The sequence below is a fragment of the Chrysemys picta genome, chromosome 11, assembly GCF_011386835.1.
Source record: "Chrysemys picta bellii isolate R12L10 chromosome 11, ASM1138683v2, whole genome shotgun sequence".
Classification (NCBI taxonomy): Eukaryota; Metazoa; Chordata; order Testudines; family Emydidae; genus Chrysemys; species Chrysemys picta.
In genome coordinates, this window is record NC_088801.1 from 68,681,398 (window position 1) to 68,824,018 (window position 142,621).

Genomic DNA, 142,621 nt, shown 5'->3' on the forward strand with positions numbered 1-142,621 from the left:
ATCAAACCTAGTTCAAGGATTAGGCTGTAGAAAGCATGTCTCAGGAACATCACACAGGTTTTGGTCTTCGGGTGGCGTGCCTGGGGTGCTCCACGGGGTTGTGCAAACTGCAGTGCAGCGGTCATGGTTGCCTGGAAGAAAGATGCTTAGAGGGCACATAAATTGGGGCGTCTTCCCCTTTTAGCAACACGAGGTGAGTATCCCCGGGGCCATTGGCTAGGATTTCCCCTTCAAGCGGGTTATGCTTGGTGGGGTCATGGACCCAAACTGCACGCCCAGTCAAGCTGAACCCCCCTGCTCGAGTAGTGGGCATAAGCGCCTCCACTTCCTGCACATCAGGCAATCCAATGCACTTGCAAATCAGCTGTGCAACCTGCTCGCCTTGGGAGAGGGCTATTGCCTGCGGGCCATTGTGTACCAAAAGCACCTTAACCTCCCCCGTGTAGTCAGCATCGATTGCTCCCGCCGCCACATCTATGCCCTTGAGGGCCAGGCTACTGCGTGGGGCAATGCGCCCATAATAGCCTTGTGGGAGCCCAATGGCTAAGCCAATACTCACAAGGTTTTGGCTATTAGGCTGCATGGTGAGGCTCTCTTGAGGGACCTGTAGATCAAGACCAGCACTTCCCGGGGTGGCCCGAATGGGGAGTTGGGCTTGTGGATGAAAACGCTGCACTCGCAGCACACAGGGCCGCTCGATGACCTCCCCCTTAAACCTGGCATACGGGGTGGAGCCATATAGTGGACGGTCATTGAGCATGGCTGCAGCCTGGCGGAGGGTACGACTCCATCCAGCCAGGGAGTCAGTGGGGGACAGTTTGCGTAGCTGCTCTTTAAGCAAACTGTTCATGCGCACAATGAGCCCGGCGCCCTGCGGGTGGTATGCAATGTGAAACCCCCACACGATTCCTCGCCCCCTAGCCCATTCTCTTACTTCCATCCCCGTGAAATGGGTTCCCTGATCACTCTGCACTTCAACGGAGGAGCCGTAATAGAGGATAAGTTCTTCTAACTCCTTTATAGTCTGCTCCTGTGTAGCACTTGCGCACGGGTATACGAAGAGCAGGCCAGAATACGTGTCTACTGCAGTCAGCGAGTACTTATGCCGCTGACTTTTAGGCAGCGGGCCAATGTAGTCCACCTGCCATACCTCCCCAAGTCTTTGGCCTCGCTTCAGGTACCCCTTCTCTGTTTTCAAGCGCTGGGGGGAGAGCCTCGTACACTGGGGGCAGTGCTGACGGGCGTCCTGCTGCGCACCGATCGTAGTCTGCAACCCATGATCGGTGGCCCATTGCATTGCCTTTTCCCCCACCAGGTGACTGCTCTTTTGGTGTATCCACTCGGCCAGGCCGGGGGCAGCTACTGCGTAGACTGTAACCATGTCATCTACCTCTCTGTTGAACCGGGCCTCGTCTGCTTCCCCTATCAAGTGGGCGTCTACATGACGAACAGCAACGGGCCTCTGACTACAGGGATCCCAGATTGCAGGTCACATGTTGTACCCCTAAAGGGGTCTGTCATGTACCTTCCAGCTAGCCGCATGCCAGACGGCCATCCATTGCATCATGCCTTTGTAGACTGCCCAGCTATCTGTATATATAAAGAGGGGCCCTGGGTTCTCAGTGATGGTTATAAATGCTGCCCGTAGCTCGACCCACTGGCTAGACAGGCCGGGGCTGGTCTCAAACAGTATTTCCTCGAGGCAGGGGTTGTACGCGGCCGCTCGCCACCAGCGTTCTGCTCCCCATAAGAAGCCGATCCATCAGTAAACCACGCGGCTTCTCGTTGTTGTTCAGTTAAGGCGGCGTAGGGAGGGGCCTCCACACAGGGTGGCTGAGGTACCTCGACTGGGGGGGCATAGGCATGCTGCCCTTCAGAGGGCAGTTCCTCGAAGGTGACAGCACCTAGGAGTTGTGCATGGGTATCAGTAATATTCACCTGGGTCATTTGCATACAGAGCTGCAGGTAGTGTTTCCACTTCCATAGGGTTTGCGCCTGGGCTACTCCAGTCCACGTAAGTGGGCTCTCATCCCGGACCCAACCCATAATTGGAAGCGGAGTACGCACCTTCACAGGCTCCACGCCTGTTATGGGCTCAGTTTGCTGGATGGCCCATACTACTGCAAGCAGCTGCTGTTTGAGGGGTGTATACCATTCAGCTGAGCCTCGTAGGGATCGTGACCAATACCCTATGGGCTCCTTCTGAGACGAGGCTTGCTGCCATAGCCTCCATGAGGCCACATGGTCAACTACCGTTACCTCAAGTTCAAAGGGGGTGCCCCATTTACCTGGGCTCAGTACTGCATGCTGGCTGAGCGCCTCTTTAGCCTGTTGGAATGCAGCATGCTGTTTGGCTCCCCAACTAAATGTGGCTTTCTTCTGGACTACTGCTGGTATGGGCTGCAGGATATACCCTAGATGGGGAATAAATGTGCGCCAGTATCCTAAAAGGCCCAAGAAAGTTTGGGCTTGGCTTACATTAGTGGGCTCTGGGAAGTGGGTAATTGTTTCAATGGCCTTCTGTGGGATTTTACATTGAGGCCCTGACCAAAGTATGCCCAGGAAGATCACCTCCTGGCTGGGTCCCTGGATCTTACTGGGGTTGACGGCCCATCCCCTGGCTGCCAAGACCTGCAAAACATTGTTCTTAGCCTCGGACAGTGCCATCTCGTGGGGCCCGCTCAGTAGAACATCATCAATGTAGTGTTCCAAAACCACCCCCTCTGGGAGAGCCACCTGCTCCAGGTCTCGGCTAACCAACTGATGGTTAGATGATAGGGCTATGTTAATAGCCCTGGGGCAGCACGGAGACCGTATACTGCCGGTCCTCCCACGTAAAGGCGAATTGATCTTGGCTCTGCGGGGCAATGGCGATGGAAAAGAAGGCATTCACCAAGTCCACTACCACATGCCACTGCCCTACTCGCGTTGCGAGTCGCTCCATGATGGAGACCATGTTGGGAACTGCCGCCCTTAGGATTAGGGTGACCCTGTTCAAATTGCGGTAGTCGACCATCATGCGCCAGGTTCCGTCCTTTTTGCGGACTGGCCAAATTGGCCTGTTGAACGCACTCATGGTGGGACGGATGATGTCCTCCTGGAGCAATACTTTAACGGAGGCAGTTATCTCCTCGTGCCCACCAGGTATCCGATACTGTTTGATATTGACTACCGTGGTAGGGGTTGGAAGCACCACGGGGTCCCATCGTGGATGCCCTCGCAGCATGGTTACGACCGCTCGGACATACAGTGGGTGCCCAAAGGAAAAGGGTCCCCACTGAGTGTCTATGGTTTGCCCTCGGAGGAGATCTATGCCCAATATGTACTCATGAATGGGAGCGATCAGAACGGTGACCCACATGGGAGGGGCTTTTGTAATAGCCAGCCTTAACTGCATTGGCGCGGGCCAAACATCCGCCCCTCTGAGGCCGCTCACCATTACTGACTGGCCCCGACGGAGCGGAGTGCCATGCAGTATAGTCATCTCCGCTCCCGTGTCCACAAGAGCCATCACTTGTTGCCGCCCCCCGCTAGGCCAGTAGATCTCTACTGGGACATAAGGGCGGTGGTCCCCCACTACAAACCGTCTCACTTCCAAGGGGCGAGCCGGGGGGGGACCTGCCACCCCGTCAGTATTGGGCTAGCAGCTTCCACTCAACATAGTCCACGGGGCAGACGGTTGTGCCCGCTGAGGGGTGCCATCTGCCTTGTGTTGGGGCCGCCCTTTGTCCTTGGTGCGCTGTTCCGGCTTGAGCTGTAACCAGCGCCTTAACAGCTCAGCGTTGGTTTTCCCATCTACCTCCTCTAAGGGGATCCCCACTTTCAGTAAGACTTTGAACATAGTGTTGCGGCTAACCCTCTCCTTTTGCTTTACGTTCACCTGCCACGGCTTGGTGGTTTTCATCATACCATCAATCTCTGTCAATTGCATCATGAGCTGTGCCGCATCACCCACCAACCCTATGGCCCCTCCAACCATCGGGAGGATCATTGCCTTCAGGTAGGGTGACCAGATCACCCAAGACAAATATCGGGACGCGGGGGGAGGGGGAGGCCTGGCAGGGGGCGGGGCCAAAAACAAACAAAAAAAAAAACCCTTCCTCCGCAAGCGCTGGAGGGAGGGAGACTCAGGGGAAGCGCGGGGCCGGGGTGAGTAACAGTCCGGCCTGGTCCCTTGCAGGCAGGACTCAGTTGGGTGGTAGGGCGAGGAGGGGGGCGGCCCGCGGGGCCAGGCGGCGGCTGTTCTCACCCCCGGCCAGCGGGACTCGGGAGCAGCCGCTGCTGCAGCTCCCACTGCCGCGGGGGAGGAAGCGGCCATGGCGCTCCGCGGCTGCAGCTCTGGCGCCCCCGAACCCCGCGAGCCGGGGCCTGCTGCGGGGACCCAGTAGCGTGCACGCTGCACGCGCCCAGCCCCTGGCCAGTCATGTCTGGGCTGCTGCCCAGCTGGTGCTATCCCGCGGCGGCCCGGAGTGGGGGCAGCAGGCCCCAGCCCCCCCTTCCCGCAGGGGAACGAACGGGGCTGGGCTGCCAATGCCTCCGCCCCGGGGCCGCCGCGGGATTGCACCAGCTGGGCAGCAGCCCAGACGCGACTGGCCAGGGGCTGGGCCCAGCGTGCGCGCTGCTGGGTCCCTGCAGCAGGCCCCGGCTCGGGGGGTTCGGAGGCGCCGCAGCCGTGGAGCGCCATGGCCGCTTCCTCCCCCGCGGCAGTGGGAGCTGCAGCAGCGGCTGCTCCCGAGTCCCGCTGCCCGGGGGGACAACAACAGCCGCCGCCTGGCCCCGCGGGTCGCCCCCCTCCTCTCCCAACCACCCAACTGAGTCCTGCCTGCTCGGGGCCAGGCCGGACTCTTACTCACCCCGGCCCCGCGCTTCCCCTGAGTCTCCCGGGCCTCCCTCCAGCACTTGTGGAGGGAGGGGGAATGGTGAGCCCGGGGAAGAGGCAGGGATTCGGGGAGGGAGCCAATCGGGGGAGGAGGGGGCGGAGTCGGGGCGGGGGGGGGGTGCGAGCACTTCCGGGCTCTAGGCTCCGGGGCATTTCCTTGTTTGTCCAGTGTCCCGACCGCGGGACAAACAAGGAAATATCGGGACAGTCCCGATAAAATCGGGACGTCTGGTCACCCTGCCTTCAGGTGGTGGTGGTGGTGGGGCGTTCCGCAGGAGCCGGGTACGAATGGTGCGGGTCAGCTCCACAGCTTCAGGCCCTTCAAAGTCCTCGGCAGATATGCCGGTGAGCATTCCCAGCTGTCGGAGCTGGCTAACCCCCTCTGGGATGGAAGCCCACTGCTTTAACTCGTCATCCATGTTTGTGGGCGAACTCCAAATGGTCTTAATAGCCATGCGAAACAAACACCTACAAGATCTTTATCAAGCATTCGTAAAACTACAATACCCACCTGGGGAAGTGAGGAAACAGATTGACAGAGCAAGACGGGTACCCAGAAATCACCTACTACAGGACAGGCCCAACAAGGACAATAACAGAACACCACTGGCCATCACATACAGCCCCCAGCTAAAACCTCTCCAGCGCATTATCCACGACCTACAACCTATCCTGGAAAATGATCCCTCACTCTCACAGACCTTGGGAGGCAGGCCAGTCCTTGCTTACAGACAACCCCCCAACCTGAAGCAAATACTCACCAGCAACTACACACCACACCACAGAAACACCAACCCAGGAACCTATCCCTGTAGCAAACCTCGTTGCCTACTCTGTCCCCATATCTACTCTGGCAACAGCATCAGAGGACCCAACCACATCAGCCACACCATCAGGGGCTCATTCACCTGCACATCCACTAATGTCATATATGCCATCATGTGCCAGCAATGCCCCTCTGCCATGTACATTGGCCAAACCGGACAGTCCCTCCGCAAAAGAATAAATGGACACAAATCGGACATCAGGAATGGTAACATACACAAGCCAGTAAGTGAACACTTCAATCTCCCTGGTCATTCTATCACAGATTTAAAAGTCACTGTCATTGAACAAAAAAACTTCAGAAACAGACTTCAAAGAGAAACAGCAGAACTAAAATTCATTTGCAAATTCAACACCATTAATCTGGGCTTGAATAGGGATTGGGAGTGGCTGGCTCACTACAGAAGCAGCTTTTCCTCTCCTGGAATTGACACCTCCTCATCTATTATTGGGAGTGGACTACATCCACCCTGATTGAATTGGCCTTGTCAACACTGGTTCGCCACTTGTGAAGTAACTCCCTGCTCTCCATGTGTCTGTATATAATGCCTGCATCTGTAGCTTTCACTCTATGCATCCGAAGAAGTGAGGTTTTTACTCACGAAAGCTTATGCCCAAATAAATCTGTTAGTCTTTAAGGTGCCACCAGACTCTTTGTTGTTTTAATAGCCATGGTTAACCATGACATAAGGGAAGGATATGGAAAGTCCGTCGTCGTGGCGGCCCCTGCCTTAAGGCTCTTACGAAGGAGGGGGTCTGTGGTCAGTGAGCCCATCCTGCCTAGATCAGCGGGGGTAAGGGTAATGGCATCCACCCCCTCATCCCACAATCGGAGCAGCCATGCCAGCAGCGATTCTTTGGTGCGCTGCTTGAAACACTGCATGAAGTCCTGTATCTCAGAGGATTTAAATTCCCGGATAGTATTCCTTCCCATCATATTATCATTATCCCTGTGCGGCCCCTCATACCGCGTTTCGACAACGGGCCTCAGTTGTGGGTAGAGCCCCGTCTTCCTGTCGTCCCCCTCCCCAGGGGACTCATCTTCACTTGTCTCCCAGATGTCCCCATCACAGATCTCTGGGTCCCAATCGGTTTTGCGCACCAGTGCACGTATGGCGAGGGGACGCACATCCTGCCACCCTCCCTTTCGCCGCCGGCGGTTCACAATGCGAGCCACCATGACTGTGCATCGGTGCTCCAACCACTCGGCCCGTTCAGCTGTACCAGTGATGACCTCCTGGGTCAGTGAACATGCCTCATTTGCTTGCTGCAAATCAGCCTCTAACTGTCCTATCCTCTGGCGCTGAACCAGCAGCGCCTCGTCCACCGCGCGGAGCGCAGTCAGGAAAACCCATCCCAGGTCTCCCGCTGCTTTACGCTCTGCGGGTCCTGCTTTATCCACCCGAAGCTTGAATATCAGCTCCTCCAGCCTAACTAGGGTAACCCCCAGCTCCTGCTCAAGCTCCGGCCATCCCCGCCAGCTTATGAGCCACCGGAGCCCACCGTCCCGTGGCGGGCCACCCGGGGATGCAGCTCTCTCCCTCCCCCTTATCCTTCCTCCCCCCAAAGAGGCATTCTCACACCGGTATCCTGTTCGTGATGCCAATTGTGCCCGCAAGGGGGGGCTGTGATACCGGCGAAAGAATGACACTCAGTGCCTGAGAGTAAAAAGCAAGGATTTACTGAAGGAAGAACTTACACTCCAAGCTGCGCAGAGAGTCCCTGAGGCGCGCGGAGGGGCTGCGGGGGATTCTGACAGTCCGGGACAGCTGGCCAGGCAGGACTCCACTGAAGGGAGTCCGCTGCAATGCTATATCCCCCCACGCTTATCTCAAGGTTACATGGGGTCAACAGCTGGCTACATTCATTTCATTCATAAATCGTACTCATTATATAACCTAACTTGTTTACAGACAAAAACATGCTGAACTATACTAAACTACATTTTGGCAGGGTCTGCCGAACAAAGTTCATTGCATGGCCTTCAACTACACAGCCTGCATCTTCCGCTCGCATTCGGTCACATACTCAGTCCGCCACTTAGCTCCTCGCCAAGCTTCCACAACCTGTCCCCTACAGGCTCTTAAGCAAATTAGGCAGTCATGGGATAAGAGGAATGATCCTCTTGTGGATCAGTAAGTGATTAAACGATAGAGAGAAAGGGTAGGAATAAATGGTCAGTTTTCACAATGGACAGAGGTAAATAGGATCCCACAGTGATCTGAACTGGGACCAGTGTTGTTCAACATATTCATAAATGATTTGGAAAAAGAGTGAGATGGAAAAGTTTGCGGAAGATACCCATCTTGAGTAAATTTGGTAAGTCCAAAGCAGACTGCGAAGAGTTACAAAGGCATCTCACAAAACTGGGTGTCTGGGCAACAAAATGGCAGATGAAATTCAAAGTTGATAAATGCAAAGTAATGCACATTGGAAAACAAAATCCCAACTATACATACAAAATGACTAGGTTTGTTACCACTCAAGAAAGAGATCTTTGTGTCATTGTGGATAGTTCTCTGAGAACATCCACTCAACACGCAGCAGGAGTCAAAAACACTAACAGACTGTTAGGAACTATTAGGAAAGGTATAGATAAAAAGATAGTAAATATCACAGTGCCACTGTAAAAATCCATGGTACACCAACACCTTGAATATTCTGTGCAGTTCTGGTTGCCTCATCTCAAAAAAGAAATATTAGAAATGGAAAGGGTACAGAGAAGGGAAATAAAAATTATTAACTATATGGAACAGTTTCCATATTAGGAGAGATAAAAATGATGAGGACTGTTCAGCTTGGAAAAGAGATGACTAAGGGGGTGTCATAACTACAAAGGGAAGGGTAACAGCTCTCCTGTGTACAGTACTATAAAATCCCTCCTGGCCAGAGACTCCAAAATCCTTTTCCCTGTAAAGGGTTAAGAAGCTCAGGTAGCCTGGCTGACACCTGACCCAAAGGACCAATAAGGGGACAAGATACTTTCAAATCTTGGGGGGGGGGAAGGCTTTTGTTTGTGCTCTTTGTTTTGGGGGTTGTTCGCTCTTGGGACTGAGAGGGACCAGACATCAATCCAGGTTCTCCAAATCTTTCTGAACAAGTCTCTCATATTTCAAACTTGTAAATAAACAGCCAGGCAAGGCGTGTTAGTTTATCTTTGTTTTCTCAACTTGTAAATGTACCTTTTATTAGGGTGTTTACCTCTGTTTGCTGTAACTTTGAACCTAAGGCTAGAGGGGGGTCCTCTGGGCTCTTTAAGTGTGATTACCCTGTAAAGTTATTTTCCATCCTGATTTTACAGAGATGATTTTTACCTTTTTCTTTAATGAAAAGCCTTCTTTTTAAGAACCCGATTGATTTTTCCTTGTTTTTAGATCCAAGGGGGGTTGGATCTTGATCCACCAGGAGTTGGTGGGAGAAAGGAGGGGGGATGGTTAATTTCTCCTTGTTTTAAGATCCAAGGGGTTTGGATATTGATCCACCAGGAGCTGGTGAGAGAAAGGAGGGGGGATGGTTAATTTCTCCTTGTTTTAAGATCCAAGGGGGTTGGATCTTGATCCACTAGGAGTTGGTGGAAAGGAGAAGGGGGAATGGTTAATTTCTCCTTGTTTTAAGATCCAAGGGGTTTGGATCTGTATTCACCAGGGAATTGGTGAAGAGTCTCTCAAGGCTACCCAGGGAAGGGAATTAGCTTTGGGAGTGGTGGCAGCTGACCAGATCTAAGCTGGTAGTTAAGCTTAGAAGTTTTCATGCAGTCCCCCACATTTGTACCCTAAAGTTCAAAGTGGGGAAGCAGCCTTGACAGGGGGTATTAGATAGAGGTCTGTAAAATCATGAATGGTGTAGAAAAAGTGAATGAGGAAGTGTTATTTATCCCTAGACATAACACAAGAGCCAGAGATCACCCAATTAAATTAATAGGCAGCAGATTAAAACAAACCAAAGGAAGTACAGTCGAACCCTGTTTATCTGACCCTCCATTATCCGACTCTGTGTATTAACTGCACAACCAATGCACACAGGTCCAGAAGCAGGTGCTCTGTCCTGTAGGCACTAGGTGGTGATGCAGCATCACACTTATCTATTCTCTGAATTATCCAATTTTTTAAATTATCTGATCTGGCCCCGGTCCCTATTCAATCAGATAAACAGGGTTCGGCTGTACTTCCTCATCCAACACATGCCCAAAACCATAACTGGGTTCAAAAATGAATTAGATAAGTTGATGGAGCATAGGTCCATCAATGGCTATGAGCCAAGATGGTCAGGGAGGCAACCGCATGCTATGGGTGTCCCTAAACCTGTGACTGCCAGAAAATGGGATGAGATGACAGAGTGACAGGGATGACAGATCACTCAATAAATTTCCCTGTTCTGTTCACCCCTCTGAAGCATTTGGCACCGACCACTGTAGGAAGACAGGGTACTGGGCTAGACAGACCATTTGTCTGAGCCAGTATGGTCATTCTTATGTTCTTAACTGTTCTTGACACTGTTTATGCTCACCATCTTTGGGTAAATCACATGCCTGATGCCTCAGAAATCTCTCCCCCACAGTTAATTTGCCAAAACAAAATGGGTTAGCAGTGGACTTACAGCAGTCAGGAGTCAGGGGGTAGCCGTGTTAGTCTGTATCTACAAAAACAACAAGGAGTCTGGTGGCACCTTAAAGACTAACAGATTTATTTGGGCATAAGCTTTCGTGAGTAAAAAGTTTTTACTCACGAAAGCTTATGCCCAAATAAATCTGTTAGTGTTTAAGGTGCCACCAGACTCCTTGTTGTTTTAGCAGTCAGGAGTAGACTACTTCCAGATGGTTATAGCAATCTGCTTCTGGACCAACTTCACCCCCTTCTTGCATGTCTTCTGACACTGCAGAGTCAGGGAAAGCTGCTCATAAAGCTCCAGAAACATCACTTTTGGCATATGAATGTTCTGGAGCCACTAATGGTCATCCCAGATCTACATAACAATGTGATCCCACCAGTCTGTGCTTGTGGCCCTTCTCCACAGGTGCTGGACTGCATAGGGGGCATGAGCAGCTATACCAAGAATCATGAGCCGCATCAGCCAGTTGACTTGTATCCTCCTCCTCCTATCCTTCACTAGCTCAGAATCTGCCACCAGCATCTCACGTATGTTTTGCTCACTTTATGAAACAGGAGTGAAAATGCAAGCATGGCAAATTCTTCAAATGGGGCCTTCCCAATGTTGCTGGCTCCAGTTGCTGGCAGCTTGCAGACCCAAAACACAGCTTAGCTGGCTGTATTGGCAAGTGAGACAACTTCTGATAAAGTGTTGTGGGAGGCACACTCAAGTGTTTCCATGGCGCACAAGGAACAAAGGGCTGAAGAGGCTACAGCTGGGAGAGCGCTAGGAAGCCTGGGAGAGGCTGATTTGACTGGGTCTGCACAGTGCACTGTGGGCACGTGAGCGTTGGTGTGAGACTCGGGCCTTGAAATTCTAAATCCAGGGTCACCGTTCAGTGTGGACTATCCAGCACAGGCTTAGACACACTGAGCCTGCAGACTCTAGTCCCACACACCCAGGCTCACATTGCAGTGACAACAGTCAGATGGGGGAGATGGTTACACAACTTGTCTCCTTCAGTAATTTTCCTCTTCACAGAAAGTTTATTTTAAAGCTGACCAACATAAATTCCATTTGAAACAGAAATAATTAGTCTATATTGGGTGTCCATTCTCATATATGCTACTTCTCTCAATCCCATTGGAGTGAGGTTTTACTTCAGCACTGCTTAATCCAAAGGGGCTGAATTACATCAAATAAACTTTTGAGTATTAGTCACCATTTCCTATAATACTGATGCAAAAAAAAAAGGGAAGAAAACCAATATAATCTGCAGCATTACAATATAATTCTGGTTATCACATAATCAGTCTCTTATTCTGTAATAATTAGCATCATGTTTAATTCCATTATCACTAGTAACAACAAACGTATTCAAAGATTACAAAATCTTATCATATGCATTATTTCTCTCTCAATCCTCATTTCCTCCAAATGAGCCCCGTGTAGTGCTCTGTTCTCCACTAACACAGGTGCCTTCCATTTCCGTGAGTTCATCTGTCTCTGGGATATATCTACACTGCAACATAAGCCTGGGCTTGAGCCCAGGTTTAAGCCTAATCCCCCTTGCATCTACACTGCAATTGCGCTAACCCATGGCTCAGACCCAGGACCCTGCAGGGCTGGAGGGCCCAAGCTGGATTTATCCGAGACCCAGGTTCTAGGTCCCGTTGCACTGCAGTGTAGATATGGCCCATTTGACTGGGGTCCCAGGAGTCCGCTGGAAGTATCCCACCTCTCGCACTGAAGATATCTCTCTGGGGGGAGGGAACTCCAGTTATTAGGAAGAGACAGGTATTTGTAATGAGCAATTCAATCATTAGAAACAGATAGCTGGGTTTGCGATGACCAGGAGAACAGCATGGCTTGCAGACTCCTCTGAGTAGTTGCTGCAACAGCTGAGGAAGCTCTTGGAAGGTAAGCGATCTGCTTCTTGTGACCTGCACAGGATGTGCTATGTTTGTCTTTCTTCCACAGTACAGAAGCAACTTTGTCTGTACAAAGTGCAAGCTGGTCTCCATCTTGGAAGAGAAGATGCAAGATCTGGAGAAACAAGTATCAAGCTTGCATAAGAGAAAATGAAGATTTCCTGGACAGACATCAGGATATGCTTCTACGGGCACAACATTCTGAAGAATCAGAGCAGGCTGCACAGCGGGGACAGAAGGACGGTGAAGAAATTTGGCAGCATGTGACCTCCAGAAGAAAGAGGAGCGTCCATGTACCAGCAATGCAGATACAGGTGAGCAACCATTTTCATGTTCTCTCCACAGGTACTAATGCGGAGAGTGGACTAGATGATACATCTAAGGGAAGGGAGCAGAAGGAGACTCCACTGATTGGAAGGCATGAGAAGCATTGTCCTAGGGATGGGTGTTACATGACCACCACTCCCAAGAGAAGGAGGTGGGTGGTGGTGGTCAGGGACTCCCTCCCAGTCATCTATCTGCCACCCCAACTGGGAAAACCGAGAGGTGTGCTGCTTGCCAGGAGCTAGGATTCACGATGTGACAGAGAGACTGCTGAGACTCATCAAGCCCTCGGATCGCTACCCCTTCCTGCTTCTCCACGTGGGCACCAATGATACTGCCAAGAATGACCTTGAGCGGATCACTGCAGACTACGTGGCTCTGGGAAGAAGGATAAAGGAGTTTGAGGTGCGAGTGGTGGTCTCATTCACCCTCCCTGTGGAAGGAAAAGGCCTGGGTAGAGACAGTTGAATTGTGGAAATCAATGAATGGCTACGCAGGTGGTGTTGGAGAGAAGGCTTTGGATTCTTTGACCATGGGATGGTGTTCCAAGAAGAAGGAGTGCTAGGCAGAGACAGGCTCCACTTAATGAAGAGACGGAAGAGCATCTTCACAAGCAGGCTGGCTAACCTAGTGAGGAGGGCTTGAAACTAGGTTCACTGGGGGAAGAAGACCAAAACCCTGAGGTAAGTGGGGAAGTGGAATGCTGGGAGGAAGCACAAGCATGAGAGCGCAATCGGGGAGGACTCCTGCCTCATATTGAGGAAGCAGGATGATCAGCAAGTTATCTTAAGTGCCTACACACAAATGCAAGAAGCCTGGGAAACAAGCAGGGAGAACTGGAAGTCCTGGCACAGTCAAGGAATTATGATGTGATTGGAATAACAGAGACCTGGTGGGATAAATCACATGACTGGAGTACTGTCATGGATGGATATAAACTGTTCAGGAAGGGCAGAAAAGGTGGAGGAGTTGCATTGTATGTAAGAGAGCAGTATGACTGCTCAGAGCTCCAGTATGAAACTGAAAAAAAACCCTGAGAGTCTCTGGATTAAGTTTAGAAGTGTGAGCAACAAGGGTGATGTCATGGATGGAGTCTGCTATAGACCACCAGACCAGGGGGATGAGGTGGACGAGGCTTTCTTCCAGCAACTAACAGAAGTTACTAGATCACAGGCCCTGGTTCTCAAGGGGACTTCAATCACCCTGATATCTGCTTGCAGAGCAATACAGCGGTGTACAGACAATCCAGGAAGTTTTTGGAAAGTGTAGGGGACAATTTCCTGGTGCAAGAGCTGGAGGAACCAACTAGGGGCAGAGCTCTTCTTGACCTGCTGCTCCCAAACAGGGAAGAATTAGTAGGGGAAGAAAAGTGGATGGGAACCTGGGACATAGGTGCCAACTCCGTGGGTGCTCCGGGGCTGGAGCACCCACGGAAAAAAATTGGTGGGTGCTCAGCATCCACCGGCAGCTCCCCGTGGCCCGGCCCCAACCCCCTGCTCCAGCTCACTTCCGCCTCCTCCGCGAGCACGCCACCACATCCTGCTTCTCCCCCGTCCCTCCCAGAGCTTGCACTGTGAAACAGCTGATTCGTGGGGCAGGGAGGGATGGGGGAGGAGGGGAAACGCAGCATGCTGGGGGAAGAGGCGGGGCCGAGGTGGGGATTTGGGAAAGGGATCCAATAGGGGCAGGGAGGGGGCGGAGTTAGGGCAGGGACTTTGGGGATGGGGTTGGAATGGGGGCGGGGATGGGGATGGGGTGGAGTTGGGGCGGGGAAAGGGGCGCAGGCACCCACCAGTGCAGGAGAAAGTTGTCGCCTATGACCTGGGAGGCAGTGATCATGAGATGATCGAGTTCAGGATGCTGAAAGGAAGAAAGGAGAGCAGCAAAATACAGACCCTGGACTTCAGAAAAGCAGACTTTGACTCCCTCAGGGAACTGATGGGCAGGATCCCCTGGGAGAATAACATGAGGGGCAAAGGAGTCCAGGAGAGCTGGCTGTATTTTAAAGAATCCTTTTTGAGGTTGCAGGAACAAACCATCCTGATGTGTAGAAAGAATAGTAAATATGACAGGCGACCAGCTTGGCTTAACAGTGAAATCCTTGCTGATCTTAAACACAAAAAGAAGCTTACAAGAAGTGGAAGATTGGACAAATGACCAGGGAGGAGTATAAAAATATTGCTCAGGCATGCAGGAGTGAAATCAGGAAGGCCAACTCACACTTGGAGTTGCAGCTAGCAAGAGATGTTAAGAGTAACAAGAAGGGTTTCTTCACGTATGTTAGCAACAAGAAAGGAAAGTGTGGGCCCCTTACTGAATGAGGGAGGCAACCTAGTGACAGAGGATGTGGAAAAAGCTAATGTACTCAATGCTTTTTTTTGCCTCTGTCTTCACCAACAAGGTCAGCTCCCAGACTACTGCACTGGGCAGCAGAGCATGGGGAGAAGGTGACCAGCCCTCTGTAGAGAAAAATGGTTCGGGACTATTTAGAAAAGTTGGACGAGCATAAGTCCATGGGGCTGGATGCGCTGCATCCAAGGTTGCTAAAGGAGTTAGCGGATGTGATTGCAGAGCTGTTGGCCATTATCTTTGAAAACTTATGGCGATTGGGGGAGGTCCCGGATGACTGGAAAAAGGCTAATGTAGTGCCCATCTTTAAAAAAGGGAAAGAGGATTCGGGGAACTACAGGCCAGCCATCCTCACCTCAGTTCCTGGAAAAATCATGGAGCAGGTCCTCAAGGAATCAATTCTGATGCACTTAGAGAAGAGGAAAGTGATCAGGAACAGTCAGCATGGATTCACCAAGGACAAGCCATATCTGACTAACCTAATTGCCTTCTATGATGAGATAACTGGCTCTGTGGATGAGGGGAAAGCAGTGGATGTGTTATTCCTTGACTTCAGCAAAGCTTTTGATATGGTCTCCCACCGTATTCTTGCCGGCAAGTTAAAGTATGGGCTGGATGAATGGACTATAAGGTGGAGAGAAAGCTGGCTAGATCGTCAGGCTCAACGGGTAGTGATCAAGTGATCAAGTGTCTAGTTGGCAGCTGATATCAACCGGAGTGCCCCAAGGGTCGGTCCTGGGTCCGGTTTTGTTCAATATCTTCATTAATGATCTGGAGGATGGTGTGGACTGCACCCTCAGCAAGCTTGCAGATGACACTAAACTGGGAGGAGTGGTAGATATGCTAGAGGGTAGGGATCGGATACAGAGGGACCTAGACAAATTAGAGGATTGGGCCAAAAGAAATCTGATGAGGTTCAACAAGGACAAGTGCAGAGTCCTGCACTTAGGACGGAAGAATCCCATGCACTGCTACAGACTAGGGACCAAATGGCTAGGCAGCAGTTCTGCAGAAAAGGACCTAGGGGTTACAGTGGTCGAGAAGCTGGATATGAGTCAACAGTGTGCCGTTGTTGCCAAGAAGGCTAACGGCATTTTGGGCTGTATAAGTAGGGACATTGCCAGCAGATTGAGGGACGTGATCATTCCCCTCTATTCGGCATTGGTGAGGGCTCATCTGGAGTACTGTGTCCAGTTTTGGGCCCTACAAGAAGGATGTGGAAAAATTGGAAAGAGTCCAGCGGAGGGCAACAAAAATGATTAGGGGTCTGGAGCACATGACTTATGAGGAGAGGCTGAGGGAACTGGGATTGTTTAGTCTCCAGAAGAGAAGAATGAGGGAAGATTTGATAGCTGCTTCAACTACCTGAAAGGGGGTTCCAAAGAGGATGGATCTAGACTGTTCTCAGTGGTACCAGATGACAGAACAAGGACTAATGGTCTCAAGTTGCAGCGGGGAAGGTTTAGGTTGGATATTAGGAAAAACTTTTTCACTAGGAGGGTGGTGAAGCACTGGAATGGGTTACCTAGGGGGGTGGTGGAATCTCCTTCCTTAGAGGTTTTTAAGGTCAGGCTTGACGAAGCCCTGGCTGGGATGATTTAGTTGGGGATTGGTCCTGCTTTGAGCAGGGGATTGGACTAGATGACCTCCTGAGGTCCCTTCCAACCCTGATATTCTATGATTCTATGGTGACTTGCCTAGACAGACTTATGTGTAATGCTGGGGAGGGGTATAGGTACCAATGACATAGGGAAGGATAGGAGAGAGGTCTTGGAGGCCAAATTTAGGCTGCTAGGTAAGTGATTGAAGTCCAGGATTTCCATGGTAGCATTCTCTGAAATGCTTCCAGTTCCACGCGCAGGGCCAGTTAGACAGGCAGAACTGTAGGGTCTCAATGTGTGGATGAGATGATGGTCTAGGGAGGAGGGGTTTAGATTTATTAGGAACTAAGGAAATCTTTGGGAAAGGGGGAGCCTATACAGGAAGGATGGGCTCCACCTAAACCAAAATTGAATCAGATTGCTGGCACTTAAAATTAAAAAGGACGTAGAGCAGTTTTTAAACTAAGGGCTGGGGGAAAGCCGACAGGTGCAGAGGAGCACGTGGTTTGGACAGAGACATCCCTTAGGGGAGGATCTACTAATGGAGATTCTCTATGTCCTAGTGAGGAGGAGAGGATGGAAGATAAAATATAGATAGGATCTGGTGAGAAAGTCAAATGAAAAAAAGTCCCATTCAATTACATCATGTAATGGCAGACAGCTGAAAAGTGACAAGTTTTTAAAGTGCTTATATACCAATGCTAGGATACTAAATAATAAGATGGGTGAACTAGAATGCCTCATATTAAATTAGGATATTGATATAATAGGCATCACAGAAACTTGGTGGAATGAGGATAATCAATGGGACACAATAATACCAGGATACAAAGTATATTGGAAGGACAGAACAGGTTGTGCTGGTGGGGGAGTGGCTCTATATGTGAAAGAAGGCATAGAATCAAATGAAGTAAAAATCTTAAATAAACCAAACTGTACCATAGAATCTCTCTGGATAGTAATTCCATACTGTAATAATAAGAATAGAGCAGTAGGGATATATTATCGACCACCTGACCAGGATAGTGATAGTGCCTGTGAATGAGAGAGGCTATACAAATAAACTCAATAATAATGGGGGATTTCAACTATCGCCATATTGACTGGGTACATGCCACCTCAGGATGCAGGATGGGATAACGTTTCTTGATACCTTAAATGACTGCTTCTTGGAGGAGCTAGTCCTGGAACCTACAAGAGGAGAGGCAATTCTTGATTTAGTCCTAAATGGAGCACAGGATCTGGTCCAAGAGGGGAATATAGCTGGACTGCTTGGTAATAGTGACCATAATATAATTAAAACACCACAGCAGCCCAGCACTGTAGCATTTAATTTCAGAAAGGGGGACTACACAAAATGAGGAAGTTAGTTAAACAAAAATTAAAAGATACCACGCAAAAAGTGAAATCCCTGCAAGCTGCATGGAAACTTTTGAAAGACACCATAATAGAGGCTCAATTTAAAGGTACACCCCAAATTAAAAAAAATATAAGAGAACCCAAAAAATGCCACCATGGCTAAACAACAAAGTAAAAGAAGCAGTGAGAGGCAAAAAGGCATCCTTTAAAAAGTGGAAGTTAAATCCTTGTGAGGAAAATAGAAAGGAGCATAAACTCTGGCAAATAAAGTGTAAAAATTAGAACCATCAAGCAGTGTTAAACATTAATAGAAAACCATTTATTTAAATATTTTTGGATGTTTTCAACATTTTCAAATATATTGATTTCAATTACAACACAGAATACAAAGTGTACAGTGCTCACTTTATATTTATTTTTGATTACAAATATTTGCACTGTAAAAAAACAAAAAAGGAATTTTTCAATTCACCTAATACAAGTATTGTAATGCAATCACTTTATCATGAAAGTTGAACTTAAAAAAAAACCTGCATTCAAAAATAAAACAATGTAAAATTTTAGAGGCTGCAAGTCCACTCTGTCCTACTTCTTGTTCACCCAATTGCTCAGACGAACAAGTTTGTTTATGTTTGCAGCAGATAAACATTTCTTGTTTACAATTTCACCCAAATGTGAGAACAGGCACTGTTGTAGCTGGCATCACAAGATATTTACATGCCAGATGCACTAAAGATTCATATGTTCCTTCATGCTTCAACCACCATTCCAGGGTCCATGGGTCCATGGTGATGATGGGTTTTGCACGATAACAATCCAAAGCAGTACGGAGCGATGCATGTTCATTTTCATTATCTGAATCAGATGCCACCAGCAGAAGGTTGTTTTTCTTTTTTGGTGGTTCGGGTTCTGTAGTTTCCGCATCAGAATGTTGCTCTTTTAAGACTTCTGTTTAGCATATCTGGCAAGTAAATACCTTGAAATGCCAGCTACAAAAGTGCCAAGCAAATGCCTGTTCTCACTTTCTGGTGACGTAAATAAGAAATAAGAAGAGGGCAGCATTATCTCCTGCAAATGAAAACAAACTTTGTTTGTCTCTTAGTGATTGGCTAAAAAACGAAACAGGACTGAGTGGAGTTGTAGGTTCTGAAGTTTTATATTGTTTTGTTTTTGAGTGCAGTTATGTAACAAAAAAAATCTGCATTTGTAAGTTGCAGTTTCATGACAGAGGTTGCACTACAGTACTTGTATGAGGTGAATTGAAAAATACTATTTCTTTTATCATTTTTACAATGAAAATATTTATAATCAAAAATATACACTTTGATTTCAGTTACAACATAGAATACAATATATATAAAAATGTAGAAAAACATCCAAAATAGTTTATAAATTTCAATTGGTATTCTATTGTTTAACAGTGCGATTAAAACTGCGATTAATCACGATTAATTTTTTTTAATCGCAATTAATTTTTTGAGTTAATCGCATGAGTTAACTGCGATTAATCGACAGCCCTAGCATTAATCTAGTCTCTTCTGACTACCAATCTGTTAGCACACTATAAGAGAGCATCCTGGGTTTGCAAAAGAGAGCTAACCGATCAGGCCTCTGGCAAAATGAGTGGCTTCCTGGTAACATGCATGGTGGGCAGTAAAGTTTTCCCACAGTGCATCATGGTCCTAGAGCTAGAGCAACCACATTTTTGGGCGGGGGACATTAGGATATGGTTACGTTGACTCAGGTCTGTTGTGTGGACTCCAGAACCCTAGGTTCCAGCATGGGTTAGAAAAGTCTTAACATAACGTTAAAATGCAATGCTGACACTCAAGCCCAGGGTTTCTTCACACAGGTCATAGGATTCAAATCCCACTAAGCTGGGGTTACATTGCAATGTAGACATACCCACCATCTTCTGCTGTAAGCGTTGATGGAAGAGGTCTCACACTAGGAGGAAAGATTTGCATAATGAGAAAATCACATGTATTCTATTTTCACATTTTCTAATCTGTCAGAGTAGCAAAAGATGATGCAAATGCATAAAACACAAGAGCAAAGCTAAGAGACAAAAGCATAGAATCAGGACTCAACATTCCGGTATCCTGCAGTTTGAACTTGGGAGTCTGACACATTCATTCCTTTACTGAGCATCATCACGTGCACAGCATGAAAGTTCTTCTTGTCCAAAAAGGCCGTCAGATGGGGATCCAGGGAGAAGGAATGTCCTCTGAAGGCATCAACTGTTTCTCTCTTTGCCTCATGAAATTTTGGATGCAAAAGGCAAAAGACAATTGCTCCCAATTTAACCATGGCATCCCTTGGCACCAGAATGAATGCCACTGAACTAAGGAGCAGTGTTCCAAAAATAAATAGTTTAGCTGGGCCATGGGTCATCACAGTTTCCATCTCTGGGGTGAAAATCAACCAATGGGTACCTGCTATTTCTACCTGAGTTTTTGTATAATCCTTGGCCTTGGTTGGGGTAACTTGACACTTTTCTGTGGTAGGATCCTTACCAAACTACACCAAATGTCAGTAATGTTAGTGAGGAATAGCTTCCCCAAACATGCCCAGTTTATTTCTTTAACCTGGTGGCACAGATCTAAGCGAGGGACTAGATCCAGGCCTGGGTTAGAATCCCCGTTACCCATTAAAGGTTGGGTATTTATTAAAAACAGGTATAATTCTGCAGCTGTCTCACATTCAACACTGAGTTCATTTTATACACATTTGCAGCATCTACAAGGGGTGAACTCATCAAAAATGTCACTTCCATTTTCTCCATCTTTACAGAGATAGGGATTGGGCTTCCCAAATAGTAGTCAGTGTGCACCTGATTCGGAAGGAAATGTCTTTAACAGTAACCTCGTGCAGAGCTTCGATCGCAATTGGTTTGGGATCCATAAATCCAGTCGGCTTTTTGCTGAGTTCCAAATTACTGACTGGGGAATACACTTCCCAGATCATCTGAAACAATATTGCCATAACCAACTGAATAACAGCTTGATGACCAAACTAAATTAAAACCCACAATGCTTCATAACATTAGCTGACCAAACTGGACCAGAGGGATTTGCAACTGGGCTATTGAGTGAATTGAATCAGTATTCTCTTCAGCTAAACTACAGTGGAAAAACACAGCTTGTGAAATCGTGGCAGAGCTGTTGCAATGACAGCTACCATGTAAGAATGGAATTTTACTGAAACCTGATTTCTACCATGGAACTATTATTCAGGGATGTAAATTGTTTTATTACAAACTACCAATTTGTCTGGGATAAGGTATATTGGGAAATCAGTTCTTATAAGTAAAAGGTTAAAAGTGTGATAACTGATAAAAATATAATTAATTATTGTAACAACTATAAGTAGAAAAGTGGTACTATATAATCAAAATAAGAAAGTAGTCAATAGTGAGTTTATAAAGTATGTTATATTTGAAGTCGTTTATATTCATGTTACATTCTCTGTAACTATTACTAGGGGCCTACCAAATTCATGGTCCATTTTGGTCAATTTCACAGTCATAGGATTTTAAAAATCATAAATTTCATGATTTCAGATATTTAAATCTGAAATTTCAGGGTGTTGTAACTGTAGAGGTCCTGACCCAAAAAGGAGTTGTGGGGGAGGTCGCAAAGTTATTGTAGGGGGGATTGTGGTACTGCTATCCTTACTTCTGTGCTGCTGTTGGCAGTGGTGCTGCCTTTAAGAGCTGGACAGCTGGAGAGCGGTGGCAGGAGCCCAGCTCTGAAAGCAGAGCCACTGCCAGCAGCAGCGCATAGTAAGGATAGCATGTTATGGTATTGCCACCCTTTCTTCTGCACTGTTGCCTTCATATCTGGGACCTTGGTCAGCAGCCGCGACTCTCCGGCCATGCAGAAGTAAGGGTGGCAATACCGCCACCCCCCTAAAATAACCTTGTGACCCCCCCCAACACCCTTTTGGGTCAGGGCCCCCAGTTTGAGAAACACTGGTCTGTATAGTAAAGGATAAAAACAAACAAAAGACTAGGATTCATGGGCAAAAACCAGATTTCACTGGCTGTGACACATTTTTCATGGGTAGGGCCCTATGTATTACCATACAGTAGATGCTGTGACCTTTGTAAGAACTCCTCCTTAGTATCTGTGCTGGAGAATACAAGCTTAGCAAAAACTAAGATACAAGAAGCTTGTAAGATACACTTAAATACAATAGCTTCTTGGTGTTGTGCTATCCCTGGCTACTACAATATAGATGGAATTAGGAGAGAAAGAAAGTCTGTAACTTCTATAGTGTTAGCCAATATTAATAGTATATACACTGCTAATATTATATATAATATCACATGTTTCTTGAATTGTCCTCATGTTAAGATCTTCCAAAATGCTTTTTTATCTAAGTTAAACAACGAGATAGCTGAAGTATTTTCATTTCAGGGGTAGGCACAAATATAGCAGAAAAAGAGAGAATACTACGCTTGGAATGTTCAAGTCAAAATTCTTGTCTTGTGTACATGCCTCTCTGTTTTTGTTCAATGTGTAAGTTCTACATAATTGTCAAAATGTAAAATATATGCCATGTTGAAAATTACAATATATCCCTCACATAGAAAGTGCAACAATCACTGCCTATGAAAAACATGCCACAGAAAACAGAGAAGAAAGATGTATCCGATAAAATGATATGGGGAAAATTGTGAAACTCCCCCCCAGATAGGTACAATTAGAGAAGGGATAAGCACAGGATCTTTGAGACAGTGTGAGCTCTGCAATCTGGTCTTCCAGAGGGATTGGTAACCTAGGCACTCTTCCTTTTTGTATTATGATGTATTAATCTTTGACTAATAATCCTTAATTAATACATTGATTAAGCCTAGTCATTGGACATCTCTTGTTATAAATTTATATTGCATCCACAACAAGTATGCTCGTGTCCAGTTACTTGAGTTAGTTGCACAATTTGTGGTATGCTGTTGTTCCCACTTCAAAGTAGAAATTTTAAAACACTACTGTTTCCTTGGTACCGTGCCCAGTAACTTGGAGCATTCTCTCCCAATGACTGAACTGCATTTGAACTTCCTCCCTGTCATCATGAGGGGTGAGGAGCAGCCACAAATAAAAGAAATTCTGTTGTACCAAATGGTCATCTGTCTCAAAATCCTCAGTAAATCAGAGGTAAATTCTGTCAAACAAATGTAATATCTAATTGTGAGACCAAACCATCTTCAGGAAAGAGGAAAAACTCACAATACAGAGGGCTTTAAAACACCTTCAGTTTCATATAAAATGAATTTCCAGAGCAGGTTATATCTGATAAATCAAAACAGATTCTCCCATTGCATTCTCCTCTGGTCCATTCAAACTTTCTTCACCCAGTGCCACCTCATTATTAATGTCACTGGGTGACAAAAGATTTAAGCTTCATCACAAGAGGGAAATGCAGCTGACTTTCCCATCTGCAAACAATCCCCAGGAAAAAGCCCAGAAGCAGCTTTGCCAATAGATGGAAGCAGAAATGAAAGCACAGAATGACTACTCTGTGTTTGGAATCCATCAAATCCCCCTTCCAGGCCTGTGACACTTTCATCTCTAGCCCCAGTGAATCTGATTTAGGATCAAAGCGTGACACCTAAGCACAGGGTGAACACAGAACATGGCATCACATGACACACTGGGAGGTGCAGGGGTAGAAGGTGGGGAGGATAAATGCTATTGTGCCTTACACAGAAGCTAATGCTGCTGGGCTGAGGGGTGATTGTGACAGTGATGGGGAAGGAGGGAATCCCTTTGACACACCCCATCTCCTTTAGGTATCACAGAGACTGAAATTACACATTTCACCCCACCCCACCCCGCTCCTTGTTCTATTTCAATCTATTTTAATTGAGGAAAATGGTAGAAAAAATACTTCTGTCCAGCATAACCCTGAGCAAGGTGAGAACAACAGGAATTGAGACAATCTGTCCCCAAGGGGGAACACGGTGACTAACAATCACTTTGTAATGGGGGAATGGTATCAACGTGATCCTTGGGGTTTGTCTAGACTAGGAAAAATGATGGAGGTGAGCTCAGGTCAAGGGGAAAGCTAACTCCAGCCACTGTACCCGGGTTATGTCTGCACTGCAAATGTACTTTTGTTGTTACAAGAAGATCGCTAAACTGAGCAGCTACCTCCATGTAGAATCCCAGTGGAGACAAGGCACAGGTAGCTTTTACCTCAGTGTAGCTAGTCAAGGTCAACCCATCTCCCCCACCTGGCGCTGATGGATATTTCTGGGAGGAGGAAGACACTCCCAAAGACAAAGGAGTTGATATAAAGGATCATGAAAATCACCCCAAAGAAGGGGAAGGTGCAAAATAGAGGCAGGCAACTCATGTGGAGCTGAGACACCACACTGAAGAAAATGGTGCAAACTATGTGGGAATTCGCTAATGTATTTTACAAAAAATCTTTGGCCAGCCCTAGTCAAGACATTTATGGCATTACTCGCCTATGTGGATTCTCTTATGTTTGATAAAAGTTGAGCTCTGACTAAAACTCTTCCCGCACTCAGGGCACTTGAAGGGTCTCTCTCCTGTGTGGATTCTCTGATGTGTGATGAGGGTTGAGCTCTGACTAAAGCTTTTCCCGCACTCAGAGCATGTGTAGGGTGTCTCTCCAGTGTGGACTCTCTGATGTGTGATCAGATTTGAGTTCCGACTGAAGCTTTTCCCACACTCAGAGCACGTGTAGGGTTTCTCTCCTGTGTGGATTCTCCGATGTGTGATGAGGTGTGAGCTCCGGTTGAAGCTTTTCCCGCACTCAGGGCATGTGTAGTTTGTCACTCCTCTATGGATTCGCTGATGACTAATAAGGGCTGAGCTCCGACTGAAGCTTTTCCCACACTCAGAGCATGAGCAGAGTGTCTTCCCTACATGGATTCTCTGATGTGTGATGAGGTTTGAGCTTCGACAGAAGCTTTTCCCGCACTCAGAACATGTGTAGGGTCGCTCTCCCGTGTGGATTCTCTGATGTGTGATGAGGTGTGAGCTCTGGCTGAAGCTTTTCCCGCACTCAAGGCAGGTGTAGGGTGTCTCTCCAGTGTGGATTCTCCGATGTGTGATCAGGTTTGAGCTGTGGTTGAAGCTTTTCCCACACTCAGGGCATGTGTAGGGTTTCTCCCCTGTGTGGATTATCCAATGCCTAATAAGGTCTGAACTCTCACTGAAGGTTTTCTTGCACTCGGCGCACGAATAGGGTGTCTCACCCGTGTGGATTCTCTGATGTGTGATAAGGGCTGAACTCCGACAGAAATTTCTCCCACACTCAGAGCATGTGTAGGGTGTCTCTCCTGTGTGGATTCTTCGATGTTTGATGAGATTTGAACTGTGATTGAAGCTTTTCCCACATTCAGGGCATGTGTAAGGCATCTCTCCAGTGTGGATTCTCTGATGTGTGATAAGGGCTGAGCCATGACTGAAGCTTTTCCCACATTCAGGGCATATGTACGGCCTCTCTCCAGTGTGAACTCTGTAATGTGTGATGAGGGTTGAGCTCTGACTAAAGCTTTTCCCACACTCAGAGCATGTGTAAGGTCTCTTTCCCATATTAATTCTTTCATGTCGAATAAGGTCTGAGCCACTACTGAAGCTTTTCTCTGGCCTATGCTGATTCTCACAGGCTTTTGCCTCTCCACAGCTCCCAGAAACTTTCTCTTTGCATCTTCCTGCTAATGTCCCATGTGGTTCCAGTTGCTCAGCATCTTCCTGCTGGGAATACTCATTGTTCTCACTCACCATCCCATCTCCTGGAAGGACAGAGAGAGAATCCAGACATATGTCACTCCCTGTGCTGGGGAGAAAGGAAACGTCAGAGAAAGGAATGGGAAAAGGTGGGAACAAACTCAAATAAGTCTGGAGAGATCAAACAAAACAGAATTTAATTTCCGCCATTCTTTCCCCTCCACTCCCCACAAACCATTCCCCAGAGGACAGAGAGAAGAGGGTCATTTCTTGGTCCACAGCCCATTCAGGAAGAAGGAAGATTAAGGAGGGAGCTACAGCCTTATGTCAGTCAGGAGAGGCGGGAAGTCATGAGTGACAACTGCTATGAGGATGTCACACCTGCTGGGAACAATTCTGGAGAAGTCACAAGATCTTTGTAGGGAATCCCAAATGTTTCCTTCATTCATGGACAGTTTCCGAGTTGGTTTAATGGATGCCTCACCTGTCTGGGCACCTTTCTGGAGCCCTCTTTCCTCAGAGCCCTGAAGATCTGGGACCCACAGCTCTTCCCCTCTTTCCAGCCGGGAGATCACATCAGGTTTGGAAACTGGAAACCCTGCGTAAGAGAACAAAAACAAGAGAGATCAGTGGAATTTGTGGGATACTTGTCACAAAGAGCATTTCATGGTTTTACCCTGAGCTCATTTTAAGCATCCTGAGGCCACCTTCCTGGGATCCAAGCAGCAGGACAGTTATTATTATTAATCAGGTTTATTATAGTAGTGCCAAAGGGCCAATAAAAAATGGAGCCCCATTGTTCTAGGCATTGTATAAACAGAGTAGTAGATTGCCCATGCCCTGAGGAACTTACAATCTATATAGACAAGACACACACCGGGTCGGGGAAGAATCAGAATACACAAGCAGAGTGAACAATGTAATGGCAGACAGATATGATAAACACAGGCATAACTTGATACTATTGTATTTAACTGTGATAGGGTACACAGTCCCCACACTGGGCCTGATGGGGTTAAAGAACACTAATGGGCACAGGTAGCCCTGCCCCCTCCAGCCTGCGAACCAGCTGGAGGAGCTGGTTAAAAGATGCTTAGAAGCCCAGGGAAATAGGGGGTGGTAGAGTGACCAGGCTGAAGGGAAAACAGGTCCTTCTCCTGAAAAGCCACTTGGAAGGTTGGAGCTGGGATGGCAGCACGATGCTGGTGAGGCCCACAGGTAGTGCCATCTCCAAACTCCACCCCCCTTTTTCTGACAACCAGCAGACCCCACAGGGCTCTGCTCTTTTGAACTCCAGGGGGAAGCTTGAGTGGGAGATGAGTTGGTGTTGGTGCTGCTTTGAGCAGGGGATTGGACTAGATGACCTCCTGAGGTCTCTTCCAACCCTGATATTCTATGATTCTATGAGACACCAACCAGAGACCTTGGAAGAGGCTGTTGCTATGGTGGAGAACTACCTGATGTCCCTTGGGTCCATAGCTGAAATGCCAAAAGCCAGTCTGGTGCACCTCGGGGGCCCCAAGTCCCACTGAACCCAAACCTCAGTAAGGGTAACCAGGGGGACTTGGGCACCGAAGAGGGGGGATACAACGGCCAATAGAGGCACCTGGAAGCCCACCCTCAGCTAGCCAGGAGACATCTGAGTCAAGCAGAGTAGCCTTATCCGACGGGGCCATCCCACTCAGGAGAATTAATGTGAAACCTCTTTCTCCCATGCGGGCTAGTTGCATGTGAGCAGCCGGGCCATTTCAGGTGGGACTGCCCATTCATGGACTATAATTATGGGCAGGTCTGGAGAACGGAAAACTGGGTTTCGAAAACAGCACAGGGAAAACGTTAGTCCTTTTGCTAGTGAATGGAGTAAAAGTACAAGGACTTAGACTCTGTCTGCAGCCAGACTTTAGTCAGGGAGTGGTTGGTGGGGTCAGGAGGAGAATCTAGAGGCATGGTCTTCCTCCAGTGTATCCACGGGGACATGCAACCCTGTCCGATTAGACAGGTGCAACTGACTCTGCAAGACCACACTGAGACAGTGCAGGCCAGAGTGGCCAAAGACCTGGCCTCTCTGGTCATACTTTGGCATGACTGGAAGTTTTTCAGGGAGGATGTCCAGGGATGGCATGGAGCATCTGCAGAGGGGCTAGAGCTGAACTAGAAGAACCAGAAGGACAGGAGATGGCCATGGTGGCCAAGAGGAGATGGCTCCATTGGAAGACAAAGATCCAGGAGAAGGACCACCCTCATGGGCAAATGACTTTTCACCTCAACTTAACTGGAGCAGTAGGGGCCTGCTACCACCTTTCAACCTGCACCTGGTGTCTAGCAAATAAACATTTTGGGAGAGCAAATGAGTGACGCAACCCTGAGTCAGGTTCGTGAACATCTCACCCATGTGGATGACAAAGTGTTAGACCCGCAGCAGCTGAAATAGTGGCCCTATTTTGAAACTGCTAGAGGAGAAATCATATTGGGTGATGAAGCAGGCTGAGACAGGGTTAGTCAAATGCAGCTTCGGTACACAGGAATTTCCCTAGGGGAGATGCTTCAATTGGCCCATGCAATGCTGTGCTGGGGCACTTGGGGACAGAGAAGACATTCAACAGAATGACCACGAAGTTCTACTGGCCGGGCATCCACCCCAGAGGCACGGGACTATTATGCCTCCTGCCCCAAGTACCAGTGGGTGAGCCAGAAAAAGATCTCAAAGGCCCCCCTGGTACTACTCCCCTCTGCAGGGGTCCCTCTGACGGGCAGGTGCTTAGATTGGGGGACAGAGGAAGGATCACTGGATGATTGCCCTGTTGTATTCATTTCCTAGGAAACATCTGCATTGGGCCCTGTCAGAAGACAGGATACTGGGCTAGATGGACCATTGCTCTGACTCAGCATGGCCATTCTTATGGACAGGCACAGAGCTGGTGGGTCCGCTGAAAACGTCTGCAGCCAGGTACTAATATACATTGGTGATCCTGGATTGTGCCACCAAAGATCCTGGGCCATTCCCCTCTGGTCAGAAATGGCAGCTGTCATTGCCAGTAAGCTCATAAAAGTATTTGCCTGAGTAGGGATCCGCAAAGAATTATTGACAGAGCAAGGGGCAAACATCACCTCACAGTTAGGCCTGGTCTGCACCTGGTGGGGGGGTGGGGGGTGGAGAGGAGAATATCGATCTAAGTTATGCAACTTCAGCTACGTGAATAACATGGCTGAAGTCGATGTACTTAGATTGACTTACCATGGTGTCTTCACCGTGGTAAGTCGACTGCTGCTGCTCCCCCGTCGACTCCGTCTGCACCTGTCATGGCAGTGGAGTACAAAGGTCGACGGGAGAGCGCTGGGGGTCGATTTATCGCGTCTAGACTAGATGCGATAAATCGACCTCTGCTGGATTGATTGCTACCCGCGTAGTGTAGACATACCCTTAGTGAACGAATTTTGCGACTTGATATGGGTCAAGTCCTTGAAGATGTCAGTATACTACCACCAAACTGACAGTCTGGTGGAACAGTTTAACAAAACATTAAAGAGTTGTGGTAGTTCAATCCACTGACTTGTGACACTGGGACCATCCCACCTGTCCTGCTCACCACCTGCGAGGTTCCCCAGGCATGGGAGGCAATCAAGGGGAATCTTGGATCTCCTCCATGAGATATGGAAAGGGCAGAACTCCAGAACAACCAATGTAGTGCAGTATGTTATAAAGTCAAGAAAGAAACTGAAGACCCTGGGGGCGCTTGCGAAGGAAAACCTGGAGAAGGCACAACACAACCAGGAGCAGGTCAACAGCAAGGCCCGTCTCTGAGAGCTCCAACCTGGAGACTGAGTGATATTTCTACTGCTCACACTGAAATCCAAGCTTCTGGCCTGATGGCAAGGCACCGCCAAGGTGGTAAAACAGGTAGGGGAGATTGATTCTGAGGTCAGCAACCCAGAAGAAAGAAGACAGCCCAGGTATATCAAGTCAACCTGCCCAAGGCTTGGAAGGGACAGGAAGGCCTCCTCGTCATCCCATTCCCACCCTACCCCAAACTCGGCCCTCAGGCCCCCACACCCAAGATAACATCACAGTACTGGTAGGGAAGAACCTGCGGCCCAGCCAAGAGCAGCGAGGAAATGGGGTAGAGTGAACAGGCTGGAGGGAAGCCAGGTCCTTCAGACATGCCACAGGGAAAGCTGAACCTGGGAGGGAACCACGATGCTGGTGAGTCCCAACTGCAGTGCCTTCATCAAACCCTGCCCTTTCCTGAGCACTGGCAGGCCCTGCGAGGCTCTGCTCATCTGAACTCTGTTCAGTTGCAGATTGTTTGGACTCTAAGGGACCATGTCCCGAGCTGAAAGAGAGGAGAGGTAGGAAGTAGCTCAGAGTGGCAGACTCACATCCTCTTCATGGAGGAGTCAGCTACTGTTTATTCCCACAGGGTCCTGGGCTGGGACCTAGTGCAGAGGGAAGGCCATGGCCTCCCTACCATATCCCGCTTGAGAGCTAAGCCAAAGACGGGACAAAGCCATGATGCCTGTGACCTAAAAGCAGGGGTAGGCATCTCTACATCCACCACACTTTGGGGTGAGAGATGAGAAACCAGATATGCTAACCATTAGGCCACCTACCCTCCCTGAACAAACTTTAATGTTATGAATTTTACCTGTATATTTGAACTAGCCCTTGAAAGCATGAAAACGTTACTAAGTATTATACTGAGATAGGCCAGATTATATCGGCCCATAAAATATTCACACACCTTTGTATCAAGAAGTGTCATGTATTTGTGTGTTCCTGGCTCACTGAGGGGTGGGTGGGGGATGGATTTCCTGTGGAATCTGCTATCAGCAGGGGATGATTAATGCCAAATTCCAAGGCTGATTATGCAGATATCCAACGTTTGAGGCTTTGTCCCCCTTCGGTAAGAGCAGTGACTGGTGTTACCTGTTTCAGGAGGCTGGGGAACAAAGACAGAGTTAGGGGCATAAAAGGCTGTTTGAGCTGACTGAGGGGGGTGTCCCTGAGTACATCTCCACTGCAGAAATAAAACCTGACAGGGAGCCTGAGCCTGGGTCTGCAGACTTGGGCTCGCAGGGCTCACACTGCAGCACTAAAAATAGCCGTGTACTTTCCTGCTCAGGCTGGAGCTCGGGATCTGAATCCTGGGGCGGCATGTAGGTCTCAGAGCCTGAGCTTCAGCCGGAGCTGGAACATCAATATGGCTCTTTTCAGCGCTGTAGTTTGAACCCCATGAGCCCGAGTCTGTAGACCCAAGCTCAAAGGCTTCCTGCCACGTGTATTTTTTTGCAGCGTACACATACCCACTGTCTTTCTGGATCCTCTTTAACGACCCATTCATACCAACCCAGCCACTTCATGTCTCCTCCTATGCTGCTTGAGCAGTTTTTTAACCCCTTTGCACCCCCTGGCTAGCAATCCCTAGGCAAGTAGGTCACTGCTGTGCATATTCACAAAAATTATACAGAAAATTCTCACTTCATCACATCTCTTCCTCCTTTCAGACAGAACTGAGCAGGGTCACTTTAATCGATGACCTCAAGAATCCAAGAATTGTTATCCATGGATGCCAAAACCAATCTCCCATCCACTTGGTAGCTGTACCAGGCATGTCATAGAATCATACAACCAGAGAAACACAAAGTTAGAAGGGACCACGAGGGTCCACGATTCTTACAGTACTGTTTTCGTAAGAAGATAAGATACTGAGTCAGACCAATGGTCCATCTAGCCCCGTATCCTGTCTTCCTACAGTGGTTGGTGCCTGATGCTTCACAGGTTGTGAACAGAACAGGGCAATTTATTGAGTGATTCATCCCCTGTGGTCCAGTCCCAGCTTCTGGGAGCCAGAGGCTAGGCACACCCAGCGCACGGGGTTGTGTCCCTGACCATCTTCGTTAATAGTCATTGATGGACTTATCCTATGTGAACTTATCTAATTCTTTTCTGAACAGCACTGATCCTAGTACAGATTCCTGAAGGACCCTGCTATTTACCTTTCTCCACTATGAACACTACCATTTATTTCCTACCTTTCCTACCTTTTAACCAGTTAGTTATCCATGAGAGGACTTTCCATCTTATCCCATGACTGCCTTGCTTAAGAGCCTTTGGTGGGGATTGGTCCTGCTTTGAGCAGGGGGTTGGACTAGATGACCTCCTGAGGTCCCTTCCAACCCTGATATTCTATGATTCTATGATCTTTCTGAAAGCCCAAGTGCACCAAATCCACTGGCTCACCCTTGTCCAAATGTTTGTGGACTCCTCAAATAATTCTATTAGATTAGTGAGGCACGATTTCCCTTTACAAAAGTAGTGTTGACTCTTTCCCAACAAGTCTCATTAATTTATGTATTTGATAATTCTGTTCTTTCCTACAGTTTCAACCAATTTGCCTGATACCGAAGTTAGGCTTACCAGCCTATAATTGCCAGGATTACTTCTGGAGGCTTTAAAAATAATCAGCATCACATTAACTACATGAAAGTCATTTGATACAGAGGCTGATTTAAGCAACTGTGGTGTGGTATTCACCCCACACTAGTCTAGAAGGGGTTAATGAGGCTGAGACAGGGCCAATTCACCAGATAGGCCACACAGGAAAGAGCTGAGGGGAACTGAACAGACTAAGTAAACTCTTGAATGATGGAGCCAGCTCAGAAGGAACAGGTGAGGCTAGGATAAAGCCAGGAAGGTGGCAGCAAAAAAGGACTGCTGTGAGGGAGCATGCAGCCATTTTCTGTACATTAGAGAGGAAAGCAAGGAAATCCTAGTGGGAGAGGGCGAAGCAAAGGCTCAGGGAGATGGCAGCAAGGTTTAAGATGGTGCAGACCTTGCCTGCTAATTATAGGGTCCCTGAGCTGGAACACGGAGTAGGGGGTGAGCCCAGGTTCCCTTACGAGCCACTGGGGAAGTGGCGCAGACCAGGCTGTGGATGGGAAGACAGCCAGAGACATTGTGCATGGAGAGACTTTGATACCTGGCAAAACATATAGTGACCTGGCTAGAGAGCCAATGCACAGAGAGCACCTGGACTTCCAGAGAGTGGGACAGAGAGGCAGCAGGGTATGCAATGAGCTGCAGAAGTAGGCACTGGATCTGGAAAGAGCTAATCCCCAGAGCAGCCAGGAGGAGGCACCCTAGTGGTGAGTGAACCTGGTGACAATTTGGTGGTAACACAGGCACTCGGTTGTCCCTGATACAAGGGGAGGATCAGAGACTGGGTTGTCCCTAATACAAGCGGTGAATGGACCCCAGGACTGTGATAGGTTACATACCAAAGTTAGTAGTTTGGCAATTTCATATCCGAGTTCCATCTGAACTCTTGGGCAAATACCGTCTGGTCCCATGGACTTATTACTGTTTAATTTATCAATTTGTCCCAAAACCTCCTTAACTGACTCCTCAGTCTGGGACAGTTCCTCAGATTTGTCACCTAAAAATGGCTCAGGATTGGGAATCTCCCTTCCATGCTCTGCAGTGAAGATATATATACAAAGAATTAATGTAGCTTCTCCTCAGTGGCATTGCCTTCCTTGAGTGCTCCTTTAGCAACTCGATTGTCCAGTGGCCCCATTGATTTCTTGGTAGGCTTCCTGTTTCTCATGTACCTGAAAAAAATTTGTTGTTCTTTTGTGTTATTTGCTAGTTGCTCTTCAAGTTCTTTTTTTGGCCTCGCTAATTATACTCTTAAACTTGACTTGCCAGAGTTTATGGTGCTTTCTATTTTCCTCAGTAGGATTTAACTTCCCAGTTTTTAAAGGACGCCTCTTTGTCTCTAATCACATATTTTATTCACTTGTTAAGCCCTGGTGGCATTTTTTTGATCCTGTTACTGTTTTTTTATTTGAAGTATACAAATAGTTTGAGCCTCTATTATGGTGTTTTTGAAAAGTTTCTGCGCAGTTTGCAAGCATTTTACTCTTGTGACTTTTGCCATCACACAATCTTTGAGTTTGAAACTAGGACAGGGTCCTGCCACTACCTCCTCCCACTCATCTGTAGAGAGTGAGGAGGGCAGTGAATCTACATTCCTCCAGGTGTGCACTGTCTTGACTGCAGCCTGGAGAGTCTTTACCCCTAGGTGGTGGTAGGAAATGGCACCTTGAGAATTTGGGGTATGTGACACAGCGGTTCACTGCTGCCAACTAGCAAAGGGTTCGTTGTTCTTCACAAGAAATCCGTGTCTCAGACCTGACAAATTCAATATACCTAATACACTGCCTTCATGGCATTTATCCATAAAGGGTAGCAGGTAAAGTCTCTACTGAAAGCTTGTAACCTATCTGCTCTCATAATCACGTGTGTACAAGTTATATTTAACTACATTGCAAATCATGGCCATATGGTCTTGGAGTGAAAGTGAATCACCAGGGAACCACATGTCTCAGCGATGGCCCATTTAAGCAGGAGGGAATTGTCACCCTTCCCAGGCTAGTTGACTATGGGATGTATTGCTCAATTGTCTACTGTAAATGTGTGTCCTGACCTCTAGGGCACTGCCTCATGCCCAGACATGGCACTGCAGGAGACTTTGCCTCTCACACTCCCTCAGGTAGCCACTTCCTTGACCACAATGACCATTCCCAGCCAGTCCCTACTCCTGACTGCTTTACTAGGTCTTCTGTGGCTCCCCCCCAGCCACATCACATGACACTTCAGTCCCCTTCTTGGGTTCATCTCTAAATAAAAAGGGCCTTCGCCCCTCCTGAGCTTGACTCCAAACAATAAGTGCTTCACCCCTGGGATTCTACCTCATTCTCTGGTCCTCACAGACCCTCACTCAGGGCTCCTCTCTGCTCTTGGGCCCCATCACAGAAGTTGACCTACTCCTGTAGTCCTGAGTCCTGGCCACAGCCTGTCCCAAACTACCAGGCCTTCATCCAGGCCCTTCCCAGAGAGAGGGAACTCTCCCTAGATCCTCTCTCAACTGAGCTCACTCTGCTCCTTACACACCCTAGCGCCTTTCTCTTCTTTGTTTGTTTATTTTTTTAATGGTGAAGCAGACCTGACTGATTAGTCTATAGCCGACACCAATTACAATTCCTAAACACTTAGTGCTTTATATTCCCTCGTTCTGCCCTGTGTCTTTTAGGTGACGTAACAATGCCCTTCTAATAATACCCCATTTCCTTGATATTTTTATGAATTGGATTGGATTTCTCAGAAAGTTTTCCCGTTTCTTTATCAAAGCCCCTTACATACCCATAAATTGTGATAAATTGTTTCTTCCAATTTACAGAGTGCACATAATCTCTGTTCGTGTCTATTTACTCCAAAAAGATTTTTGTTTATGCCACAGTGACCAGTTAGTACTCTAAACAAAATCATTTCATTTTTCCTATGCAGGCCCTGAAGTATGTCATTATCCACAGCTCTAGGGCACAATTCAAAAATTATTTGCCTGTTTTTTTATTAATCCAAAATTTTTGCCATTCCTCTTTTTTTTTCTGTACTAGGCTTTCATTTCTTACAGTGTTTTTAGCTAATTTATCTGCCATGTCATTCCCTGTTATCCCAATATGCTCTGGGATCCAAGCTAATGCTACATGTATCCCCATCTGTACTCTGTTCTGAGACATATAATTTCATTGATTAAATCACTTCTACATACTGAGACACTCTTTTTTATCACCATAAGGCCTCAGACTGAGTAAAAAAAAATAAAAATAAAAGACTACCACTGTTGGACATATATCCCAGATCCAATTTAATGCTAGAATTATTACTATTAGTTTGGCTGCCATGACAGCCATTTAATCAGAAATTCTTTTAGATGTACTAATTCCAAATTTTGATATACAAGTTATTGCCCCTGGTGCTTCTGTTTTTTTTGTTCGGACCCATCTGTATATATTTGACAAAACTGACTCCAGTTTTCATCTATATATTGGTACACTTCATTTTTAATACCTACTGTCACTTTTCTTTCCTTAAGTTTATAAAATAAATCTAAATCCACATTTGGACATGTGACTTCCATCCATAAGGGGAAGTTACTCACCTTGCAGTAACTGAAGTTCTTCGAGATGTGTGTCCCTGTGGGTGCTCCACTCTAGGTGTCGGTGTGTCCCGGTGCCGTTGATCGGAGATTTTCGGTAGCTGTGCCTGGTCAGGATGCAGGCACTCAGTTGGCATCTCCCGTCTTGTTGGAATCTTGTTGGAATCTTCCTGAGCGCCTGTGTCCCGCGCCCCCCTCAGTTCCTTCTCTACCATGGGGCGATTATACTAGTACTCCAAAGTAGAGGGGAGGAGGATGGGGAGTGGAGCACCCACAGGGACACACATCTCGAAGAACTTCAGTTACTGCAAGGTGAGTAACTTCCCCTTCTTCTTCGAGTGCTGTCCCTGTGGGTGCTCCACTCTAGGTCGGTGGGACTTTGGAGATCCAGCAGTGAGTACTGTAGAGAGTACTGTATGGCCTACTATGGTGTCTGCCGTGGTATCTTGCGTGATAGCATAGTGTTTGGCAAACGTATGTTCAGAGGACCATGTAGCCGCTTTACAGATGTCAGAAATGGGTACGTTATGTAGGAAGGCAACAGATGTCGACATAGTTTGAGTGGAATGAGTTCTAATGCCTTTGAGCAGTTGAATATTTTGAATACAGTAAGAGGATCTGATGCAGTCAGAGATCCACTTGGACAGACGTTGTTTAGAGATAGCCATACTTTTGATCTTTCAGTGATGGAGACAAAGTTGTGGAGATTTACGAAATAGCTTAGTCCTGTCTAAGTAAAAAGCGATTGCTCACCTGACATCGAGAGTATGCAGGGTTGCCTCTGTGGAATCTTGTGAGGTTTGGGATAGAAATTAGGTAAGTATATAGGTTGGTTAAGGTGGAAGATGGATACCACCTTAGGGAGAAATTTAGGATGTGGTCTCAGAGTGACTTTGTCTTTGAAGAAGATTGTGTAGGGAGGATGGGCCATCAGGGCGCTTATTTCACCTACTCTCCTTGCTGATGTTATTGCAACTAAGAAGCCATCTTCATGGACATATGGAGAAGAGAGGAGGCAGCCAAAGGCTCGAATGGAGGTTTCATGAGAGCATGAAGAACGAGGTTAAGGTTGGGTAAATTTCAGGGTAGAGATTTTGCAGGCCCGTAATAAATCGTTTTATGGTGGGGTGGGTAAAGAGTGAATAACCTTCTAACAGGTCATGGAAGGTGGTAAGCGCTGCCAGGTGCACTTTGATCGAGCTGAGCGAAAGTTCATCCTGTTTTAGTTTCAGGAGGTAGTCTAGAATGTTAGGGAGGGTCACCCTATTGGGCATTAAATGATTACGTGAGCACCAGAGGGCGAAACTTCCACTTCTGCAGGTAGGTTTTACGAGTGGAGTCTTTTCTACTGTGCAGGAGGACATATCGGACTTGCTTGGAACAGGCTAGTTCATGGGTTTGGAACATGAAGGAACCAGGCTGTGAGGTGGAGCTTTTAGAGCTGGGGGTGAAGAACCCGTCCGTTGTCCTGGGAAAGGAGATCTGGCCTGTTGGGGAGAGCCCGCGGATGACAGGAGGACATGCGGAGTAGGTAAGGATACCACGGTTGTTTTGGCCAAGCCGGGGCAATAAGGATGACCCGAGCTTTGTCGTGTATGATCTTCCGAAGAACCCTGTGTAGCAGCGGGATTGGTGGGAAGGCGTACAGGAGAGAGTTGTTTCACAGGATGAGGAACGTGTCTCCTAGGGATGCAGTCCCGAGTCCCGCTCTGGAGCAAAACGGGACATTTTTGATTTTGGGTTGTGGCAAAGAGGTCTATTGATGGGGTGCCCCAGAGGGAGAAGAGCTGTTGAAGTATTGCAGGGTGCAGCGCCCATTCATATTCTGTCGAGAAGTGCCTGTTGAGTGCGTCGGCAGTAGTGTTGTGGCAGCCTGGTAGGTAGGAAGCGATGATTTGTATTTGATGTTGTATGCACCAATTCCATAGTCCGATGGCTTCCATGCAAAGGGAATGTGATCGGGCTCCCACTTGTCTGTTGATGCAGTACATACATACTATGTTGTCAGTTAAGACCCGAATAGATTTGTTCTTTATGAGGGGAAGAAAGTGAAGGCATGCTCGCCTCACTGCTCTGAGCTCTAAGAGATTTATGTGTAGGTGCGTCTCCGATGTGGACCACCAGCCTTGTGCCCTGTGTCCCCCTAGATGTGCTCCCCAACCGGTTAGGGAAGTGTCCGTGGTGAGCATGAGGGTTGAGGACCGTTGCTGGAAGGAAACCCCCATGCAGAGGTTTTTTGGTCTTGTCCACCAATGTAGGGAAGCTTTAACATTGGGAGGAGAAGTTAGCGTCCCTAAGGTTGGGTTTGAAATTGGAATTGAGCCAGCCCTGAAGACATCTCATGTGTAGCCTGGCGTACTGGACCACGAAGGTGGTGGCTGCCATGTGACCAAGGAGCTGTAGACAGATTCTTGCCTGTGTCCTGGGACGAGCGTGCGTATGAATTGTGTGATAGCGAGGAATCTGTGATATGGGAGCGAGGCCCTGCTCTGGATTGAATCGAGATGAGCTCCGATGAACTCGATCTATTGTGTAGGTGTCAGGGTGGATTTTTGGATCTTTATTTTATTCAGGCTGTGAAAGAGGGAGATGGCGAAATGGGTAGCTTGAAGTGTCTCGCCATAGGAGTTGCCCTTGATGAGGCAATCATCCAGATAGGGGAAAAGCATGATCCCATGTTTGTGGAGGTAAGTCACGACCACGGCTAGAGTTTTGGAAAAGACTCTCAGCGCTGTGGAGAGGCCGAAAGGAAGAACTCTGTATTGAAAATGGTCGTGACCAATTGTGAATCGTAGGAAGCATCTGTGAGCTGGATGAATTGATATATGAAAATAAGCATCCTATAGGTCAAGGGCTGTAAACCAGTTCCCTTGATCCAGTGCAGGAATTATTGTGCCCAGTGTGACCATCTTGAATTATTGTACCCTCATGAATTTGTTCAGTCGGCATAGGTCTAGTATAGGCCTCCCTCCCCGGATTTTTTTCTGGGCCAGGAAGTAATGGGAGTAGAATCCTTTCCCTCAATGTTGCGTCGGCACAGGTTCCACTGCGCCTAGCTGGAGAAGGTGAGCCACTTCTACGAGAAGGAGGTGCTCATGAGAGGGGTCCCTGAAGAGGGATGGGGAAGGGTAGGAGGATAAGATATGAATGGGATAGAGTAACCGGACTGAACTATTTTGAGGACCCAGCAGTCCCGTGTAATTCGCTGCCAGGCATGTTGGAAACGCTTGAGGCAGTGGCCAAATGGGCAAGTAGGCTGTGGAATCAAGGGGTGGTTGCGCAGACCCTCGACCAACGTTTCAAAATTGTTGTTTATTATGGATGGGAGGTGGTTGCTTGAGCTTGATTTTGTCTGCGCTTAGGGGGTCTAGCGCAATTCTGATTTACGTCGTATGGTTTGGGTTGAGGCCGATAATATTGTTGTGTGCACGGTCTTTGGTGGTGTTGGTATAGTTGTCTCCTGGGAAGAGATGGGTGAATGCCCAGGGTGTGCAGAGTCGCTCTAGAATCTTTCATGGTGTGAAATAGTTTATCGTTTTTTTGGAAAAGAGTTTGTCTTTATCAAAGGGGAGGTCCTCCACTGTGGCCTGCAGATCTTTAGGGATGCCAGATGCAGAAAGCCATGAAGATCTGCGCATAACCGCAGCAGTTGCAGTAGTACGGGCTGCTGTGTCCGCCGTGTCTAAAGAGGCTTGTAGGGCCATTCTGGAAATCAATTGGCCCTCACTCAGAAGTGATTTAAAGTCCACTCTCCTATCCATTGGAATGTAGGAGGCGAATTAAAAAAGTTTATTGTAGTTATCAAAGTCGTACCTGGCAAGGAGTGCAGAGTAGTTTGCAATCCTGAATTGTAGAGTGGAGGACGTGTAAACCTGGCGACCCAAGACGTCAAGGCGTTTAAGGTCCTTGTCTTGTGGGGTGGGCTGATATTGTGGCTGTTTCATCCTTTGTGCAACTGCATCGATGACGAGAGAGTTCAGTTGTGGGTGAGAAAATAGGAAGTCAGTGTCCTTAGCAGAAACATAGTATTTACATTCAGCCTTTCTGCAGGTTGGTAATAAAGAAGCTGGAGTTTGCCAGAGAGTGTCAGCTGGTTCCAGGAGTGCTTCATTTATAGGGAGTGCGATCTTTGAAGGTTGAAAGATTCTGAGGAGTTTGCATTATGTCTCCTGAACCTCTTCTAGGGGGATTTCCTGACTCTTGAAAAGCTCTTGAAATTGTTTACAGTTGTCCACGTTCTATGGAGGCGGGGGGAGAGGGCTCCGTCTGGAGCAGATGGAGAATTAGGGTTCAGTGAGTCAGGATATGGTTCGTAGCTCATGTTCTCAGGAGGGGGTTCAGGTGTCTAGAAGTGGAGGGAGCTGGAGATCGAGGCACAGAGGTCTGAGGATGAGTGGTAAGAGGATGTGGCCAATGGTACCACTGAGGCCAAGGCATAGGGTTGGAGAACCCAGGTGCTGCCCACGGGGGGGTGAAGTAGGGAAACTGAGGCTGGTGGCTGTGGACTGTAGCCTGAGGTGGAAGAGGTTCCAGTGGAGGAGGAGGGGCAGGTGATGATGATCTACCTCTTGCCGTAGCAGATGTTCATGAGAGGAGTCCCTGAAGAGGGACAGGGAGGGAGGGTGGCTGTGGGGGGGGTTGGACAGGAAAGGAATGCTATAGCCCATACGGATGACTTCTAGGGCTCATTTCTTCATGGTGATGGCAGCCCATTTCAGGTAGAATGGGAGAAAACGGTCTCCAAATAGATGGCTGGCTGGTGTAAGAATTGGAATGTGGGAGAGGTCTTCCAGACCCTTGACCAAGCCTTCAAATTTGTTGTTTAGAGGAAGGAACTTGAGATGCCGCAGCTGGTGGAGGTTGGCATCATTGTGTACTTTGTCTTTGTTGTTTTTCGTAAGGCCTCTGGTATTGTTGTGTATATCTTGAATATCTATTTCTCTGGTATGGTTGATACCTATATTGTCTTCTTTTTGTAGCAGGCGTATGAATGCTGAGGGATTGAAGTGTTGCCTGAGAGTCCTTCATAGTGTGCAGTACCTCATTGGTTTTGGCTGTAAACAATTTTTCTCCGTCGAAGGGGAGGTCTTCGACTGTATTTTGTATTTTCTGTGGAATACTGAGGAGTTCAACCACGAGGCCAGTCACATGACCACAGCTGTAACAGAGGCTGTGTCAACAATGTCTAATGAGGCCTGTAGGACCGTGCGTGCAATCATTTGCCCATCAGATCAGCGATCTAAATTGTTCTTTTTTTCCCTCTGGAACTTCATTAATAAAGTCCATAAACTTTCCATAGTTTCTGTGGTTGTACTTGGCAAATAGTACTGCATAACTTGCCACTCTGAATTGAAGCGTGAAGCCTCTTACTATCCTTATCAAAGGGCGTGGCCCGAAAGTGTTGTTGTTTGCCTCTCTGGTTGGCCACTTCCACTACCAGCGAGTTGGGTGCTGAGTCTGTGAATAAAAATTCTGATCCCTTCGAGGGAACATAATACTTTTTGTCCGCTCTTTTGCAGGTTAGAGGTATGGTAGCTGGAGTTTGCCATACCGTTTTGGCAGGTTCCATGATAGCATTGCCAATCAATGGGGCTATCTTTGATGAACATGTCTGTTAATTCATGTTCAGTTTCTGGCACTTCCGCCAGAGCAATTTTGAGCTCATTGGCCACTCTTGAATAAATCTTGGAAGTGAATAAAGTTATCTGCGGTTGTTGGGAGTGGAGGCATAATTGCCTCGCCTAGTGAGGAGAATGAATTATTGTTGGTTGTTGAGGTGTCAGAAGTAGTGTCCTCTTCCTGCTCTGCCATGGGTTCATCCCTTGTCTTGGTACCTACGGTCTCCGAGGATGGAGGTGGGGAATCTGGTATCTTCCCTACATGGGTTGGGGTGCCTGCTGTAGTGCCTTCTGTAAGACATCCAGGGATCCCAGTACGTCCAGTGACCAGGGAATGGCATGGGTGGTCCCATCCATGAGTGACCATACCATGGTGGCATGTTGTGCGCATATGTGGACCGTGATTGTAGTGGTCCAGCTGCATAAGTGTTTTGATCAGGGAGGAATGGTGAGGGGAGAATACCCCTTCAACCTCCTCATATTCGTTGCTCGAGAGCTGTGGTGCTATCAGAGATAACTGTTGTGGTTAGATGTTGGTGCCCAAAAGAGGGAACTGCGGGGTTGAGACCAACAGATCCTTCTGATGCAGAAAGTGGTGCGGCGCTGAGAGCCTCGGTGGCGTAGAGTGAGGTGCTGATTGCATCGGGAGTAAGGCGTGCTGAGCTGCTATAATCTATGTGTCAGCACTCTTGTGCTAGCAGCATTGGGCTGTGGCACCGTAATCAGAGCAGTTGTCGGTGCTGTCTCCTTTAGCACTGTAGACGGTGCCATGGTGGAGACGGGCAGCTTAGAACCCTTAGACTCTGCACCGGAGTGCTGGATTATGGCAGCAGCTGCCACGTGGGTGGTGCCAGAGGTGCCTGGAGCATCGTAACTGCTGAGCCACGGTGCAGCCGGCACCAAGGAGAGCGATTTGGTTGGTGACCGTTTTCTGCTCGTCTCTTCTCTATGAGGAGAAGAGGATGCTCTTTTTTTTTGCAGATTTTTTGGTCTTTGGGGACTTTGGTGGTGAAGAGACCGGTGACCTATGCTGGGAAGAGGTTTCCTGCCCCAGGTCAGAGGCTGGTCTTAATGACTTTTCCATCAAAATGAGTTTCAGCCTCAGGTCTCTATCTCTGCGTGCCCTAGCTTTCAGTTTGTTACAATGGGCACATTTCTGAGGAATTTCTGTCTGTTGCCTAGGCAGGCAACAGACACATTGAGTGTGTCCATCTGACACAGGCATCGCCTCTCAGCACGTGCTGCATCTTTAAAATCCTGGTGAACCAGGCCTTTCTCTAACTTAATACTAACTGTATTAAAGGAGGAAGAAATAAAAAAAGGTTTTGAAGGAACATAAATCTAAATCTAAATTATCCTAACTCACTAACTTATCTTAACAGTAGAAACTAAGACTTTTAACGGGGCTGCTGAGCTCCATCTCAGTCCAGGGATAGTTGAGAAGGAAGTGAGGGGTCCGGGTTCCATGTGCGCTAGATGAAGCGCCAACGGTGCATGAGGCAGGCACTGCGCATGTGTGACTTGTACAGACACTGCTGCTAAAACTCTACGAGCAGAGGCGCTGGGATGCACCATCACCTGGAGCGGTGCACCCACAGGGACATCTCTTGAAGAAGAATATGAGGTTTTGCTGTTGCTAGAAAAACTGTTTCAGCCCATTAGGGGGTACGATTAGTTAAATTTTTGCATTGTCATGCTTTAAGTAAAATAATTGATTAAGGTATAGATAAGCAGGACTCTCACTTTATATAATGAGGGTCAGAAGAGAAGCCTGTTGGAACCAAACTCTGGGACACAGATCAAAACCAAACCTGCCAGAATTCTTATATCCTGCACGACCATACCGCGCAGCAGCTGAAACCCTAGGTGAAATCCAATCCTGACTGGCCATCAGGAAAAGTCTGCCTACTTTATTGGGAGTGGTGAGCATTAGAAGCTTGGCACATGTATTTTGTTGATTAATGCTAATAAATGTACATTAAGGATATTTATTCTATAAAGGTTCTTTCACTGGGAAAAGATCCCGTTAACCCATAGAGGGCCATTGCACGGAGTGGGGGAGGATAAGGCTCTAAATTTGTGCAGGCAATAAATGCCACTAACAATTGTGAACTGGTTTGTGCTGTGTCTCACAGCAAACTGACGACTATGAAATCGTCATGTTCCCTGCGGTCCTTTTTGCAGCTCTGGAAGTACTGGAGAATCGTGCATCCTATACTTGCAACGCTCATAACAATCATGCAGATTCTATGCTTCTGTGAGAGATAGCAGACAGCAACAAGTCCAGCACAGGATCATGGGAAATTAAAAATAAGCTCAAAATTATGGGATAGAGTTGATATGACGATATGGGATGGAGAACATTGCATTATAGGAAGTTGACCCCTTGCTCCCAGTCACACCTGTGAGACTCGTTTCTGCCCCACCATGCCTTGCCAAAACTACCCAAAATATAGTGTGCTGATGGTGGAAGGTTGCTCACTGGGGTATCTACCCATGTGCACTGACGCAAGCACTCCTAGTGATTATGTGCAGAGGGGAGAAAAGGACCACGTATGTACGTACACAAACCATGTACTAAATGAAGCGGCTGTATGCGGACACAACTTGCACTGGCAACATTTTGTAGTACAGAAATGGTCACAGTGTTATCCAGCTTCACTACATGTTGTCCAAAGGAGTGGGGAGGGGAAAGACAACTCCTTCCATACAACTCTCTTTTTTCAGGCCCTACTAGCCTTGATTTTCTCTCTCTCTCCTGCTGCTCCCCCCTTGCACTTCCTCCCTATGCTCTTTTATCTAATCTCCTTGTTACTGGGTTAATTAGCTCATTAGCTTCACTGCCCCAGTCTGATCTGGTAATGAGGAGCTTCTCTCTTAATCAGGCCCTGCCCAGGGCCTAATGGGTTAAACAATGACGAGAGCGCTGGTTCAATTGCTGATTCCCAGCACTCTGTCACAAACTCCAAGAAAAGACTCTGAACAGGGAATCCTCAGGGCTGAGCTGAAATCAATGAACCACCCTGATTATGAAAAGAGACAAAAGCCTGGGACTCTGTAAGGGTATGTCTACACTACGAGAGTAGTTCGATTTTACTTAAATCAAATTTGTGGAACCGATATTACAAAGTCGAATGTGTGTATCCACACTAAGGACAGTAATTCGACTTTGTGAGTCCACACTAACGGGGTAAGCATCGACATTGGAAGCGGTGCACTGTGGGCAGCTATCCCACAGTTCCCGCAGTCCCCGCTGCCCATTGGAATTCTGGGTCGAGCCGCCAATGCCTTCTGGGTAAAAAAATGTGTCGAGGGTGCTTTTGGGTAACTGTCGTCATCCGTCCATCACTCCCGCCCTCCCTCCCTGAAAGCGCCGGCAGGAAATCAGTTCGCGCACTTTTCTAGTCAGTGACAGCGCGGACGCCACAGCACTGCGAGCATGGAGCCCGCTGCGACCATCGCTGCAGTTATGGCCGTTATCAACACCTTGCACCTTATCATCCACCTTTTCCAGAGGCAGATGCTGAGAAATCGGGGGAGGAGGCTACGACAGCGCGGTGAGGATATTAAGTCTGAGAGGGGCATAGACCTCTCACAAAGCACGGGACCCCGCACCGTGAACATCATGGTGGCAATGGGTCATGTTGATGCTGTGGAACGGTGATTCTGGGCCCGAGAAACAAGCACGGACTGGTGGGACCGCATAGTGCTGCAGGTCTGGGATGAATCACAGTGGCTGTGAAACTTTCGGATGCGGAAGGGAACTTTCCTGGAACTTTGTGAGTTGCTGTCCCCTGCCCTGAAGCACAAGGACACCCGGATGCGAGCAGCCCTGACAGTCCAGAAGCGAGTGGCCATAGCCCTCTGGAAGCTTGCAATGCCAGATAGCTACCGGTCAGTCGTGAACCACTTTGGCGTGGGCAAATCTACCGTGGGGGTTGTTGTGATGCATGTAGCCAACGCAATCGTTGAGCTACTGCTGTCAAAGATAGTGACCCTTGGAAACGTGCAGGTCATCATAGATGGCTTCGCTGCGATGGGATTCCCAAACTGCGGTGGGGCTATAGATGGAACTCACATCCCTATCCTGGGACCGGACCACCAGGCCAGCCAGTACATTAACCGAAAGGGCTACTTTTCAATGGTGCTGCAAGCACTGGTGGACCATAGGGGACGTTTTACAAACATGAACGTTGGATGGCCGGGCAAGGTTCATGACGCTCATGTTTTCAGGAACTCTGGTCTGTTTAGACGGCTGCAGGAAGGTATTTACTTCCTGGACCACAAAATAACTGTTGGGGATGTGGAGATGCCTATAGTGATCCTCGGGGACCCAGCCTACCCGCTAATGCCCTGGCTCATGAAGCCCTATACAGGCGCACTGGATACTGAAAAAGAACTCTTCAACTACCGGCTGAGCAAGTGCAGAATGGTCGTGGAGTGTGCTTTTGGACGTCTCAAGGGGAGATGGAGAAGCTTACTGACTCGCTCTGATCTCAGCGAAACCAATACCCCATTGTTTTTGCAGCTTGCTGTGTGCTCCACAATCTCTGTGAGAGCAAGGGGGAGACCTTTATGGTGGGGTGGGAGGTTGAGGCAAATCGCCTGGCTGCTGACTACGCCCAGCCAGACAGCCGTGCGATTAGAAGAGCCCAGCGGGACGCGCTGTGCATCTGGGAGGCTTTGAAAGCTAGGTTCCTCAGTAAGCAGGGTAACCTGTGACTATTAAGTTTGTTTCAAGAGAAGCTGAACCTGCCCCCGTTTCTTTACCCAGTTAATGTTGACTATCCTCTCCAGTTACATACCCCGTCCCCCCCCTTCCAACACACGTTTAAAAATAAAATAAATGGAACTTTGTTAATGAATACCGTTTTCTTTATTACTTTTCGGGACTCTGTGTGTGGGGGCTATGTGACTTTGTGGTGGGGGAGGACGGTTACAGATCCCCTGCTGCGTGGCTCTGTGATCCAGGCTAAGGACCGCTGCATAAGATCTCTAACCGCCCTCCCCTGCCACAAACTCACATAGCCCTCCTCCCCCCCCCCCAGAACATGAAAACCACCTCCCAGACTGACCAGGGTGCCTAGTGACTGCAATGTGCGTGTGACCTTCTGCTGAACCTGCCCCCGTGTCTGTACCCTGGTAAAGGTGACTGTCCTCTCCAATTACCAACCCCCTTCCGCCCCTTCAAACACACTCTCCTCTAAAAGAACATGACGGAAACAGTAATGAACAGAAACGTATTCTTTATTAGCAACTACACAGTTAGGGGATGACACTGGGACAGGGGCTTGGGTGAGGTGCTTTTGGAGTGAAGGAAAGGACTTATCAAAACTTTGGGAATGAGAGCCGTCTGGTACTTGAGCAGTCTGCAGGGGTGGAGTGACAGTTTTCACGGCCCCTGCCGCCCCTCCTTCTTGGGACTTTGGGTGAGGGGGGTATGGGACTTTGTGGTGGGGGGAGGGCGGTTAGAGATAGACTGCAGCGGGGCTCTGTCCTCCTGCCTCCTGTCCTGCAGAACATCCACAAGGCGCCGGAGCGTGTCCCTTTGCTCCCTCATTAGTCCAAGCAGCGTTTGAGTCGCCTGCTGGTCTTCCTGCAGCCACCTCTCCTCCCGTTCGCCGTGTGCTCGCTGCTATTGTGACATGTTCTCCCTCCACTGGGTCTGCTGGGCCGCCTCGGCTCGGGAGCAGCCCATAAGTTCTGAGAACATGTCGTCCTGTGTCCTTTTCTTTCTCCACCTAATCTGCGCCAGCCTCTGGGAGGGGGATGCCGGGGTAGGTCGGGAGACAGTCGCAGCTGTGAGATGGGAAAAAGGGAGTGAATTCCTCACAAAGATAAATTTTTGTGAACAATGAACATAGTCTTTCTCTGTGAACAAGACCATGCACAGCACCTATCACATGCGCACTCAGGACAAGGTCGAATTTTCGGCCTTCGCATTCAGTGCCTGGGGTCTTGCAGTGGAGATCAGACAAGTGGGGCAGGACAGCGGAATTCGGGTAGCAGGGTGACATGTTAAGCCATAAAAGTGCCCACCTTTCACGTTAAAAGCAATGCTCCTAGCGTTGGCCAGTTCCTGCTGCCGGCAATCCGGCAAGCAAGAACTCTGCCCCTGTCGCACCCCGTCGTGGCTGTCCCCGGGAAAGATCCCTGTATGCTGCCCCTCTCCCGTCTCCACCGCGTGGCTGTAAACTGCCGGTTACAGTTATGCAAAGGAGCAGGCAAGCAGTCCCAACACTAACATTCCACTAATTCAAAGCAGGTTACCATGAGCGACATCACTCTGCTGAGGATTTCTGAAACAGAGAAAGACCGCATGCTGCGTGAAAGCCAGCAAAAACCAGGGCCGTATGCTGCCATGCTCTGCAAGGCAATGATCCCAGAGTACTTGATGATAGCCTGGCGCGGAAAAGTTTCCTACCACGGAGGACACAAGAAGGCTGCTCTCCCCAGGAACCTCATGCAAAGGCTTTCCAATTACCTCCAGGACAGCTTCGTGGAGATGTCCCATGAGGATTTCAGCTCTATCCCTGGACATATAGACTGTATTTTCCAGTAGCTGCACTGGCAAGGACTAAAAATTAGAGCGCCTAGGGCAAAGTAATCATGATAAACTGGACATTGTTAGATTCTTTTGCAGTAGTTGCACTGCCAAGGACTAAAACGTTAAGTGCCTAGGGCAAACTAATCATGAAAACCCCATTGTTAATATTCCTGTTCTGTTCAAAATAAATGTTTACATGTTTAACACACTTACCGACTGATCCTTCCCCTGATTCAGGGTCCGGGTTAACGCGTGGGGAGGGTTGGTAGGGGATCTCTGTGAGGGTGATGAAGAGATCCTGGCTGTCAGGGAAATCAGCGTTGTAAGCGCTGTCGACTGCCTCGTCCTCCTGATCTCCTTCCTCATCTTCCCCGTCCGCTAACATCTCCGAGGAAGCGGCTGTCCACAATATCCCATCCTCAGAGTCCACGGTCAGTGATGGGGTAGTGGTGGCGGCCGCACCTAGAATGGAATGCAGTGCCTCGTAGAAACGGCATGTCTGGGGCTGGAATCCGGAGCGTCCGTTTGACTCTTTGGTCTTCTGGTACCGTTGTCTCAGCTCCTTGTTTTTCACGCGGCACTGCGTTGCATCCCGGCTGTATCCTCTCTCTGTCATGGCTTTTGAGATCTTCTCGTAGATCTTCGCATTCTGTTTCTTGGAGCGCAGCTCCGAAAGCACGGACTCATCGCCCCACACAGCGATCAGATCCAAGACTTCCTGATCAGTCCATGCTGGGACCCTCTTTCTATTCTGAGATTGCATGGTCACCTCTGCTGGAGAGCTCTGCATCGTTGCCAGTGCTGCTGAGCTCGCCACAATGTCCAAACAGGAAATGAGATTCAAACTGGCCAGACAGGAAAAGGAATTCAAATTTTCCCAGGGCTTTTCCTGTGTGGCTGGTCAGAGCATCCGAGCTCGGACTGCTATCCAGAGCGTCAACAGGGTGGTGCACTGTGGGATAGCTCCCGGAGCTATTAGCGTTGAATTCCATCCACACTTACCCTAATTCGACATGGCCATGTCGAATTTAGGGCTACTCCCCTCGTCGGGGAGGAATACAAAATCGAATTTAAGAGACCTCTATGTCGAACTAAAACGCTTCGTTGTGTGGACGGGTGTAGGTTTAATTCGATTTAATGCTGCTAAATTCGACATAACCTCCTAGTGAAGACCAGGCCTAAGAGAAGAACAGCCACAAGGTGTTATCCATTACAGAGGCCGCATTGCCAATGTGAGTGTCTCATGAAAAGCGGATCCCAGCTCTCTGGACTGGACAAGTGCAGTAAGGCCTGATCAGTGGGGGAGGAATACATTATTGGAACGGAACTGGGTAATAAGTGTAGGCTCTAGATTAAGTTTTATATTTTTCTTTTATCTGGAACCTTGCGTTTCCAATCCCCTTATTTGCCTTTAGTTTGGATCTTTGCCTTAAGCCGAATTAAATACACTTCTACTTGGTTTATTATAGCCAAGACCAAGTGCCTGACACTAAAGAGTGTGTTAAGCGGAGGGGAGGCTGGCGACCCTGGGGTGCACTGCTTCCCATCGAGGCAGCGGATCGCTGTAGAGAGTGGGTGCCCAGAAGACAGGGGAGTGGGCACTTCAGTGTAACAAGGTGGGTGCATTAACTGTTGGCTTGCAGAGGGAACACATGGGGCTCATAGAGCAGAGCGGTGTGCTTGTGCTGCCAGCAGCCGGCAGGTTTGGGAGAACTTCCCCCGATGGGCACAGCCAAGGCTCTCTCACGCTGCGTCACCCCGACAGCGTCACACTGAGATCCTGGAGAACCCGCTCCTAGCTAGCCCCTGGCTCCTTCCTATGTCTGCACAGGGACATGAGCCACAGGTAGGGCAAATGGCTTCACCTTTGGCCCCTTGTGCCAGGCTGTGCATCCTTTCAGCATTCAGTGGGGTTTTTACCACATGCGGTTTGACAAGGGGTCTCTCATTCCCAGCATCTCTCCACCCAAGTAATGTGCCCCCAGTAACGAGTCTGTGCACACCGGACATGTGCATAGTGCCTGGGATGGGAGCTCATCCTCCAGCTCACCCTTTAGCCCAGAGGAGATGGCTGTGAGATTGCTTTCCTCTGGAAGTTCAGTCACATAGCTCACTAGATGAGGCTGAGCTACAGGCAGCCTTCTTGGCTGGACAAAGGATGGCTGAGCCCCTCGGGCCTGGACACACCCCATCTTCTCCAGCCTTGAGCAGCGCACCCCTGTATGCTTGATTTTCCTGCAGATGCCACATGTCAGGTTTTCGGGATCCCTTGGAGCTGGTCTACCCCCATTTCCTGTCACTCCTGGTTTCGATTTACTTGAATCCCACTTCTGGGGTGCCCCTGTGTGACCCCCCCTTTTGGCTCCCCAACTTGGTCCAGTCACCCTTTGTTTTTTTCATTATGGTTCCTACTGTCCACAAACTCATCTGCCAACTGGAATGTGCTACACGGATCCTCAGGCTTCTTGTCCACTAACCACATTCAAAACTCATGGAGACACATCTCACAGAGTTGCTCTAACCTCACCAGGTCATATAAACTTTCCAGCATAGTGGCACCTGCACCTTTACCCCCTTTGCAGAGATATTTTGCCACCGGGGCAGTAGTCTCCATATACAGTAAACTCTTATATAACGCATGTTCATAGAGCGTGTTTTTGACATAACGCGGTTTTCCTTTAGTAACCCATTTTTATGTTGCGTGCACTATTTTTATATAGTGCATGCTCATGGGAGGGAGTTAGGGCACGGGAGGGTGCTCGGGGTGCCGGATATGGAGGGGGCGCTCGCCTTGGGTGGCTCCCCACAAGTGGCTCCCCATGCCTGTTGTTCCTGGTGGAGGTGGAGGCGCGGCCAGGGGGCTCTGCACACTGCCTCTGCCTGCAGGCGCTGCCCCTGCAGTCAGCACTCAGGGAGGGATGGGGTGAGCGCACGGAGCCACCTAGCTGGGTCTCTGCCAGGAACAGCAGGCACAGGGAGCCACCTGAGGTGAGCACCCCCCCGATCCGGCACCCCGAGCCTCCTCCTGCACCCCAACTCCCTGCCCTGAGCACCCTCCAACATGTACAACTTTGTCATGTCTGGGAACCTAAACCCATTTTTCCCCATTTATTCTTCAGTTTATATAACGGTTTTCTAGGAACGTAACTACCATGTTATATAAGGATTTACTGTGAATTACACCCTGGGTCTTTGCATATCTCCAAACCCTTTTCATAAGCCACAGGTATCAATTCAATCTTAAGCAGTAGAGCCCCTTTGAACTGTTCATAGTCCCAAGTATCAAACCCATCCATTTGGGTATATACCTCTATCACTTTGGCATTGAGTAAGAGGTAAGACAGTGGAGTCAGTCCACAGGATCAACCTGGTTCCAGTCACAAGCCTTCTCAAAGGCAGTGAGATAGGCATCTAGAGCCCCCTCTCCTTAAACTGGGCCAGCCATTTGGCATCTAGGCTCCTATGGACCTAGTTTCCTGTGATCTCACCCCACTTTCCCCTATATGGGACTTTTTGCTTCTCCATACCCACTTCACGCTATCGCTGCTCTTCCTGGTTTTTCCTCTGCTTCTCCTCATGTTTCCCCTTTTTCCTCTCGATAGAATCTCTCCCTTTTACAGTCTGCTAATCTCTGTTCCTCCATCTGAAGCTCCTTTGCTTTCCGCTCCAACTCCCACTGCTTCAACTATAGCAAAGGGGGAACGGATCGTCAGGATGTCCCCCTGCTGCTGCTGCAGGTGTCTCTGTGGCCCTGGGACTCTCTCAAAATCCCACCTGGGTTTAGACCTTGATTCGATCATCCTTATCCAGCCATGCAATCGGCTGAGCCTTGTGTAACTTTTCGATACTTAACGCTCTGTGATGCTCTTCTTAAGGAGGTGGATATACTCCATTTTCTTCCTCTTTCCTTTGACTAATCTTGTTTTTGTTACTACAAGTCACTTATTGCAAAATCCTCCTGTTGCATTCAGAATCCCACCAGCTGCCACCAACTGTCATGGATCCTCCAGGTCTGTCCTATACCTCAGCTTTTAAACAGTCTCTTAGAGGAACCCCTTCAGTGTGCCAAATCCCCAAGGGCCCTACTCTTCCCTCAGGGTAGGCCATCGAGCTTCAATGCCTCTGAGACTAAGGGTATGTCTACACTACGAAATTAGGTCGAATTTATAGAAGCTGGTTTTATAGAAATCGGTTGTATACAGCCGATTGTGTGTGTCCCCACATAAAATGCTCTAAGTGCATTAAGTTGGCGGACCGCGTCCACAGTACCGAGGCTAACGTTGACTTCCGGAGCATTGAACTGTGGGTAGCTATCCCACAGTTCCCGCAGTCTCCGCCGCCCATTGAAATTCTGGGTTGAGATCCCAATGCCTGAATAATGCAAAACTGTGTCACGGGGGGTTCTGGGTACATGTCGTCAGGCACCTCCCTCTCCGTCAGAGCAACGGCAGACAATCGATTCGCGCCTTTTTACCTGGGTTACCTGTGCAGACAACATACCACGCCAAGCATGGAACCTGCTCAGCTCAGCTCAGCGTCATCATATGTCCTCTGGGTGCCGGCAGACGTGGTACTGCATTGCTACACAGCAGCAGCTAATTGCCTTTTGGCAGTAGATGGTGCAGTATGACTGGTAGACTTCATTGGCGATCTGGGTGCTGGCAGACGTGGGGCTGCATTGCACACAACAGCAGCCCCTTGCCTTTTGGTAGAAGATGGTATATTAGGACTGATATCCGTCATCATCGTACTGCAGTGGCTGTCAATCATGGGCACCTGGGCAGACATGCTCAGTCCTATCCAACAGTCTCAACGATGATGGCTATCAGTCGTATTATGCTATTTTCTGCCAAGCACCCAGAAGATGCTGAGGACTATCAGTCATGCTGCACCATCGTCTGCCAGCTTAAGATGTAAAAAATAGATTTGTGCTGTATCCATTTGCTTCCCCCTCCCTCCGTGAAATCAACAGCCTGCTAAACCCAGGGTTTTGAGTTCAATCTTGGGGGGGAGGGCATTCTGTGTGACAGTTGTTTGTGTTTTTCCCTGATGCACAGCCACCTTTAAGATTTTAATTCCCTGTACCTGTACGCCATGTCATCACTCGCCCCTCCCTCCCTCCCTCCGTCCGTCAGATACTAGTTTCGTGCCTTTTTTCAGACCAGACGCCATAGCACTGGGATCATGGAGCCCGCTCAGATCACCGCGGCAATTATGAGCACTATGAACACCACGTGCATTATCCTGGAGTATATGCAGAGCCAGGACATGCCAAAGCAAAACCAGGACCAGGCGAGGAGGCGATTGCAGTGCGGCGATGAGAGTGATGAGGAAATTGACATGGACATAGACCTCTCACAAGGCACAGGGCCCAGCAATGTGCAAATCATGGTGTTACTGGGGCAGGTTCATGCCGTGGAACGCCGATTCTGGGCACGGGAAACAAGCACAGACTGGTGGGACCGCATCCTGCTGCAGGTGTGGGACGATTCCCAGTGGCTGCGAAACTTTCGCATGTGTAAGGGCACTTTCATGGAACTTTGTGACTTGCTTTCCCCTGCCCTGAAGCGCCAGAATACCAGGATGAGAGCAGCCCTCACAGTTGAGAAGCGAGTGGCGATAGCCCCGTGGAAGCTTGCAACGCCAGACAGCTACCGGTCAGTCGGGAATCAATTTGGAGTGGGCAAATCTACTGTGGGGGCTGCTGTGATCCAAGTTGCCAGGGCAATGAAAGACCTGCTGATATCAAGGGTAGTGACTCTGGGAAACGTGCAGGCCATAGTGGATGGCTTTGCTGCAATGGGATTCCCAAACTGTGGTGGGACGATAGACGGAACCCATATCCCTATCTTGGCACTGGAGCACCAAGCCACCGAGTACATAAACCGCAAGGGGTACTTTTCAATGCTGCTGCAAGCCCTGGTGGATCACAAGGGTGTTTCACCAACATCAATGTGGGATGGCTGGGAAAGGTACATGATGCTCGCGTCTTCAGGCACTCTGGTCTGTTTAGAAAGATGGAGGAAGGGACTTTCTTCCCGGACCAGAAAATAACTGTTGGGGATATTGAAATGCCTATAGTTATCCTTGGGGACCCAGCCTACCCCTTAATGCCATGGCTCATGAAGCCGTACACAGGCAGCCTGTACAATAGTCAGGACCTGTTCAACTACAGGCTGAGCAAGTGCCGAATGGTGGTGGAATGTGCATTTGGACGTTTAAAAGCACGCTGGCGCAGCTTACTGACTTGCTCAGACCTCAGCAAAAAGAATATCCCCATTGTTATTGCTGCTTGCTGTGCGCTCCACAATATCTGTGAGAGTAAGGGGGAGACATTTCTGGCGGGGTGAGAGGTTGAGGCACATTGCCTGGCAGCTGATTACGTGCAGCCACACACCCGGGCGGTTAGAAGAGCACAGCAGGGTGCTGTGCGCATGAGAGAAGCTTTGAAAACGAGTTTTGTGACTGGCCAGGCTACGGTGTGAAACTTCTGTTTGTTTCTCCTTGATGAACCCTCCGCCCCACCCCCCCACCCGGTTCACTCTACTTCCCTGTAAACCAACCACCCCACCCTCTCCTCCCCATTCGAGCACCGCTTGCAGAGGCAATAAAGTCATTGTTATTTCACATTCATGCATTCTTTATTAATTCGTCAAACAACTAGGGGGATAATTGCCAAGGTAGCCCGGGATGGGTGGGGGAGGAGGGAAGGAAAAGGACACACTGCAGTTTAAAACTTTAACTCTTATTGAAGGCCAGCCTTCTGATGCTCGGGCAATCATCTGGGGTGGAGTGACTGGAGGCCCCCCCACCGTGCTTTTGGGCGTCTGGGTGAGAAGGCTATGGAACTTGGGGAGGAGGGCTGTTGGTTACACAGGGGCTGTAGCGGCGGTCTCTGCTCCTGCTGCCTTTCCTGCAGCTCAACCATACGCTGGAGCATATCAGTTTGATGCTCCAGCAGCCGGAGCATCGACTCTTGCCTTCTGTCTGCAAGGTGACGCCACCTATCATCTTCAGCCCGCCACTTGCTCTGTTCATCCCGCGATTCAGCCCGCCACCTCTCCTCTCGTTCATACTGTGCTTTTCTGTAGTCTGACATTGACTGCCTCCACGCATTCTGCTGTGCTCTTTCAGCGTGGGAGGACATCTGGAGCTCTGTGAACATGTCATCCCGAGTCCGCCGTTTTCTCCTTCTAATCTTCACTAGCCTCTGTGAAGGAGAAACATTTGCAGCTGGTGGAGGAGAAGGGAGAGGTGGTTAAAAAAAGACACATTTTAGAGAACAATGGGTACACTCTTTCACGTTAAATTTTGCTGTTCACATTACACAGCACATGTGCTTTCGTTACAAGGTCGCATTTTTCCTCTTATAGTGAGGGCCTGCCGGTTTCGTGTGAGAGATCACTCACGCAGTGCCAGGCAACAGATTTCGGCTTGCAGGCAGCCATGGTAAGCCACAGTCTTTTGGCTTTTTTAACCTTCTTAACATGTGGGAATGGTTTCAAACAGTAGCGCCCTCATTTCCCATACCAAGCACCCATTGGGTTGGCCATTTAAAATGGGTTTGCAATGTAAAAGGAGGGGCTGCGGTTTCCGAGTTAACATGCATACAAACCCAACTAACCCTCCTTGCCCCCCCCCAATTCTCTGGGATGATCACTTCACCCCTCCCCCCCACCGCGTGGCTAACAGCGGGAAACATTTCTGTTCAGCCGAGCAGGAACGGGCACCTCTGAATGTCCCCTTAATAAAATCGCCCCATTTCAACCAGGTGACCGTGAATGATATCACTCTCCTGAGGATAACAAAGAGCAATAAGGAATGGATGTTGTCTGCATGCCAGCAAACACCGGGACCATATGCTGCCTGCTTTGTTATGCAATGATTCCAGACTACGTGCTACTGGCCTGGCGTGGTAAAGTGTCCTACCATGGCGGACGGGACACGGCAGCCCTCCCCAGAAACCTTTTGCAAAGGCTTTGGGAGTACATGAAGGAGAGCTTTCTGGAGATGTCCCTGGAGGATTTCCGCTCCATCCCCATAAACGTTAACAGACTTTTCCAGTACCTGTACTGGCCGCGATTGCCAGGGAAAATTAATCATTAATCATTAAACACGCTTGCTTTTAAACCACGTGTAATATTTACAAAGGTACACTCACCAGAGGTCCCCTGTGTGCCCTCAGGGTCTGGGAGCACGCCTTGGGTGAGTTCGGGGGTTACTGGCTCCATGTCCAGGGTGATAAACATATCCTGGCTGTTGGGGAAACCAGTTTCTCCGCTTCATTGCTGCTGTGAGCTATCTACATTATCTTCATCCTCCTCTTCCTTGTACCCCGAACCCTCTTCCCTGTGTGTTTCTCCAGTGACGGAGTCATAGCACACGGTTGGGGTAGTGGTGGCTGCATGGCCCCTAGCATGGCATGCAGCTCCGCGTAGAAGCGGCATGTTTGCGGCTCTGCCCCGGACCTTCCATTTGCCTCTCTGGCTTTGTGGTAGGCTTGCCTTAGCTCCTTAATTTTCACGCGGCACTGCTGTGCGTCCCTGTTATGGCCTCTGTCCTTCACGGCCTTGGAGCCCTTTTCTAATATTTTGCCATTTCGTTTACTGCTACGGAGTTCAGCTAGCACTGATTCATCTCCCCATATGGCGAACAGATCCCGTACCTCCCGTTCGGTCCATGCTGGAGCTCTTTTGCGATCCTGGGACTCCATCACAGTTACCTGTGCTGATGAGCTCTGCGTGGTCACCTGTGCTCTCCACGCTGGGCAAACAGGAAATGAAATTCAAACGTTCGCGGCACTTTTCCTGTCTACCTGGTCAGTGCATCTGAGTTGAGAGTGCTGTCCAGAGCGGTCACAATGAAGCACTGTGGGATAGCTCCCGGAGGCCAATAACGTCGAATTCCGTCCACACTACCCCAATTCCGACCCACTAAGGCCGATTTTATCGCTAATCCCCTTGTCGGAGGTGGAGTAAAGAAACCGGTTTAAAGGGCCCCTTAAGTCAAAAGAAAGGGCTTCGTCGTGTGAACGTGTCCAGGCTTAATTCGATTTAACACTGCTAAAGTCGACCTAAACTCGTGGTGTAGACCAGGCCTGAGCCTCTGGGCTCCAGCTCTCCTGCCTCACACAAGCAACAGAGGGTCCTGTGGCACCTTTAAGACTAACAGAAGTATTGGGAGCATAAGCTTTCGTGGGTAAGAACCTTACTTCTTCAGATGAAAGTGAGCTGTGCCCAGCAAGTCCAGCTGAGATAGACTCCTGGTCAGTGACTGCTACACTCTTCAGGGATTAATGCACTCTGAAAGTATCTGCAGTGACACTTGGCAGCTTTTTCAAAAAGAGTAGGGTTTATTAGTCAACTGGAATGCAGCATCGGCAAGTCCTTAGGCTAGCACAGAGAAGTAAAGTGTGACAGACCCAGACCAGTGGGGTACAGGAGCCTGGTAGAGGGCAAATATACTGGTCACTGGATGAGTAGTTTTCTGTTCCCTGAGTGACCAGAGCAGGGGCTACACTAGAGTAATCAGGAACCTACTAGAACCAGTTAAGGCAGACAGGCTAATTAGGACACCTGGAGCCAATTAAGAAGCTTCTAGAATCAATTAAGGCAGGGTAATCAGGGCACCTGGGCTTTAAAAAGGAGCTCTCTTCAGTTTGTGGTGTGAGTGTGAGGAGCTGGGAGCAAGAGGCGCAAGGACCTGAGAGTGAGAGGTGTGCTGCTGAAGGACTGAGGAGCACAAGTGTTATCAGACACCAGGAGGAAGGTCCTGTGGTGAGAATAAGGAAGGTGTTTGGAGGAGGCCATGGGGAAGTAGCCCAGGGAGTTGTAGCTATCATGCAGCTGTTACAGGAGGAACTATAGACAGCTGCAGTCCACAGGGCCCTGGGCTGGAACCCGGAGTAGAGGGCAGGCCCAGGTTCCCCCCAAACCTCCCAATTGACCTGGACTGTGGGTTCTCCCAGAGGGGAAGGTCTCTGGGCTGTTCCCCAACCCACATGGTGAATCTCTGAGGCAAGAAAATCCACCAATAAGCGCAGGACCCACCAAGATAGAGGAGGAACTTTGTCACACTGATGTCAGGGGTGGGATCTTGGGGTGCACAGTGCGGCGGAAGAAGGAGGGTGATTTAAACAAAAAACAAAAACATAAAAGGGAGAGGGTTTATTTTTTTTTCACCATGATGGCTGAGGTAGTGCGGGCACTGATACAAGCTACGGCGGCCCAGCAGGAGGCTACCAGTGTCCAGGCAGCCGCCCAACAGGAGGCAGTGCAGCTGCAGCAAGAGACTAATCGCCTGCTGATGGACCAGGCTGCTCAAGACCGAGCTATGTTGCGAGAACTGGTAAACCAGGCAAAGTCCCTTACAGAGCTGAATCGTGGCCATGATGGGACGCGGCTCATATGGACCAGCCATTGGCTGCAGAAAATGACACGGGAAGATGATGTAGAGGCATACCTTCTGGCCTTTGAGAGGACAGCCCTATGGGAGGCCTGGCCTCGAGATCAGTGGTCTGGCATCCTTGCCCCATTCCTGTGTGGGGAGGCCCAGAAGGCCTACCATGATTTGCCTGAAGAGGCTGCGGCAGACTACCCCCAGCTGAAAGCAGAGATCCTGGCTAGATCTGGGGTAACGACAACAGTGCAGGCCCAGAAGCATCACGGTTGGAGGTACCAGGAAGACAAAACCCCACGGTCCCAATTGTATGACCTCATCCATCTCGCACGAAAGTGGTTGCAAACAGAGTCCCGGAGTCCGGAAGAGATACTAGCAGTTCTGGTCATCAACCGATACATGAGGGGACTACCACCAGACCTTCGTGCCTGGGTAAGCCAGAATGAAGCCTCCACCTATGATGAGGTTGTCACCCTGGTAGAGAGGCGAAGGACAGCGAGGGAGCTGACCCGACCAGTTAAGGAAGAGGCACCCCGGGTTAAACTAGCAGCACCAAGCCCTAAAGTTTGGGTGACTGGGCCACCAGGAGGGCCCAGGTGGAAAAAGAGAGAGGCTGAAGGCCCATTAAAGGCCACAAAGAGTTGGAGCACTGAGGGAGAAGAGGATCGTGATGTTAGACTGCCCAAACCAAGAGACCGGGGAACGCCTAGGGCTCCATACAGATGTTATGCCTGTGGGGAATGGGGACACATAGCTGCACAGTGTCCCAATGGTGAGGAGCCTATGCAGTGTAACCTGGGGAACTGGGCAGATCTATGCTCCCTAATCCACCTTGTGGGGGTCTCACTAACCCCACATATGTATACCAGACCAGTGAAACTAAATGGGGTAGAGACCACAGCACTGGTTGATTTGGGGAGTGCTATCACACTTCTCTCGGGGAAGCTCGTGAAGCGTAGTCAGCTGCTGCAGGCTAAACGTACGGGGATAACATGTGTCCATGGGACAGTTAGTTACTACCTCACCATCCCAGTAAAAATCGAGATCCAAGGGAACACTATTGAGGTAGCAGCAGGTGTAGTCCCTAAACTCCCATACCTGGTGCTCATAGGGAGGGACTTCCCAGGGTTTGGAAACTTACTACCAGTAGGGGGATTGGAGAAAGATGGGCACCCTAAAATTGATGAGGCATCCACAGCAGACTGTCAACCCGCAATCTTCTCTGAAATATCCCCAGATTTGTTCTCCACTCCCAGACAGGGTAGAAAGACAAAAAGGGAAAGAAGGGCAGCTAAGGCCTTGGGAACCCGAATACTGACCCAAAGCCAGAGGGTTGCTCTTGTAGGTAGGCAGACCCATGCAGCTGAAAAGGAGGCCATGCAGGAGGGAGAAGCACCTGAGTCTGACCCTCACCCTAATGCTTCTGAACCAGTAGAGGCAACAGAGACTGGCCCCCTAGATCTTGGGCAGATTAGCCCCGGGAGAGGAAATTTTGGACGGGACCAGGCAGAAGACCCAAGGTACGACAACATTAGGAAGGAGGTGACTGAAATAGATGGGGTCCCCATGGAAGGGAAAACCAGGGAACCAGGACCCTACTTCATAATGAAGAAGGATCTCTTATACCGGGTTGCACCAGTACAGGGGCAGAAGGTACAGCAGATCCTAGTACCTCAAAAACACCAGAACGCTGTATTAAGTCTTGCTCATAGTCATCTTTTGGGGGGACATTTGGGGGTAGAGAAGACCCTGGCACGAGTCCTACGACGGTTCTTCTGGCCCAGAGTACATGAAGAAGTGCGGAGGTACTGTGCATCCTGCCCGGAGTGTCAGCTACACAGTCCACGTCCCCACTTGAGGGCACCTTTAGTACCCCTTCCCATCATAGAGGTCCCCTTCAAGCGAATAGCCATGGACCTAGTGGGACCCCTGGAAAAGATGGCTCGGGGCCACCAATATATACTTGTTGTTTTGGACTATGCTACTAGCTACCCAGAAGCCCTCCCCCTGCGGAACACGGCCTCTAAAACTATAGCCAAAGAGCTGGTGGGGATCTTTGCCCAAATGGGGCTACCGAAGGACATATTAACCGACCAAGGAACCCCATTTATGTCGAAGCTAATGAAGGACCTCTGTACGCTGCTCCATATACATACCCTGAGAACTTCGGTCTACCATCCACAGACTGATGGGTTGGTAGAAAGGTTTAACCAAACCCTCAAGGCTATGATAAGGAAGGTGGTAAGTCAGGACGGGAAGGATTGGGACACCCTACTACCCTACCTTATGTTCGCTATCCGGGAGGTACCACAGGCCTCAACTGGGTTTTCCCCCTTCGAGTTATTATATGGGCGTCACCCCCGTGGCATACTAGATATCGCCAAAGAGATCTGGGAAGAGGAACGCAACGAGGGGAGAAATATAATAGAGCATGTAATGCAGATGCAAGACCGGATAGCCCGGATTACCCCTATTGTACGGGAACATTTGGAGAAGGCACAGGAGGCCCAGCGAACCCATTACAATCGCCAGGCAAAAGTGCGACAGTTCCAACCAGGGGATCGGGTTATGGTGTTGGTACCCATGGCAGAAAGCAAGCTTCTGGCCCAATGGCAGGGGCCCTATGAGGTGACCTTCAAGGTGCGGCAGCCAGGATGCAGAAAACAAGAACAGATTTATCACGTTAACCTTCTGAAACCCTGGCATGCACAAGAGGCATGCACAACTGTCCAAAAAGACCTAACCCAGGAAAACAAGCCTTCCAAACAGGTGAGTTTCTCCCGATTTAACACCAGACCAGAAGAATGAGGTGTCTGAGATGATCTTCCGGAACCAAGATGTGTTCTCGACAAAACCGGGTCAAACAACCGAGACATATCACCACATCGTCACAAACCCTGGGACCAGAGTAACAATGAGGCCCTATTGGGTGCCAGCGGCAAAAAGGGAGGAAATAAAAGCAGAAGTAAAAAAAATGCTGGAGTTGGGGATCATCGAAGAATCCCACAGTCAGTGGTCCAGCCCAATCGTGCTGGTGCCCAAACCTGATGGCACCACAAGATTTTGCAACGACTTCCGGCAACTAAACGAAGTATCCCAGTTCGACGCATACCCCATACCTCGCATAGATGAGCTAGTGGACCATCTGGGTAATGCCCGGTACTTGACTACCTTAGACTTGACAAAGGGGTACTGGCAGATTCCCCTTGCAGAAGACGCAAAGGAAAAGACTGCGTTCTCTACACCAGAGGGTCTTTTTCAATATGCTGTCCTCCCTTTTGGACTACATGGGGCCCCAGCTACCTTCCAGCGCCTCATGGACAAGCTATTACGCCCGCATAACAGTTATGCTGCTGCCTACTTGGACGATGTGGTCATTCATACCCCAGACTGGAAAACCCACCTGGAGAAGGTGGAGGCAGTCCTCGATACCTTCAGGCGAGCTGGCCTTACAGCAAACCCTGCCAAGTGTGCTGTAGGGTTTACAGAGGCCAAATAGCTTGGCTACATTGTGGGAAAAGGTCTGGTAAAACCCCAAGTGAACAAGTTAGAGGCCATCCAAAATTGGCCCCGACCAAGTCGCAAGAAACAAGTCCGGGCGTTCCTAGGTGTGGGGGGGTATTACCGATGATTTAACCCCCTCTTTGCCACAAGGGCAAGCCCCTTGACAGACCTAGTGAAAGCCCGTGGACCTGATCTGGTGAGATGGTCTGACGCAGCAGAGGAAGCATTCACAGACCTACGGACTGCCCTCTGCAATAACCCCGTACTGATAGCCCCTGATTTCACCAAGAAGTTTATCCTGCAGACGGATGCATCAGAAGTAGGGTTGGGGGCCGTTCTATCATAGATGGTCGGGGAGGAGGAACACCCAATTCTATACCTCAGTCGGAAACTCCTTCCAAGGGAACAAAAATATGCAGTGGTGGAGAGAGAATGCCTCGCTGTAAAATGGGCCATGGAAACCAGCTCGGGCGCAGATTTGTTCTCGTGACCGACCGTGCCCCTCTTCAATGGATGCAGCGGAACAAGGAGAAGAACACAAGGGTGACCAGATGGTTCTTATCCCTCCAACCTTTCCAGTTCAGTGTGCAACACAGAGCAGGGAGCCGTCATGGCAACGCCGATGGCTTGTCACGAGTGCACTGTCTGGCGTCCCAAGCTGCCCAACCCCTTGGCGTTGAGCAGGGGGGAGGGATATGTGACAGACCCAGACCAATTGGGAACAGCAGAGTAGCAGAAGGGAAATATACTGGCCACTGGATAAGTAGTTTTCTGTTCCCTGAGTGACCAGAGCAGGGGCTGCACTGGAGTAATCAGGAACCTACTAGAACCAGTTAAGGCAGGCAGGCTAATTAGGACACCTGGAGCCAATTAAGAAGAAGCTTCTAGAATCAATTAAGGCAGGCTAATCAGGGCACCTGGGCTTTAAAAAGGAGCTCACACCAGTTTGTGGTGTGAGGAGCTGGGAGCAAGAGGCACAAGGAGCTGAGAGGGTGTGCTGCTGGAGGACTGAGGAGCACAAGCGTTATCAGACACCAGGAGGAAGGTCCTGTGGTGAGAATAAGGAAGGTGTTTGGAGGAGGCCATGGGGAAGGAGCCCAGGGAGTTGTAGCTGTCATGCAGCTGTTACAGGAGGCACTATAGACAGCTGCAGTCCACAGGGCCCTGGGCTGGAATCATAGAGGGCGGGCCCGGGTTCCCCCCAAACCTCCCAATTGACCTGGACTGTGGGTTCTCCCAGAGGGGAAGGTCTCTGGGCTGTTCCCCAACCCACATGGTGAATCTCTGAGGCAAGAAAATCCGCCAATAAGCGCAGGACCCACCAAGATAGAGGAGGAACTTTGTCACAAAAGGTTAAGACATAATCCAAACTGGCCAAAGCCCTTGAGCCACATTGCTGTAGGAACCCATTCGGTGTTCTTTCCGTATATCTGTCCCTTTGTCTTAGCTACAGAAAAGCTCCCTGTTTCTGGGAGCCCAGTTCTTCCTGCTCCTCAGAACATGCTGAGTTCATGTGTGCTCTACCCAGACAAGCTGGGAACCTCTCAGTGATAGGTGTCAAGTGTTCAGTCCTGGGGGTTACTTTGGACTCTGTGTGGTCTTCCACTGATATGGGTTAGTCCCAGTCAGTGTCTTCATGAGCCATTTGTATCACACTGTGACAGCTCTTCACACTCAGAGCAGAGCAACACCAAATACAGAGGGCAGCTGATGCATGTATTGGAATAACAGAAATATTACCAAAATTCCCACATCCGTCACATACACACTGGTCACAGCCCTTGGGGAGAAGCAAAGCACAGGGCCTGGACTTTAGGCCAGTGAACGCAATGAAGGGTGAGGGGACTGCAAGCCTCAAACCTTGGTCGAGATGCAGAGGCTCCTATGTCCCTGCCCACAGAGAGGTGATGGCTGGAGGCCTGGTACCTGAGAGGGCATTCCTTGAGCAGACTTCAAAGGATGTCAAAGGTGTAGCTTCTCCACACCGGTGACATCAGACAAGCGCATTTTGGGGAATTAGGGAATCCAGTGAGTCAGGTGCAGTAGGAGCGAGTATTAACACACACACACACACACACACACCCATGTCTGGGGAAGACTGGGGAATGAGACATCATTCAAGAGCAACAGACCAATTCCTCTGGAAAAGGAGAATGTAAGAAACAAGAATTTGGCAATGTGGCCTTGGAAAGGACCAGCTAAAAGATCCAAAGAGCCTGGAGGGAAGGCAGACCATGGCTGCTGGAGATGGGGCAGAGGGACGAGAAAAAGATCTAGCAAGTCACGAGAATTCTCACTGCCACCCTGTGACATCATCGACAAAGTGTACATTTGTGCCGGGGCAGTGGTTGTCCTCTGGGAGGGAGGAATGAAGCAAGGACTCAGCAATGGTGACCAGGGTTGCAGTGGGTAGATACGGCAGGGAGGGGTTGCGTGGGGAGCAGTGAGTGGTGGACAGAGAAAAGTGCTTAATATTTGAAAAAAAAAAAAAAAAGTAAAAATGGCCAATATCAAATATACACATGTCCGGGGAAGGACATAAGGCAAAAAGCAGGGCATGGAAAGCTGTCAAAAATTACAGGCTGAGTAAAGGCCTAGAGTTATTACTACTTGGGTTCTGTAGAGACCCCACAGCTTCTAATAACCAGGGGACAGGAATCCTTACCCAGTGAGGCCACAGTGGCATAGTTCTCCTGCATGACCTCCCTGTAGAGGGCTCTCTGAACAGGGTCTAGCAGAACCCATTCCCCCTCCGTGAAGTACACAGCCAGCTCCTCGAAGGTCACCGGCCCCTGAAAGAACAAGAATCGCCCGCTCAGAACCTGCTGCCCAGTGACAACACCAGTATTCACAGGAGAGCAGGGCCAGTAAAATGAATGCTCTGGGAGGGACACGGTAGCAGAGTTCCAGCCCTGCACCACTCAGAGCAGCCAAGAGACATCAGGGTGAGGGGAGAAAGAGAGAGCCCCTTGTCCCTGCCAGCACACACAGGGAGCAAGGGTCTTCACATTTATCAAACACCTACTAGCCAGGGGCTGGTACAGGAGATGGAAGCCCAGCAGGATCCAGGGACAGTCCCCTGGTAGGAATCCCAAAACCCTAACCATCAAAACACAATAGATAGCAAATGGAGGAAAGGGGAAGTCAACAGGAAAGAATACCAGTCAGCAGCTTCGAATTGTAGAAAATTCATAAGGGAAACAAAGGGTCAGAAGGGGAAATCTAAGGCCAATATGATGGATTTTTTTAAAGCATATTAAGAACATAAAGAATCCTAACAATGGTATTGGTCCCATTACTACGATAGAATTATCAGTGATCATACAGAGAAGGCAAAAACGTTCAATGAATACTTCTGTTCTTGTACCTGGGAAAAACTCTTTCCATTCCAGTAACACATGAGGATGTTAAACAGCAGCTACTAAAAACAGACATTTTCAAATCAACAGGTCCAGACTCCAGATAATTTTCATCCAGGAGTTTTAAAAGAACTGGCTGAGGAGCACCCTGAACAGGGCCGGCTCTAACTTTTTTGCTGCCCCAAGCAGCAAAAAAATGCGCCGCGCCACCAGAAGCCCCCCCCCCCGAGCGGTGCGCCCCGCGCCGCCCCCCCCCACCGAGCGCCACGCCGCTGGAACCCCCCCACCCGAGCGCTGGGGCAGGGTCTCCCTTACTTCAATTCTCTGGTCTTTTAAATCTCAGAGCACACCTCCATGCTCCAGTCCTCTCTCCTTCCTCGCACATCCTGTCTGCCTGAAGCAGGGGGTTTTATTAGGTTCCTGCCAGGGCCTTAGTTGACTACAGGTGCTCCAACCTGTAGCAACACCCCATAGTCTACAGGGAACCACGCCTTAATTAGCTTAGGGCTTATATATTTCCCCTCTACCACTCTCCCACTGCTCCCTGGCCCTTCTGTATCACATATTCTTCCCCTCTCCCCCCCGCTCAACACCATGGGGTTGGGTTACTTGGGATGAGAGACAGTGTTGTGAGTCGGCGTTGCCGTGTTGGCTTCCGTCTCTATGCTGTATCTGGAAGTGGAAAGGTTGTAGGGATAGGAACCATCTAGTCACTTGTGCATTCCTCTCCTTGTTTGTGTGCATCCATTGGAGTGGGGTGTGGTCTGTCACAAGGGTGAACCGCCACCCAAGCAGGTAGTACCATAGAATCGCCATGGCCCATTTAACCGCTAGGCATTCCTTTTCTACTACGGCGTACCGTTGCTCCCTGGGCAGGAACTTTCGGCTGAGGTAAAGGATTGGGTGCTCCTCATCCCCCACCATCTGTGAAAGGATGGCCCCAAGTCCTACCTCCGAGGCGTCTGTTTGTAGGATTAATTCCTTTTTGAAATCTGGGGCTGTGAGCACTGGATGGCTGCAAAGGGCTGTCCTTAGGTCTGTGAAAGCTTCTTCTGCTGCCTCGGTCCACTTAACTATCTCCGGGCCCCGAGCTCTTGTCAGAGGCGCTGCTCTTGTGGCGAAGTGAGTGATGAACTGGCAATAGTACCCCCACTATCCCTAAGAATGCTCTTACTTGCTTCTTGTGGAACGGGCAGGGGCATTCCTGTATTGCCTTCACTTTGTTCCACTGGGGCTTCACCAGGCCCCTTCCGACTACATACCCGAGGTATTGGACCTTGGCTAACCCTATTGCACATTTGGATGGGTTAGCGGTGAGGCCAGCCTGTCTGAGAGCATCTAGTACTGCTTCCACTTTCCCCAGGTGTGTCTCCTGTCATCTAAATAGGTGGCAGCATACTTGGCATGGGGTCAAAGTAATCTGTCCATCAATCGTTGGAAAGTAGCGGGGGCCCCATGGAGCCCAAAAGGGAGGATGGTATATTGGAAGAGGCCATCGGCTGTAGAGAAAGCGGTTTTTTCCTTAGCATCCTCAGCCGGGGAGATCTGCCAGTATCCTTTTGTCAAGTCTAAGGTGGTCAAGTATCAGGCCTTGCCTAACTGATCCACCAGCTCATCAATACGTGGTATCGGGTAGGCATCGAATTGGGATACCTCGTTTAACTTCCAGAAGTTATTACCAAACCTCAGGGTGCCATCTGGATTGGGGACCAAGACAATAGGGCTGGACCACTGCATGTGTGATTCCTCAATCACCCCAAGTTCCAGCATCTTCCTTACTTCTGTCCTAATTTCGTCTCTTTTTGCCTCTGGTATACAATACGGTTTTATCGTGAGCCTTGCTCCGGGACAAGTGACGATGTGGTGTTGGATCAGCGTCGTATAGCCTGGTTGTGTGAAGAACACGTTTTGGTTCTGCTGGATCATTTCAACGACCTCTGTTCATTGTCCTGGGGTTAATTCGGGGGATATCTTTACCTGCCCTTGTGGGCCATCTGCCTGGGATGGAGCCAGCAGGACAGCCAGGCACGTCTCCCGATCGAGCCAGGGTTTCAGTAAGTTGACGTGGTATATCTGCTCTGACCTTCAGCGGTTTGGCTGCTTCACCTTATAATTCACCTCCCCAACTGCTTCCACGATCTCATAGGGTCAACATCAATTGGCCAGGAGCTTGCTTTCTGTTGTTGGTACCAGGACCAGCACCCTTTCTCCTGGTTGAAATTTCCGTGTTTTTGCCCGACGATTGTAGTAGGTTCGTTTGGCCTCTTGTGCTTTCTCCAAATGCTCTCGTACTATGGGGGTCACCCGGGCTATTCGTTCGCTCATCTGGGCCACATGTGCAATGACCTTCTTCCCCAGGTTGGGTTGTTTCTCCCATTCCTCCTTTGCAATGTCTAATATGCCACGTGGGTGGCATCCATACAGTAGCTCGAAGGGGGAGAATCCAGTAGATGCTTGGGGAACGTCTCGTAATGCAAACATCAGGTATGGTAAGAGGGTATCCCAGTCTTTTCTGTCTTGGGCCACCACCTTTCAGATCATGCTCTTGAGAGTGCGGTTAAATAGCTCAACCAGACCATCTGTTTGGGGATGATAGACCGAGGTCCGCAAGGCTTGGAGGCGGAGCAGGGTACATGTGTCTTTCATTACTCTCAACATGAAGGGAGTCCCTTGGTCTGTCAGGATCGCCTTAGGGATGCCTACCCTAGCAAAAGCCTGCAACAGTTCTTTTGCGATCACCTTGGACGTGGGGTTTCTTAAAGGAATGGCTTTAGGGTACCATGTAGCATAGTCCAGGATGACGAGTATGCTTCGGTGGCCCCAGGCCATTCTTTCTAGTGGGCCCACTAGACCCACTGCTATCCTTTCAAAAGGAACTTCAATTACAGGCAAGGGTACCAATAGGGCCCTTAACTGTGGTCGGGGGCTATGCAGCTGGCACTCTGGGCAGGAAGTGCAATAGTGCTGGACTTCTGCCCGCACCCCCGCCCAGTAGAACCTCCTTAGGACTCTATCCAGGGTCTTGTCTGCTCCTAAATGTCCCTCAAATAGATAACTGTGAGCTAACTCTAATACAACCCTTGTGTACTTCCGTGGCACCAGGAGCTGTTCTACTACTTCCCCCCCCGCCCTCCCCGTATTGGCACTAACTGGTACAACAGATCCTGCTTGATTCTATAGTATGGCCCTGGACCTTTGGTCTTCCCTTCTATTGGCACGCCATTTACCTGTACTACCTCCTCCCTTGCATTCACATACAGTGGGTCATTGGCTTGGTCCTGCCCAAAAGATTCATGTGCGGGACTGATCTGGCCTGATTCTATTGGATTGGGCTCCCCTCCTTCTCTTAGGGTGCTTCCGCTCGTGCTGGGGGCCGTCTCTGGGTCTCCAGGGGGTCTCCTCCCAACCAGCGCAGCTCTCTGGTTTGCCGCCAAAATCCTGGTTCCTAATCTTTTGTCTGCCCTCCTTTCCCATCTGGATTTCCGGGACTTCCCGGGGGATGAAAATAACTCTGGGGAAAATCCAGCAAAAATTGTGATATGGCCGGGCGATCCATGGGCACCTCAAACTCTGTTCGGGGTTTACTTCCCTCCCCTAACTCGATGGGGGGGGGGGGAAGAGTAGGCTCTCAAACCCAGGAAAGTCCCTGCCAATTAAAACCAGGTAGGGGAGCTTGGGGACCACCCCATGCAGTCATCTTGGTAGTGTTTCCCTGGATCTCAATTCGCATTGGAATTGTGGGGTAGAAATTTACTGTGCCGTGGACACATGTCACTCAGGTGATCTTGGCCCGGCTCAGTTGGTCTTGCCCCACTAACTTCCCTGAGACCAATGTGACAGCTCTCCCAGAGTCCACCAAAGCTATGGTCTGGATGCCATTCATCTTTACTGGCGTGATGTACTCATGTGGGGCTGTTGCGACCCCCACCAGGCTGATTAGGCCACATTGGTCCGCGGGATCCCCCAGATTGCATTACATGGACTCCTCCCTGTTGGGGCATTGGGCTGCTATATGCCCCAACTCCCCACACTCATAACAGTGATATCTCATCCCGGAGGTTGCCCTCTGTCTTGGGTCCTCTGATATGCTCCCCCAGGACCCCCAGGTCCCCTCCCTCTCCCCCTGGACTCCCAGGTCCCTTTGGGGCCTCAGGCCGCTCCTTGGTGCCTGTTCTTCCCGCTATAGCTTTCCTGGAGTTCTCGATGATCCGGGGCCTCGGGGTTGGGACAGGTTTCCTGAAACGCCGTGTTTCACCTCTCAGGGTTTTGAACAGTTCACGGGCTGCCAGTTGTCTCTCTACAAGGGTGACAAGTTCATCATAGGTGGAGGGGTCATTCTGGCCTACCCAGGCTCGCAGGCCGACGGTAGTCCCCTCGTATAGCGGTCCAGCACCAGGAGCTCCATCATTTTCTCTGAGCTCAGAGCCTCTGGGTGTAACCACTTCCAGGCTAGGTGGATTGGGTCAAACAGTTGTGAACGCGGTGTCTTGTCTTCGCAGTACTGCCATTCATGGAACCTCTGGGCTCACAAGGCTGTCGTTACCCCTGCTCTGGCCAGGATCTCCGCCTTCAGTCAGGGGTAATCTGCCGCCTCCTCTGCTGTCATATCATAGTAGGCCTTCTCGGCCTCCCCGCACAAAAATGAGGTGAGGATGCCCGACCACTGGTCTCAGGGCCAGGCCTCCAGCAGGGCTGTCCTCTCAAAGGCCTCCACATCATCCTCCCGGGTCATTTTCTGCAGACAGTGGCTGGCCCGTATGGTCCGCATCCCATCATACCCACGGCTCAGCTCCATAAGGGCCTTCACTTGGTTCACTAGTTCCTGCAGCATGGCGCGATCTTGGGTGGCCTGGGTCATCAGCAGGTGATTGGTCTCTTGCTGCAGCTGCATGGCCTCCTGTTGGGCAGCAGCCTGGACCCGGGTTGCCTCCTGCTGGGCAGTAGTGGCTTGCACCAGTGCTTTGACCACATCCTTCATCTTGGGGCAGGGTGGTCATGACCCACCCTGGATTATGTTCACAGTGCAGAAATCCCACTGCTAACACCATATGTGGCAAAATGGCTGATGTTAGTATGGTGGGTCCTGCGCTTTTCTTGGTGGGGGGGCTAAGATGCTACCCCTTGCCCCTGCTCTTGGGGCACCGAGGTCCTCGCTTGTGGCCCGGGAAGATGGTAGAGGAGGGAAGGGGATGAAAGGGTCTAGGTTTGCTCCTCACTCTGAGACCCCGCCCCTCTCAACCCCTGCGGGTTCTTACCCTCGTCCCCCTTGGGTGGGGTACCTTCAGTCCTTAGACGTTGGGGGAGGGAGTCTCCCTCCCCTGCTGGGGCAGGGTCTCCCTTACTTCGGTTCTCTGGTCTTTCAAATCTCACAGCACACCTCCAAGCTCCAGTCCTCTCTGCTTCCTCCTCCTCCCCTGACTGCCTGAAGCAGGGGGGTTTATTAGGTTCCTTTTAGGGCCTTAATTGACTATAGGTGCTTCAATTAACCCGTAGCAACACCCCATAGTCTACAGGGAACCATGCCTTAATTAGCCTAGGGCTTATATATTTCCCCTCTACCACTCTCCCACTGCTCCCTGGCCCTCCTGTATCACACAATGTTCAGATGGTTTAAAAGGGACACAAGTAATTATAGGACTGTCCATCTGACATTGATACCAGGAAAGATAATGGAGCACCTGATAAATGTACTAATAAAGAATTAAAGAAGGGCAATGCAATTAATATCAACCAACATAGATTTAGAACCTATCAAACTAACTGCATGTCGAAGTTTGGTTGAGAAAGATAGTAATGTTGATACATAGATTTCTGTAAGGCATTTGACTCGGTACAGAATGATCTTTTGATTAAACCACCAGAACAATTCAAAATTCACATTGCATACATGAAATACAATTACGTTTTGAGACCTATCAGCCACTTTTTAATGTAAGTGGAGAACCATGGTTGAGTAGGTGTGTTTCTAGTGGGGTCTCACAGGGATTAGTTCTTGGCCCTGTGCAATTTAACATTTTTATCAATGACCTGGAAGAGAACATAAAGTTGTCATTGATAAAGTTTGCAGATGACACAAAGATTGGGGGAGCGGCAAATAACGAAATGTAGCGGTAGATTCAGGCTCCAGCACTGGGAGTCTGGGAAGTTTTCCCAGTTCTGGCCAGGGGGGTTATTTCCTGTTCCACAAACAGGAGAAATCCCACTCCCAACCCCCATGAGTCTGTTCCTCGAAAACAAGCCCCAGATTCAACTAGTTCCAGCAGGATGGTCACACTCTGTCCCCTCCCTTTCTCCACATTGTCTATTTCCTGCCCCCCTCCTCCCACCTCCAGCAGCTCCCATTCTCCTGTGCGTTTACTCCCCTTCTCCCTCCTGCTAGAACCCACCATCAGCTCCCAGACAATCCCTTACCTGAGCGGACTCCACTGACGCCATTTCCTTTCCCCTGGGAGGATGGGACGATCCGGAGCAAAATGTGGATGTTATTCTGCAGCCTGTCAGGGTGAGAAGGGCAATTGGAGTGATTTCAGAAGGGGTTTTGTCCATTTCACATTCTCCATTCATCCCAGGCGTTCTCCCTGCAAACAGACATTCTAGGTTCTGTTGCACTGAGGCCTGGTCTACACTAGGCGTTTATGTCGAAGTTAGCGCCGTTACATCGAATTAACCCTGCACCCGTCCACACCACGAAGCTATTTAGTTCGACATAGAGGTCTCTTAAATTCGACTTCTGTACTCCTCCCCAACGAGGGGAGTAGCGCTAAATTCGACATGGCCATGTCGAATTAGGCTAGGTGTGGATGGAAATCGACGGTAATAGCTCCGGGAGCTATCCCACAGTGCACCACTCTGTTGACGCTCTGGACAGCAGTCCGAGCTCTGATGCTCTGACCAGCCACACAGGAAAAGCCCCGGGAAAATTTGAATTCCTTTTCCTGTCTGGCCGGTTTGAATCTCATTTCCTGTTTTGACATCGTGGCGAGCTCAGCAGCACTGGCAACGATGCAGAGCTCTCCAGCAGAGATGGCCGTGCAATCTCAGAATAGAAAGAGGGCCCCAGCATGGACTGATCGGGAAGTCTTGGATCTGATCACTGTGTGGGGCGATGAGTCCGTGCTTTCCGAGCTGCGCTCCAAAAGACGGAATGCAAAGATCTACGAGAAGATCTCTAAAGCCATGGAGAGGATACAGCCGGGATGCAACGCAGTGCCGCGTGAAAATCAAGGAGCTGAGACAAGGCTACCAGAAGACCAAAGAGGCAAACGGACGCTCCGGATCCCAGCCCCAGACATCCCGTTTCTACGAGGCACTGCATTCCATCCTAGGTGCGGCCGCCACCACTACCCTACCACTGACCGTGGACTCTGAGGATGGGATATTGTCCACGGCCGGTTCCTCGGACATGTTAGCGGACGGGGAAGATGAGGAAGGAGATGAGGAGGATGAGGCAGTCGACAGCGCTTACAACGCTGATTTCCCCGACAGCCAGGATCTCTTCATCACCCTTACAGAGATCCCCTACCAACCGTCCCCAGCCGTTAACCCGGACACAGAATCTGGTGAAGGATCAGCCAGTAAGTGTTTTAAACATCTAAACATTTATTTTTAACAGAACAGGAATATTAAGAATAACAACAATGGGTTTCTCGTGATTAGTTTGCCCTAGGCGCTTAACGTTTCAGTCCTGGGCAGTGCAACTATTGAAAAAAAATCTAACAATGTCCGGTTTAGCATGAGTGTTCTGCCCAAGCCGCTCTACTGTTTAGTCCCTGCCAGTGCAGCTACAGTAAAATGCGGTCTATATGTCCGGGGATAGAGCAGAAATCCTCCTGGGACATCTCGAGGAAGCTCTCCTGGAGGTAATTGGAAAGCCTTTGCATCAGGTTCCTGGGGAGAGCGGCCTTATTGGGTCCTCCGTGGTATGAAACGTTTCCGCGCCAGGAGACAATCAAGTACTCTGGGATCATTGCCCTGCAGAGCATGGCGGCATACGGCCCTGGTCTTTGCAGGCTTTCCCGAAGCATTCATTCTTTATCAGTGTCTGAGATCCTCATCAGGGTGATGTCGCTCATGGTGACCTGCTTTGAATTAGGTAGGGGAATGTTAGTATTGGGACTGCTTGCCCGTTCCTTTACAGAACTGTAACCGCCGGTTTGCAGCCACGTGGTGGAGGCGGGAGAGGGGCAGCCTACAGGGATCTTTCCCTGGGACAGCCACGAGGGGGTGTGACAGGGGCAGAGTTCCTGCTTGCCGGATTGCTGGCAGCAGGGACTGGCATTGCTTTCAATGTGAAAGGAGGCCAGTGCTACTATTAAAGTTTTAAGCAGCCACAAGTCTACGGCTTACCATGTCTGCCCGCTACACAAATTCCGGTGTCCTGCCACCGCTTCTCAGATCTGCAGTGCAAGACCCCAGGCACTGAATGCGAAGGCCGAGAATTCGACCTTGTCCTGAGTGCGCATGTGATAGGTGCTGTGCATGGTCTTGTTCACAGAGAAAGACTATGTTCTTTGTTCACAACTACATTTATCTTTCTGAGGAATTCACTCCCTTTTTCCCATTCCCACAGCCACAGCTGCGACTGTCTCACAACCTAGCCTGGCATCACACTCCCAGAGGCTAGCGCAGATTAGGCGTAGGAAGAAGAGGACACGGGAGGACATGTTCTCGGAACTTATGGGCTGCTCCCGAGCCCAGGCAGCACAGCAGACCCAGTGGAGGGAGAACTTGTCCCAAATGCACCGATCACACATGGAACGGGAGGAGAGGTGGCGGCAGGAAGACCAGCAGGCGACTCAAACGCTGCTTGGACTAATGAGGGAGCAAACGGACACGCTCCGGCGCCTTGTGGATGTTCTGCAGGAACGGAGGCAGGAGGACAGAGCCCCGCTGCAGTCTATCTGTAACCACCCTCCCCCGCCACCAAGTCCCATACCCCCCTGTGATCGGTGTCGGCCCACCTACCCGCTAGGGGGCGGTGGGGAGCTACGAGGTCACTGGCCGGCCTGGGTCACGCCTCCGTCAGCGGGGAATTAGCGGCGGGGCGGCCGCCAGCCAGAGTCAGTAGCGCGCCCCTCAGGCAGGGGAGCGCCGGCAAAGGTCAGTAGCGCGCCCCTCAGGCAGGGGAGCGCCGGCAAAGGTCAGTAGCGCGCCCCTCAGGCAGGGGAGCGCCGGCAAAGGTCAGTAGCGCGCCCCTCAGGCAGGGGAGCGCCGGCTAAGGTCAGTAGCGCGCCCCTCAGGCAGGGGAGCGCCGGCTAAGGTCAGTAGCGCGCCCCTCAGGCAGGGGAGCGCCGGCAAAGGTCCCGGCGTGGCTCTGCCGGGTAGGGGAACGCAGGCCCACCCTACACCACTGCGCTCCAGCCCAGGGCCCTGACAGTGGCAGAACGAGGGTCCCACCACTGGGTCAGCGGGGTCGTCCCGCTACATAGACTCACCACTGTGCAGCTCTGTCCCTGGGCTACTTCCTACCCGATTGCTCGCCCGAATCCCTCTGGTCCCGTGAGTGCGTCGGGGTAGTCCGCTGCTGGCAGCTCCGGCTCCCCCTCAGGCTCAGGCTCCTCCAGCTCCTCTGGGTACTCGGCTGCTGGCAGCTCCCGCTCCCCCTCCGGCTCCTCCAGTTCCTCTGGGTACTCGGCAGCAGGCAGTCCTGGCAGCCCCAGTCCGTCCTCCAGGTGAGGTTTCCACGGGTCCAGGGCCTCCCCTGGTGTGGCAGCAGGCTCTGAAGGGAGCAGCCCGCGGTCTGTGTCTGCCTCCCTCCCTGGTGCTGCCCTAACTGAGCTAAGGGCCCCGCCCTTTATACTTCCTGTTCCACCCCTCCCCTTCCGGGGGGTGGAGCGAGCTTGGGCTGGCCCCGCCCACTCAGGCTGAGGGAAAGGCACTTTACCCTCAGGTTCGGAGGGAAGCCACCCTGGCTCCCTACATACCCCACCCCTCAAATCCAGCTCCCGAACCTCGGAGCTGGCGTCCTCAGCCTCCACCAGACGGGAGAAAAAGTCCGCGTTGGCGTTGTCCCGTCCCGCCCGATGGTGGATCGTGAAGGCGTAGGTTTGTAGTGTAAGATACCACCGCTGCAGGCGGGCATTCGCGTCCTTCATCTTGTTGAGCCACTTCAGGGGTGCATGATCCGTAACCAGTATAAAGGGGACCCGAGGAGGTAGTAGCGGAGAGCATCAACCGCCCACTTAACAGCTAGGGCCTCCTTCTCCAGGACGGAGTAGTTCCGCTCCCGGGGGAACAGTTTCCGACTGATGTAAACAATAGGATGCTCCTCCCCGTCCACCTCCTGTGAGAGGACCGCCCCAAGCCCCACGCCGGAGGCATCAGTCTGGACAATGAAGTCCCGATTGAAGTCCGGGCTGAAGAGAACGGGCTCGCTAGACAGGCGGTCTTTGACAGTTTGAAAGGCCCTCTCGCAGTCGTCAGACCAGCACACTCTACGGGGGCTATCTTTGGTCAGGAGTTCTGTCAGAGGGGCCGTAATGGTTGCAAAGTGGGGTACGAACCGCCGGTAATAGCCGGCCAGGCCCAAGAATTGACGTACCTGCCTCTTCGTGGCTGGCGCCTGACATTCCTGGAGGGCTTGAACCTTCCCGATGAGGGGGCGTACCTGTCCCCGCCCCAGGGTGTACCCCAGATAAGTGGTTTCTTCGCGCCCGATTCGGCATTTCTTAGGATTGGCTGTGAGGCCGGCGGCGCGGAGGTCCCGGAGGACAGCCGCCACTTGGTTGAGATGTTCCTCCCAGTTGCTGCCATAGATGACCACATCATCCAGGTAGGCGGCAGCGTACTTGGTGTGAGGTTGCAAAACCCGATCCATCAAGCGCTGGAAGGTTGCTGGGGCCCCATGGAGGCCGAAAGGCATCCGAGTAAACTGGTACAAGCCTGACGGGGTGGCGAACGCAGTCTTCTCCTTGGATTGGGGTTCCAAGGGGATCTGCCAGTACCCCTTGGTGAGATCTAAGGTGGTGATGTAGCAGGCTTCTCCAAGCCGGTCAAGGAGCTCATCGACGCGGGGCATTGGATACGCATCAAACTTTGAAATGGCATTGACTCTCCGAAAGTCAATACAAAACCGCCGGCTCCCATCTGGCTTCGGAACCAGGACGACAGGGCTCCGCCATTCGCTCTGGGAACGCTCGATAACACCCAATCCCAACATGGCCTGGACTTCCTCCTCCACAGCCTCTCGCATTCGCCTAGGCAATGGCCGGGTCGTCTCTCGGACCACCACCCCGGGGTCGGTCTGGATTGCATGGTAGACAAGCGTAGTCTGTCCGGGCTTCGTGGTGAAGGTCCTGGGGAATGCCTTCACTAGGCAGAGGGCCTGTTCCCGCTGGTCAGCCGTGAGCGTCTCGGCTAGCTGGGGTTCCCCATTATCAGACTCTTCGGGGGGTTGTGGCCCAAGGTCTGGTTCAGGTGGGTATGGGGCAATTAGTAGTCCTTCCCGTTCCCGCCAGGGTTTTAAAAGATTCACGTGATAGATCTGCTTTCCCTTCCGGTGATCAGGCTGCCGGATTTCATAATTGACAGGCCCCACTTGGCGAAGGACTTCATACGGGCCCTGCCAGCGGGCAAAAAGCTTTGATTCCTCCGAGGGGAGCAGGAGGAGAACTTGGTCCCCGGGGGCAAATAATCGGACCTGGGTGCCCCGATTATATTGCTGCTCCTGGCCCCTTTGGGCCGTGTTTAAGTTTTCCCTCGTGAGTTCACCCGCCCGGGCCAACCGTTCCTGCAGCTGCAAGACGTATTGTAAAAGGCCCTGCGTTGAGGATGGTGTATGTTCCCAAGTTTCTCTCAGGAGATCCATCACTCCGCGGGGTCGTCGCCCATAGAGGAGCTCAAATGGAGAGAACTTCGTGGAAGCCTGTGGAACTTCCCGAACCGCCAGTAGTAAAGGGGGAAGTAGTTGATCCCACTGACGGAGGTCCTGGGTGGGGAAGCGTCGCAACATTCCTTTCAGGGTTCGATTAAAACGTTCGACTAACCCATCCGTCTGGGGATGGTAAACTGAGGCCTGCAGCTTCTTAATCCCCAGCAGGGCACATACCTGACGGAACAACTTAGATGTGAAGTTGGTCCCTTGGTCAGTAAGTAACTCCCGAGGGAGGCCTACCCTGGCGAAGATCTTCACGAGCTCTGCCGCAATAGTGCGGGCAGTGATACTCCTTAAGGGGACAGCCTCAGGGAAGCGGGTGGCGTAGTCCATCAAGACAAGGATGTATTGGTAGCCCGCCTGACTTTTCGGGAAGGGTCCGACCAGGTCCATCGCTACTCGTTCAAATGGAACGCCCACGGTTGGTAATGGAACTAGGGGGGCCTTCCGGATCCCGGCCGGGGCGGCGCGTTGGCAGTCCGGGCATGACCCACAGTAATCCTTCACTTCGCGGTGGATGCCGGGCCAGAAGAACTTGGCCAGGACCCTAGCTGCGGTTTTCTCCGGTCCTAAATGGCCTGCGGCTGGGATGTCATGGGCTAGCTTTAGGACCGCCCGTCGATGAATGCGGGGAACCACGAGTTGGGTCCGGACCTCTTGAGTTTGAGGGTCCCGCTCCACACGGTAGAGACGATCTTGGTCAAGCTCAAATCTAGGCCATTGGGTAGCCCGCTGGGCCTCCATGACCTTCCCCTCTACCCGTGCCAGCTGTTCATAGGCAAACCGGAGCGTAGGGTCCTCCCTTTGGTCTCGGCTAAAGTCCCGAATGTCCACCGGGGGGCCCCCTGTCTCCTGGCCGTCCTGCCTGGGTGAAAGGGATGGGTCACCGTCGGGGTCGGGGCTCCGCCTGGGGCCTGGGTCCGTCGCAGAGGAGGCTCCCTCAAATGCCTCTTCCGGAGATAGGGACCGGAGCAGCTCGACGAACTCTGGCCAGTCCCGGCCCAGGATGATTGGGTAGGCAAGGGACGGGGCCACCGCCACATTCATTACCTGAGTCGCCCCGTCTACCGCGAGAGGGACCTGCACGGTGGGGTACGGTTTCACATCCCCATGTATGCACTGTATCCGTACCTCCCCGATGATCTGCTCGGTGTCCGGGAGGAGGGACTGGCGGACAAGAGTCTGCCCACAGCCCGAATCAATTAGACCCACCACAGGTGTCCCGGCGATGCTCATGGGGGCTGTCAATTTGGCCGCGGATGGTGTGCGGGCCCGGCTCTCCCCGGTGTACACCTGGCCAAAATCGCATTCCATCGCCGTACAGTCTTGTTGCAGGTGGCCGTACTCACCACACCGAAAGCAAGGTCCTACCTCTGTGCGCCCCGGCCGTGCCGGGGTCACCCGGGTGGCCGCGGGGTTGGCCGGGGCCCGATGGACGGGCCAAACGTCCAGATGGTGCGGGTTGTGGGGCCTCGGGCCATCGGGGAAAAGTAGTGCCGCCGCCGTTTGGTCGTCGGGCTCGAGCGGGCACATTGACTTTGGGGGTGGACCCCCTTTCCGGCTTCTGAGCGCCGGGTCCAGAGCTTGGGGGTCGGGCTGTCGGTCCTATTGGGGCCTCGGCCTCTAGAAAGTTCTCCATAAGTGTGACTGCTGCACTTAGAGTTTGAGGTCGGTGCCGCAACACCCACGCCCTCCCAGGAGTCGGAAGGATGTGCACGAATTGCTCGAGGATGATCTGTTCTGTCACCTCAGCCACAGTTCGATGCTCGGGTTGTAGCCATCGGCACGCTGCATCCTTTAATTCCTGTGCCACGGCTCGGGGCCGGGCCCCCGGGGGGTACAGCTTTCCCTGAAACCGTCGCCGAAAAATCTCCGGGGTGATGTCGAAGGCATCCAGGATAGCCGCTTTTACTCTGGCGTAAACACGGGCTTCATCGTCTGGTAGCCCCCGGTAAGCCTTCTGGGCCGGCCCCGTTAGATAGGGGGCAAGCAGGGTTGCCCATTGGTCCGGCGCCCAACCAGCTACTGCAGCAACCCGCTCAAAGGTCACGAGATAAGCCTCTGGGTCATCCTCAGGCCCCATCTTGGGCAGACGGATTGGTGGAGCAGGAGGGTTGGGGGTGGTCACCCCGCCCGGCTGGGCTCCACCGGGGCTCGGCCACAGGGTGGCAAGTTGCTGGAAACATTGAGTCTGTTGTTCGCGGTGCTGGGCCCCCAAGGTTTGAAGCAACTGCTGCTGGTGGGTACCCAGCTGCTGTATGAGTTGTTGCTGCTGCTGCTGCTGAGTCTCGGCCAGCACCTTGATAAGCCTTTCCATCTCCATCTTCTGTTTAGGGGCTGTCGCTGCCTCCTTGTTCTAATCCCTTCCGGCAGGGATAGGGGGCGCTGCCCGCATTCTCCACCACTTGTGATCGGTGTCGGCCCACCTACCCGCTAGGGGGCGGTGGGGAGCTACGAGGTCACTGGCCGGCCTGGGTCACGCCTCCGTCAGCGGGGAATTAGCGGCGGGGCGGCCGCCAGCCAGAGTCAGTAGCGCGCCCCTCAGGCAGGGGAGCGCCGGCAAAGGTCAGTAGCGCGCCCCTCAGGCAGGGGAGCGCTGGCAAAGGTCAGTAGCGCGCCCCTCAGGCAGGGGAGCGCCGGCAAAGGTCAGTAGCGCGCCCCTCAGGCAGGGGAGCGCCGGCAAAGGTCCCGGCGTGGCTCTGCCGGGTAGGGGAACGCAGGCCCACCCTACACCACTGCGCTCCAGCCCAGGGCCCTGACAGTGGCAGAACGAGGGTCCCACCACTGGGTCAGCGGGGTCGTCCCGCTACATAGACTCACCACTGTGCAGCTCTGTCCCTGGGCTACTTCCTACCCGATTGCTCGCCCGAATCCCTCTGGTCCCGTGAGTGCGTCGGGGTAGTCCGCTGCTGGCAGCTCCGGCTCCCCCTCAGGCTCAGGCTCCTCCAGCTCCTCTGGGTACTCGGCTGCTGGCAGCTCCCGCTTCCCCTCCGGCTCCTCCAGTTCCTCTGGGTACTCGGCAGCAGGCAGTCCTGGCAGCCCCAGTCTGTCCTCCAGGTGAGGTTTCCACGGGTCCAGGGCCTCCCCTAGTGTGGCAGCAGGCTCTGAAGGGAGCAGCCCGCGGTCTGTGTCTGCCTCCCTCCCTGGTGCTGCCCTAACTGAGCTAAGGGCCCCGCCCTTTATACTTCCTGTTCCACCCCTCCCCTTCCGGGGGGTGGAGCGAGCTTGGGCTGGCCCCGCCCACTCAGGCTGAGGGAAAGGCACTTTACCCTCAGGTTCGGAGGGAAGCCACCCTGGCTCCCTACACCCCCTCACCCAAAGTCCAAAGAAGGAGGGGCGGCAGAGTCCGTGCAAACTCTCACTCCACCCCTGCAGACTGCTCTAGTAGTAGAAGGCTCTCATTCCCCAAAATTCGACAAGTCCTTTCCTTCCCGCCTCACACAAGCCCCCGTCCAAGTTTCACCCCCCAGTTTCATGTGTAGTTGCTAATAAAAAATACGTTTCTGTTAATTACTGTTTCCATCATGTTCTTTTGGAGGAGAGTGTGTCTGAAGGGGGGGGAAGGGGGTTGGTAATTGGACAGGACAGTCACCTTTAGCAGGGTACATAGGCGGGGGCAGGTCCAGCAGCAGGGCACATACACAGTGCAGTCACTAGTTACCCTGGTCAGTCTGGGAGGTGGTTTTCATGTTCTGTGGTGGGGGGTGGGTTGCTCTGTGACTTTGTGGCGGGGGAGGGCAGTTACAGATCTTATGCAGCGGTCCTTATCCTGGATCACAGAGCCACGCAGCAGGGGATCTGTAACCGACCTCCCCCTGCCACAAAGTGACATAGCCCCCACATACACACAGTCCCGATCAGGAAGGGTGGCAGGCTCCATTGAAACAACCAGTCCACCACTGCGGAGCTTGTCATTCCTGGAGTTTAGAAGCGTCATTTGCATCACTACACTACACCCACTCCCCACCACAGTCTGCGTCCCAGGTTTAAAACATTCCCGCGAAAACAGTAATAAAGAAAACGGTGTTCATTAACAAAGTAGAAGTGATTTTATTTTTAAACGTGTGTTGGAAGGGGGTGAAGGGGGTATGTAACTGGAGAGGATAGTCAACATTAACTGGGTAAAGAAATGGGGGCAGGTTAAGCTTCTCTGTACACAAACTTAAAAGTCACGGGTTACCCTGCTCACTCAGGAACCTAGCTTTCAAAGCCTCCCGGATGCACAGCGCGTCCCACTGGGCTCTTCTAATCACCCGGCTGTCTGGCTGGGCGTAATCAGCAGCCAGGCGATTTGCCTCAACCTCCCACCCCGCCATAAAGGTCTCCCCCTTGCTCTCACAGAGATTGTGGGGCACACAGCAAGCTGCTATAACAATGGGGATATTGGTTTCGCTGAGATCACAGCGAGTCAGTAAGCTTCTCCATCTCCCCTTCAGACGGCCAAAAGCACACTCCACCACCATTCTGCACTTGCTCAGCCGGTAGTTGAAGAGTTCTTTTTCAGTGTCCAGGGCGCCAGTATAGGGCTTCATGAGCCAGGGCATTAGCGGGTAGGCTGGGTCCCCGAGGATGACTATAGGCATCTCCACATCCCCAACAGTTATTTTGTGGTCCGGGAAGTAAGTACCTTCCTGCAGCCGTCTAAACAGACCAGAGTTCCTGAAAACACGAGCGTCATGAACCTTGCCCGGCCATCCAACGTAGATGTTGGTAAAACGTCCCCTGTGGTCCACCAGTGCTTGCGGCACCATGGAAAAGTAGCCCTTTCAATTAATGTACTGGCTGGCCTGGTGGTCCGGTCCCAGGATAGGGATGTGAGTTCCATCTATGGCCCCACCGCAGTTTGGGAATCCCATCGCTGCGAAGCCATCTATGATCACCTCCACGTTTCCCAGGGTCACTACCTTTGACAGCAGTACATAAACGATTGCCTTGGCTACTTGCATCACAACAACCCCCACGGTAGATTTGCCCACGCCAAAGTGGTTCACGACTGACCGGTAGCTGTCTGGCGTTGCAAGCTTCCAGAGGGCTATGGCCACTCGCTTCTGGACAGTCAGGGCTGCTCGCATCCGGGTGTCATTGTGCTTCAGGGCAGGGGACAGCAACTCACAAAGTTCAAGGAAAGTCCCCTTCCGCATGCGAAAGTTTCGCAGCCACTGGGATTCATCCCAGACCTGCAGCACTATGCGGTCCCACCAGTCCGTGCTTGTTTCCCGGGCCCAGAATCGCCGTTCCACAACATCCACATGACCCATTGCCACCGTGATGTCCTCGGTGCTGGGTCCCCTGCTTTCTGACAGGTCTGTGCTACTTTCAGACTTCAGGCCCTCACCGCGGTGCCGTAGCCTCCTCGCCTGATTTATCTGCATCTGCCTCTGCCTCTGGGAAAGGTGGATGATAAGCTGCGAGGCGTTGACAACGGCCACAACTGCAGCGATGGTCGCAGCGGGCTCCATGCTCGCAGTGCTGTGGCGTCCGCGCTGTCACTGACTAGAAAAGTGCGTGAACTGATTTCCCGCCGGCGCTTTCAGGGAGGGAGGGCGGGAGTGATGGACGGATGATGACAGTTACCCAAAAGCACCCTCGACACATTTTTTTACCCAGAAGGCATTGGCGGCTCCACCCACAATTCCAATGGGCAGCGGGGACTGCGGGAACTGTGGGATAGCTGCCCACAGTGCACCGCTTCCAATGTCGACGCTTTCCCCGTTAGTGTGGACTCACAAAGTTGAATTACTGTCCTTAGTGTGGACACACACATTCGACTTTGCAATATCGATTCCAAAAATTCGATTTAAGTAAAATCGAACTACTCTTGTAGTGTAGACATACCCTGAGAAACACTTAGGGTATGTCTACACTGAAATAAAACCCGCGGTTAGCCTACAGAGTTATCAAATTGCAGTGTACATGTCCAGGCTCAGGATCCAGCCCCACAACCTGATTCCCATGAGTCCAAGTCAGCTGACACTGGCCTGCCGCGGGTGTTTTATTGCAGTGCAGACATACCCTTCATGACCCAGCGTCTCCCACCTGGATTAACCCTCTGGGACATGGTTAAACGTTCTCTGTAATACAGTCTCTGAACCAATGCTAGAGAAGAGAAGAGTCAAAGGAGACGATTAGGTGCTTACCCTGGCGAGCCGCATGCTGAACGTTGCCGACCCCTGCTCTATACAATGCTTGTGAGTTGCTGCACATCAAGAAGGACTATCAAAACTAAATGGCCATTGTGGAGCACCACCAATGCAAAGACTCCTTAATAGCCTCTTGCACCCATGAACGTGAAGGCTTTTCTGGAGCCCTAGGTTTGACATTATGGGATTAAAATATGCCATTGTGATAGACCCAGACCAGTTGGGAACAGCAGAGTAGCAGAAGGGAGATATACTGGCCACTGGATAAGTAGTTTTCTGTTCCCTGAGTGACCAGAGCAGGGGCTGCTCCAGGCTAATAGACCACCTGACTCCAATTAACCTGCTAAGAGTCAGGTGAGCAGTTAAGCACCTGACTCTAATTAAGGCCCCTCTGATGCTATAAAAGGGTTCACTCCAGTCAAGCCAGGGGGAGAGGAAGTGTGTGAGAGGAACTGGGAGCAAGAGGTGTGCAAGAAGCTGAGAGTGAGTAGGCGTACTGCTGGAGGACTGAGAAGTACAAGTGTTATCAGACATCAGGAGGAAGGTCCGGTGGTGAGGACAAAGAAGGTGTTGGGAGGAGGCCATGTGGAAGAATAACCACCAGTTTAGGGTGAGTCTGCCCTATTTCTCAGCAGTTTGTCCTGAATCTGGCATCCTCAGCTGTGACCCACTGAGACATGGTGACACTAGGCATAACCTCTACACTGCACTTATGTCATTAAAACTTTTTTGCTCAAAAGTGTGGAAAAAAAAAACACACCCCATACGACAAAAGTTCTAATGATGAAAAGTGTGGGTGTGGACAGCGCTATGGCAGCGGGAGACGCTCTCCCGCTGATGAGGCTACCGTCCCTCTCTGGGGGTGGTTTTATTTTGTTGTCAGGAGAGCTCTCTCCTGCCAACAAAGAGCAGTGTGGCAGAGCTCTGATCTTGCCCCCGTCAGTCCTGCGCTTCTAGGCAGTTTATGCTAGCATCAGTGGCTCACTGTGACCCTCCACATAGACCTTCTCTCTCTAGGGCCAGGGTTACAGTCTACTGAGCCCTTTTCATCACAGGCCAGCAAGGAGGTTGGTGAGAGAACTCCCACAGTCTCTGATGTCCCTAGGGCTTGTTTTAGAACAGTTTAGCCTCCTGTCCTGACAGGGGCCTGACTTCCCCTCCCAGGAGGTGTTCCTGTAGTGGTGGGTTGGGGGGAACCCGGGGTCACCCTCTACTCCGGGTTCCGGCCCAGGGACCCTAATGGTAGCAGCTGTTGGCAGCCAACCTTTCACTGCCAGAGTTGCTACATTTCCCTAGGCCACTTCCCCACAGCTCTCCTGCTTCTCCCTTCTTCACCCTTACCTTAGGGCTCCCTTATCAATAACTTGAGGGTGTCTTTGTTAACCAGCCCTTCAGCCACACTTGCTCTCCTCTGCCTGACTGGAGTGAGCCCTTTTTAGAGTATCAGCAGGGCCTTAATTAGAGTCAGGTGGTCACATTAGCTCAATGGCCTCACCTGACTCTTTGCAGGTTAATTGTAGTCAGGTGTTCTCATTAGCCTGGAGCAGCCCCTGCTCTGGTCAGTCAGGTAACAGAAAACTGTTAATCCAGTGGCCAGTATATCTGCCTTCTGCTATTCTGCAGTACCCAACTGGCCTGGGTCTATCACAGGAGCTATACTGCGTGCATTACAGTGGCAAGGCTTTAGCCGCATGGCTGTGCCATTGTAGCTGCGCAGTGTAGACATAGCCTAATAGTATGAACCAAAGGCTGTGAACCAGAGAACATCTGGCCTTGGCAGAATAGCAACATACTAGGTATTAGCTAATACCTCATAAGCATAATCCTGATCTCAGAGGATGGTACAAGAACACCCAAAGTTCTCATCTAACTATGTAAACAAATTCCCAGGACATGGTACAGGAACACACCAACCCCTCCTAAGATAAGGAGGGGATGACCTAATAATGCATAAAGATGTTTTGTTCAAACTAGCAGGTACAAGGTGGTGCAAGCACTGCAAAGTTGTAGCACTAACAAAATCTAGAGCATAATATGTAACTTGTTTGTATCTATATATAAAAGGAGAAGTGGTACCATCTTTGTTTTGGTCTAGGGGATAGTGTCATGTTCTGTTGATTGAACTGGTACCTTGTTGGGAGCATACCTGTGTTACTGGTGCCCCATAGGAGTTACATGTACACTATTGTGCTTTGTTTACAATAAACCTGGCCGAAAGCCATTGCCACTGAGCTAACCCTGTGGCCTCTCTTAATGAAGAGCACTGATGTCTGCAGAATCAGCTACCTGCACTCCCTGCTAGTGCAGCAAACACTGGAGCACCAAGAACGGCAGCACTAGCAACTCTGCAGTGCCAGCACCACTCCGCAGCACTAACAACACTGGTGACCCAACTGCTGATTTGGTAAGTGGTAAGCTGCCCGCTCTAGGGTTCACAACCTAAGATGGCAGAAAGCTCCAAGCTAGCAAATCCTCCCATCCCCCAGCTACAGATCCCCCCAGAGTCTGATAAGGTTTGGAAACACTGGGTAAGGAATAGAGGCGGTCCATATCAGGTCAAAAAAGAAAGTGAGGAAACATGGACTGGAATTTGTAAGACTATAGGAGAGACTGTAGCCTTGAAGAAGAAGAACAGTAAGAAACGTAGAATATTGCAAACCCTGGCTAGGTTTAGATGTTAGATGGCTAAAACAACAAACAACAAAATTAGTAGGGCAAGTAACAGAAACAAACAAACAAACAAAAAAGAGATAAAAGAAGCAACTGAAGCAACAGAGCAATAAATATGTCACAGCAAGCAGAGAAATAGAATAGAAAACTGGAAACAGCTGTAGAGAATCTGCAAAAAAGAGAATTGCTGCCCCCTACTATCCATCTTGGAGGGCAACAACAGGTTCTGGGTACTTAGATAGTGTCTGATGGGTGGGGACAGAATTGGAGAAAAGTGGCCCGAGCAAAATTAAGGGATGGAACCTGGAATGGGTGTTGGAATGGGAGCATATGGAATGACCCAGACCAAGAGCCACTAAGCAGCCCATGGGTAGTGGTTACCACATTGCAACCACCACCGTATGATGAGAGCTATGTTCCAGTGAAACCGAAACCCAGACTGGTGCCTTGTCAGAATGAGAGCAGTAAGAACACAGGAGGGAGAAGTAGCAAACAATACTTTCTCTAGATTGGTAAAGCAGATGGAGGAGGAAATGGAATAGGTCACAGAGCACATTAGGCAACAGGGGCTGCTACTCAATCACAGGAGAGTGGTGAGTAATCGTTTCCATGTTCTCTCTACAGGTACTAATGCGAAGAGTGGACTAGATGACCCATCTGAGGGAAGGGAGGAGAAGGCGACTCCACCGATTGGAAGGCAAAAGATGCACTGTCCTAGGGATGGGGGTTCCACGACCACCACTCCCAAGAGGAGGAGGAGGGTGGTGGTGGTCGGGGACTCCCTCCTCAGGGGGACTGAGTCATCTATCTGCCGCCCCGACCGGGAAAACCGAGAGGTCTGCTGCTTGCCAGGAGCTAGGATACACGATGTGACGGAGAGACTGCCGAGACTCATCAAGCCCTCGGATCGCTACCCCTTCCTGCTTCTCCACGTGGGCACCAATGATACTGCCAAGAATGACCTTGAGCGGATCACTGCAGACTACGTGGCTCTGGGAAGAAGGATAAAGGAGTTTGAGGCGCAAGTGGTGTTCTCGTCCATCCTCCCTGTGCAAGGAAAAGGCCGGGGTAGAGACCGTCGAATCGTGGAAGTCAACGAATGGCTACGCAGGTGGTGTCGGAGAGAAGGCTTTGGATTCTTCGACCATGGGATGGTGTTCCAAGAAGGAGTGCTAGGCAGAGACGGGCTCCACCTAACTAAGAGAGGGAAGAGCATCTTCGCCAGCAGGCTGGCTAACCTAGTGAGGAGGGCTTTAAACTAGGTTCACCGGGGGAAGGAGACCAAAGCCCTGAGGTAAGTGGGGAAATGGGATCCTGGGAGGAAGCACAAGCAGGAGAGTGCAAGAGGGGAGGACTCCTGTCTCATGCTGAGAAAGAGGGACGATCAATGAGTTATCTTAAGTGCCTATACACAAATGCAAGAAGCCTGGGAAACAAGCAGGGAGAACTGGAAGTCCTGGCACAGTCAGGGAACTATGATGTGATTGGAATAACAGAGACTTGGTGGGATAACTCACATGACTGGAGTACTGTTCAGGAAGGACAGGCAGGGCAGAAAAGGTGGGGGAGTTGCGTTGTATGTAAGAGAGGAGTATGACTGCTCAGAGCTCCGGTATGAAACTGCAGAAAAACCTGAGAGTCTCTGGATAAAGTTGAGAAGTGTGAGCAACAAGGGTGATGTCGTGGTTGGAGTCTGCTATAGACCACCAGACCAGGGGGATGAGGTGGACGAGGCTTTCTTCTGGCAACTAGCAGAAGTTGCTAGATCGCAGGCCCTGGTTCTCATGGGAGACTTTAATCACCCTGATATCTGCTGGGAGAGCAATACAGCGGTGCACAGGCAATCCAGGAAATTTTTGGATAGTGTAGGGGACAATTTCCTGGTGCAAGTGCTGGAGGAACCAACTAGGGGCAAAGCTTTTCTTGACCTGCTACTCACAAACAGAGAAGAACTAGTAGGGGAAGCAAAAGTGGATGGGAACCTGGGAGGCAGTGACCATGAGATGGTCGAGTTCAGGATCCTGACACAAGGAAGAAAGGAGAGCAGCAGAATACGGACCCTGGACTTCAGAAAAGCAGACTTTGACTCCCTCAGGGAACAGATGGGCAGGATCCCCTGGGAGAATAACATGAAGGGCAAAGGGGTCCAGGAGAGCTGGCTGTATTTTAAAGAATCCTTATTGCGGTTGCAGGAACAAACCATCCCGATGTGTAGAAAGAATAGTAAATATGGCAGGCGACCAGCTTGGCTAAACAGTGAAATCCTTGCTGATCTTAAACACAAAAAAGAAGCTTACAAGAAGTGGAAGATTGGACAAATGACCAGGGAGGAGTATAAAAATATTGCTCAGGCGTGCAGGAGTGAAATCAGGAAGGCCAAATCACACTTGGAGTTGCAGTTAGCAAGAGATGTTAAGAGTAACAAGAAGGGTTTCTTCAGGTATGTTAGCAACAAGAAGAAGGTCAAGGAAAGTGTGGGCCCCTTACTGAATGAGGGAGGCAACCTAGTGACCAAGGATGTGGAAAAAGCTAATGTACTCAATGATTTTTTTGCCTCTGTCTTCACGAACAAGGTCAGCTCCCAGACTGCTGCACTGGGCAGTACAGCATGGGGAGAAGGTGACCAACCCTCTGTGGAGAAAGAAGTGGTTCGGGACTATTTAGAAAAACTGGACGTGCACAAGTCCATGGGGCCGGATGCGCTGCATCCGAGGGTGCTAAAGGAGTTGGCGGGTGAGATTGCAGAGCCATTAGCCATTATTTTTGAAAACTCATGGCGATCGGGGGAGGTCCCAGATGACTGGAAAAAGGTTAATGTAGTGCCCATCTTTAAAAAAGGGAAGAAGGAGGATCCGGGGAACTACAGGCCAGTCAGCCTCACCTCAGTCCCTGGAAAAATCATGGAGCAGGTCCTCAAGGAATCAATTATGAAACATTTAGAGGAGAGGAAAGTGATCAGGAACAGTCAGCATGGATTCACGAAGGGGAAGTCGTGCCTGACTAACCTAATTGCCTTCTATGATGAGATAACTGGCTCTGTGGATGAGGGGAAAGCAGTGGATGTGTTATTCCTTGACTTTAGCAAAGCTTTTGATACGGTCTCCCACAGTATTCTTGCCGCCAAGTTAAAGAAGTATGGGCTGGATGAATGGACTGTAAGGTGGATAGAAAGCTGGCTTGATCATCGGGCTCAACGGGTAGTGATCAATGGCTCCATGTCTAGTTGGCAGCCGGTTTCAAGCGGAGTGCCCCAAGGGTCGGTCCTGGGGCCGGTTTTGTTTAATATCTTTATTAATGATCTGGAGGATGGTGTGGACTGCACTCTCAGCAAGTTTGCAGATGACACTAAACTAGGAGGCGTGGTAGATACACTAGAGGGTAGGGATCGGATACAGAGGGACCTAGACAAATTAGAAGATTGGGCCGAAAAAAACCTGATGAGGTTCAACAAGGACAAGTGCAGAGTCCTGCACTTAGGACGGAAGAATCCCATGCACTGCTACAGGCTAGGGACCGAATGGCTAGGTAGCAGTTCTGCAGAAAAGGACCTAGGGGTCACAGTGGACGAGAAGCTGGATATGAGTCAACAGTGTGCTCTTGTTGCCAAGAAGGCTAATGGCATTTTGGGCTGTATAAGTAGGGGCATTGCCAGCAGATCGAGGGACGTGATCGTTCCCCTTTATTTGACATTGGTGAGGCCTCATCTGGAATACTGTGTCCAGTTTTGGGCCCCACACTACAAGAAGGATGTGGAAAAATTGGAAAGAGTCCAGCGGAGGGCAACAAAAATGATTAGGGGTCTGGAGCACATGACTTATGAGGAGAGGCTGAGGGAACTGGGATTGTTTAGTCTCCAGAAGAGAAGAATGAGGGGGGATTTGATAGCAGCCTTCAACTACCTGAAGGGGGGTTCCAAAGAGGATGGAGCTCGGCTGTTCTCAGTGGTGGCAGACGACAGAACAAGGAGCAATGGTCTCAAGTTGCAGTGGGGGAGGTCCAGGTTGGATATCAGGAAAAACTATTTCACTAGGAGGGTGGTGAAACACTGGAATGCGTTACCTAGGGAGGTGGTGGAGTCTCCTTCCTTGGAGGTTTTTAAGGCCCGGCTTGACAAAGCCCTGGCTGGGATGATTTAGCTGGGAATTGGTCCTGCTTTGAGCAGGGGGTTGGACTAGATGACCGCTTGAGGTCCCTTCCAACTCTGATATTCTATGATTCTATGATTCTATGAAAAAAGGATTTCAAAGTAAAACACCTAGAGTAAGTGGGCCAACACCGGGAATTAAAGCACTGTCAGGAAAAACGCAGCTGGCAAGAGGAAAAGAGTTAGGCTGGCAAACATAGGCTAAAAATCTTTAAAATATGCATGGAGTACCCCAGAACTGGCTAACTGTAGCAGGGGACCCCAGCAATCCATTTGGCATGCAGACAAAAGCAACAGGCACTGGGAGAACGAATTCAGGTTTTGCGGAAGCAAGTAGCAACCCCCACTCTCCTCCCAGAACCAGGAACAAAACCAGGGGTACAGGTTTCCAGCCCTCTGCTTTAACCCACGGAGCCCCACTCCCCACACAGAGCTAATTATAGAACCTTTTTGTTCAAATATTTTCACATACTGGTTAAATTTTCCTTTATATCCTCTCTCTATTTGCCAAGTTCACTGCTGCTGTCTGTACTTTAAAATGACCACATAGAGTTAATTAATCTCTTTTGGCTCATGTCTCCCACCCTTCCTATATTGGGCTCCACCTGCTCTCTCCTCCCTTCTGCCCTCTTTGTTTTCAAAGTTATAGTTATTACAGAAACCGCTGTTGCAGGAAGAAACGGAGCAACTAAAATACGTAAGTGGTAACTTTACTTAAATAAGTCCAGTAAAGTAATTATCCTAATGCTTCAGGAATGCAACAGCTGAAGAGACTCTCTACTTTTTTGCAGCTACGGTTGCTAAGCAACAGAAATAATAACTCTGCTTCTAATCCTAGCCCCTAACATATGAAATGTAAGTTTTCCTTGGTTCCATAGAGTAGCATCCTTAAAAGTACACAAAGTCATGGCAACTGCATTAAGTTCATTAAATTAATACAACAAGGTGGACAAATAACTTGACAGCATTTTTACCAATTCTTAGTAGTTAAAACTTTTAATAAGATAATAATTTTCTTCTTTAAACATTCAAATCTTTTCTTTACTCATTTGTTTCTAAAATGCATTGCCTAAATAGGTTTAAGCACTTAATGCCTTATCTTGGTTCCCCCAGATACTGTGAGGCCCTGCCTGGGATGTGTATCTGAAATAGGGCAAGTCATTCTGATCAGCAACCCTGTGGAGATAAAGAGGGAAATAAATGATTCTCAAATGTGAGGGGGGAAAGTTGATTACTGGAGAATTTAACCCCTCTGCAACCTCCATTGCGGAGAATGACTCAGGGCAACAGGTTTTCTCCAAAAAAGGAGAAGGGACGTCACATGAAAAACACAGGGAACACCTACCAGCTGGAAGGGATTTCTTTTTAATCAATAATTGATAATTACCTGGAAATGGCAAAATCTGAAATGTGACATTAGTGTTCAGTAAGAAGTGGGCTGTAGTCCACAAAAGCTTATGCTCTAATAAATTTGTTAGTCTCTAAGGTGCCACAAGTACTCCTGTTCTTTTTGAGTAATTAAAAAGAAAAAGGGGAAAATATGAGGAATTTGTCACAAATTAGAGGAAAGTGGAAAAGTTTGAGGGATTTTATATCAATAGTTGATACAAGGTAAAGAGGTAAAATCTGAGTGGATTTCATATCAATATTTGATAATCAGGGAGAAAAGGGGCAAAATGTGATTTTATATCAAGCAATATTCAAGGATTTAAGAAAAGGACAACGTCTGAGGAGATTTGATGTTAATATCAGATGATGAAAATCTCAGGGGATAATAAATCATAGAAAACGAGAGAGAAAATGGGGCAAAATGTTCGAGAATTTTCTGTCAGTATTTTAGAACTGAGGAGAAAATGGGGTAAAAATGAAACATTTCCTAATATAAGAGGAGAACACCAACATCTGAGGGGACTGCATGTCAATACTGAAGAACTGGAGGGAAAAGTGAGAACGTTTGAAGGGATTTGTGGGGGGGATCTGGCATTTGCAGCTCGCTAGAGGAGACCCCCATGATCTTACTACACCCCACCCCAGGAACCAGTGAAGGTGGGTCCTCTGGGCCTGCTAGTGCCTACACAGGCCTCACAGAAGCAGCCACTCAGAGCCCAGCAGGCTCAAATAAAAGGAGCTGCAGGGGCTCACCAGGTCAGTCAGTCTGTGGCTGGAACCAGAAAAGTAAAGCAAGGGGGCTCCTCCCTGGCCTGGTGAGAGAGAAGAACCTGAGGAGGGCAGCCCTGCGATACATCTGCAGATAGAAGGGCCCCGAAAAAACAGGCCCAGGGAAATAGCAGTGATGGATTGGTGTGAGCAGTACATGGCTGCTGTGTATAGGGTCCCTGGGTTGGAACCAGTGGTGAGCTGGAGCCAGTTTGCAAGAACCAGTTGTTAAATTTAGAAGCTGGTGTAGAACCGGTTATTAAAGGGGGCTGGCGGGTGGCAAATTCCGGTCCAGGGCCACATCTGGCCCGTGGGACCATCCTGTCTGGCCAGCCTGAGCTCCCAGGTGGGGAGGCTCCCCCGGCCCCTCTCCTGCTTCCCCCTGCCCCTCCCCGAGCCCCAGCACGCTAGTGCCAGCAGCTCCTGCTGCTTTGAGCGGCATGGTAAGGGGGATGGGCCAGGGCTGGGAGGAGGGATTGGATAAGGGGCAGAGAGCGGTTGGAGGAGGCGGAGGTTCTGGGGGGGACATCAGGGGATGGGGAATGGGGGGGGGTGTTGGGTAGGCATGGCAGTTCTGGGGGTCTTTCAGGGTGGTGGTGGATGGGGTTGGGGCAGTCAGGGGACAGGGAGCGGGGCGAGTTGAGTAGGGATGGGGTCCTGGGGGGGCAGTTAGAGTGGGGGGGGGTCTTGGGAGGGGTTGGTCAGGGGACAAGGAGCGGGGGGGTTGATGGGTTGCAGGTTCTGAGGGGGGCAGTCAGGGGCAGGACATGGATTGGGGTCCGATGTGGGGGGGGGGGGAAAGACAGGCAGATGGGGCTTGTACTCACCGCGCGGTTCCCTACCAGGTCTTCGGCGGCACTTTGGCAGCGGGGGTGGGGGGGGGTCTTCACTCACTTCGGGTGAAGGACCCGCTGCCGAAAACCCAGAGTGAGTAAAGACCCCCCAGCCACCGAGGACCTGGTAGGGAACCGGTTATTAGGATTTTGGGAGCTCATCACTGGTTGGAACCTGGGGTAATGGCCGGGCTCCCCTGGCCACAGGTAAAATGGTGTAAGATATCACCCTGATATCTGCTGGGAGAGCAATACAGTGGTGCACAGACAATCCAGGAAGTTTTTGGAATGTGTAGGGGACAATTTCCTGGGGCAAGTGCTGGAAGAACCAACTAGGGGCAGAGCTTTTTTTGACCGGCTGCTCACAAACAGGGAAGAATTAGTAGGGGAAGCAAAAGTGGATGGGAACCTGGGAGGCAGTGACCATGAGATGGTTGAGTTCAGGATCCCGACACAAGGAAGAAAGGAGAGCAGCAGAATACGGACCCTGGACTTCAGAAAAGCAGACTTTGACTCCCTCAGGGAACAGATGGGCAGGATCCCCTGGGAGAATAACATGAAGGGCAAAGGGGTCCAGGAGAGCTGGCTGTATTTTAAAGAATCCTTATTGCGGTTGCAGGAACAAACCATCCCGATGTGTAGAAAGAATAGTAAATATGGCAGGCGACCAGCTTGGCTAAACAGTGAAATCCTTGCTGATCTTAAACGCAAAAAAGAAGCTTACAAGAAGTGGAAGATCGGACAAATGACCAGGGAAGAGTATAAAAATATTGCTCAGGCATGCAGGAGTGAAATCAGGAAGGCCAAATAACACTTGGAGTTGCAGTTAGCAAGAGATGTTAAGAGTAACAAGAAGGGTTTCTTCAGGTATGTTAGCAACAAGAAGAAAATCAAGGAAAGTGTGGGCCCCTTACTGAATGAGGGAGGCAACCTAGTGACCGAGGATGTGGAAAAAGCTAATTTACTCAATGATTTTTTTGCCTCTGTCTTCATGAACAAGGTCAGCTCCCAGATTGCTGCACTGGGCAGTACAGTATGGGGGGAAGGTGGCCAGCCCTCTGTGGAGAAAGAAGTGGTTTGGGACTATTTAGAAAAACTGGACGTGCACAAGTCCATGGGGCCGGATGCGCTGCATCCGAGGGTGCTAAAGGAGTTGGCGGGTGAGATTGCAGAGCCATTAGCCATTATTTTTGAAAACTCATGGCGATCGGGGGAGGTCCCAGATGACTGGAAAAAGGCTAATGTAGTGTCCATCTTTAAAAAAGGGAAGAAGGAGGATCCGGGAGACTACAGGCTAGTCAGCCTCACCTCAGTCCCTGGAAAAATCATGGAGCAGGTCCTCAAGGAATCAATTATGAAACATTTAGAGGAGAGGAAAGTGATCAGGAACAGTCAGCATGGATTCACGAAGGGGAAGTCGTGCCTGACTAACCTAATTGCCTTCTATGATGAGATAACAGGCTCTGTGGATGAGGGGAAAGCAGTGGATGTGATATTCCTTGACTTTAGCAAAGCTTTTGATACGGTCTCCCACAGTATTCTTGCCGCCAAGTATGGGCTGGATGAATGGACTGTAAGGTGGATAGAAAGCTGTCTAGATCATCGGGCTCAACGGGTAGTGATCAATGGCTCCATGTCTAGTTGGCAGCCGGTTTCAAGCGGAGTGCCCCAAGGGTCGGTCCTGGGGCCGGTTTTGTTTAATATCTTTATTAATGATCTGGAGGATGGTGTGGACTGCACTCTCAGCAAGTTTGCAGATGACACTAAACTAGGAGGCGTGGTAGATACACTAGAGGGTAGGGATCGGATACAGAGGGACCTAGACAAATTCGAGGATTGGGCCAAAAAAAACCTGATGAGGTTCAACAAGGACAAGTGCAGAGTCCTGCACTTAGGACGGAAGAATCCCATGCACTGCTACAGACTAGGGACCGAATGGCTTGGTAGCAGTTCTGCAGAAAAGCACCTAGGGGTCACAGTGGACGAGAAGCTGGATATGAGTCAACAGTGTGCTCTTGTTGCCAAGAAGGCTAACGGCATTTTGGGCTGTATAAGTAGGGGCATTGCCAGCAGATCGAGGGACGTGATCGTTCCCCTTTATTGGACATTGGTGAGGCCTCATCTGGAATACTGTGTCCAGTTTTGGTCCCCACACTACAAGAAGGATGTGGAAAAATTGGAAAGAGTCCAACGGAGGGCAACAAAAATGATTAGGGGTCTGGAGCACATGACTTATGAGGAGAGGCTGAGGGAACTGGGATTGTTTAGTCTCCAGAAGAGAAGAATGAGGGGGGGATTTGATAGCAGCGTTCAACCACCTGAAGGGGGGTTCCAAAGAGGATGGAGCTCGGCTGTTCTCAGTGGTGGCAGATGACAGAACAAGTAACAATGGTCTCAAGTTGCAGTGGGGGAGGTCCAGGTTGGATATTAGGAAAAACTATTTCACTAGGAGGGTGGTGAAACACTGGAATGCGTTATCTAGGGAGGTGGTGGAGTTTCCTTCGTTGGAGGTTTTTAAGGCCCGGCTTGACAAAGCCCTGGCTGGAATGATTTAGTTGGGAATTGGTCCTGCTTTGAGCAGGGGGTTGGACTAGATGACCTCTTGAGGTCCCTTCCAACTCTGATATTCTATGATTCTAAGCACCCAAAAGGGGACAGGGCTCATTTGGGAGCCTGAACAAAGGGATAAATTTGAAGAGCCCAGAGCTGGGGCTGAAGGCCCTAGCGAGGAGAAGTAGACTGCTTCTTTGTTGGAATCTAATACCCTGGCAAGGCTTCATTGAGACTTTTAGACTTGGCCAGGGGCCCAACCAAGCTGGCCAGCGGCCTGCAGGGGACAGAGAAGAAAGGTCTGGGATGCTGCACCCTGCTACTCTGAGATCCTCCAGAGGTGAGTGCCCCATTAGTGGATTATACAGCAATGTACAACAAACAGCACAAAATGATGGATCCCCCTTGCCTGACATTCACAGAGGCAGCAGGGAGCCCTGGGCAGTGCTGCTTTAACAGAAGCAGGGAGGGTGGAGGAGCCAGAAGGCCATGGGGGATGGGCAGTGGGGTCTGGCAATGGGACTAGCAGCTAGTGGCTGAAGGGACCCAGGGTGGGGGAGAAATGGAAGCAGCTCACCCTGCTGCTGGCTCCCACCCCAGAGGCAGCTGTGCCTCAGGGCTCTCCCAAACTGCACCCACCACCCCATTCCTACTTGGCAAATGACTCGTGGCAACAATTTCCCCCCTAAACAAGGACAAATTGCTGCAGATAAAATGGGTGGGAAACCCCTCAAATCTGAGATTGTAAATTCTGCACTGGGGAGAGAATGGGGCAAAAGCTGTGGCAGAGAACAGAGGAACTCAATCATGGGAGAGAGAAGGGAAAGCGACAGGGGATTTACATCCATATTTGCTAAGGATTCTGGAGCAATGGGGCAGAGCCAGGGAGGATTTTATCAGTCTGGGAGAGGGAAGAGGTAAAATCAGAGGAGATTTCATTTCCCCCTCCCACTCCTGTATGGGCACCTGCTCTTCTCCTCTCCCTGTAATGTCCTGGCTGCACAGAGATGGGTAAATCTACCACACGTCACATGTGCTCCCCACCCTCCTTTTCCCTTCGTCCCCGCCATATTGTCACCCCCCCACACACACCTGACAATTCCTCCCCCCCCCGACCCCCAGAGCAACCGCCCCGCCCTTTCCCAACACAGCCCCCGGCCGGCGCAGTCACAGCGCGGGAGCAGATCCCGGGCTCCTGGGGACGTGGTGCAGGCCCAGCCCTGTCCCCGGCCCCTCAGTTACCTGGGTCTCCGGCCCGGAGTTGATGCCGGCAGAGCCGGGCCCGGGGGCTAGTCCCAGCCCCGCAGAGGAAGCCCCCTCTGACCGGGCGCAGAAGCAGCTGCACCGAAGGTCTCCCGGGGGCACAGCCCCGTGGGAGCAGCCGCTGCTCAGTCCTGGCTCCCAGCGGAGGGAGGCAGCAGCGCCCTGCAATGTCCCAGCCCCCGGCCCGGGGCTGCCTGGGACCTGCTCGGCCCTTTGTTCTCCCCAGCGCTGCCCGCCAGCTCCCTCCTCCCAGCACCGCCCGCTCCGCTGCTCCAGCCCCTTCCTGTGTCCCGCAGCAGCAGCCCCCACCCCCCGCTTGCCTGCAGCGCTCCCCGCACCGGGGCTCTCTCTGCCCGGGACCAGCGCAGCCCGGGCTCCGCCCGCATCAGCTCCCGAGCCGGGCACGGCAGGGGGAGACCTCGGGGCGAGGGCTGGGGCCGGGCAGGAAAGTGCTTCTGCACACGCGGTCCCCTTGTCCCAGCTCCGCTCCCCGGCCTGGGCCTGCTGGTCCTAGCGCTGCTGCAGGCGCCCGACACGCTGGGCTGGGCTGGGCTGGCTCCTCCAGCTGCTCGGTCACATCTGCTGAGGCCCCTGCCCGGGGCTGGGCACGTGTCTTGCTGGCCTGGGGCCCCAGGGCCCAAACCCGGAGGGGGGATGGGCAGAGACTGTGCAGGGGCAAACTGGATGCCCAGGACGGTCAAACAACTGGAGGCAGGGGCAGGAGAGGGGCCGGGGGGTTATCAGGGGATAAGAATGGTGCGCAGGCACTGCCAGAGAGGGGAAAGCCTGGGATTGGGGGGGCAGAGAGGATAAAAGTGACCCCAAATGGGGTGAACCATCTGCACTGGCTGACGTGTGTGTGTGTGTGGGGGGGGGGGTGGACAGACGGTCACACCTGGCCTCTGGCTGTGGGCCAAATCCTCCCACCCCCGAAACCGTAGACTCCCCTCTTGGCCTCCTGACACTGCAGCCCACGCTGGGCTCCCTCTGCCAGGCCCAGGACTCACCTGTACCCTGCAGAGCCAGGTCAGGAGCTGCAGCCACGCACGGAACCCGCCCACCCTGCCCTTGTGCCCCTGGGTGAGACCCGCCTGTGGGAGCTGGAGCAACCCCCTACACACCCTGAATTCTAGTGGGTGAGGGGCTGCCCCCTCTGTGCCCCATGGCACATGGGTGGAGATGCTGGGCTCCTAGGCCTGGGGGGGGGGGAATTCCCCACCCACCTCCCCCCAAAGAGCCTAGCCACCAGCAAAGGGCAGGGAGGCTGCACCAGAAAAGTCATTAAAAACTTAAAAACTGCAATTATTAACACCCCACCCAGGACTAGAATAACCCTTCACCCAGGTGGAGTCAGCAGGAATAGAGGCTGGGTACTATATCTAGGGGAGTACAAGGCCTGGATCCCCATGCGCTGAGCGAGCATCAGGGGATCCAGCCAGCCTCCCCGGTCGTAATCCAGTGTAGGGATATTAAAGAAGGTACTAACAGTGATTCCCCCAAGTGACAGTGACCCCCTCATAATTTGTCCCCCACACTTTAAAATCCAACAGTTTCACCAAGAGCAAAAATCTCTTGGGTCTTCTGTTAAAACTTGTAAGCTACTGTCCGTAGAAACCATTGATTATATCTATCTTGTGAAAGATACTTTATTACTATGTAAAACTTACAAACATGTTAATTGACTTTGTTCTTGAAGTAATTGATACAATGTAAACAAACACTATAAGCCGTTAAGTGACTTTCACTTCATTGTAACAGCAACGGCTCCGAGGACAGCCCCCCACCCTCTGTGATTAAAGGGCCAGGAGTCTCAAATGAATTAGCACACCCCTCCAAAAGTGGTGGAGACAGTAAATTAAAATATGGTTAAGATATGGAATATATGTTGATGAATGCTTAATGTACATGAACGGTTAGGCAGGGCCGGCTTTAGGCCGATTCAGCCGATTCGGCTGAATTGGGCCCCGCGCCAAGAGGGCCCCGCGCTGCAGCTGTCCACCCCGCCCCCAGCTCACTTCCCCCTCCTCCTCTCCCCTGCACGCCCCACCCCCTCCCCTGCTTCCCGCGAATCAGAGATTCGCAGGAAGTCTGAAAAGAAGCAGGGGCGGGCCAGCAGCACAAGGTAAGCTGGGGTGGGGGTGGGGTCGCGAGAAGGGCTCTGGGGAGGCTTGGCCCGTTCCCGCAGGCCCCAGCGGTTCTGGCCCGGCCCGGTCCCCGCGGTTCGGGTCGGCTCTGGCCCAGCCCGGTCCCCGTGGCGCGGGTCACCCCTCCCCCCCCCGCGGCGCGGCGCGGGTCTCCCCCGTCCCCCCCCCCCTCGCGCGGCACGGCTCCCCCCAGGAATCGGGCCCCGCTCTTGCTAAAGCCGGCCCTGTGGTTAGGGAGGTGCCAGCCTAGAAAGGGAGTGTCCATCAGCTGAAGAATGTGTCAAGTGGATGACCAGACAACTCCCGGGGGGTAAACTAGGATCCACCCCATCACCTGGAAGGATGAGAAACACAAACTTTGGACAGTTTGGAGCCACCAGGAATGTGTCCCGGAATGTGCCATCTGCTGATTGAGTCAGCAACAGCAGAATGAAACAGCTCCCATAGACTAACATAGGAATTAATTCCTATAAGAATGAACTCTCAAGGCTGAGGATTCTGAGGCCTTGTCTACACTACGAGAGTAGTTCGATTTTACTTGCATCGAATTTTTGTAATCGATATTGCAAAGTCGAACGTGTGTGTCCACACTAAGGACAGTAATTCGACTTTGTGCGTCCACACTAACGGTGAAAGCGTCGACATTCGAAGCGGTGCACTGTGGTCAGCTATCCCACAGTTCCCGCAGTCCCCTCTGCCCATTGGAATTCTGGGTGTAGCCGGCAATGCCTTCTGGGTAACAAAATGTGACGAGGGTGCTTTTGGGTAACTGTCGTCATCCGTCCATCACTCCCGCCCTCCCTCCCTGAAAGCGCCGGCGGGAAATCATTTCGCGCACTTTTCCAGTCATTGACAGCGCGGACGCCACAGCACTGCGAGCATGGAGCCCGCTGCGACCATCGCTGCAGTTGTGGCCGCTCTCAACGCCTCGCAGCTTATCATACAGGTTTCCCTGAGGCAGATGCAGAAAAGTCAGGCGAGGAGGCTACGGCACCGTGGTGATGTCCTGAAGTCTGAGAGTAGCACGGACCTGTCAGAAAGCAGGGGACCCAGCGCCGAGGACATCGCGGTGGCAATGGGTCATGTTGATGCCGTGGAACGGCGATTCTGGGCACGGGAAACAAGCACTGAGTGGTGGGACCGCATAGTGCTGCAGGTCTGGGATGAATCCCAGTGGCTGCAAAACTTTCGCATGCGGAAGGGAACTTTCCTTGAACTTTGTGAGTTGCTGTCCCCTGCCCTGAAGCGCAGTGACACCCACTTGCGAGCTGCACTGAGTGTACAGAAGCGAGTGGCCATAGCCCTCTGGAAGCTTGCAACGCCAGACAGCTACCGGTCAGTCGCGAACCAGTTTGGGGTGGGCAAATCTACCGTGGGGGTTGCTGTGATACAAGTAGCCAAGGCAATCGTTGATGTACTGCTGCCAAAGGTAGTGACCCTGGGAAACGTGGAGGCGATCATAGATGGCTTCGCAGCGATGGGATTCCCAAACTGCGGTGGGGCCATAGATGGAACTCACATCCCTATCCTGGCACCGGACCACCAGGCCACCCAGTACATTAACCGAAAGGGCTACTTTTCCATGGTGCTGCAAGCACTGGTGGACCACAGGGGACGTTTTACCAACATCTACGTGGGATGGCCGGGCAAGGTTCATGACGCTCGTGTTTTCAGGAACTCTGGTCTGTTTAGATGGCTGCAACAAGGTATTTACTTCCCGGACCACAAAATAACTGTTGGGGATGTGGAGATGCCTATAGTCATCCTCGGGGACCCAGCCTACCCGCTAATGCCCTGGCTCATGAAGCCCTATACTGGCGCCCTGGACACTGAAAAAGAACTCTTCAACTACCGGCTGAGCAAGTGCAGAATGGTGGTGGAGTGTGCTTTTGGCCGTCTCAAGGGGAGATGGAGAAGCTTACTGACTCGCTGTGATCTCAGCGAAACCAATATCCCCATTGTTATAGCAGCTTGCTGTGTGCTCCACAATCTCTGTGAGAGCAAGGGGGAGACCTTTATGGCGGGGTGGGAGGTTGAGGAAAATAGCCTGGCTGCTGATTACTCACAGCCAGACAGCCGGGCGATTAGAAGAGACCAGCGGGAAGCGCTGTGCATCCGGGAGGCTTTGAAAGCAAAGTTCCTGAGTGAGCAGGGTAACCTGTGACTTTAAAGTTTGTGTACTGAGAAGCTAAACCTGCCCCCATTTCTTTACCCAGTTAATGTTGACTATCCTATCCAGTTACATACCCCCTTCACCCCCCTTCCAACACACGTTTCGAAATAAAAATAGTTCAACTTTGTTAAAACACACCGTTTTCTTTAATACTGTTTTCGCGGGAATTGTTTAAAACTGGGACGCAGACTGTGGTGCGGAGCGGGTGTAGTGTAGTGACGCGAATGCAGCTTCTAAACTCAAGGATTGACAGGCTCCGCTGCGGTGGGATGGTTGTTTCAACGGAGCCTGTCACCCCTCCTGATCGGGACTGTGTGTATGGGGGGGTCTATGTGACTTTGTGGCAGGGGGAGGACGGTTACAGATCCCCTGCTGTGTGGCTCTGTGATCCTGCCTAAGGACCGCCGCTGAAGATCTGTAACTGCCCTCCCCTGCCACAAAGTCACAGAGCAACCCACCCCCCACCACATAACATGAAAACAACCTCCCAGACTAACCAGGGTAACTAGTCACTGCATCACTGCACTGTGTATGTGCCCTGCTGCTGTGCCTGCCCCCGACTATGTACCCTGCCAAAGGTGACTGTCCTGTCCGATTACCAACCCCCTTTCCCATCCTCCTCCAAAAGAACATGATTGAAACAGTAGTTTACAGAAACGTATTTTTTATTATCAACTACACATGGCATTGGGAGGTGAAACTTGGACGGGGGCTTGTGTCAGGCGGGAAGGAAAGAACTTTTCAAATTTTGGGAAATGAGAGCCTTCTGCTACTAGAGCTCTCTGCAGGGGTGGAGTGAGACTTAGCAGGGACTCTGCCGCCTCTCCTTCTTTGCACTTTGGGTGAGGTGGGTATGGGACTTGGTGGCAGGGGAGGGCGGTTAGAGATGGACTGCAGCAGGGCTCTGTCCTCCTGCCTCCGTTCCTGCAGAACATCCACAAGGCGCCGGAGCGTGTCCGTTTGCTCCCTCAGTAGTCCAAGCAGCGTTTGCGTCGCCTGCTGGTCTTCCTGCCGCCACCTCTCCTCCCGATCCATGTTGGCTTGGTGCATTCGGGTCAAGTTCTCCCGCCACTGGGTCTGCTGTGCTGCCTGGGCTTGGGAACAGGCCATAAGCTCAGAGAACATGTCCTCCCGTGTCCTCTTCTTCCTACGCCTAATCCGCGCTAGCCTCTGGGAGTGTGATGCCAGGCTAGATTGTGAGACAGTCACAGATGGGGCTGTGGAAATGGGAAAAAGGTAGTGAATTCCTCAGAAAGAAAAATGTAGTTGTGAACAAAGAACATAGTCTTTCTCTGTGAACAAGACCATGCACAGCACCTATCACATGCGCACTCAGCACAAGGTCGAATTTTCGGCCTTCGCATTCAGTGCCTGGGGTCTTGCACAGCACATTTGAGAAGCGGGGCAGCACAACGGAATTTATGTTGCAGGCAGACATGGTAAGCCGTACACTTGTGGCAGTTTAAAACTTTTATATTACCACTGGCCTCATTTCACATTTAAAGCTATGTCAGTTCCTGCAGCCAGCAATCCGGCAAGCGGGAACTCTGCCCCTGTCCCACCCCCTCGCGGCTGTCCCCGGGAACAATCCCTTTCGGCTGCCCCTCTCCCGCCTCCACCGCGTGGCTACAAACCAGCGGTTACAGTTCTGTCAAGGAACGGGAAAGCAGTCCCAACACTAACATTCCCCTACCTAATTAAAAGCAGGTCACCATGGGCGACATCACCCTGATGAGGATCTCTGAGAGCGACAGACAGAGAATGCTCCGCGAAAGCCTCCAAAGACCAGGGCCGTATGCCGCCCTGCTATGCAGAGCAATGATTCCCGAGTACGTGATAGTCTCGTGGCGCGGCAACGTGTCGTACTTCGGAGGACCCAATAAGGCCGCTCTCCCCAGGAACCTCCTGCAACGGCTTTCAAATTACCTCCAGGAGAGCTTCATCGAGATATCCCAGGAGGATTACTGCTCTATCCCCGGACATATAGACCGCATTTTACTGTAACTTCAGTAGCAGGGAATAAACAGTAGAGCGGCTTGTGCAGGACAATCACTGAAAACCGGACATTGCTAGATTTTTTTTCAAAACTTGCACTGCCCATGACTAAACCGTTAAGCGCATAGGGCACACTAATCATGAACAACCCATTCTTGTAATTGTTAATATTCCTGTTTTGTTAAAAATAAATGTTTAGATGTTTACAACACTTACTGGCTGATCCTTCACCAGATTCTGTGTCCGGGGTAACGGCTGGGGACGCTTCGTAGGGGATCTCTGTAAGGGTGATGAAGAGATCCTGGCTGTCGGGGAAATCAGCGTTGTGAGCGCTGCCGACTGCCTCGCCCTCCTCATCTCCTTCCTCATCTTCCCCATCCCCTAACATGTCGGAGGAACCGGCCGTGGACACTATCCCATCCTCAGAGTCCACGGTCACTGGTGGGGTAGTGGTGGCGGCCGCACCGAGGATGGAATGCAGTGCCTTGTAGAAACGGGATGTCTGGGGATGGGATCTGGAGCGTCCGTTTGCCTCTTTGGTCTTCTGGTAGCCTTGTCTCAGCTCCTTGATTTTCACGCGGCACTGCGTTGCATCCCGGCTGTATCCTCTCTCTGCCATGTCTTTAGAGATCTTCTCGTAGATCTTTGCATTCCGTCTTTTGGATCGCAGCTCGGAAAGCACGGACTCATTGCCCCACACAGCGATGAGATCCAAGACTTCCCGATCAGTCCATGCTGGGGCCCTCTTTCTATTCACAGACTGCACGGCCATCACTGCTGGAGAGCTCTGCATCGTTGCCAGTGCTGCTGTGCTCGCCACGATGTCCAGACAGGAAATGAGATTCAAACTGGCCAGACAGGAAAAGGAATTCCAATTCAAATTTTCCCGGGGCTTTTCCTGTGTGGCTGGTCAGAGCATCCGAGCTCGCACTGCTGTCCAGAGCGTCAACAGAGTGGTGCACTGTGGGATAGCTCCCGGAGCTATTAGCGTCGATTTCCATCCACACCTAGCCTAATTCGACATGGCCATGTCGAATTTGGCGCTACTCCCCTCGTCGGGGAGGAGTACAGAAGTCGAATTAAAGAGACCTCTATGTCGAACTAAATAGCATCGCAGTGTGGACGAGTGCAGGGTTAATTCGATGTAACGGCGCTAACTTCGACATAAACGTCTAGTGTAGACCAGGCCTGAGTCTCTGGTTCTGCTGCCAACCAAGGAGCATCAGGTGCACCTGACACAGACTCGGCTCCATCCTCATGACCAAGATACCTGGCCAGTAACTTGGCATGAGCAACTTCTAGGCTGGTAACTATAACACCTATACAGAACTTGAATTAATGATTGTGTGAATGAATCTATCTATCTGTGTGTATAAGGAATAAGTAGTGATAGGAATAAGTGGTCAAACAACGTTGTTTACTTTTATCTTTTGCTTTATCATTATATTTACAATAAATGTGGCATATTTGCCTTATCCCTCTTAATAAGATCCTGCTGGTTTTTATTCTATTGGTATAAACACCAGGAGGTCTCTGACTCTGGTGACTTCTGCCAGGACCAACCTGTGGAGCACTGTGGGGGACTCCGCCACCTGCACACGGAGCTGGGGGTTGTGTAGCAGGGGCTCCGCGAGGAGATCTGCTAGCAATGGTGGGGCTGGCGCCCTGCCGGGACTCAGGGGTGTCCTGGACGCTCCTCCGTGCCGGGCCAAAGGGTACGTCCGGAGGGACTGCCCCATCGCCCAGCAGAGGTAGCACCGGGTCTCCCCCGTAGAGTAGTGCACCTGGTAATGGGCCCCCTGATAGGGGACCAAGAAAGATCCCTCGAGTGCCTCTCCGCCACGCGCCGCCAGCGGCAGTTGGAGCTGCACGTGCCGGCGGAACGAGAGGATGTGACGGAGGGTGGGGTCTTTGCAGCCCAGCGAGAGAGGGCTGATGATGGAAATTGGTTTCCCCGGGGTAGAAAGGGCGGGCAGCAGGGCGACATTGGGGAGGAAAGGAGGAACGGAGGTTAGGATCACACAGACACGCAGGTCCTCCAGCGGCTCCAGGGGGACGAACACCCCCCCCCCCACTGCCAGGGGCTTCTCCACTGCCTCCTGGGTGGCGGCCTCCGAGGCAAGGAAGAAGACAACCTTGCCATGCATTTTGGAGACCGCCACGATGGCCGTGGGCCCCACCACCCTCACCAACGCCTGCACATAGGTCTCCACGTGGGGTGAGGCGGGCACCGGGAGGCAACGGACGCCGTGCTTCCTGGTCAAGGTGGGGAAGGGGCCCCAGTCGCTATAGATGGAAGCAGAGGCGAAGGATGGATGAGATGATGTAGCGGCAGGCGGGGGGGGCCGCCGCCACCCAGGCATACGCCCTGGGGGCTGGGCACCCGCAGAGCTGGTGGAGGGAGCAGCGGGGAGGGACGCTGCGGCCAGTGGCGGGACCGTGGCAATGGTGGCAGCCCCTGCCATGGAGGGTCCAGTCTTCTTAGTGGGGCTCTTTCCTTTCTTTTTGCCTTGGCCTTTTCTGCCAGCTGGGGGGGCTCCCCCAGAATCGGAGGGGGAAAGGGACGTGGCAGTAGTGGAGGTCACCCCGTCGCCTGCTGCTGCCTCAGCAGAGGCAGTGGCAGGTGGTTTGGCAGCGGCGGTTGAGGTAGAGGCTAAGGGGGTTGTCGGAGGGGCAGGCAGGGGAAGGGCGGCAGGGCCTACCTCGGGGGTCTCGCCCGCCATGTTCCCCTCCATAATGAGCAGGGAGGGAAGGGAAAACACACTGGAGAAGTGGGGCAGGGGGAAGGGGAAGCAGGTCAACCACTCCTCCCCGCTAGGCTGTAGGCAGGGGAGGAGGGTGCCGAAACGGGGGGGGGGGGCTATCAAGGGCTTGGGGAAGGGGGGTGTCAGTCACCGACCTAAGATGGAAACCGGCTCCTCTAGCTGCAGTAGGGGAGGGAAGGTCACAATAACATCAGGGGGTGCAGCGATTAACCAAATGGGGTGGGGGGCACAAGTGCATGGGCACACGAGGGGAGGGGTCAATCAGGGCAAGGGGGGTGCAAAGGAAGGGGAGCAACCAGGCTGGGAATGGGGCAGAGGAACCAAGGGGCTAACTGTAGGGCTGGGATGGGACAAATGAATCAAGCAGCAGAGGGAAAAGGGCAGGCAGGCAAACAAACTAAAGCTGGGGAGGGGCAAAAGGCTACAGGGGGCAAATGGGGTAGGTAGTAAGGGGCAAAGCTTGGGGGCCTGTTGCAAAAGGGAAGGGGTCAGTCTGGGGGAGTAGGTGCACCCATGAGCACTTGCACCAAAAGTCAATGTGCGGGCTGCCTGCTGCTGCAGGCCCAAATGATGGCAATAGGGTGTGGCAGGCCAGGAGAGCAGCAGAGTCCCAGAGGCAGGAGCAGAGGCAGATGGTAAATGGCCTGTGGGGGTGGTAGAGGGGGCAACGGTGGTGGTGGGGGTTGGGGGGGACACAGATGACTAGGGGGCAGGCTCCACGCCACACCCCCTGTGTCCCCACAAACACAGTCTAGACCCCCACCACTAGAGCACAGTTCAAAAATTACTCAGTCCACAGTGGTCTCCAGAATCCTGTGTGCTCCCCCAGCAGCCGATGGTCCACTCAGTCCTTTACCTCCTCCAGGCTCCAGCAGCTCCCCAGGACAAACACAGCAGCAGCAGCAGCTCCAGCAACCCTGGCAGCCAGGCAGGAAGGACCCCACACAGATGGTAGCAACAGTGGTGAAGTCCTGACTTCTCCCTCCAGTAGTGGGGGGGGGGGGGGCTGGCCGGCAAGGCCCCCCCACCCCTCGCTCAGCAGTAGTGGCAGCAGCAACAATCCAGGGAAGAAGCACTCCAGCCAGTAGCAGTAGCCCAGGAAGGGAGGGAAAAGGAGCTCCAGCCAGCAGGGCAGCTGGACAGGAGGGAGAGCTCCAGCCAGCAGGGCAGCCAGAGAACACTGATCACTCTCTGTACATATTGGGTTCCGGGAAGTGGATGGGCGAAGCCCGCCCACTGCTAAAGGATCCCCCCGCCCAGCCTAAGGGGAGGACCAACAGGGCCTAAAACCCAAATGATTACTGGGGACAACTAATGTAAAAACAGGGACAGGAGTGCGGTTAAAGGGTCAAAAGAAGGGAACCTGATGGGGACACCGAGCAGAGAACCCCGGACAGCACCCACTGCTCCTCAAAGGTGTCAAGGGAGCCAGTGGACACCGCCCAGAGGAACTCTGCCCGGATACGTGAACGGACAGAGGATTGGAAACAAGCCCCACAGTCACAGGAACCTCCATCGGCCAACCTCCTCTCCCTGGTTTTATAGATGGCCTGTTTAGCCAGGGCCAAGAGGAAGTTGACCAGGAGGTCCCGTGACTTTGTGGGACCACGGATAGGGAGTGCATAAATGAGAAGGTGAGGGGAAAAGTGCAACCAAAAACGCAACATAATGTCGGTGAGGAGCCGGTGTAGGGGCTGCAACCTGGCACACTCTAAATAAACGTGAGCCAGGGTCTCCTTCACGCCGCAGAAAGGACAGGTGTCTGGGACAGGGGTAAACCGCGCCAAGTACACGCCCGTGCTCACGGCCCCATGAAGGAGCCACCAGCTGATATCCCTGGCAGGCCTCGGGACCCAGGAGAATAGAGGAATTCTCACCCTCAACAGGTGGCAGGAGGTCCCACCACTTCGTATTGGGGCGGGACACGAGGGTGAGGAAGTGAAGAGTGTGGCACATGAGCGTGTATAGATGTTTCCTTGGCGCGGTCAGGAAACGAACTGGCTGCAAGTCGTGCAGCCGGCTCATGGAGAAGGGGCGGGAGGGCCAGTTGGGTCCATGGGGCAGGGGCCCGATAAAAAGGTCCGGAGGACCAGGGGTGGAGGGTGGGCGGGGCGTGCCCTTGCGCAGGACCTGGTCGAGGTAGACCTGAGCAGCGGGTGGCAAAGCAGCCCTCACCTCCTGAAGTACGCGCCGGGGAGTACAAGGCCTGGAGAGCCCCATGCGCTGAGCGACCATCAGGGGATCCAGCCAGACTCCCTGGTCGTAGTCCAGGAGGTCTCCGACTCTAGTGATGTCTGCCAGGACCAACCTCTGGCGCACCTCGGGGGACTCTGCCACCTGCACATGAAGCTGGGGGTTGTGAAGCAGGGGCTCCGCGAGGAGATCTGCCCCCCCCGGTGGCCGCCACGGACCTGGTCACTGAGAACAGTTTCCAGGTCCGGAGGAGGTCCTGGTAGAAGACCGGCAGCCCGGAGAGGTCTTGCGGAAGACCTCTCGGATCGAGATAAAAGAGCTGCCGGTCATATCGGAGCCCTCGGAAGCGGCGCAGGAAGGCGTGCGCCAGTACTCTCCACGCCGGACTACCTGCACCATAAAGGAGCCTCTGCAGGGCCTGGAGGCGGAAGACATGGACCTGAGTGCAGAGGCACTTCAGGCCCTGCCCTCCCTCCTCCAGGGGCAGATGGAGGACCCCCACAGAGACCCATTGCAGTCCTGGCCAAAAGAACTCCAGAATCACCCTCCGGAGGTCGGCCAGGAAGCCCGGGCTGGGACCAGGGTGTTGAGACGGTACCAGAGCATGGACAGGGCTAGTTGATTGAGTACCAGTGCCCTCCCTCGAAGGGAGAGGCACTGGAGTAGTCCTGTCCATTTCCGGAGCCGCTCCGTCACCCTGCCCTGCAAACTGTGCCAGTTCTCCGGCGAAGACGGATGTGTGGCAGAAAGGTAAATGCCGAGATAGAGCAGTGGACCTGCGCTCCACCGGATGGCCTGAAGCGCGGGTGGGAGGGAGCTCACCTGCCACCCATCCCCTACCACCAGGTCAGAGCTCTTGACCCAGTTGACCCGGGCGGAGGAGGCCGCCGAGTACACGGTCTGGCAAGCCTCCACCCGCACCAAGTCACCCGGGTCCTGGACCACGAGAAGCACATCGTCGGCGTACGCCGACAGGACCAACCGCAGCTCTGGCTCCCGAAGCACCAACCCTGTCAACCTCCTGCGAAGGAGACAGAAGAAGGGCTCGATCGCCAGAGCGTACAGCTAGCCCGAGAGGGGGTACCCCTGCCGCACTCCCCACCCGAAGCTGACCGGCTCGGTCAGGGTCCAGTTGAGCCTGACCAGACACTCCGCGGAAGCGTACAGCACCTGGAGAAAACCCACAAACTGGGGTCCGAAGCCTAACGCTCGCAGAGTGCCCAGGAGATACCCGTGGTCCACCCTGTCGAACGCCTTCTCCTGATCCAGGGACAGGAGGGTGAACGACAGACCATCCCTACACCCAAGCTCCAATAGATCCCGGACCAGATAGAGATTATCAAAGATGCTACAGCCTGGGACGGTGTAGGTCTGGTCTGGGTGGATCACGTCCTCCAGCAGGGACCCCAGCCACAGCGAGATGGCCTTGGCTACGATTTTGTAATTCGTGCTGAGGAGCGAGATGGGACGCCAATTCCGTAAGTTGCGGAGGTCCCCCTTCTTCGGCAATAAGGCAAGCACGGCTCACCTCATGAAAGAGGGAGGACCCCGCTCTGCAAGGCCTTGGCCCAGACGGTGACTAGGTCCGGGCCGAGGACATCCCAGAACACGCGGTAGAACTCCACGGTCAGCCCGTCCATGTCCAGAGATTTATTGGTGGGCATGCGGCGGAGGGCTTCCAGGAACTCGGCCAGAGAGAGAGGCAACTCTCACCCGCACTGACCGTCGGGAGTCCGTCCCAGAACACTCTGCAAGTGGTAGGATCGGTCGGATCCGGGGAGAAAAGGTGTGCGTAGAAGGCCCTGGCCCTCTCGCACATTGCCACCGGATCCGTGAGGGGAGTGCCGTCCTCTGCCAGGAGGCAGGTGATGTGCTTCTTGGCCTCCCTCTTTTTCTCCAGGGCGTAGAAGAAGCGGGAGCCGCAATCCATCTCCCGAAGGAGGCGGATGTGGGATCGAACAAAAGCACCCTGGGCCCGATGATCATCGGGGGCCCGGAGCGCCTCCCGCTTCTCCCGGCACGCTCCGCAAAGGGATGGATCCTCAGGGCTGGTGGCCAGATGCCTCTCTAGCTCTAAGACCTCCCGTTCCAACTGCTCTATCACCGCATCCCTCCGTCGGCTGGCGCCCCGGGTGTAGTCGCGGCAGAAGAGCCAGACGCGCACCTTTCCTAGGTCCCACCACAGCCGCGCCAAGGGAAAGGCACGCCGCTGCCCTTGCCAGACCAGCCAGAACTCCCGGAAGGACGCCACGAAGCCCACATCCTCCAGAAAGCTATTGTTAAAATGCCAATAGGCCGGCCCCGGCCTCTCCGCACAGAGAGAGGCCGTCACGGTGACTAGATGGTGATCTGAAAAGGGGGCCGGCCGGACGTCGGAGGAGTGGGCCCGTGAAAGATGGAAGCGTAACAAGTAAATGGCATGACCGATGGGCTTCCACCCGGACATAGGTGAAGGTGGAGACATCGTCCGGGTGGTGGTCGCGCCAGACGTCCACCAGGGAGTGATGTTCCACAATCTCCCGGAGGATGTCTGCGGCGGCCAGGCACTGCTCGGTCCCCGAGCAGTCCCGCTCCTCGAGGGTAGCATTGAAATCCCCGCCCAGGACCAGGCACTCACGAGGATCCAAGGAGCCGAGGAAGGCGGATGCCTGCTGATAAAAGGCAGCCGCTCCGGGCCCGATGTCAGGGCATAGACGTTGACAAGGTTGACCACAAGCCCCTCCATGCAGACCAGGAGGTGCAGCAGGCGGCCCGGCACAGCCTCGGCAATCCCCAGCACCTCGGGCCATAGGTCGGGGAGAACAGGGTAGCCACAGGGAAGGAGCAGCCAGAGAACACTGATCACTCCCTGTAGCACATTGAGCACCCACTCCAGCCTAGAAGAGGTTGGAAAAGCCCTGCAAAGGGCTGGGGCTGTGTAAAGGAACAAACCCCTGGCTGATTGGCGAAGTGGCTGCAGCTGGGGCCATGCCCCAAACAGATCAACTAGGCCTTATAAGAAGGCCAGGGCAGCCAGAAGCTGAGGAGTCTTCCTCTGATAGTAGAGAGAGACAGGCTTGGTTGCTGGGGAACTCACCAGGGACCTAGAGTGAGGCACGGCTGGGGAAAGGCCTTGGGGGCAGGGAAGTCCTAGGCCAGCAACTCCCCAGGCTGCAGGGCCTGGTCCTAGGCCCAGATAGGTTTTGGGGTTGCAGAGGGGCAACCTGAGGGTGGGTAGAGACAGCCAGTCCAAACCCCTTGTTGCCTGTGATGATTGGCTGATAGATTGCAGTCTGCCCCAGGGTGTGAGGCTAGATGGTGACTGGCAGTAGCCACGACTGAGGTGACATTGGGATAGGTGGTGGAGGTTCCCCTGGGTGGGGAGACCCAGAGAGAGAGTGGGGTACTGCTAGGGGGGCAGCAACCAAGCCAAGGGCACTGGGGTCCAGGAGGGACACAGGGGCCAATGACAGGTGGGACACCTGGCCTGCAGAGGGCGCTCTGATGACTGGTGAGCTAATTCCCGAGATGACCAGCAGGAGGCGCCGCAGGGGTGAGTCCGCACCTGATTACAGCATCCCAGGATTTCATTAGCTCTTTTGGCTACAGTATCACACTGAGAGCTCATGCTCAGCTGATTATCCACCATGACCCCCAAATCTTTTTTCAGAGTCTCTGCTTCCCAGGATGGAGTGTAACTATGGCCTACATTCTTTGTTCCCAGATGTATATAATTACATTTAGCTGTATGAAAAGCATGTTGCCTGCACCCATTTCACCGAGCAATCTAGCTTGCTGTGAATCAGTCACCTATCCTCTTTATTTTTCACCACTCACACAATTTTTGTGTCCTCTGCAAACTTCATCAGGAATGATTTTATGTTTTCTTCTGTCATTGATGAAGATGTTAAATAGCATAGGGCCAAGAAATGATCCCTGTGGGACCCCACTGGAAACACTCCAGCTTGATGATGATTCCCTGGTACAGTGACATTTTGAGACCTATCAGTTATCAAACTTTTAATCCATTTCATGTATGCCATGTTAATTTAATATCACTCTAGATTTTTAATCAGTGTACTGAGATACCAAGTCAAATGCCGTACAGACGTCTAAATAAATTACATCAAAGCTATTATCTTTATCAACCATACTTGTAATCTCATTTTAAAAAAAGAGATCAAGTTAGTTTGACAGGATCTAGTTTCCATAAACCCATGTAGATTTGCATACATTATCCTACTTTTTTCCTTTATTAATCAAGTCCTGTGTCAGCTGCTCCATTATCTTGCCCGGTATCTGTGTCAGGCTGACAGGCCTATGATTACTCAGGTCATCCTGTTTAGCCTTATAAAAATTGGCACATTAGCTTTCTCCCAGTCTTCTGGAACTTCCTTTGTGCTTCAAGATTTATTGAAAATCAACATGAAAGGCTCAGTGAGCTTCTCAGCCAGCTCTTTTAAAACTCTTAGATGCAAGCTATCTGGACCTGTGATTTAAAAGTTTCTAACTTGAGTAGCTTCTGTTTAACATCCTCCAAAGATACTAGTGGAATGGAAAGAGTATTATCACTAAATCATGAGACTCCATCACCTAATTTCCCCCCAAATACAGAACAGAAATATTTATTGAAAACCTCTGCCTTTTCTGCATTATTATTGACAGTTCTACCATTTCCATCTAGTAATGGACCAATACCATTGTTAGGATTCTTTTTGTTCCTAATATGTGTTAAAAACTTGTAGACTCAGACTTTCAGGCCAGAAGGGACCATTGTGGTTTTTCTAGTCTGAGCTCCCGCACATCTCTTTTCAGCTTTGTGAAATTGGCCCTATTAAATTCTGGGTGCCACACTTTAGGAAAGATGTGGATAAACTGGAGAGAGTCCAAAGGAGGAGAGCAACAAAAATGAGAAAATGTTTAGAAAATCTGACCTATGAGGAAAGGTTTAAAAAAAACCAACAAAATCTGGGCATCTTTAGCCTTGAGAAAAGAAGGCTGAGAGGGGAACATTATGCAAATATACTAAAGGTTGTTATCCAGAGGATGGTGATCAATTGGCCTCCATGTCCCCTGAAGGTAGGCTAAGAAGTATTGGGGATAATCTGCAGCAAGGGAAGTTTTAGATTAGATATTAGGAAAAACTTTCCAACTATAAAGGTAGGTAAGCTCTGGAACAGGCTTCCAAAGGGGGTTGTGGAAGCCCCCTCATTAGAGGTTTTTAAGAACAGGTTGAACAAACATCAGTCAGGGATAGTCTAGATTCTGACTGGCTTCAACTCCCAAGAGCAAAGCCTGACTCTACGCTACCTGGCTGGTCTTCTGTGGGAACATCTCCTGGCTGGGCCTGAGCCCCCTTCCGAGGGGCAATGGGGTTCGGTGGGTCTGTGCTGTGTCCCCTCCTGAGGGTGAGGGAGGATGGTGAGTGACATCCCTGTGTGCAGATGAACTCCTCGCTCGGTGGCTGCCAGCGCTCTAGCCCAGCACTGAGTGTCCCAGAGAGGAATGGGGACCCAGGCTGGGTTGGGATTTTGGAGGAGTGATGTGGTTGGCATGGAGGGCAGTTCAGGTCTCCGGATTGCTGTGTGCTCTGTGCTTCTGACCTTGCAGTTGCCTCGTGCAGTGCGACTGTCACCAGTGAGTCCCCCATAGATTGCATCCCTGTGCACTAGCCCATGGGGGGCTGTGAGAGCAGGAGTCCAAGCGGGTCCCTGAGGGTTGGTAGCCTCCTGCCCTGAGCCTCAGAGACCCTTTCCACCACAGAGGCGGCTGGACATTTCATCTCAGTGCTCCCCTCTGGTTGCTAGCTGATGCCCCTGCATTAGCATGTTCCGCTCTCTGTCCTGTGGGACCTGTCTTGCGGGCGGGGTCTCCAGAGCCCTGTGCTAAGGGGCTGATCTGCTGTCCTAGGCAGAGGGACACGCCATCCAGGTGAGCCAATGGACTTTGAGCTCAGTGACCAGGAATGTGCCCTGCACTGAACTGCCAGCATGGCATGGGCTGGCCTGTGGGGGCAGGTGGGCTGCTCTGTCTCACACTCAGGCCCCTCTGCAGCTTCCTGACTGGGAAAGTGACTTTAAAATAGCATCTCAATGGCTGTAGGTCGATCTCTTCTGATTGCTGAGAGGAAGTTGCCCGGCCCACCCCTCCTCATGCCGTCCCTGCAGCGCGGCCTGGCTTAGTTCATTGGTGCGGGGATAGATCCCCGCTGCACTGAGGAGCGTCTCAGATGAATGGCTAGACAATGCCAAGGAAAACAAGTGTCCTGTTAACCGCACAGTCCCCTGAGCTAGAGCGAAGGAGACCCTGTGCCCACCCCCTGCTGCCACTGACCTACCCCTGCCGGCCCCTCCCAGAGAGTAATGGGGTTTCATCTGAGGTTATCCAACCCCCTGACATAAGTGGGTCAATAATGTTCCTGCCCCTCTGTCCCCACACCTGCTGCTGTTGCAAACAGGCCTCATTGGCTGGGGGCAGGCGAGGGAGTGGAAAGAGAATGGGCCGTGTTGGGGAGGGGAGTAACAGATGGGCAGTATATTGAATCAGTGCAGGCTGTGAGTTCACTTTCTGCACAAGGGGCCAGATGAAGTCCAGCGCCTCTGTGAATACTGGCTGAATGCTGGTAACAGTCCCCCTCACACAGATAAGGAGAGTCATTTTATCCCCCTTTGGTGACAATAGAGAACAAACCCCTGCTGGCTGACGGGGCACATGCAGTGGAGCCGTGGGGCTTTGGCGAGGAGCAGTACTACAGCGCCAGCCTTTGGAGATGTTCTCTGCTTAGGACAGTGCACTGTGTGCTCTCACTGTGCAGCCTTCACGCTGGAGTAGTTACTCTCTGGAATCGCAGCCCTAATGGAATTACATGTCACAGCCCTGGAGGGGGGAAAATGCCAAAGAAACCCACTGGAGGAGCATTTAACCTCAAAAAGGGGAACTGCACAGACGTGAGGGGGCTAGTTAAATGGAAATTAAAAGCAAACATGCCAGGGTGAAATGCCAGCAAATGGCATGGAGACTGTTTAAAAACACCATACTAGAGGCTCACACTAAATGTATACCGCAAACAAACAAACAAAAACAGGAAGAGGATCAAAAAAAATACCACCATGGCTAAACAACCGAGTAAAAGAGGCACTTAAAGGCAAAAAGCCATCCTTTAAAAATTGGAAGTCAAATCCTATTGAGGAAAATACAAAGGAGCATAAACTCTGGCAAGTCAAATGAAAAGTATAATAGAGGATTGGGCCAAAAGAAATCTGATGAGGTTCAACAAGGACAAGTGCACAGTCCTGCACTTAGGATGGAAGAAATCCATGCACTGCTACAGACTAGGGACTGAATGGCTAGGCAGCAGTTCTGCAGAAAAGGACCTAGGGGACACAGTGGACAAAAAGCTGGATATAAGTGTTGTATCAACCAGGCAAGGTACTAACACACTTCACCAGGACTTTATTTTTAAAGTGGAAACCTCTTTACCAAACTGCTGCTGCACCCTCTGTAACTCTCTCTCTGTCTCCTCAACTCCTCCCCCCTGCTTCCTGTTTCCTGTCCTTTTACACTCCCCACAGCCAGTGCTCCCAGTTCTAGTAATTACAAGCAACATCTAAACACCACATTCCCTCCTCTCTTAAGAAACTCTCCCAATTAAAATAAACATTGTTGTTCTAACCACAGGAACAAATAGGAAACAAGACACTATACTATTGGCAGAAATATTGCACTGAAAACACTGTAGATACTACATAACTTAGGCCTGGTCTACACTACAAGTTTAGGTCGACTTTAGCAGCGTTAAATCAAATTAAGCCTGGACACGTTCACCCAACGAAGCCCTTTCTTTCGACTTAAAGGGCCCTTTAAACCGGTTTCTTTACTCCACCTCCGACAAGGGGATTAGCGATAAAATCGGCCTTAGCGGGTCGGAATTGGGGTAGTGTGGACAGAATTCGAAGTTATTGGCCTCCAGGAGCTATCCCACAGTGCTTCATTGTGACCGCTCTGGACAGCACTCTCAACTCAGATGCACTGACCAGGTAGACAGGAAAAGCCCCGCGAACGTTTGAATTTCATTTCCTGTTTGTCCAGCGTGGAGAGCACAGGTGACCACGCAGAGCTCATCAGCACAGGTAACCGTGATGGAGTCCCAGGATCGAAAAAGAGCTCCAGCATGGACCGAACGGGAGGTACGGGATCTGTTCGCCATATGGGGAGATGAATCAGTGCTAGCTGAACTCTGTAGCAGTAAACGAAATGGCAAAATATTAGAAAAGCTCTCCAAGGCCGTGAAGGACAGAGGCCATAACAGGGACGCACAGCAGTGCCGCGTGAAAATTAAGGAGCTAAGGCAAGCCTATCACAAAGCCAGAGAGGCAAACGGAAGGTCCGGGGCACAGCCGCAAATATGCCGCTTCTACGCGGAGCTGCATGCCATGCTAGGGGCCATGCAGCCACCACTACCCCAACCGTGTGCTATGACTCCGTCACTGGAGAAACACACAGGGAAGAGGGTTCGGGGTACAAGGAAGAGGAGGATGAAGATAATGTAGATAGCTCACAGCAGTAAGGAAGCGGAGAAACTCACCCAAGGCGTGCTCTCAGACCCTGAGGGCACACAGGGGACCTCTGGTGAGTGTACCTTTGTAAATATTACACATGGTTTAAAAGCAAGCGTGTTTAATGATTAATGATTAATTTTCCCTGGCAATCGCGGCCAGTACAGCTACTGGAAAAGTCTGTTAACGTTTATGGGGATGGAGTGGAAATCCTCCAGGGACATCTCCAGAAAGCTCTCCTTCATGTACTCCCAAAGCCTTTGCAAAAGGTTTCTGTGGAGGGCTGCCTTATCCCGTCCGCCGTGGTAGGACACTTTACCACGCCAGGCCAGTAGCACGTAGTCTGGAATCATTGCATAACAAAGCAGGCAGCATATGGTCCCGGTGTTTGCTGGCATGCAGACAACATCTATTCCTTATCGCTCTTTGTTATCCTCAGGAGAGTGATATCATTCACGGTCACCTGGTTGAAATGGGGCAATTTTATTAAGGGGACATTCAGAGGTGCCCGTTCCCACTTGGCTGAACAGAAATGTTCCCCGCTGTTAGCCACGCGGTGGGGGGGAAGGGGTGAAGTGATCATCCCAGAGAATTGGGTGTGGCGGGGAGGGGGGTTAGTTGGGTTTGTGCTGCATGTTAACCCGGAAACCGCAGCCCCTCCTTTTACATTGCAAACCCATTTTAAATGGCCAACCCAATTCATGCTTGAAATGGAAAATGAGGGTGCTGCTGTTTGAAACCATTCCCACATGTTAAGAAGGTTAAAAAAGCCAAAAGACTGTGGCTTACCATGGCTGCCTGCAAGCCGAAATCTGTTGCCTGGCACTGCGTGAGTGATCTCTCACACGAAACCGGCAGGCCCTCACTATAAGAGGAAAAATGCGACCTTGTAACGAAAGCACATGTGCTGTGTAATGTGAACGGCAAAATTTAACGTGAAAGAGTGTACCCATTGTCCTCTAAAATGTGTCTTTTTTAACCACCTCTCCCTTCTCCTCCACCAGCTGCAAATGTTTCTCCTTCACAGAGGCTAGTGAAGATTAGAAAGAGAAAACGGAGGACACGGGACGATATGTTCACGGAGCTCCAGATGTCCTCCCACGCTGAAAGAGCACAGCAGAATGCGTGGAGGCTGTCAATGTCAGACTTCAGAAAAGCACAATATGAACAAGAGGAGAGATGGCGGGCTGAATCGTGGGATGAACAGATCAAGTTGCAGGCTGAAGATAGGTGGCGTCAGCTTGCAGACAGAAGGCAAGAGTTGATGCTCTGGCTGCTGGAGCATCAAACTGATATGCTCCAGTGTATGATTGAGCTACAGGAAAGGCAGCAGGAGCAGAGACCGCCGCTACAGCCCCTGTGTAACCAACAGCCCTCCTCCCCAAGTTCCATAGCCTCCTCATCCAGACGCCCAAGAACACGGTGGGGGGGCCTCCGGCCCCCAGTCACTCCACCCCATATGATTGCCCGAGCATCAGAAGGCTGGCCTTCAATAAGAGTTAAAGTTTTAAACTGCAGTATGTCCTTTTCCTTCCCTCCTCCCCCACCCATCCTGGGCTACCTTGGCAATTATCCCCCTAGTTGTGTGATGAATTAATAAAGAATGCATGAATGTGAAGTAACAATGACTTTATTGCCTCTGCAAGCGGTGCTCAAAGGGGAGAGGGGAGGGTGGGGTGATGGTTTACAGGGAAGTAGAGTGAACCGGATGCAGGGGGGGGGGCGGAGGGTTCATCAAGGAGAAACAAATAGAAGTTTCACACCGTAGCATGGCCAGTCACAAAACTCGTTTTCAAAGATTCTCTCATGCGCACCACGCCCTGCTGTGCTCCTCTAACCGCCCTGGTGTCTGGCTGCGCGTAATCAGCAGCCAGGCGATTTGCCTCAACCTCCCACCCCGCCATAAATGTCTCCCCCTTACTCTCACAGATATTGTGGAGCGCACAGCAAGCAGCAATAACAATGGGAATATTCTTTTCGCTGAGGTTTGAGCGAGTCAGTAAGCTGCACCAGCGCGCTTTTAAACGTCCAAATGCACATTCCACCACCATTCGGCACTTGCTCAGCCTGTAGTTGAACAGGTCCTGACTCCTGTCCAGGCTGCCTGTGTACGGCTTCATGAGCCATGGCATTAAGGGGTAGGCTGGGTCCCCAAGGATCACGATAGGCATTTCAAGATCCCCAATGGTTACTTTCTGGTCCGGGAAGAAAGTCCCTTCCTCCAGCTTTCGAAACAGAGCAGAGTTCCTGAAGACGCGAGCATCATGTACCTTTCCCGGCCATCCCACGTTGATGTTGGTGAAACGTCCCTTGTAATCCACCAGGGCTTGCAGCAGCATTGAAAAGTACCCCTTGCGGTTTATGTACTCGGTGGCTTAGTGCTCCGGTGCCAAGATAGGGATATGGGTTCCGTCTATGGCCCCACCACAGTTTGGGAATCCCATTGCAGCAAAGCCATCCACTATGGCCTGCACATTTCCCAGAGTCACTACCCTTGATATCACCAGGTCTTTCATTGCCCTTGCAACTTGGATCACAGCAGCCCCCACAGTAGATTTGCCCACTCCAAATTGATTCCCGACTGACCGGTAGCTGTCTGGCGTTGCAAGCTTCCACAGGGCTATCGCCACTTGCTTCTCAACTATGAGGGCTGCTCTCATCCTGGTATTCTGGTGCTTCAGGGCAGGGGAAAGCAAGTCACAAAGTTCGATGAAAGTGCCCTTACGCATGCAAAAGTTTCGCAGCCACTGGGAATCGTCCCACACCTGCAGCACGATGCGGTCCCACCAGTCTGTGCTTGTTTCCCGTGCCCAGAATCGGCGTTCCACGGCATGAACCTGCCCCAGTAACACCATGATTTGCACATTGCTGGGGCCTGTGCCTTGTGAGAGGTCTATGTCCATGTCAATTTCCTCATCACTCTCGTCGCTGCGCTGCAATCACCTCCTCGGCTGGTCCGGGTTTCGCTTTGGCATGTCCTGGCTCTGCATATACTCCAGGACAATGCGCATGGTGTTCATAGTGCTCATAATTGCCGTGGTGATCTGAGCGGGCTCCATGATCCCAGTGCTAGCTATGGCGCCTGGTCTGAAAAAAGGCGCGAAACTAGTATCTGACGGACCAGGGGAAGGAGGGAGGGCTGAGTGACTATATGGCGTACAGGTACAGGGAATTAAAATCAAGAAAGGTGGCTGTACATCAGGGAGAAACACAAACAACTGTCACACAGAATGCACCCCCAAAGATTAAACTCAAAACCCTGGGTTTAGCAGGCCATTGATTTCACGGAGGGAGGGGAAGCAAATGAATACAGAACAAATCTATTTTTTACATTTTAAGCTGGCAGCCGACGGTGCAGCATGACTGATAGCCACTGCAGTACAATGATGACGGATACCAGTCGTAATATACCATCTTCTGCCAAAAGGCAAGGGGCTGCTGCTGTGTAGCAATGCAGCCCCACGTCTGCCAGCCCCACGTCTGCCAGCACCCAGATCGCCCTCAGCCTCTTCTGGGTGCTTAGCAGAAAATACTGGGCGATTGTCAGAAAATAGCATACTACAACTGATAGCCATCATCATCGAGACAGTTGTATGTCTGCCCAGGTGCCCGTGATTGACAGCCACTGCAGTACGATGACGACAGATACCAATCGTAATATACCATCTTCTACCAAAAGGCAAGGGGCTGGTGCAATGCAGCCCTACGGCTGCCAGTCCCACGGCTACCAATCATGCTGCACCGTCTACCACCAAAAGGCAGTGAGCTGCTGCTGCTGTGTAGCAATGCAGTACCACGTCTGCCGGCACCCAGATGACATATGGTGACGCTGAGCGGGCTCCATGCTTGCCGTGGTATGTTGTCTGCACAGGTAACCCAGGTAAAAAGGTGCGAATCTATTGTCTGCTGGTGCTCTGATGGAGGGGGAGGGGCCTGACGACATGTACCCAGAACCCCCCGCGACACTGTTTTGCATCATTCAGGCATTGGGATCTCAACCCAGAATTCCAATGGGCGGCGGAGACTGCGGGAACTGTGGGATAGCTACCCATAGTGCAATGCTCCGGAAGTCGACGCTAGCCTTGTTACTGTGGACGCGGTCCGCCGACTAGAACACTTAGAGCATTTTATGTGGGGACACACACAATCGGCTGTATACAACTGATTTCTATAAAACCGGCTTCTATAAATTCGACCTAATTTCGTAGTGTAGACATACCCTTAGTCTCTAGTCCAGACAGGTGGTCGTCTGGGTCTGACAGGCCATCTCTCAAGCCCCGGTTCCAGTGCAATGTCTTGTTGTGTTGATACTACGGTGAAGTCATCCAATGCAGACTGGGTGTTGGCATAATCTCCTCTTGGTACATAGGCAAGTACAAGATAAGAAGCATTCCATACCTGCCCATCAGAAAGTCGATAGGTGTAAGGTCCCTTCTTCTCTATGATTTTAAGAGGAGCTGTGAATTTATGGTCCCCTTTGCGTAAAATTCCAGGTTTTCGTATTCTAACAAAGGAACCACACTCAAACTTTGGTTCCTTAGCACCCCGCCGCTTGTCTGTGAAAGCCTTATTCTTTGCTTGGTTCTGTTCAACTGTTTTTTTCACATCATCCTCGGTTGGGGCCTTGGGTTGTGCCTTTAACAATCCAGCAATGTTCAGTTTAGTATTCATCTGTTTCCCATGCAGTAACTCTGTTGGTGATCTTTGCGTTGTGGCATGTCGTGTAGCCCGGTATGCTTGCAAGAAATCAGTAGTAAAGGTTATCCACAATCGCCCTTCTAGTTGAGCCGTTTGCAAACTCTCTTTCAAACTTTTGTTAAACCATTCAATTTCCCCATTGGCTTGAGGGTAATATAGGGATGATCTTCTGTGTAAAATGTTCCTCTCTGCTAGAAAAGTTTCAAACTCCAGGGAAGTAAGTTGACTACCATTATCTGAAACCAGTTCTTTGGGGTTACCTTCCCTGCTAAAAACTGAAGAGAGGAACTTAATTACTGTAGCAGAAGAGATTTGCGATGTAAACGCTACCTCAGGCCATTTACTGAAATAGTCTATTAAAGTGATGGCATAACGGCAGTCAATTGGAGCAGTATCAAAGGGTCCTACAATGTCAATCGCCACTTTTTTCCATGCAGATTCAGGAAGAGGAACAGGCTGTAATGGAGGGGTACATGTCACTGCTGTCTTATCATGCATTTGGCAAGTGACACAGGATTTTATGAGTGCTTCAGTTTGAGAGTCCATTCCTGGCCACCAATACAGATCCCCATAGTCGTTGTTTGGTTCTGACAATTCCTTGATGAGTATCGTGTGCCCGGTGTATGAGTTTTGACTGTAATTCTTCTGGCACAAGTAGCCAGTGTGTACCTCATAGCACACAGCCATCGAGCAAAGAAAGTTCATCCCGAACTTTAAAATAAGGCAGCAAAACTAGGTCAAGGTTTTTAGGGTTACTGGACCATCTCTTTGTCTGAAATTCCCGTAGTGTTTATTGAATTGGACACACTGAACAAGCAGCTTGAAATTGTACTCTTGTAACTGCAGTAAGAGCGCTTGTAATAAGTGCAACTACTACATCCTCATCCTTCGGTGGACCATCTGGCGAAGGCAAAGGCAGGCGAGAAAGGCAATCAGCTACCACATTTTTGTTTCCAGGCTTATATTCCAGTTCATAATTGAAAGAGAGTAGTCTTGCAGACCATCTAGCAATACGATATCCTGCTCTTCCCAGTCCTTTCGTGGTGAGCAATGTCATCAAAGGGCTGTGGTCTGGACACAACTTGAACGTGCGGCCCCACAGATAAGTTCTCCATTTTTCAGTAACCCAGACACAAGCAAGTGCTTCTTTTTCAACTGTAGAATATTTTATCTCAGCATTACTTAGTGTCCTTGAAGCAAATGCAACAGTCCTCTCTGTGTTGTCCTCATGAAGTTGTGTGAGGACAGCCCCAAGTCCATAATCAGAAGCATCAGTAGTTACAATTGTGGACAGTGTGGGACTGAATAGTGCAAGTACTGGACTATGTACAATCAAGTCCTTTCACCATTTCGAAACTAGCTTGTGCATCCGTTGTCCACACTAAGGTTGAACTTCTCCATAGTAATTCTCATAACGGTTCAATGACAGAAGCAGAATTGGGAATGAATTTTGCATACCAGGAGGTAAGACCCAAGAAGGAACATAAGGTTTGCAAATCTGTTGGAGGAGGAGCATTTGAAATTGCCAGGATATGATCTGGATCAGGTTTTAGTCCAGCCTGTGAAATTATATGCCCCAGAAAGGAGAGTTCAGTTTGTCTAAATTTGCATTTGGACCTATTGAGCTTGAGGCCTGCTTTGCTGATGCAGTTTAGTAGAGACTGCAGGTTATTGTCATGCTCCTCAGTAATATTTTCAAACACGATAATATCATCCAAATAGCACTGAACTCCATGTTGATTCTTCAGAATCAATGACATCATTTTTTGGAAGGCACTTGGGGCTGATGCAAGACCGTATGGAACATGTTTAAAACAAAATAGTCCCTCATGTGTAATAAATGCTGTGAGGTCTCTGCTATCTTCATGCAACATAGCCTGGTGGTATGCGCTCTGCAAATCAAGAGTAGAAAACATCTTTGCTTCACAGAGTTCTGCAAATACTTCTTCTATGCGAGGAAGAGGATGGCTGTCAATCTCAATGGCTTTATTTGGCTCCCTTAAGTCCACACAAAGGCGAATGCCTCCACCCTTCTTCTGCGTCATTACTATAGGTGAAACCCATTCCGAGGAGTTAATCTCTTCAATAATGTCCTTTTGAACAAGTTTTCTAAGTTTCTCTGAAACAGCTTGCCTGACAGAAAATGGTAAGCGCCATAATTTCTGTCGTACAGGCATCACATTATTCCGCATTTTAACTTTATGTATCAGAGGGGTAGCCGTGTTAGTCTGAATCTGTAAAAAGCAACAGACTACTTCTGTTAGTCTCAAAGGTGCCACAGGACCCTCTGTTGATTTTAACTTTATGTAGAAACCCATAAGCACAGCTAAGTTTCTCCTCAACCTGGTGTTGGGTCCCAGCTGAAACTGGCGTGTGTACCACAAGAGTGCTTTGCTGAGGAAGATCAATTCATCCATTAACTACCCTGAGATTTAAAGCAGCCAATAAATCTCTGCCAAGGATAGGAGTGCCTGTGTGGACAATGTAGAACTCTGCAGTTATACAGCAATCACCAAAAGTAACTATTGCTGACAGGCACCCATGTACTGGAATATGGTTTTTCAAATAGCACACCAACTGAAGTTTGGGTTCAGTAAGAGGCACATCTTTAAAGGAATGCACATAGATGGAATCAGGTAGTATAGATACTGCTGAGCCAGTGTCCAGCATTAGCTGAATAGAATGTGATTTGCCTGAGGGTATGGCGGAAATGTTTACAGTGCGCTTTAGCTGTTCTGGAATATGTGCAGTAGTGGTTTTGTCCACGCTCAGCACAGTAACATCTGGTATTGTAACTGCATGCACCTGTTGATTGAACTGGCTACCGCGACATACTTTAGCAAAATGCCCAAACTTTTTGCAATGATTGCTCTGACCTACTTTTGCTGGACATCCTGTGTAGCTTGCAAGGTATTGTGGGGATCCACAGCAAAAGCCTGCTTTTACTGTATTTTGAATTTGCTGATTCAGTGGCTTTTCATTAGTTTTCCTCTTGCAATTGTTTGTCTGCAGCGATAGTGAACTTTTCTGCAAAGGAGTCACAGCCTGGACTGGGCCTCCTGTATCCCTGCTCATTATTTTGGCTTCAGCTGTAGCTGACTCAATCTGAGTAGCAGATAGGTTGTAGATCTCTGATGATGCGCTGGGGAGATCAAGTATCTCTATCAAGCATTCTTAAAACTACAATACCCACCTGCTGAAGTGAAAAAACAGATTGACAGAGCCAGACCTAGAAGTCACCTCCTACAAGACAGGCCCAACAAAGAAAATAATAGAACACCACTAGCTGTCACCTTCAGCCCCCAACTAAAACCTCTCCAGCGCATCATCAGAGATCTACAACCTATCCTCAAAGATGATCCTTTACTCTCACAGATCTTGGGAGACAGACCTGTCCTCGCTTACAGACAACCCCTCAACCTAAAGCAAATACTCACCAGCAACCACACATCACTGAACAAAAACACTGACCCAGGAACCTATCCTTGTAACAAAGCCTGATGCCAACTCTGTCCACATATCTATTCAAGTGACATCATCATAGGACCTAATCACATCAGCCATACCATCAGGGGCTCGTTCACCTGCACATCTACCAATGTGATATATGCCATCATGTGCCTGCAATGCCCCTCTGCCATGTACATTGGCCAAACCGGACAGTCTCTCCGCAAAAGAATTAATGGACACAAATCTGACATCAGGAATCATAATACTCAAAAACCAGTGGGAGAACACTTTAACCTGTCTGGTCATTCTATGACAGACCTGTGGGTGGCTATTTTACAACAGAAAAACTTCAAAAACAGACTCCAACGAGAGACTGCTGAGCTGGAATTGATATGCAAACTAGATACAATCAACTCAGGATTGAATAAGGACTGGGAATGGCTGAGCCATTACAAACATTGAATCTATCTCCCCTTGTAAGTATTCTCACACTTCTTATCAAACTGTCTGTACTGGGCTAGCTTGATTATCACTTCAAAAGTTTTTTTCTCTTACTTAATTGGCCTCTCAGAGTTGGTAAGACAACTCCCACCTGTTCATGCTGTCTGTATGTGTGTATATATATCTCCTCAATATATGTTTCACTCTATATGCATCCGAAGAAGTGGGCTGTAGTCCACGAAAGCTTATGCTCTAATAAATTTGTTAGTCTCTAAGGTGCCACAAGTACTCCTGTTCTTTTTGCGGATACAGACTAACATGGCTGCTACTCTGAAAAAAGTTACAATCAGACTCCTCAGGAAAGCTTTAGCTGTTCTGGAATACGTGCATTACAGTCTCCCCTGGTTTCTGCTCACGCTGGCGAAATCTGTAGCAATTAGCTACTACATTCACTTTTGCCACAAAAAGGTTCTTTAATGCAGTGAGCGCAGTCTCATATTTATCATCTGCAAGGGGAAAAGTGTAAAATATATGCTGCCCTTCTGTTCCAAGACATTGGATTAGCAGAGCATGCTTTCTTACTTCAGAAATCTCTGTAGCACTGATTGCAAGCAGATAAGTCTCAAACATATGGATCCAGGCAGTAAAAGCAATTGGAGGCTCACCTGGGCTTTGCAGAAAGAGTGCAGGTGGGTTCAGAGGCAGAAGATCCATCCTCGGCGCCAAAATGTTGTATCAACCAGGCAAGGTACTAACAAACTTCACCAGGACTTTATTTTCGAAGTGGAAACCTCTTTACCAAGCTGCTGCTGCACCCTCTGTAATTCTCACTCTGCCTCCTCAACTCCTCCCCCCTGCTTCCTGTTTCCTGTCCTTTTAGACTCCCAACAGCCAGTGCTCCCAGTTCTAGTAATTACAAGCAACATCTAAACACCACAATAGGTCAACAGTGTGCCCTTGTTGCCAAGAAGGCTAACGGCATTTTGGGCTGTATAAGTAGGGACATTGCCAGCAGATCAAGGGATGTGATCGTTCCCCTCTATTCGACATTGGTGAGGCCTCATCTGGAGTACTGTGTCCAGTTTTGGGCCCCACACTACAAGAAGGATGTGGAAAATTGGAGAGAGTCCAGCAGAGGGCAACAAAAATGATTAGGGGGCTGGAGCACATGACTTATGAGGAGAGGCTGAGGGAACTGAGATTGTTTAGTCTGCAGAAGAGAAGAATAAGGGGGGATTTGATAGCTGCTTTCAACTACCTGAAAGGGGGTTCCAAAGAGGATGGATCTAGACTGTTCTCAGTGGTAGCAGATGACCAAACAAGGAGTAATGGTCTCAAGTTGCAGTTGGGGAGGTTTAGGTTGGATATTAGGAAAAACTTTTTCACTAGGAGGGTGGTGAAGCACTGGAATGGGTTACTTAGGGAGGTGGTGAAATCTCCTTCCTTAGAGGTTTTTAAGGTCAGGCTTGACAAAGCCCGGGCTGGGATGATTTAGTTGGGGATTGGTCCTGCTTGAGCAGGGGGTTGGACTAGATGACCTCCTGAGGTCCCTTTCAATCCTGAGATTCTATGATAAGGCAGGCCAAAAAAGAATTTAAAGAGCAACTAGTAAAGGGCACAACAACTAGCAGCAAATTTATTTTTTAAGTACATGAGAAGAAGGAAGTCTGCCATCAGTCAGCAAAGCCGCTAGACAGTCAAGGTGCTAAAGGAGCACTCCAGGAAGACAAGGCCATTGCGTAGAAGCTAAATGAATTCTTTGCATCTGTCTTTACTGCAAAGGATGTGGAGGAAATCCATACATGCCAGCCCTTCTTTTTAGGTGACACATGCTAGAATCATAGAATTATAGAACCATCGGGTTAGAAGGAACTGCAAGGTTCATCTAGTATAACCCCTACCAAGATGCAGGACTTTGTGTGTCTAAACCACCCATCTTCTCTCTTCTGGCTGGGATCCCTTGACTGCAGCAGCTCCCCAGATCTGCCCTAACTCTCCTCTTTTCCTTACATCCTTCACTTCTCTGGACATTGGTTTGTTGCATCTTTGAGTCCTCTCTCTATATGCCCTGGCTCCAGCAACTAGTTACCCAGGCTACACTCCCATTGCCATCCATGGGGGGTATCCTGGGCTGTCAGGGCTGCAGTTTTGGCCCATTGTCGATGCAGACGCTACGCGGTGACTCTTGCTGCCCATCGTGAATCCTGGCAGTGGGAATGGAGAGGGGTGTCTGCAGGCAGAGCTTTCCATGACTTCCTGAATGGGAGCCTGACGGGGCTTGTGCCTTTGGTGGTGAAGAGCCCAGATTCACTCTCCACCTGTGCCCATGGGGTCCTGGGATAAGAGGGAAGGTCCTCTCACCAGTAACTGGTTAAAAGATCCAAAACACAGGGTAGGAATAAATGGTCAGTTTTCAGAATGGAGAGAGGTAAATAGTGATGTCCCCCAGGGGTCTGTACTGGGACCGGTACTGTTCAACATATTCCTAAATGATCTGGAAAAAGGGGTAAACAGTGAGGTGGCAAAGTTTGCAGATGATACAAAACTATTCAAGATAGTTAAGTCCAAAGCAAAAGTGGATGACTGGGCAACAACATGGCAGATGAACTTCAATGTTGATAAATGCAAAGTAATGCACATTGCAAAACATAATCCCAACAATACATATAAATGATGGGGTCTAAATTAGTTGTTACGACTCAAGAAAGAGATCTTGGACTCATTGCAGATAGTTCTCTGAAAACATCCGCTCAATGTGCAGTGGCAGTCAAAAAAGTGAACAGAATGTTGAGGAATCATTAGGAAAGGGATAAATAATAAAACAGAAAATATCATATTGTTTCTATTTAAATCCATCTTAAATACAATGGGCAGATCTAGTCATCACATCTCAAAAAAAGATATATTGGAATTGGAAAAAGTATAGAAAAGGGCAACAAAAATGATTAGGGGTATGAAACTGCTTCCATATGAGGAGAGATTAAAAAGACTGGGAGTTTTCAGCTTGGAAAAGGGAAAACTAAGCGGGGGATGTGATAAAGGACTGTAAAATCATGATTGGTAAGAAGTAAATAAGGAAGTTTCTCATAGAATCATAGAATATTGGGGTTGGAAGGGACCTCAGGAGGTCATCTAGTCCAACCACCTACTCAAAGCAGGACCAATTCCCAACTAAATCATCCCAGCCAGGGCTTTGTCAAGCCTGACCTTAAAAACCTCTAAGGAAGGAGATTCCACCACCTCCCTAGATAACCCATTCCAGTGGTTCACCACCCTCCTAGTAAAAAAGTTTTTCCTAACATCCAACCTAAACCTCCCCCACTGCAACTTGGGACCATTACTTCTTGTTCTGTCTTCTGCTACCACTGAGAACAGTCTAGCTCATAACACAAGAACTAGGGCTCATCAAATGAAATTAATAGGCAGCAGGTTTAAAACAAACAAAAGGAAATATTTCTTCACACACCGCACAGTGAACCTGTGGAACTCTTTGCCAGGGGATGTTGTGAAGACCAAAACTATAACAGGATTCAAAAAAGAACTAGATAAATTCATGAAGGAGAAGTCCATCAATGGCTATTAGTTAGATGAGGCAGGGATGGTGTCCCTAGCCTCTGTTTGTCAGAAGCTGGGAATGGGCGACAGGGGATGGATCACTTGATGATTACTTGTTCTATACATTCCCTCTGAAGCACCTGGCACTGGCCACTGTCAGAAGATAGGATGCTGGGCTAGATGGCCTTTTGGTCTGACCAAGTATGGCCGTTCTTATGTTCTTCTTATGTTTTGTGTGTGGCCATGGTTTTCCTTACCCTTCAGTGCAGGCTGTTAAGGAGGTGGAGGAGAACCTGGCCATGGAGGAGGCAGCGTCTCGGGGCCTCAGCAGCGCCGGGGCAGCTCCTCAGTTAGTTCCTGTAAGACCCAAAAGAGAATGTGAGATTCAGGCCCTACTGACCCCTGGGCACTTCCCAGAGAGGCTGCCCAGACAGCCATCAGGATCCTCTGGCAACAGAGCTGGACCCTGTCCTCCCAATTCCTTCTTTCCCCTCCAACTTAAGTCCCTCCAATGCCTCCCAGTTGCCCCCATCTCTCTACCTCCAGCCTCAGCTGCCCTCCAGCCCCACAATTCCCCACCTATTCTCTATCACTTACACCCAGAATTACCCCTTCTCTGCTGCTCAGTCCTCAGCCCCAGGAATCCCTGCTGCCCCCTTCACCCCTCTGTTCTCTCTCCCAGCCCAGGGAAGGTCCCTTCTCATCCCAGGTCTCCTGCCCTCCCCCCAGGTACCTGGATCCACGTCCCACTCACCACAACCCTTTCCTTCAGGCCGCTTTAGAGCTGGACATCTCCAGGGTATCCTGCCGGTTCTTCTCTGCTGCTAAGTGCACGGGGAATGACATGCAGGAAGTGGATCTGCTCACCCTTGTCCTGAACCCTGCGCAATGGGAGAGGGACATCGAGAGTCTGATAGCCAGGGACATTCAAACCGGCTCCCGGTCTCATGCCCACCATGGGGGAGGCCAGAAAAGGGCCCCCCTTTCCCAAAACCAACACCTCCTCCAGCAGAGGCAGGGACAGGAGCTGGGACATGGCCTGTAGAGGGAGGGGACCCTGGATTGTGTGGAACAAATGTCCCCTTCTAGAGGGATCTCAAATCCTTGGGGAGAAGCATCCCCAGTAGGGGCTGTGGATTGTCAGGGACTAGAGCCCTCCACTGGCTGGGGCCAGGGGCAGGACGGACTCAGTTCCCACTAAGATAGGCCATGTTAGTACCTTGTCTGCATGCTGGAGATGTTCCATGATGACCTCTGGGCAGCTTCCTCCATGGCATCCTCCTCCTCCTTCATTATCAGGTCTGATTCCTCCTCCTTCTTTTCCTCATCTTCCACTCTGGCCAGATCTTCTTCCTTCTCTTCCTCAAAGAATTTAAGGCCAATAGGGACCATCATGATCATCTGGTCTGATGTCCTGTGTTGCGGATTGTGGGGGAGTTAGGGCCCTGCACCCCTCTTCCCGAGATTCACTGCGACTCTCAGCCAGCCAGTAAAGCAGAAGGTTTATTCAAGGACAGGAACACAGTCTCAAGCAGAGCGTGTAGGTACGACCAGACCCCCCTCAATTAGGTCCCTCTGGGAGGTTCAGGGAGCTTAGACCCCAGCTTGGGGTTCCCTGCGTTGCACCACCCAGCCCCAACCGAAACTAAACTCCCAGCCCCTCCCGCTGCTCCTCTCCTTTGTTCAGTCTCCCGGGCAGAAGGTGTTAATTCTCCCCACCCCCGTTCCTGGCTCAGGTTACAGCTCAGGTAGCTCCCTTCAAGGGAAGTCCCACATCCCCACTGCAACCCCCCTGCAACATTCCCAGGTCAAATCTGCCCTGCTCCCTGCTCCGTCACATCCTGCATATCACAGGCCACAGCACCTCACCCACCCACTCCTGTAACAGACCCAGAAACTCTGGCTGAGTTACTGAAAGTCCTCAAATCATGATTTAAAGACTTCAAGTTACATGATTTAAAGATTTCAATCCACCATTTACACTAGCTTAAACCAGCAAGGGACCTGTGCCCCATGCTGTGGAGAAAGGCAAAAAACCCAGGGTCTCTCCCAACCGGACCTGGGGGAAATTCCTTCCTGACCCCAAATATGGATTTCAGTTGGACTCTGAATATGTGGGAAGACCCACCAGCCAGAAACCAGGAAACAATTCTCTGTAGTAACTCAGAGCCCTCCCCATGTAGTATCCCATAACCGCCAGTTGGGGATATTTGCTAATAGCAGTCGCAGATGGGCCAAATGCCTTTTTAGGCAATCTTATAACACCATCCTCTCCATAAACTTATCAAGCTCAGTCATGAAACCAGTTCCGGTATTTGCCCCCACTGCTCCACTGGGAAGGCTGTTCCATAACTTCACTCCTCTGATTGTTAGAAACCTTCATCTAATTTCAAGCCTAAACTTGTTGATGGCCAGTTTATATGCATTTGTTCTTGTGTCAACATAGGCTCTTGAGTTAAATACCTCCTTTTCCTTCCCTGGGTTACCCCTCTGGTGTATTTATAGACAGCAATCATATCTCCCCTAAGCCTTCGTTTGGTTAGAATAAACAAGCCAAGCTCTTTGGGTACATCTACACTACAGGGGGGAGTCGATTTAAGATACGCAAATTCAGCTACGTGAATAGCGTAGCTGAATTCGACGTATCGCAGCCGACTTACCCCGTTGTGAGGACGGCGGCAAAATCGACTTCTGTGGTTTTCTGTCGGCGGCGCTTACTACCACCTCCGCTGGTGGAGTAAGAGCGCCGATTCGGGGATCGATTGTCACGTCCCGACGGGACGCGATAAATCGATCCCCGAGAGGTCGATTTCTACCCGCCGATTCAGGCGGGTAGTATAGACCTAGCCTTTGAGTCTCCTCTTGTAAGGTAGGTTTTCCATGCCTCTAATCATCCCAGTAACCCTTCTCTGCACCTGGTCCAGTTTGAATTCATTTTGCTTAACACAGGAAACCAGAATTGCACATAGCATGCCACATGAGGTCTCACCAGGGCCTTGTGTAATGGCAATAACACTTTCCTATCTCTACTGGAAATACCTTGCCTGCTGCATTCTAGGACTGCATTAGGCTTTTTCACAATCACATCACACTGGCGGCTCATAATCATCCTGCACTCAATCAACACACCCAAGTCTTTCTCCTCTTCTGTCACCTCCAACTGATACATCCCCAGTTTATAGCAAAAATTCTTGTTGTTAGTCCTTAAGTGCATGACCTTGCACTTTGCACTATTAAATTTAATCTCATTTCTATTACTCCAGTTTTCAAAGTCCTCCAGAGCTTTTTGTATGGTATTCTGGCCCTCCTCCATATTGGCAGTGCCTCCCAATAAAATCTGAAAATTTTATTAGCACACTCCCACTTTTTGTGCCAAGTCATGAATGAAAATGATAAATAAGATTGGTCTCAAGACCCATTCCTGAGGAACTCCACTAGTAACCTCCCTCCAGCCTGACAGTTCACCTTTCAGTACGACCCATTGTAGTCACCCCGTTGCCCAATTCCTTATCCACCTTTTAATTCTCATATTAATCCCCATTTTCTCCAGTTTAACCAATAATTTCCCTTGTGGAACTGTATCAAATGCCTTACTGAAATCCAGGTAGATTAGATCTACTACATTTCCTGTGTCTAAAAATCAGTCATCTTCTCAATGATAGTGATTAGTCTGATACAATCTCCATTTTGTAAAACCATGTTCCATTATATCCCAGTTACCGTTGACCTCTATGTCCTTAACTACTTCCTCTTTCAAAATTTGTTTCAAGTCCTTACATACAGTTGAAGTCAAACTAACGGGCCTGTAATTCTCTGGATCACCTTTTTCCCCTTTCTTAAAAATAGGTACTATAGTAACAATTCTCCAGTCACAGGGTTTGACCCATGAGTTTACAGATTCATTAAAAATTCTTGCTCTTGGGCTTGTAATTTCATGTGCCAGTTCCTTCAGTATTCTTGGATGGAGATTATCTAGGCCCCCTGATTTGGTCCCATTAAGCTATCTGAGGCCTGGTCTACACTACGACTTTAATTTGGATTTATCAGCTTTAATTCGAATTTACCCTGCAACCGTCCACACAACGACGCTATTTATTTCGATATAAAGGGCCCTTTAAATCGATTTCTGTACTCCACCCCGACAAGCGGAGTAGCGCCAAAATCGATTTTAACATTTCGAATTAGGGATAGTGTGGCCGCAATTTGATGGTATTGGCTTCCGGGAGCTATCCCACAGTGCATCATTGTGACCGCTCTGGACAGCAATCTAAACTCGGATGCACTGGCCAGGTAGACAGGAAAAGCCCCGCGAACATTTGAATTTCATTTCCTGTTTGCCCAGCGTGGAGAGTACAGGTGACCACAGATAGCTCATCAGCACAGGTAACCATGCAGGCCAATAATCGAAAAAGAGCACCAGCATGGACCGTACGGAAGGTACTGGATCTGATCGCTATATGGGGAGAGGATTCAGTGCTTGCAGAACTTCGTTCTAAAAGACGAAATGCTAAAACTTTTGAAAAAATCTCCAAGGGCATGATGGAGAGAGGCCACAATAGGGACTCAGATCAGTGCCGCATGAAAGTCAAGGAGCTCAGACAAGCCTATCAAAAAACAAAGGAGGCAAACGGTCGCTCCGGGTCAGAGCCGCGGACATGCCGCTTCTACGCCGAGCTGCATGCAATTCTAGGGGGGGCTGCCACCACTACCCCACCTGTGATCGTGGATTCCGGGTCGGGGATAGTCTCATCAGCTACACTTGAGGATTCTGCCGATGGGGGAGAGGAGGAGGAGGAGGATGAGCTTTCAGAGAGCACACAGCACTCCGTTCTCCCCAACAGCCAGGATCTTTTTCTCACCCTGACTGAAGTACCCTCCCAACCCTCCCAAGCCAGTATCCAAGACCCTGACCCCATGGAAGGGACCTCAGGTGAGTTTACCTTTTAAAATATAAAACTTGTTTTAAAAGCAAACGGTTTTTAATGATTACTTTGCCCTGAGGACTTGGGATGCATTCGCGGTCAGTTCAGCTACTGGAAAAGTCTGTTAACGTGTCTGGGGATGGAGCGGAAATCCTCCAGGGACATCTCCATGAAGCTCTCCTGGAGGTACTCCAAAAGCCTTGCCACAAGGTTTCTGGGCAGTGCATCCTTATTCCGTCCTCCATGGTAGGACACTTGACCACGCCATGCTTGCAGCAAGTAATCTGGTATCATTGCCTGACAAAGCCTGGCAGCGTATGGTCCCGGTGTTTGCTGGCATTCAAGCAACATCCATTCTTTATCTTGTTGTGTAATCCTCAGGAGAGTGATATCACTCATGGTAACCTGGTTGAGATACGGGAACTTAATTAAGGGGACAGAGGTGGCCGTTCCTACTGGGCTGTTTGCCTGTGGCGGAAAATAAATCCTTCCCTGCAGTTAGCCAAGCGCAGATGGGAAATTGGCCCTGAGCTTTTCGCATTTGGCTAGCAGGGATCTTCCCTGTTACCAGCCACGCGGTGGGGGGAGGGGTACCATGATCATCCCAGAGAATTTATGGCGGGAGGGGGAGGTGGGGTGGTTAGTTTGTTTTCTGCTGCTGCTGAATGTTAACAGAAAAACCACAGCACTCTAAAGGCTATGCTTGGTATGTGGGAAAGGAGGGCGCAGAAGCTGTAAGACAATAGCTTACCATGGCTGCATGCAAGCCGAATTCTGTTGCCCAGACCTGTGATCTCTAGCAGCAAAGCCACAGGCACTCAGCATTAAGAGGCAAAATGCGACCTTGCACAGAAATCACATGTGCTATGTAATGTGAATAGTGTTGGTCACCGTGAAAGAGTATAAGCATTGTTCTGCAAAATGTATCTTTTTAAACAATTCTCTCTTTTTTCCCCTCCCTACAGCAGCTGCAAATTCCTCAAGCCTCCCTCCTCCATCCCGAAGGCTATCACAGATAAGGCGTCGTAAAAAGAAAACGCGAGACGAGATGTTTTCTGAAATTATGGAATCCAGCCGCAGTGACAGAGCTCATCTGAATGAGTGGAAGGAAACGGTTGCAAAGTATAGGAAAGAAGCCAGTGAACGTGAGGACAGGAGGGACCAACGTGAGGACATGAGGGACCAACGTGAGGACAGGAGGGACCAACTTGAGGAGAGGAGGGACCAACGTGAGGAGAGGAGAGACGCTCGAGATGAGAGGTGGCGGCAGGAAGATCAGAGGAGGCAGGATGCAACGCTGGGGCTGCTGCGTGAGCAAACAGACATGCTTCGGCGTCTGGTGGAGCTTCAGGAACGGCTGCAGGAAAACAGACTGCCGCTTCAGCCCCTGTTCCACCCTCCCCCCTCCCCATGTTCCGTATCCTCCTCACCCAGACGTGTAAGAACGCGGGGGGGGGGGAGGCTCCGTACACCTTCCCATTCCATCCCAGTAGACAGCCCAAGCAAAAGGCTGTCATTTTTTTAACCTTTTTTTAGTGGCCTTTTCCTTCCCACCGATCCTCCTCCCAAATCCCACCCGGGTTCCCTCCCTCTTTTTCTAATCTATTAATAAAGAATAAATGATTTTTAAATGGTAGTGACTTTATTTGGTTTGAAAGAAAGCTGGGGGAAGGGGGAGGGTGGGTTCCTTACAGAAAATGAGTCAATAAAGGGGGAGGGTTTTCATGAAGGAGAAACAAACAGATATTTCACACTGTAGCCTGGCCAGTCATGAAACTGGTTTTCAAAGCTTCTCTGATGCACAGCGCTTCCTGGTGTGCTCTTCTAATCGCCCTGGTGTCTGGCTGCGCGTAATCAGCAGCCAGGCGATTTGCCTCAGCCTCCCACCCCGCCATAAAGGTCTCCCCCTTACTTTCACAGAGATTGTAGAGCACGCAGCAAGCAGAAATAACAATGGGGAGATTTCTTTGGCTGAGGTCAGAGCGAGTCAATAATGATCGCCAGTGACCTTTTAAATGGCCAAATGCACATTCTACCACCATTCTGCACTTGCTTAGCCTGTAGTTAAACAGCTCCTGACTCCTGCCAAGGCTGCCTGTGTATGGCTTCATGAGCCATGGCATTAAGGGGTAGGCTGGGTCCCCAAGAATAACTATTGGCATTTCAACATCCCCAACGGTTATTTTCTGGTCCGGAAAGTAAGTCCCTTGCTGCAGCCCTTTAAACAGAGTAGTGTTCCTGAAGACGCGAGCGTCATGAACCCTTCCCGCCCAGCCCGCGTTGATGTTGGTGAAACGTCCCTTGTGATCCACAAGTGCTTGCAGCACCATTGAAAAGTACCCCTTGCGGTTTATGTACTCGGTGGCTTGGTGCTCCGGTGACAAGATAGGGATATGGGTTCCATCTATCGCCCCACCACATTTAGGGAATCCCATTGCAGCAAAACCATCCACTATGGCCTGCACATTTCCCAGAGTCACTAACTTTCGTAGCAGCACCTGAGTGATTGCTTTGGCTACTTGCATCACAGCAGCCCCCACAGTAGATTTGCCCACTCCAAATTGATTCCCGACTGACCGGTAGCTGTCTGGCGTTGCAAGCTTCCACAGGGCTATCGCCACGCGCTTCTCAACTGTGAGGGCTGCTCTCATCTTGGTATTCTGGCGTTTCAGGGCAGGGGACAGCAAGTCACAAAGTTCCATGAAAGTGCCCTTACGCATGCGAAAGTTCCGCAGCCACTGGGAGTCATCCCACACCTGCAACACTATGCGGTCCCACCAGTCTGTGCTTGTTTCCCTTGCCCAGAATCGGCGTTCCATGGATAGAACCTGCCCCATTAACAACATGATCTCCAAAGTACCGGGGCCCGCGATTTCACAGAATTCTGTATCCGTGTCCATGTCCATGTCCTCATCATGCTTGTCGCTGCGCTGCCGCCGCCGCTGCCTCCTCGCCTCGTTTTTCTGGTCCTGGCTCAGCATAAACTCCACGAGAACGCGCGAGGTGTTTACAATGTTCATGACTGCTGTTTTGAGCTGAGCGGGCTCCATGCTTGCCGTGGTATGGAGTCTGCAGTGTTCACCCAACCAGGAAAAAAGGCGCGAAATGGTTGTCTGCCGTCCATTGCTTTCATGCAGGGAGGGAGGGAGGGAGGAGGTGAGGCTGTACCCAGAACCACCTGTGACGATGTTTTTTGTCCCATCAGGCACTGGGATCTCAACCCAGAATTCCAATGGGCGCGGGAGACTGCGGGAACTATGGGATAGCTATGGGATAGCTACCCACAGTGCAACGCTGCAGAAATCGACGCTAGCACCGCCGAATTAATGTGCTTAGTGTGGCCGCATACATTTTGACTTTATACAACCTGTTTTCCAAATTCGAATTATATAAATTCGGATTAATCCCGTAGTGTAGACATACCATCAGTTTGACTTCCACTTTGGATGTGGTAATTTCTACTTCCATATCCTCATTTCCATTAGCCACCCTGCCACTACCCCTCAGCTCTTCATTACGCTTGTCAAAAACTGAGGCAAAGTATTCGTTTAGGTGTTGGGCTATGCCTAGATTGTCTTTAATCTCCACCCCATTCTCAGTGCTTAGCAGTTTTCTTTTTATTTAGAAGGCTATAGAATGTTTTACTATTGGTTTTAATTCCCTTTGCAAGTTACAACTCTGCTTAGCATTTGGCAGTTCTCACTTTTTCCCAACACTATCTCACCTCCAAGAGGTAGCTTTCCTTGCTGAGCCTTTCCATCTTCCATTCCTTGTAGGTTTTCTGCTTCCTTTTAATCACCTGTTTGAGATGCATGCTTATCCATTTTGGTCTGCAACAGTTCCTTCTGAATTTCCCCCCCTTGCTTGGAAGGCAGGCTTCAGAGTCAACAAAAAAACTTCAAAAACAGACTCCAACGTGAAGCTGCAGAACTGGAATTAATTTGCAAACTAGATACCATCAGATTAGGCCTGAATAAAGACTGGGAGTGGTTGGGTCATTAAAAAACCAAAACTTAATTTCCCCAGTACTAATTTCTCCCTACTGTTACTCACACCATCGTGTCAACTGTCTGTAATGGGACACTCTCTTACCACTTAAAAAGTTATTTTTCCTCCCTTGGTATCCTGCTGTTAATTGATTTATCTCGTCAGACTGACCTAACACTTGGTAAAGCACCTCCATCCGTTCATGTATTTATACCTGCTCCTGTATTTTTTACTTTATACATCTGATGAAGTGGGTTCTAGCCCACGAAAGCTTATGCCCAAATAAATTTGTTAGTCTCTAAGGTGCCACAAGGACTCCTTGGTTTTTTTGCTGATACAGACTAACATGGCTATCACTGAAACCTTAAAGTAATTTCAAGCCTTCTCCATACTGAGATCCTTGAGTTCTTCAGTTCAGTCCACTTCCTTAACTAACTCCCTTAATTTTTTAAGTTTGCCCTTTTGAAATCAAGGATTCTAGTTGCAGCCCTATTTTTCTTTCTCCTTCCATTTAGTTTAAACTGAATTAGTTCATGATCACTTGAGCCAAGGTTGTCCTCTGCACTAAGTTCTTCTATGCAGCCCTCACTTCTTAGCAGTATGAAATCTGAAATGGCATCACCTCTGGTAGGTTTGGTGGCTATTTGGTGAAGAAATCTGTCAGCTATCACATCCAGGAGTATCTGGGCCCTGCTTTTATAAGCAGCACTTATCTTTCAGACTGTGGCTGGGAAATTAAAGTCTCCCAGAATCACACAGTTCCCAGGAGTATTCATTTCATTAAAAATATTGAAGAGACCTCTGTCCATATCCAGATCAGATTCTGGGGGTCTGTAGCAGACCCCAAGCACTATTCCAGGTCAGCCCTGTTAGCTTTCTTCCCCAAGTGATTTTGATCCAAACAGATTGTTTTATCCATTCCACCACTTCTATGTTCTTTACAGTTATCTCATCATTTATATACAATGCTTCTCAACCTACCTTTATTTCTGTCTTTCCTGAACAGTACATATCCTTCAATACCACTAATCCAGCAATAACTACTATTCCACCATGTTTCTGTTATCCTGATAATATCTGGTTTCACTTCCTGCACCAGTAGTTCTAGTTCCTCCATTTGGTTACCCAGGCTCCTTGCATTGGTGTACAGACCTCTTACTTGTTTCTGCTTGGCTTCACCCAGACTCCTCACCCAATTAGGTACAGTCATTCTACCGCCAGTATCATCTACCTGACTGTTGGCACCATCTTTCCTCTTCATCTCCACTCTCCTACCCTCTGCAGTTCCTTTCTCCAGTGCTGTGGCTTTGTTTACTTGATTTTCCTCCTGCTCAATGGTAGACTCAAGCATGGAGATTACATGAGCATCATCTCACCATCTCCCCCAGATTCCTAGTTGAAAGCTCTTTTAATCAGTTGTACCAGCTTCCATCCCAGAAATCTATTTCCCCCCATGAGACCTGTCCTCTGTCTGTGAATGTTTCCCAGTGGGCAAACCTCCTAAAGCCCTCCTAAAGCACCACTGCCTGCGCCATCTCATAATCTTCCATGGCCAGATCCTCCGCCTCTTATTCCTCCTTCATGGCCAGGTCCTCCTCCCCTTGCTCCGTGGCAAAGTCCTACTGGCCCTGGCCCTGGCCAGGTACTGCTCTTCTTCTTATACCTCCTACTGCTGCGTTACCAGTTCCTCCTTCTCCTTCTCCTTAGTGGCCAGGTCCTCCTCTTTCTCCTCCTCTTTGGTCATGTTCTTCCTCTTGGTCCTTCTCTTCTACTTCCACCTCCTCCATGGTCAGGTCCTCCTTCCTGGCCAGGTCTTCTTCCTCCTCCTCCTTTGTGGCCAGTTCTTCCTCCTCCTTCTCCTCTGTGGCCAGGTCCTTCTCTTCCTCTTCCTCCTCCTCCTTCCTCCTTCTGCTCAGCCATGGTCTCCTCCTCTTCCACAGCCCATTTCTCTTCCCCCATGGCCAGGTCCTCTACGTCCTCATCCTCCTCTGTGGCCAGGAATACTCCTCCATGACAAGGTCTTCCTCCTCCTTCATGTCCCAGACTTCCTCCTCTTCTCTGGCCAAGACCACTACCTCCTCCTCCTCTTCTTCTTCCTCCTGTATAGCCATGTCCTCCTTTTCCTTCTCTGTGGCTACATCCTAATCCTTCTCCTCCTCCATGGTCAGGTTCTCCTTCTCCTTGTTCTCCTCCTCTGTGGCCAGGTCCTCCTCCTTCCAATCCTCTGCGGCAAGGTTATCCTTCTCCTCCTCTTCTGTGGTCATGTCCTCCTCCTCGGTTCTCCTCTTCCTCCATGCTCACTCCGTCCTCCTCTTCTATGGACAGGTTCTCGTCATAGTTCTCCTCTTCAGCCAGATTCTTCTCTTCTGGGGACAGGTCCTCATCATAGTCCTCCTCCTGTTCCTCCTGCTCTGCAGCCAGGTTCTCCTCTTCCTCCACTGCTGTAGACAGATCTTCCTCCTTTTCCATGGCCTGATCCTCCTCTTCCTCATCCTCCTTTTCCTCCTCTTCTATGGCCAAGTCCTCATGGTTCTCTTCCTCCTCCTCCTGCTCCTCCTCTTTCTCCTCTGTGGTCAGATCTTCCACCTCTTCTATTGCCCAATCCTCCTCCTCCTTTTCTTTGGTCAAGTCCTCATCATTCTCTTCCTCTTCCTCTGTGGTCAGATTTTCCACCTCTTCTATTGCCAGGTCCTTTTTGTCATCCTCTCCTCCTCCTCTGACTGGTTACTGTGGGTCACTGCATTGGGAAGAGAAGGGAAGAGAGTGACCTCTTCTGCTGCTGGGGAGAGGAAGGGGACAGACAGAGGTGCGGCATTTAATGTTCCCCTCTCCCACACAAGGGCCCCATGGCAGAGAGGGCCCCACATTTCCCCTTCTATAGACCCCACTTCAGTCCCATGGCAGAGAGGGGCCTGCATTGTCCCATTCTCCCTGGAAGGACCCACTTCCCAGCACCTCACCCCATATCTGCTGCAGGGGGCAGCTGTGCGACTCCCACTGGCATCAGTGTGGTGAGTGTTGTAGGCCAGACCCCTTGGCTGGGATCCCTCCAATAACTCTGACAGGGTGATGGGTCACAGGGGGTTAATGGCCCCTTACTCCTCCCCGTGCCCAGGGATCTATTTACCTGCAGTGGTGCAGCACTCAGCATCTGTGCTCCAGGAAGCTTCTAGGGAGTGACAGCAGCCCCCTCTCCGTGCTTCTGGGGCAGGGATCTCCCATCTCCTGCCTTGGGGAGGTGGGTTGGGCTCCAGGGAGCTGGCAGGGCAATGCCTCTTGCTGGACCATGGGGCTGAGTTCCCGGGGCCTGGCGTTCCAGCGAAAGTGGCCCCAGAGACATGTTGCCTGTCTCTCATTGTGGGCTGGGTCCCGCCTGTCCTGCTGGAAGTTGGGCCACCTCCATCTCAGTCCAGATGTCATCTCTTTCCCCTCGGCACCAGCCCTGGGAGCTGGTCTCCTTATGATGAGCAAGACCAGACACGTCCCCCTGCTGTGCTGACGTGGAGATGCTTCTCCCCCAGTAGAGATGGAGAGGTAGCTCTCTGTCTGGGGATGCTGGCAGCTGCCCCACTCTGCCTTTGGGGCCACCTGCGGAGTCTTTCTCCTGAGATACCTTCTCAGCATGTCCATCCTGGAACTGAGCAGGGAGCAGCCATGAGTCTGGGGCAACACAGCCTCTCACCAATGGGCCTGTCTGCCCCCAGCTGGGTTGACTCCCCTTCACCTCATGCCCACCGGGGGGCACCTGGACTGGGATCTGCACACACTGGCAGGAGCTGATAAGACAGGCTGCCCCCAAAACTCCCCTGCATCATCCCCAATGCCAGGACACCAGGGGAATCTCATCCCTTTAGAGCAATGGGGTCAGTGACAGAGACCTGTAGTCAGTCTGGACAGGCAGCTTCCTCCTGTAGCTCCAGGCCACACTCCCTCCCTGGCCTGAGAAGGAAGAGAACCCAGGAGTCCAGGCTTCCTCTGGGAAATTTCCCCTGCCAGGACACTAAGCAAATGACATCTGCTGAGACAAGAGCAGGCCCTACTGCCGAGGGATGGGTACTCTCAGGCCAGCAGCAGGGGTCAGAACACTGACCCAGTGTGTGTGTGTGTGTGTGGGGGGGTGACATCTCCCAGCTCATGATCCCCCAGCACTTTACACATGTTCCTGAAGCCTCCCAACCCCTGGGCTGTAGGGATTGGGGACCCAGCCCCTCTCATGGGGAATGGTACCTGGGCTGGGGAAGCCACTGGCTCAGGGTCATGAGTCAGTGACAGAGCCAGGGATGGAATGCAGGGGTCCTTCTTTCCAGGCCATTGCACTAACCACTACAGCACACTGCCTCCCAGAGCTGGGAATTGCTACCTAGCCCTTGTTCTCACTGGCCCTGGCCTGGAGAGGGAGTGGGATCTGCTACAGTGACTGGAGCAGCGGTGGTGGGAGTCAGGACTCCTGCATTTTATGTCTTGTTTCATTAGTCCAGTGGTTCCCAAACTTGTTCCGCCACTTATGTAGGGAAAGCCCCTGGCGGTCCGGGCTGGTTTGTTTACCTGCTGCGTCCACAGGTTCGGCTGATCCCAGTGGCTGCGGTTCACTGCTCCAGGCCAATGGGAGCTGCTGGAAGTGGCGGCCAGTATGTCCCTCGGCCCTCGCTGCTTCCAGCAGCTCCCATTGGCCTGGAGCAGCGAACCGCGGCCACTGGGAGCCGCGATCGGCCGAACCTGTGGACACGGCAGGTAAACGAACCAGCCGGGCCTGCCAGGGGCTTTCCCTGCACAAGCGGCGGAACAAGTTTGGGAACCACTGCATTAGTGACGTGTGGGACCTTGGGCAAGTCACTCCCCTCTCTGTGGCTCAGAGCCCAGCTGTAAAAGGGGGATCTGATACTTACCTACTATTGTACACGGCTATGAGATTTACCCAGGGAAAGTGGCTCTTGAGTCCAGCCCCAAAGACGTGTTAAGAGACATTTTATTATTGGCTTGGAATGGCACCCAGCAGGAAAACCATCAGGATTCTTGCCCATACAACCAGAATGCACTGTCCTGAGCTCAGAGGCTTTAACACTCCTTGTCTGATCAGGACTCATTACTGCCAGGAGTTGGAGAAATATCTATACCCTCATTGGACAGATGGGGAAACTGAGGCATGGAGC

At 50.7% G+C, this 142,621-nt stretch overlaps 3 protein-coding genes and 1 long non-coding RNA gene across 15 annotated transcripts; 2 read left to right on the forward strand and 2 right to left on the reverse strand.

The window, feature by feature from the left end:
- Positions 1–11,620: 11,620 nt before the first annotated feature.
- LOC101953687 (zinc finger protein 271-like) lies at positions 11,621–97,219 on the reverse strand. Of its 12 annotated transcripts, XR_010591390.1 has the most exons (7): positions 96,594–96,894; positions 71,397–71,479; positions 64,292–64,418; positions 26,046–26,159; positions 19,947–25,665; positions 19,765–19,802; positions 11,621–17,687 (listed from the first exon to the last, which is right to left on the reverse strand). XR_010591390.1 is itself a non-coding variant. In XM_065561117.1 (5 exons), the coding sequence occupies exons 2-5, from the start codon at positions 71,418–71,420 to the stop codon at positions 24,323–24,325; spliced, it is 1,608 nt and encodes a 535-aa protein (XP_065417189.1). In that variant the 5' UTR covers positions 71,421–71,479; positions 96,953–97,219; the 3' UTR covers positions 11,621–24,322. The 12 variants fall into 12 exon arrangements, 9 of the variants coding, with proteins under 9 accessions (XP_065417189.1, XP_065417188.1, XP_065417187.1 ...); XR_010591388.1 differs by having other exon boundaries at positions 11,621–19,802; XR_010591389.1 differs by having other exon boundaries at positions 19,765–25,665.
- On the reverse strand, positions 46,407–64,282 carry LOC135974176 (uncharacterized). Its single transcript, XR_010591391.1, has 3 exons — positions 55,886–64,282; positions 47,217–54,957; positions 46,407–46,976 (listed from the first exon to the last, which is right to left on the reverse strand). It is a non-coding gene; the product is annotated as an uncharacterized LOC135974176 (long non-coding RNA).
- LOC135974175 (uncharacterized) lies at positions 72,172–74,115 on the forward strand. Its single transcript, XM_065561129.1, has 2 exons — positions 72,172–72,559; positions 73,555–74,115. The coding sequence occupies exons 1-2, from the start codon at positions 72,388–72,390 to the stop codon at positions 74,019–74,021; spliced, it is 639 nt and encodes a 212-aa protein (XP_065417201.1). The 5' UTR covers positions 72,172–72,387; the 3' UTR covers positions 74,022–74,115.
- Positions 97,220–133,066: 35,847 nt separating the features above from the next.
- Positions 133,067–135,009, forward strand: LOC135974174 (chromatin assembly factor 1 subunit A-like). The gene is made up of 2 exons (XM_065561128.1): positions 133,067–133,492; positions 134,450–135,009. Exons 1-2 carry the CDS (start codon positions 133,099–133,101, stop codon positions 135,007–135,009), a joined length of 954 nt encoding a protein of 317 aa, XP_065417200.1. The 5' UTR covers positions 133,067–133,098.
- Positions 135,010–142,621: the final 7,612 nt, after the last annotated feature.

Coding starts and splice junctions, on each gene's coding strand:
- LOC101953687 (XM_065561117.1), bottom strand. CDS start 71,420: ATGGCGTCAGTGGAGTCCGCTCAG. Junction 64,419..71,396: donor CGTCAGTGGAGTCCGCTCAG/GTAAGGGATTGT, acceptor TTGTTCTTTCAG/GGGCCGGTGACCTTCGAGGA. Junction 25,666..26,045: donor CCAGAAAGGTGCCCAGACAG/GTGAGGCATCCA, acceptor TCCCCAGCACAG/GGAGTGACATATGTCTGGAT.
- LOC135974175 (XM_065561129.1), top strand. CDS start 72,388: ATGTTAGCGGACGGGGAAGATGAGGAAGGAGATGAGGAGGATGAGGCA. Junction 72,560..73,554: donor ATCTGGTGAAGGATCAGCCA/GTAAGTGTTTTA, acceptor CCATTCCCACAG/CCACAGCTGCGACTGTCTCA.
- LOC135974174 (XM_065561128.1), top strand. CDS start 133,099: ATGATGGAGAGAGGCCACAATAGGGACTCAGATCAGTGCCGCATGAAA. Junction 133,493..134,449: donor CCCCATGGAAGGGACCTCAG/GTGAGTTTACCT, acceptor CCCTCCCTACAG/CAGCTGCAAATTCCTCAAGC.